Genomic DNA, 114510 nt, shown 5'->3' with positions numbered 1-114510 from the left:
ATTCATAGGGAGAGTACTTTTTCATATAGTGCCAAATTGGGTAACGTTTGTTGACATAGAATTTTAAGTTAGCACAATACTGCACAGGATAGCTTTGACACATATAAAATATAACATAGAAAGTTAAAGTACACTCTAGGTTCATATAAATTTAGATGAAACTAAAAACAACGGCTCAATCTCTGAAACGCAGATAAATTCTTAAAAGGAGGATCAGACAGAAGAAACAGAAAACATAGGCCTAGACTCCTTGGATCTCTTGAGATAAGGAGCCTGTATGCCAGGCAATTAACAAATTCCTGAGCATGGTTCAAAAGTTCACTAGGATCTTAAAACTTTTTATAAATAATTTTATCTATATTAGAATTAACTATATTTCTTTAGCATGTTTTTAAATAGTTACTTATTAGATCCAAACTTATAGTCATTATTTAGCATTACATTGTGTGCAAGCTTGGTTAAAATACAAACGACTTTTTTTGTGAAAAACAGCTTGGGGAAGAGATAGCGCTGCAGCTGCACTCTATATCAAACTGGACAGCGGCAGGTACGAAAAGAGCCGGGCCATATATCTGCCTTTGGGGCTCTTGAGCAGGAGGTAATAAAATTAACATTAAGACAGCCCACACAAAGGAAAAGAACACACCTCCTAATGCATATATTTAAATGATGAGATTACGCATTCTATAAAATGATTTGGTTTACAGCAGAAGTTCGAATCGCTTGGTGCTGAGTGAGTGGTTCCCAAAAATGCATTTTTGAATCAGGTAATATTCTGTTTTGTCATTGGGTGTTGGCTTTTTGATATATCTGAGTGTAAGTGGTGTTCTGTTATTCTGTATGTATTTGTATTCACCTTTGGATAAAGTTATGGATATCTGAAATCTGACGTTGTATGATTGGTCTATTCTCTCTGCACACTTACACAGACACAGGAATTCGGGACAAAGAATTAATTAATGAGCTAAATCAAGTTCTTCATCTTTTTAATTCTTAACACGTTTTTTTTCTGGATAAAAATAAAATATTTGAAAACTGCTTTTTGTGGATTGCTGTTGAATCAACTAAAAAACAGTGATTGTTTGCTGTCGCTAGACGATCATCCAGGAGGAATGTTGCAAGTCGATCACTCAATGCTACGTGCTAGATTTCCTTTGATAGAAAACTTCCTAGACTAATTTGAATAATAAAGTTTAATGCACTGTTAATAACTGGGATTCATTGGTATTTATGTGATTGAATTGAAATGAATTGTATCTTTTTTTCTGAAAAGTGGCTTCAGATGAGCTGCTGTGAATTGGTGCTAAATAAACTGAATTGATTTTCTAATTGAGAAGCTTATTTAAATCACCTTTTTATATAAGCCGGGTGAAAGATTTTTACATTTCAACCATCAATTGACATCACCTAGACCGGCTTTTCTTGAAATGTGTAATATCCAAATTTCTGAAAGTTATTTTAATAGTTGAAATTGGCTCTTATTTATTGCAGGGCTATAGTACACATCTAAAGACTGCATTTCCCAGAATGCTCTTTCGCGCTTATCTTCAGCCAATGGGGGTTCGTTTTATTGATTCGGCGCAAAATCCAGTGTTTAGTTGAGTTTCTGGGAGAGAGAAGCTCAAAAGTCTGCGCCACTTTAATGAACTTTAAGATTTGCAAACCAGCTGTTGGAAGAACTAAACGCACGTGCTACCGTCCGGTGTGGCGAGCAATGTTTAGGAAACTGAGTGCTACAGAAGTCTTGTAGCCCCTCAGCTAACATAGGTTACCTCAACTTCACAACAACAATGTCCAGTCTGCCTCAAAATAATCTGAAGGAACAGCTGGCGAGGCACAACAACGCTGCTAACAGCAAGCTGTCTCGGGCTAAACCTAAAACGGGGTAAGTGGTGTTCCTTTACAGCAAAAAGCGAAAAGAAAAAAAGCTAACAGACGCGAGCTATCAGCAGTGCTAGCTTGTATCATAGCAATCATTTCATTTTATTTTCTCGGAAAATGCATGCTTATCCGTTTTAAGCTATAGCAAAAGGGGTATTTAGAACTAGGTTTTCCCACTTTAAATTAAAACGTTAAAGTTGAGCTCAAGATAATAACAGTGAAGTTACCAATTTCTGGAGAGCTAAATCTACAGCTTCCACCAAAGCAATTACAAATTATATGTGCATGTGCTTTAGAAATACCTTAATCATTACAATGTATTTAAAAATCAACAGTCCCATAAAAGTGACAAAAATAAATCCTTAAAGCGCATTAACTATCAATAGGTCTGAAGATTGAAATTTAAAGAATTTAACACAACGAAAAACTGCATGAAAAACATTCCTAAAACGAAGAAGATAATTGTCTTTATATAGTTTTCAGTTCTTAAAGCTTGATTTACTTTTAAAAAAATGCATACGATATTCCCCTTGTATTTGTATCTGCTTTTTGAATTTATTATATGTTTGCATTTTCAGGGCTTTCTCGTTCAAAAAGAAATCTCCATCGGGTACAACTAAAGTGGAGTATCCAACAAAGGTAAACAGTCCAAACATTTTGGCAAGCAGGAACGTGAATGTGCAGGGGAACAGTTTGGTGACTGAATCTTCTTTAACATTTTCAAACAAGCTTGAAAGGACTCAGAAATCCAAAATCAACAACTTCTTCCCTCCAAGTACAAATTCCAAGTCCAATTTCAGCCTAGCAGGTAACTCCACTTCAGCATGCGAGCCACCTCCAGCAGATATTGGCGGTAAGGTGATTACTGCTCCTGCTAAACCCGACAACCAGTCCTCCTGTGGTGGGAAAGGAATCAGCTCCACCGGACTAGATCTATCTGATTTACCTGTTGACGACTGGGATGATTTTGAAGACTTTGAAACACCTACCAAAACAAAAAACGACTCCCTGTGCTCAGAGAAATCAGCACGGGTCACCAAGACAGTGTCATCTTCAGATGAAGAATTTCCAGAGTTCACTGGAAAACAAAGCCATGGTCATTTAAAATTGGAGATTAGCAAGAAGCACAGAGAACAATCTTGTATGGAGAAAGAAAAACCGGAACCCGATGTTGCTAAAACAACAGTCTCATTAGAACCTAGTTTAGTTGATGGACTTCCAGACGATGAAGTGGAAGATACTCCTATTAAAAGGACCAGAAAGCGCTGTCCTCCTCCACATGTGACATCTGTGCTGAGTGATAGTGATGAGGAGATCAGCATCATGTCTGAACCTTTAAAAGATAAAACAGGTAAATGGCGTTCTGGTTTATAACATTTGAATATGGACAGCCGATATACTCCTGATAAGAACTAAAATACAACGGTGACAGAGATGTTTTTTGTGCTTCTCAGATGAAAAGGCAAAACGGATTGATCCCAAAGTGATCAAACTAAATGACAACTCTGAACCTGAGGAAGATGTGGATTACATTCCTCCTTCACCTCCTCCTGATGAGTCTTTTTATAGGCCTTCTTCAGCAGAGACAAGGTGGGCAAGTATCATGTCACACAGCTATTGAAATAGAGTTCCTACTATAAAATTTGATTGGAAGATTTCCAAGGTTAGATAAGTAAAGAAAAATATTTCTGTCCATTCTTTATTTCATTTTCTTGTCTCCCCATATTTTTATCTTGACCATCTTTTCATATATTTACCAGTGTGCTTGTCAATCCATTTATTGATCCATGTTCATCCACTCTCATACATAAGATTGAGAATAGTTAATTTTAATATGATAAAGTAGGTAATTTCGACAACAAAGACATGTAGGAGCCCTGTTGCATTTTGTAATTTGATTGTGTTTAAACAAAAAGTTTTTCAGTTAAACACTGAAAAAAATATTGTAAGTTGCTTCAGTTTTTAAATGCTTCTTAGTTTTGAATACACTTTTTTGAGGAAAACAGAAAATGGTCATTTAAATCTACTTAATTATTGTTTTAGAGAATATTCTTACAGTACATACATTTAATCAAGATTCAGTTGTTGACTTTCTTTAGCCCTCTTATTGAATCCATTCATTTGTATGTGGAACAGACCTGAGGTCTCAAAATTCAGCAAAATGTATTTTTTCCTCTTTTTTTTATAGAAGAACTCACTCAGGCATTGTACAGAGCAGAGACAAACTTTTCCAATCAAACAGCCCTAACACAACTCTGCTTGAACCTTCTAATCACCCATCTTGTGACAAAACAAGTGAGTTTGATTTGCTTGCTTTTCTGTTGGCCTCTTCTGTTTCTTTATAGAGTTCTTGTACTCAGTTTTACCTCTTTCATTCCTGCAGAGGAGCAACTCTTCAGCATTATGGAGTCCATCTGTACTCTGGTTGATTCCATCCCCGAACATGAACTGATCGCATTGGCCTGTGGGAATGAACTTTTGCTAAAGAGGGCTCACAGGTTTGTTCACTTATACTCATCAGGAGATGTGCCAATGTCTTACTTGGTTGAATCCAAGTGTGACTGCAGTCATTCTCTGTTTCTTACAGGAAGAGGATTCTTGCTTGTGGGGTTGATTCTTTGCGTATGCCGCAGCCGGACAGCACAGTGATTTCTGACACCAGCTACAAAGAAACTTTTTCCAGTTGTAGTGCATCTAGTCTGATGTCCCCCAGCAACTCCCTCTTTTTGGACAACAAGCAACCTCTGAATTCGCAAAGATTGTCAGTAAATTCTGTGGACTATGACTCTGATTACTTGGACAGTGCCAGTTTAAAGTCCTGGAATAAGAGGGAAAGCAGTATTTGCGACTCTCCATCAGCCCAAAGCTTCACAAAACCACGTTTTAGTCTCTCAGAGACAACAAGCTCTGATGTTTATGAAACTGATCTTTTGTTCTCCGCCAAGAAATCAGAAGATGAGCAACTTAAATCCAAAACCCCAACACATGCAATCACCACAGACTTTGAAGCAGACGACTTTGATGTTGACGATTTTGATATAGATGACTTTAATGATTCTGACATCCCTGATTACTTTGATGAACCTCCAACTTCGTCTACATTGAGTGAAAACCCAAGCACTGCAGTGAATAAAGGAGGACCAAAACAGTCGTCATGGGACAACAAACCAATGACTCCTGTTTCTACTCCAAAACCTCAGAAGATATATTCACCAGGCAAGGCAAAATGCAACCAGTATTTCAAGTGAAATATTTGAATATTTTCACTTGGAAAAACAATTTTCTTTCTTTCCCAAAAATATTAGAGGCAGTAGTTTTACATTTGGTCACTTGATGGCAGTAAGTTGCACCGGAGAAGTATTTTTATCAGCCTCTCAAGAAACTAATACGTCATGTTGCACTAATCCAATATAATATAATCTTTACGACACTGCATATGTTCTTATTTAACATTGATTCAGTTTTACAGATTATTTTTCTTTCTCATTTTTTAGAGCCCAACTTCAAAAACCCAGCTCACGATCGCTTCCGAGGCTTTAACTTCCCTCATTCGCAGGAGATGATGAAGATTTTTCATAAACGTTTTGGACTCCATCAGTTCAGATTTAATCAGCTGGAAGCGATTAACGCCGCTTTGTTGGGAGAAGATGCATTTGTTTTGATGCCAACAGGTTGGTTTAAGTGGACTTCTGTTATATTTAACAAGCCTCACTCTTAAAATGTAACCAGTTTCTAGTAAGATGAACTGTTGTTTGCTTTGTTAGTGTTAGAATTTAGTTCATATAGTAGGAAATTCTTTTGGTTACCATTTTTGAAAGAATGTTGTCCCTGGCATTTATTCCAAAAATCTGGATGTCAATAATAACAATATGCTGCATTTTTTTAGCATCCTATCCCAGATGTTTTCAATTAATCTAACAACCTCTGTGAAAAAGAACCTCTTTTGTGACCTTGGTGTGCTTTTTATAGGAGGGGGTAAAAGTTTGTGCTACCAACTGCCTGCCTGTCTCTCACCTGGAGTAACTGTTGTTGTTTCTCCACTTAAGTCTCTTATTGTTGACCAGATCCAGAAACTCACCACTCTAGATGTGAGTATGTTTGTCAGGCACCAGTTGAATTGGAGAAATGACGATGTTGTGCATGTGGAAGGAAAGTTATCCAAATGATAGTTACATTTTTGTGATTTCCTCATTCATTCTTACTTCACCACCCACAATGAGATATAAAGTAAATTAACTTCTACCTAAATTTCAGATTCCAGCAACAAGTCTGTCTGGTGATAAAAGTGACAGTGAGGCAGGAAAGATTTATATGCAGCTCTCCTGCAAAGACCCAATCATTAAACTGCTGTATGTCACACCTGAAAAGGTGAGTTTTAGTAATTTGTGTTTGTAAAATTAAAAATTTTATTTATTTATAATTTTGGTGGTTTTCTTTTTCCTTTAAGGTGAGTGCAAGCCACAGGTTGATCTCTGCTCTGCAGAACCTGTATGAGCGAGGCCTTCTAGCCCGCTTTGTTATCGATGAGGCACATTGTGTCAGCCAGGTATGTTGTTGCGCTTGTGTGTGTACAGACAACTATGCTTACATATTTTTAAGTAACCTTAAAAGAACCATAAAATTATTCCTATGTGTTTCAGTGGGGTCATGATTTTCGTCCAGACTACAAGAAGTTGCATGAATTGCGTCAGAAGTTTCCCAACATACCAATGATGGCCCTGACAGCTACCGCTACCCCCCGTGTGCAGAAAGACATCCTCAACCAGCTAAATATGAGTAAACCGCAAGTGTATGTGTTCATTTTTCAAACCGCATCACTTATTTATGGCAGCAATTCTGAAAGCTGACCTTAGATAACCAGGAGTGACTGGATAGTTTTTGTTTGTTTTTCAGATTTACCATGAGTTTCAACAGAACAAACCTCAAGTACGCCGTTTTGCCCAAGAAACCCAAAAAGGTTGACGAGGACTGCATCAGCTGGATCAAGAAGCACTACCCACGTAAATAATTGAGTCATTTTCCGATTCTGGCACTATTTTTGGAATGCTGTTGTTACTGCAAGGTTAAAAATTCAACTGTATGTGAAGACTTGAGGGCAGCAATAAGAGTCTACTGAGGAGGAAAAAAGTTGTCTGGCTGTAAAGACAGGATGTTTTGTCAGTATAGAAGTAATGTTTTTATTACTTTGTACTATCATTACTCCAGTTTTGCTGAAATATACAACAGCACTTTTCATGTTTTTCTTTTTTTCATTCTGGCAGGAGACTCTGGCATTATATACTGCCTGTCCCGTAATGACTGTGATGGCCTGGCGGAGAGTCTGAAGAGAGCAGGGATACAGGCACTGTCGTATCATGCCGGACTGAGCGATGGCGACAGAGAATATGTGCAGAGCAAATGGATCAATCAGGACGGTTGCCAGGTCAGATCACAACTCATGAAGATTCCCAGTTAAACGGGAACAGCTAACTCACTTGCTGATGAATGCTGAGGCGTCCTGCTGATTGGGTTTGTTTGTTCTTTTGTCCTCCAGGTCATTTGTGCCACAATAGCCTTTGGTATGGGTATAGACAAGCCTGATGTGCGCTATGTGATCCATGCCAGCCTGCCCAAATCAATGGAGGGTTATTACCAGGAATCTGGAAGAGCTGGCAGAGATGGAGAGATCTCACACTGCATTCTGTTTTATTCCTATGCTGATGTCCATCGCATCAAAAGGATCATTAGTAGTACGTAACAAAAAATAATAAAAATAAAACTATTCTAATTATGAGGCATGAACTGGTTACCAGAATCAAGATTAGACCAGAGTTTTAAATAATCAGTCTCAGAACTTCACTGAAACCTTTGACAGGTCCTGAATTATTTTCTGTCATGTGCTCCAAGCCTGTGGTGACATGATGCATTTCTGCTACAAATAAGAGAGAGAAATGTCTCAGAATCTCACTTCAAAAATTCTCTATATTTTTTTAAAAGCTAATTGACATGTTATGTTTGGTATGTTCGTAAAGAAACCAGTTGCAGATAGGCTGACAAATAACAGTTTAATAGGTTATTACTTGTGTTGCTGTACAACACAAGCCCAAAACTTAAGCCAAAAACAAATCTATATTATATAATATGATACTTGTAATAAGGAACTAGGTTCCTTTATTAATATTGGGAATATTGGTTCTAATAGAACCAAATTTGATGCTGTTATTTCTACTTATGGTTTGATTTACTGTCTATGCCAACTTGTTGCAAAATAAATATCGTCAATTCATGGTTCCAAATGGTACTGAAACTGTTGTTTGTTTTAAATATCTTAGTTTTATGGGAGATTTGTAATGTTCTCCCTTTCTAATTATTCTTTTGTCATCACAGTGGACCGAGAAGGCGACAGACACGCCAAGGCGACTCATTACAGCAACCTCCACAGCATGGTGCACTTCTGTGAGAATGTGATGGAGTGCAGACGGATTCAACTTCTCGCCTACTTTGGAGAACTGAAGTTCAACAGAAACTTCTGTAAAGACCATCCGGACGTAAGCTGTGATAACTGCGCCAAACCCAGTGTAAGAATTTTTTTTTTTCTGTTGATTGGTTTGAAAACCTGACCCATACTTGACCCAAATGATTGAATGTTATTCTTTTTTTTGATTCAGGAATATAAGCTGAGGAAGGTGACTGATGATGTGAAGAAGATTGTGAGATTTGTCGAGGAGAAGTGTGAGAAAGTTGGAGCAAGGTTTGGAAAGACACCCCAGCAAAACCGACTGACGCTGAACATGCTCGTGGACATATTTATAGGTAAACACATTCATTTCCTGCAATAAATCTAGTATTAAAAAAAGAACAATATTTACTATACGCCTCATGTTTTGAAATATATCTTCTCCAGGGGCAAAATCTGCCAAAATACAGACAGGAATGTTTGGGATGGGAGCTGCTTACTCTCGTCACAATGCAGACCGTCTCTTCAAGAAACTGGTTTTAGATAGTGTTCTGGTCGAGGATCTCTACATCACCAACAATGGCCAAGCGGTGTCTTACATTTCTGCTGGACCAAAAGCAATGAACATACTGTCTGGTCACATGGAGGTAACTGGTCCCTCATCAAATTACACAACAGATCTGATGAGGAAATAGTCTTAAGAACAGGCTTAATTTTCTAAACTAAGCAAAATTTGAAAGAGACAGTCCAGGAAAAAAAAAACTTCACTTGGATAGTGTGGTGAAATATTAAGTATTCGCTGCTGCAGATAATTACATTCTTGAGTAAATTTACAGGAGGGGCATTAGGAGAAAATGGTTATTGACTTCTGACAAGGACATGACGAAATAAAAAACTGCAGCAGAGCTGTTCTTGCAATGCTGGAACAGTCTGACATAGCTGACTCTCAAGAGCGAACTCTCTTGAATGTTCATTCAGACCTTTTTTGCTTTGGCAATAGGTGACCAAAAATACAATTTTGAAATGTCTTTTTCAAGAAAATTGCCAGATTTCTGTTTATAGCAATAAACAATCATTCTGCACTGTTAGTTATACTACACAGTCATTCAAATATTGTATGATAGTGCCTTTCTGTTTTGAAGAGGCATGTTTTACGTTATATGTTAAAAATACATCCATTTTAAATTGGTTATAGTAACTGGATCATTTCCACATTAACTCATCTTAGGTAATTGCTACATCATTTCAGTACCCAAATGGACTCTGCAGATTTAGGACAAAGTGTGACTTTTTTGTTTTATTGTCCTCGTCTTATTTATTGATGAATAAATCAACAGTCTTCCACATTGGTCTCTTTTAGGTGGAGTTCTATGAGACAGAGAGCACGTCCAGCATCAGGAAGCAGAGAGCTGCTGTGAAGAGCATCTCCAAGAGAGAGGAAATGGTTCAGAATTGTCTGAAGGAGCTAATAGATCTGTGCAAGCAGCTGGGCAAAGCGTTTGGCCTTCACTATTACAACATCTTCTCCACTGCCACCTTGAAGAAGATATCTGGTAATTTCTCAGTCTGTGTATTAGCTAACTGGATTTGAAGTGAATTTTATAACCTTCTTCTTTCCCACGTCCAGAGAAACTTTCTTCTGATCCAGACGCTCTTTTACAAATTGATGGAGTGACGGAGGACAAACTGGAGAAGTATGGAGCTGAAGTCATGAAGGTTCTTCAGAAATACTCTGAATGGCAGCTATCTGGTAGGAGGACATGAATCTTCATTATTCTAAGATTTTTTTTACATGCGTGTGTGTGTTAAACACCGTTGTGATTTTTTTTTTCTCTTTGTAGTGGATGAGCAAACTGATAGTGCTGGAAATGGCTGGATAGACACAAGACGCACAGAAGATGATACTGAGTCCTCCACCTATTTCAGCAACCGGTCTGCTCCGGGACAAAAGAGGAAGAAAGGGCCATTCTTCAAGTATTCTAAGAAGATGAAAGCACACGGCAACCAAGGCTATTCCTCTAAAGGGTATGTAGAGTCATAGTTTCATTAACATCGGCTCTGAAAAAGTAATCACCACCACCCAGGTTCCTTCTGGTTTTTTTTTTTTTTTTTTTTTTTTTTTTTTCATTTTAAGTATTTCAGATCATCAGACAAATGTTATACTTATATTTTTTATATATATCAAGATAACCCAATTAAATATGTAAAGTAGTACTCCATTGACCTTCAAACTTGATTGGTTTGGGTAAATTATTTACAGTCTGAAGTGATGACCACCAGGCAATGACAGTGGCGGAATGAATCGAACCGGCTATCTACCAATTGCAGGACGAACTTCTACCGTCATCATTACCATCATCCCCTCTGCTTATCTTTGTTTGATTGTTATTTGATGATCTGAAACACTTCACATGTGACAAAAAAAAGCTAAAAGTTGTTGCAAACCGTTTTGGGGGAGAGGGGCAAATAAAGTTTCCTTTTCTGATGTCTGTTTTTTCTGTTTTCTTTGTCGCTGTGGATATAGTCGTGGATATAGCTACAATAAATCGTCCTCCGGCTCCAGGGGTGGCTCCCAGAGTTCGGGTCGGGGGTCTACGAGTTCTGCAGCAGGCAAAACACTAGGATTCCTGTCTGCCCCAACGCCTCAAAGCAACCAGCGGCCATTTTTAAAGGGAACCTATTCTCACATAAGCTAAGTGGGGTTTTGTTCTCAATCTCTCAAATGGTCAGCTAGTTTAAAGTTGTGTAACATAGCTGTTTAATGTAAGAGCTGTACATTGCAATTCTGTATTGCTAGTAAAATGTTTTCTGTATTGTGACTTTTGTAAATTGATGTTTTTAAATTTTACGAGCTCAATGACTCAATTTTTTTTGTAATAAACAGACTTTCTTTCAATATATCTCCATGTTGTATTTTTCTTGTTGTAAAGAGGATTTTGAACACATAAGTCACAACGACAGACACCTTTTTTTTGTTTTTCTTTATTTCAAGTTTGAATAGTTTCCTTTAATGGCACCAGATACAGGGACTATTGGGGAGCAACAATATTTTATACTGACTTGTACAGAAACTTGCCTACAGTACAAACATGGGTTTGGAATGGATTAGACAAAACAAGAACTGGATTTGGCACATGAATTTTTAGAAGATTTACATGTTTTAAATATTTAACAGAATTTAAACAACAATTTCCAATCGAAGGGGGAAAAAAATGAGGCAAACTACAAATCACACCACCAGACACGTTGATGCACATATTCTGACATGTATGCACCGTGGTGTGGGGGATTTCTACTGAGAGTAACAGAGAGGCAGAAAGCAGAGCTGGATTTAAAGTCATGGCAAGTTTCATTATTTGTGTTGTGCAACATGACTTGCCAGGATTAAATATGAAAATTAGGTTAATAATTAAGTTGATTTATTCTGCATACAGTATAAAAAGAAAATCAGTTGAACTTATGTGCCTGAGGTGGCGTAAGGGGAAAAAAACAAATAAAAACCTCAGTTTTCAGCAGTTAAAGTGAAATGAGTACTTAATCTTTCAGTGCAAAAAACACTGCTTCAAGTACCGATGACCTTTTCTTTATAAAACAAAATATATTGATCATAGTTGCACATCTGACCAAACTACACTCATCTCCTGATAGAGAATAAAAGCAAGTGAAAAAAATTACACGTAAACATGAAATTGGACGTAAATGTTGAACGCAAAACCAAGATGGGATCTGAGCGTCCCCCAAGATTATGTTAAGCATTTTTAGATAATGTTGTCCTTATCTTTTCACCTTAAAAATGGAGAAAGATGCAGATATCTGTTGCTGAAGGCAACTCTGTTCCTTCATGTAGCCACTTTGGTTACTGTAAAATGCAGGCACCAGGAACAATAGTCAATAAAACAGAAATAGACAGCAGAACAAACATCAACTCAAGAAGTGTTAGAAGATGTTAACTTGCTCAATACAGCTGTAACTTTGTAGGTCATTGTCAGAGTAATCCCAGCAGCAGTTTTCTATGTGCTTTTTTCAAGAAAGAGACATGAAATATGAAACATTATTCAACTTTTTATTTCTGTGCATCTCACCGTTTGCTCCTAGAGCTAGTTTATTGCTCCTAGAATAATGCTGCCTTAAAGAGTGAATGTTGCATGTTTGGAGACCACTAAAGCTACATAATGCTGATGTCAACAAAACACCAACACATACTTCAAAGAAATGTTTAATAACAATGCGGCTGGATGAAGAAGCATGGAATTCCTAAAGTGCCACTGGGTAATAAATAAAAGTTTATCTCATAAATATTTATACATCTAACAATGATAAATATAAAAATAAATTATCATGAGATATTTAATTCAAATATGTCCTATTCTAAAATTATATTTAATTGTTAACTCAATTTTCTGAACCAGATTGGTTCATTCGCACAGAAAATCCAGTTCTGACCAATTAAATAGAACTGTCGGTTCTGATCTTTGACAGAGTAAAGTAGACAGAACATTTAATTAACTAAAGTTAATGTGCTTTTATAAATAATTTAAAAAGTAAGTGGCAAATTTAAACACCTATTGACGTCATAGATTATGTATTTGTTTTGAATTTGAAATAGTGACATTTAAAAAAATATTTATTTAATGGTGGCATTTCTGGAATTCCATAAAGGTGTAATAAATATGAAGCATAAATGTACACAAGAAAAAAACCCTGTCTTCTAATATTCTGAAATGTGTGCTTTATCTCAGCTTTGTAATTATACAGAAGTAATAAAAAAGTTGAGAGTTGAAGTGGATGACAGGTTGCCTTCTAGTGTAGCTCTGTTGATTTGATATAAAGTGTTGACTTCAACAGTGATTAACACTGACTGAGAAATATACCGAGCTACAAGAGAGGATCCAGAGAACATGCTACTCCCCCATCAGGACTACAACCGTACCAGGGACTGATGGAGTCATATTACACCAGAGCAGACAGAAAAGTAGCACCGCGAGGCCTTCAGAGGAGCAGCTGCAGAAAGGTTAAAAAAAGAGAACCCTGTCCAGCCATCACACACACAGATGATAAAAAGGTGCTTTCCATTGCCAAACTGTTTCAGATCATCCATTTGTACTATTTTTCCTTCGGTCATGGCTAATCTGCTTCAATTTCTCCATCTACCACAATCATCTTGAATCTTGTGTCTGTTCTCACACACAATTACAAAAACAGGCCACAATTTAGCCACCATCCGGAAGCCGTTACGGTCATTGCTCCCTGAAGCAGACATGTTTTTTGTATTGATTTAAATACAAAAAATCTCTAATCTGTTTATGTTTACTTAACCAACAAAATAAAATGCATAAACTGCAGCAGACAAACTTGGCAATATTTGTGAAAGTAACTGGCAATTCAATACATCAATAAACAAATCACGTCAATTCCAGTTTATCTAATATACTGCCACAGAAATATACTGTAATTAAATTAGATCAATAGTCAAATGTTTTATCTTCATTGGTCTGTTGATGCAGTGAATCAGGCTTACAGCTGTGCACCCTCTCCATATATTGGCAACCGTAGTAAAGATGTGTAACAAACCTTAAAATAAATCACTTTTCTATTGTCCTACCATAATCTCACAATGAAATACAAATAATAATAATAATAACTTGTGTCTTTAATATGATTTCATTTGTAATGTCAGAAAAGCATCATTGAGTCACCAAGTCTGAAATGTGAAATAGAGGAAGAATATGTGGAAGTATCTAATCACCGTTGTTCAGTCAGATGGAGGAACTGTGAATCTCTGGTTCTATCTATTTTCTAGTGCCATGTACTCTCATAATATTCCTTTTGAAAGGAAAATAGACTCATTCGATCAAATACTCAGTGTTGACTGTGATAGAAGATATGTGATGCTATGGGTCTGTTTAATCTTCAGGAGCCTTTTACATAAAAATATGATGATTTCTGATGGACAACTGGAAATAGGTCATTTTGGGGCCTTTCATCAGAGACGTAATCCAAACCATACCAAAGAAAAACAGAAGTGGTTCAGAAAACATCAAATCGACCTTGTTCTTTGACCATTTTAGTCATAAATATTATATAAAACCTAAGGGGCAAGTTGAGAAAAGTGCATAAAAGAAACCTAAGAGTCTGGATGAGGAGTCCCTCTCTATGTATTGTGAAATGAAGGCTAACAGCTGTCTGACTGGTAAAAGGTTCTACAGCAGGGATCTTTTAAAAAGCTGTTGTTTTTTTGGCCTCACTGAATAACTTCAGACACATTAAAACTTGTACTTTAAAAAAATTAAGTGTGAACTTGCATTACTATCATGAAAGTCTAATCCATTTTAAGGCTTTTTACACCTTTACCAAAAAAAAAAAAAAAAACAGGAAGTGTTGAGGGTGCTGTATCTCTTCTTTTACGTAAAATTACTTCAGATTAAGTTACAACAGATAAAATTGTATTTTTCAATGATTGGCACCAATAAATCATATTTAAGTTAATCAGTAATAACTACACATACACTGCAGACTTTAGACTGACTATTGGTAGTGAAGGGAGATGTGATAACTGGTGAGTGAATCTTGATAAAAAGTCCCGGTCAACATTTTTTTTTCCCCAACTCCTTCCTCGTCTCCAACGCGTCTGACCTCACTTGAAACGCAGTGCTAAAAAAGGTATAATTTAATCTTCAATAACAAAATAACATTTCAGTTCTGGTAAAATATACATGGAAAAAAACTGTCGATATATATAATAGGAAACAAACTATTTTGTACAAAAATGTACATCATTGCTCTTATTCTAGCAGTTACAATAATATAGTATTATACAGAAACTGAAGGGCAAGGCTGAAACCAAAATAGATCAAGCTCTTCATAAAAAAAACTAACTGAAATTCATTGAATTTCAATTTGATGAAAACAACAACAACAACAAAATCAAATAAATGAGCACATTCAAAGTACTTAATAAAAATCACATCAGCATTGCACATCTAGCTAGAACAGTATCTACTAGTGCCAGTGAGTCTTTGCTCATCGTGAGGATTTATCTAATTGCATCAGACACTATCGGGCCGCATGACACTACAGCTTTAGTTCACTGAATTCTTAGAAAATAATTGAAAAACTAGTTTCATATCCATCAGCTGATCTTGTATAGCACTGTATATGGATGTTCAACCAGACTTAATCAATTGCCCCCAAAAATCTAAACAGTCATAAATATGTTTTCAGAGAAGGCATTTGGTATTCATCCTGTCTGTTTTCTATTTTAACATCCCTTTCTTTTCTCCCTTTTCAAGCTATTCCTCTTGGTCTTTTATAAAGAGGTTAACCAGCTCTTTGTCTTCTCATAATAATAAATGGACATCAGAAGACCTTGACTCCATCGCAGCAGTTGGCCTTTCCAGACTCTTAACTCACTTGCATCTCTTGAAGATGAATCGACTTCCTGGATTAACATTCATTACCTCCCCTTCTTCTCTTCATTACATACAGTGGCTCTTAAATATCTAAGCACTCCTGATAAAAAGGCAGATTTTTTTTTTTTGATAGACCATGTTACATTATGCGATATTGCTTTGTATAATTTAACAAACATAAATCTGTTAGGGGGAAAATCTAGAAACAAATAATGTGCCGTACTTGATTTCAGAAGTGTGTATAAACTGAAACTAATGCCTTACAGAAGCATCTTTTGATTCAGTTTCACCATCCAGTCTCATCAGCACACCACATCATGACTTGGTAATATTGGATTACTCTCCCATTCTGAAGACAAATCCTGTTCATAACCCTCTTCAGGTGAACCAAAAGACTTTGTGAGCTGCTGTATAAATCCAAACTTTACTTTTTCTTTAGCAAAGCCATTCATATGTTGATTTGGATGCATGCTGGGATGCTGAAATTAATGTTTTTCTTACACCTGAATGTGTTTGGAACTGCTTTCTTTCTGTGAAGAACAGGAACCCCAGATTATGATGCTGCCGCTACCACATTTTGCTGTGTGAATGATGTGCAGTGACCTTTGTTTGGGGAACATGTCTTCCTTTGCCACCTTATTTACAAATCCAGAGATATAAAAAATATTCTACACTGCTGAACACAGATTTTCTGCAGCTTATTCAGTTCTGATGTCAGTCTTTAGACAGATCCCAGAATAATTACCATCATAGATTTCAATCATGTCTGAGAACTGTCCGTGTACCACAGACTGAGTACTGAAACTGAGACAAAAGTTACTTCAACAAAATATTAGTTTAATGGTGGGCGAACAACTTAATTTTTTTTCTAACAGATTTGTCTATTTATTTGTTGAGGAAAAAAATTAATATCTCACATTAAAGATGAAAAAAGTTTTGAAATTATTTCCCATGATCCAATTCTTTTTAAAACATAAAAACTTGCAACAGGGGTATTTAGCCTTTCACAGCCCACAGCATGCTTCTCAGAAATAAATAACCATCTGCAATGCTAATCTGCGCCAAGAAAAAAAATCAATATATCCCATTCCACAGAAACGTAAATTTTAGGTTCCTCAGTTACTTATTTTTTCATAATTTTTTTTCTTTTGTATTTTTTGTAAAAATAAAGTTCCTGAAATGACTTAAAAAATGCAAAACAAAAATATATATCTTCAGGCATTGCTAAGCAAAAAACCCAAACATAATAGCTGGAGGGAGGGGTGTGCAACTAAAAAGCTGAGGTGGTGGGAGAAAGATCCTGGCTTAGTGTTAGAAGGAGAGGTCCGAGTTGTTTTGTTTTCTGCAGGAGGAAGATGAGAAGCTGGGTTCTTGGTTCGGATGAAGTTGTCCTTCAACACTCCAGACTCCTAACCGTCTTCTCACAAACCTGAACGGCCTTTGTGATGCTACAACCTCAGTTGTCAATGAGCAACCCACCCACCCAGCGGAGCTTGCAGGCGAACCACCGCCTGAGGGGACAAAAGTATTCGTAATGGAACTGTTCGAACTCGGGGGTTTGACGGATGTCGCTTAAAAATGCGATGTCAAGGTCTGACTCGGTGAGGATGATAAGGAGGAGGAGCAAGACAAAAAGGAGTCCAATGGTGACGAGGAGCAAACGGAGGACGCTTAAGACAAACTTATTCACCTGTTCCACTTCGCTCAGGGCCGAGTCCTCCCCTGCTCCTTCCTGGGCAGCTCCACCATCCGCCCCGAAATCACCCCCTTCCCCCCGCATGGGGGTGCCCGCCTCTGACTCCTTTTCCTCCTCGATGCTGCAGGGCGCGCCGTTTATTTGGCGTGAGACGGCCATGTCTGTGCTGTGTTCAGCCACTGGGGTGGGAAGGACACTATCTGAGGGACTGTAGGCCTCGTCCGAGATGACTGCCATCCCGTCGCTGGCATCTGCGTGGCTGCGGGACCGGGGTAGGAAAGGCTCTCCATGGGACACCGAACGCACCGGTGTAGAGTGGGCACTGTCACGCAAAGACTCCAGACCTGGGGAATGGGTAAAAATACAAAAAGTGAAAAAAAACTGCAATATTAGGTTGACAAGGTAGGCTTGAAAGACTAAAATGTCTATGTAAAATGTTAGTATATTCCTCAAACAATCAACCAAGTACAAGAATTTCCTCTGTGGTCTGGATAATATGGTCATAAACAAATATGTAATCCATTTAACAATTTAGTCACATGCTGAGCCAGTTTAAAATGCCAAATATAGGTCAAAATGTGGAACACCAAGGTTAAGCTGGGTCAGCTTATAAAGTACTATTTCTAACTTCTCATCTCGAACGTCTCGCCATCTAAAACCATCATCCAGCAATAGACAGGGCAAGAGGAGCAGTAATAAGAGAAACATCCAAGAGGCCTGTGGTAATCCTTGGGGAGCCGCAGAGACCCAAAGCTTCAGTGGGACAATCTGTTATTAGAATTATTAGCAGGGCACAAATTTGGCTTTTATAGAATATTGACAAAAAAACAAAACAAAAACAAAACAGTTAAACAAAAATCCTAAAGTCCAAATTGTAGTTGACAAACAAATTATAGGAGACGTATCAAACACATGGAAGAAGGTGCTCTTGTCAAATGACTTCAACATTTTTGGCCTGGTTGTACAACACCAAGAAAACAAAGATTTAACATCAGCTGAATACACCACTGCTACTGGGAGTTAGCAGCATCATGCTGTGGTGATGCTTTATTTCAGCTGGAACCAGAAAGCTCGTCAGTGTTGATGGGAGAATAAATGGAGAGGAGAAACTGAAACACATTTTTAATACAGGAAGGAAAACACTGCAGTCAGAAAACTAAATGGAAATCACCATAAATATGACAAGAATAGCACAAAATCCTACATCACATTCAAGATAATCAGAGAAATGATCAAGGGGCATAAACACTTTTGCAAGCCTCTGAACCCAATTCTATAATTACTATTAACCTGTCTTCCACAAACAAACAACTAAGAAAAATGCTTTAGTTAAACATACAACGTTATAAGCTTTTCCATTTATTTGGAAATTTAATTGCACCAAGGAATTGGGCTTTCCAACAAGCATAACAAAAGAATTCAACCTCAGGCAAGAAATAATAAACAGATATGTTTCAGCAACAGAGCATCTGTCAAGGTAAGATGTACAGCAAGTTACAATGCTGCCTTGCCTTGAATTTTGAGCTTTCTCATTAATCTATGTTAAAGTTTGCTGAAAGGCTTTAACAATTTAATACACAATCTCAAATAATTCCAGGAATAACAAAAATACTTCAATTATTAGAAATTCATTATGAAATTTCATTAGCCAATATGAACTGTTAATACAAGTTACAAATTCACGTCATGGAAGGGGGACTATGTCATTTGAATAAACTTCAATGTTATCTTCAATAAACTTCAAACTTATTTGTGCATTTCAAAAATATTTTAATTGTGATATTTTTAATATCTAGAATAAGCCAAAATGATATTAAAAATGTACTTAAATATAATGAATTAGTTCTTCATCATTTAGAACAATACGATTTTGAATGTTTTTATGTCCCCCCTGTTGCTGAGCTTGGCCAAATCCCCTAAATCAAACAACAAAGATTTACTAACTGGGTTTAAAAAGTCAGGATATAAACTGTCTACTCTGCTGTAAATGATAAAAGTACAGTACAGGAGAGACACTCTACAGTAAATATGAGCTATGGCAGAGTACTTTGCTGATGGTATCACATTCTCACAAGGGTCGAAGCAGCAACATTACACCGTTACTGTAAAATGAGGGAGATTAAATTTAAGCATTTCATGAGAAAATGAGGTCATGAGGTCATAAAAATATTGTTTTAAACACTTAGAACAGCAGAAATGATTACATCTAAAATCCAAACCTCTGCTGACATTAACAATAGTCAACAAAAGTTTTCCTTTAAAACAACAGCTGGAACCAAATAACCAAGAAGCACAGGAAGCTGCATGAAGTGTGTCTCTTTACCACCATAAAAATGCAAAAAACTGACAAGAAAACAAAACAACAACAACAAAAAAAAGCTTAATTTGGAGCCCACTTTACCTGCAGGACCACTGGCCTGAGAACAGGGCAGGGGAGTACCCAGACGAGGACTGAATCTGCTGGGCTCCTGCTGCCCCATCAGGGACGGGTAGAGGGGCAGGACACCGAGGGCCTTGCCCAGCATACGAGGGCCCAGGCTCAGGACGCGGACCTTCACATCCCGGTAGCAGTGGTTAATCATACGCAGGTGAACGTTCACCCGAGTGGTGATGCGGATCAGACACTTCACCATGGCTGCAGCATGCAGGAGCCTGTTCTGTCTTTATGGTCCCTGCCCAAAGTCCAGGCTTCGGGTTAATGGCTTTATTGCTTCTGACAGAGGGGGAAGCAGTGGCTTTCTGCGAGCACTGCTATGATCAGCAGCATTAGCCTCCAAGCTTTGCCCCACCCAGGCCAGTGACATACATGGAGCAGAAGACCCTGGTTATTTTCAGCTGAGGTATTTATACCTCCCTAAGACATCTAGTCAGCACACACCAACGGTGGGAAAGTCTTACTGCTCTGCTTAAGATATACGACACACCTACTTCTGTATTCCATCCATGTTATTGTATACAGAGCATAAAGTTAAGAGTGTGACCGTGTGTCACTGCTTTACTCAAAGGCCAGTCGGTTCTGGAGCAGAAGACCACAAGTAACTTCAGATGGCAGTAAGTTGGCAGAACAGTAACACAAACATATAACGGCTCTGCTGATCTGTGTCAAAGTGACTGAGTGATGCTCACGCCTGCAGTAGCCTGTTTTGACATGAACTCAAACAGCTCCACTTTCAGGCAGAACGTGAGAGAGTTTGAGATGATTAGCTCAAGAGGGGGGAGGGATTCTCAAAAACAGGCCCAGCGGCTCTCTAATTCAGTTGAAGTTCAGAGTCAGAGACTTTGTGGACACATAAAATAAAGGATTGTGCCTTGCAAAAACATTCATTGGGCTTGAACTATTTCTGCAAGTTGTCACAGTACAAGCTCATAATTCAAGGTGTTCCATTGGGATTTTAGGTGATTGGTCAAAAACACCAAAACAAGTAAGTGTGATGGAAAGAAAATGGTACATGGCTTCCTAAATGTTTAACAGATATCATCGCTGCTCTGATCCTCCTAAAGAAACACACCCACAGCATGATGCCGACACCACCATGCGACATCACAACAAGGATTGTGTGCAGAGTTAGCTTCCCTCTACACACGCCATTTAGACTAATTAAGAAATAACTGATGTCGAATGACATGGACTCTTTTTTAGGTCTTCAAGGTAAAGGAGATTAAAGACAATCATAAACATGTTATTTTCATCTCACTTCACATTTATACAACACACTGTGCTAGGTTTCTGAGATTAAATCTCAGAAAAAGTTTTGGAATTTCTGGTTGCAACTTGAGAAAATAGAAAACGTTCAAATGTTAGGAATGTGTGATTGGCTTGCTATTGAGAAACACATGAGTTTTATCTCCCAGTAACTATTTTCTTACCCTCCATGATAGATATGTGCACAGCTCTCCGACGTGTACGGGGAACACTGCTGAGGCGAGGCCCATGGGTAATGGATGGACAACTCCTGCTGGGCACAAGCCCAGACCTGTTATTTAAAAAAAACATAATGCAGGTTTAAATATCAAAGAATTATGCACAATGTAATCAGTAAGGGGCAGTGCTGTAGAAATATCTGTAACAACAACTAAGTATGTGAGGTAATTTTTACCCTACCTGTGTATTTCTGGAGGTTCACGTTTGATTCTGGCACTTTGCTCCATTACCTCTTTCGCTACTCTTCCACTGTTTCAAGATAAAGCAACAGCACACATGGGAAGTTTTAAATACTTTAAAACATAAACCGTCAGAGTACATGAAAGTTATCACTGCAGTAAATAAGTAAGTAGAGTACAAGAGCATATATGCTGCTATATATATGTTAGCAGTTTCAAAGTGTGATCAGTTGCCCTTCATTTCCACCTCTACCTCCCCTCTCCTTTGAGGTGTCACAACCATCCTCTGGGAAGAAGCAGCACAAAAGGTCGGGAGGTCACATCCGCTGGAAATAATTATATCCACCTCCAACTGTGTTTTTTAGTTTCAATGTCCTCTCCTCCCTGTTATCACTCAGGCTGCATTGCTGGGTAGTCTACCTGTAGCGGAAACGGCTGCCCTTGAAGAAAAGGTTGCTGCTAGAGACAGTGCGAACCTGACTGGACTTCTCAAGCCTGACCAAATGAAAGGAAAAAGAAAAAAGAAACAATCCGGTCAGTTAAATTCAAAGAAAGGACAGGAAAAAAAGAATCATTAAACAAACTACTAATATTTTGCAAGTAGCAAACTATGAGAAAATGCATCAAAAAAAAGAAAAGAAAACACAGTTCTTTGCATTGCACAATACAGATAATACACACAGAGTTTTTTCAGTGGCACTCACAGGTTGGCTAAGTATATTCTGAAAATGGCAGCATTTTGAGCTATATGTGCTTAACGGTTTGAAAAGTGGAAAAAACAAAAAACAGAGTCATGTGGAAAAACCTTTTCACATGCTTCAGTAGAAGAGCTGTCATTACTGCATCCCTTTTAACCACTGTAGACAGACTCTGTTTTTAGGCTCTAATAACCTTTACTGTACAGTAAATAAAGGGGACAGAGAAGCAAATGTCCCAATCGAACCCAGGACAGCTATATTGAGAATTATAGCCTCTAACCATAGTGCTAGCACTCTAACCAGCCCCCCAAACTATTTGCTTTTTGCTGATCAACTTATATCAGCTGTAGATCATGGAGATCCTGAACTGCAACTCATGGATAAGATATTGGACGCATCTATCAAGAAAAGTACTGAAGTGTTTGGAGTCTAAAGGTCAGCATGACCTCACATCTCACTTCTCCAGTTGATAAACAAGCTGAAGGGAAGGGGTTTTAAGGACACCATCATGATGTGATGGTATCCTGTCTGACAGTACTCAGGGATGGAGAGAGGGCGAAAGAAGAGCCTAATACAATCAGAAAGCTGCAGACTCACTTGTAAAATGCCTGATTCTCCACACCACACTTCCAAAGGTGCTTGCAGGCCTCCGGCGTAGGCGCGAAGTACGTTAAAATGATCTTTCTGTCCTGCACAACAGAGATATGGAAATTTGCAGAAAAGATTAACCAGCTGTGACAAAAAGCCACACTCCAAAGCAAGACACATTAAATAAATGCACTTGCTCACCTCCTTCTGATTTGCATATATGTGGAAAGTCTTGGCTTCAAATTTGAGCTTGGACACCTCGTTCCTGTTCGGGAGAGCAAGCGCAATCACGGGCACCCGTGCAGCCGAGCAGAAACAGAAAGCCACAACCTCTTTAAATATTCATGCAGCCACTTTGAGATCACATAAACAGCCAAGGCGCTCCATGTTTAGCTGACAAAACAAATTAGTGATAATATTCCCCAGAGGAAGAGAAAGAGAGAATAGAGGATGAGGGAAGCTGGAGAACAACTGAGGGCTAACAAAGTAAGCTATTAAAAATACACAAAAATGCATGTTACATTTGCCTTTATGTTGATGACACAATCAAGTTAAAGAAAACAGAAAATTACTCTGTTGGAGGTGTTTTTAAATGACCTATTATATCTTTCGCCAGTGAATGCTGTTGATATGAGCCACTTTTTCACTAAGATGTTCAACACCTCTATCTTCTGTAATTAGCCATCCTGTTTATGTAAAAGTCGCCGTCTCAAGGCACAAGCACAGGCAGATGAACAGACTGTACAACCAGCTGTAGTACACATCATGTTATAAATAACAAAGAACAGGTATGCTCTGCACTTTATATGAAGGTGTGAGTGTTAGCATATCATATCATATCTTTCTAAGAGTCTTCATGTTTGCTCTCACCATTTAAGAAAGTGAACTCTCTTGTTTCCCTGAAGAACCACAAAGCCAAATGGCGTGAAGGCGAGAAAAGCGGGGTTCCCCGACACATCCTAAAATATTTTAAGATATACTATCAGTTTTAGACGCAACAAAAAACAAAACAGATGACATAGAGACATGGACCAATTTTTGACATGCAAACACAGATGGGTAAAAGGCCATAAATTAAATTATGTTTTGTTGCAGCACTGATTGTAGGATGGAAAAAGCTTTTCTCCTGTACGATTCGGTGGCAAGTAGATAGCATTTAGTGGTTGTTAATTAGTATTAAGAAATTATTAGACACTGTGATCAACCATTCCTTAGTATTATTTAAAAATTTATTCGTGTTTAAAATAATTTTTTTTCTCAAAAATTAGGAGAAAGATTATACAACTGCAAAGAGATTTATTTTTATTTTTTTTTCATTTTGTGGCATTTTATATAGGCAAGGACTAATCTATAGGCCATTCTGGCAAAATGTGCGTTTACGCAAGTTCTGGCCTTTCTGTGACAATAGTTTAGCATGACAGCTTGGACTGAAATGCCTTAGAAATGTCTAGTAATTAGTATCATGGAAATTAAAATAACTGCTTCTCACCTTACATGGATGTGGATCAACACCATATGTCTCCAGCATCTGGGCTTTCAGCAGAAAATTTCGCTCTGATGTTTCAGGAGTCTGTCCGCTGAGGAAAAGCGACAGCCCAGATGTCAGTTCATAATGAGCCAGCTGCAGAGGAAAGGCTTTGCCACAAGTGGGCAGCAGTGTGTTGTGCAAGGCAGCATTCAACCCTAAACATCTGACTTGATTGATACAATTAGAATCCTGTTGTGTCTGTCATTAATACTTATCTAGGCATCAGCCTATATTTAACCTAATTTCTCAAAGAAATGCAAGAAATATATTGATTTGTGAATTAATTTAGTAATACATGTAATTGTGTATGAATGGCATGTAAAGAATCATCTGTAGCCTGAGTAACAAAAATATTGTTTGTCTTTGCTGGTTCTACTTCATAATTTAGGCTTTGTACTAATGCTAATGCTAATTTCCAACAATAACCATTTATAATTTCACCAATGCAAAATGAATAAAATGAGAAGAACTTATTTATCTTTTCCATCTCTTTAGACAACTAATATTTACCAAGTAATGCTTCATAATATAGGCAATTGCAAAAATATAAGGAGATGTTTAGTGAATTTTTAAAAGCAAAATCTGAATTAGACATTTATCTGTCATCTCTTACATCAGCTCAGTTTTGTGTATTTCTGCGATCCGGCGCTCCAGTTTCTCCGAGTGCTTGGGAAAGAACTGGAATTTGGAGCTGTAACCTTCAGGATGCTTCCCAGGGTCGTAATCACCGATCTCAGCTGGAGGCGGCATCAGAAGAAAGATAAAAAGAAAGTTAGCTCATTCCCCAATCCTCGCCAGGATTAACTGAGGTCCTTCATGCCACATTGCACACTCTAAGCTGACCGTGATGCGGATTTCTCTCTGCAAGGAGAAGCTGACTAGGCAGGCCATCTTTAATTTATCAGCACATCTTCCACCAAACAGAAACCTGGCCTCCCAATGAACGCGGTGCTTTCTGTGAAGCTTGCTGCGCCAGACGTCAGCATCATCTCTTGGATATTTGTTTCTGTAGCTGTGCACGTCTGACAAGATCCCAGACTAAACATTGCACCGGCTGATAATTACATATACTGGCTAGAGCGCAAGCCAGTACAAATAAACTGAAAAATAGGTGTGAAACGATGATCACATATCTTACATAAAAACATCTGCAGGTACTTTAATAGGCTTTTGCATAACTAGAAGAGCCACAGGAAATTAGCCCTTTAGCTATATTAGTAAGCTAATCTGCAGAATATAGAAATCAGTCAGCAGCACTCATTTCTGTCTCTTTTACTTACCTTGAAGGATGTAGGCAGCCAGCATGGCAGCGTCTGAGGTTTTGCACAGGAGACGACCGTGATAGAGGTCTCTCTTTAGCTGCAGGAAGACCAAATATCTACAAAGGACAAACATATATGTCAAAGAAGCAATCAACGCAGAAAATTTCAAAACTTGAATAGGAGTAGCAGTACAACAAACTCATTTAATTTCAAATCACTTAATCAAGATCACCTTCTCGAAATGTGGTTTTAATAATCATGTTTGATTTTCAGCTCTTTATTTTTATTTATTTATTTTTTTTAAATAAGAGTAGAAATACCCTACAGGAAAGAGCTGCTCCTCATGCTTGTTTTTGTAGCCTCCAAGACTAGTTTCAAACTGTTCCAACTGCTTGGCTCCTCAAGCATGAACATTAATGAGGCAACATTTGTAGCAGAGATTATGATAATGAGACGTGCTGCTGACTATTATTTCCTGCTATCGTTATTCCTTGTATTTTAGAGCCAAGGACACTGCAGTGGAATTACTGAACATCTGCTTTTAGGCAATTAAACAGTCAGGCAGACCTAATTTCTTCACTCTGTTACCTCTACAAAAGCTGAAGACATCTACTTAAAAGTGGATCCTTTTGTTGAATCCAAAATGAATATTAGATCATTTGATGGGACATATTTACTCTGCCTCTATTTGTTTACTTTTGCTACTATTTCTGTGCCTTGCAGAGCATTCAAACCCTATGAGCATTTTCCCATTTTATTGTATGACTGATGAAGTTTTTTATTTTTTTTTGTTTATTTTTTTGCAATTTTTATTCCCCTTTACCTGGATAAAATCTTAGCAAATGCCTTCAGAAGTCACCTAATAGATACAGTTCAATCTCCAAGAAAATCCAGCTGCACTGTGAAGATTTGTCAGAGAATATTAGTGGACAAATATGAAAACCAAGAAACACAGCAGCAGCTCAGACAGGAGTTTAAAGTGGAATTAGACTAGTGGAGATCCTCTTCAGTTATGACAGGAGTCGCTATGCACTACATAGTGTTGGATGTTGACCTTCAAGTCAGAGTGTGAGCAAAGTTTTGACTTAATAGCCAAAATATATGCCACATTTACACATTAAAAAGTGTTTAAAATGTTGCACATATTTTAATTGTTTTCCTTTTGAATTTATGAAAATATTGTGTTAATTTACTGTGTAAAATAAATAGAAATAAAATGACAAACTTTGGAAAAATTCAAAGTGTTTTAGTCTGTTTGCAAGGCTCTAAATAATAACTCCAAAACATCAGAAAACTTTTGCAACTTTCTTCATTGGATTAAATCTCTGGGTGAAAAAAAAACATATCCTGGAAAAGCTGCTAATTTTTGTGTTTTGCTTTGCAGCACACAGAACAGTCTTATCCAATCATGATGATTTTTTGCTCTCCCATCCTCTGCGCAGTGACCTCTCCACTGTCATAATCATGTATCATGCTGTCCTTCTTCCCTCCCACTCTTCTTTTTGCTTCACACTTTCAATCAGCCCTCCTTGCCCCTTATCTCCTCTATCCACTCTATTCATTATATACACTCTACACGCGGTGCACACTGAATCTCATTATGCCTCAAACAGAGTGGACTCCTCTCTCTTCAGTCATGTAATGAAAACATGTGGACACTAGACACACATTCGCCAGCTGGCTGTGCTCTGCATCATCTGGAGGAAATCTTTCCTTTTTTATTTCTGTAATCTAATGTGGGTATTAAGAACTGCGACATAACGATATTTAGAAATTTTTTTTTACCAAGTTGAGGAAATGTGTTCTTTTACACAGAAAAATCTTGCCTCATGTTGCTTTTAATGTGCTTCCTATTATCCTGGAGAGCTACTAGGAAAGGCTTTTATGTTTCTCCCTGCTCCTCCTAAGAACTGTAATATTTAGCATAATGTTTTAAAACCCAGTGCTCAGTCATTTTAATTATGAACTGTTTACAAGTAATGTTTAAAAAAAGAATCACGTTCAGCCAGTCGAAAGGTTTCATACAAACATCTGCTCTGAAATCAAACATAAAAATAGTCTTTCTGTAAAAAGGTCTGTGCTTATCATCAACTGAAACAGATGCAAATGACCTCTGTAGAGGAAAAATTAGGGTTAGAAGCATTTATTAACTCCTTTTAGCTGAATGCCACCACATGTCATACCGAGTGATTTCCTCCTTGAGAGCAGCAGGATCAGGAGGGTAGAACTTTACTCTCAGACACATAGTGAAGGGAGGCTGAGCTGCAGGAGACAAAGAGAAAAGCTTTAGATGAGACAGCACTGTAAGTGGAAATTAGCGTGGAAAATTTAGCTCTTGTGTGCAGAAAAGAAGCTAATTTCTTTTAAATCTTAGTCAAATGTGCTCACAACATGTGAATTTTGAACATGTTTAAAGAAAAAGGTCCATGTCTTTAATAACACGTGATGGTGGCATCCTTAACTCCTTCACATGCAGCATGCTGTTTCTCCATTGTATTTTCCAGGGTTAAGGGGTTTAACCAATAATGTAGAAATCCTCCAACTAATGTCTAGTGTTTTAAAATATTTATTTTTTTCTGTCTGCTGCAAACATTAAGTGCAAACTTTGTTGCACTTAATATAATATGGACTCAAGCCAAAAAGCTTTGTTGCCTCAAATTTAGGAAGGATCTGTGTTGGTTTATGTACTTAAAAAGAAGTGAAGTAAACTTAAACAGACGGTACTTACATTTCATTTGCTTTGAAATTGATTTGGTGAACTCCAACCAGTGCTGCATCAGGAATGAAAAAGAGAAAATGAGAAAATGTCTAAGCAAACATTACCTCAGCAGCAGAAAATTCTCACGTTGTGTCATTAAGCAGACACTTCCAATCTCAACTGCCTGAATGCTTGGTTGTTACTACTGACAGTTTTCTGGAGAAACCCATTCAGACAACACGTGATGATATAACAGAGCTGATTGTAAAGTGCAGCGGCATAAAAGCTGTTTGGAATATAGATGATCTGTATGTTTAGTTTTTTTTTTCTTTTTTTTCCCAAGCAGATCTTTAGAAGATGCAACGCTGTTTACATATCAGTGGAAGATACATTTCTCTGGGAGATCAACTCTTCCATGGAGACAAATAACCTTGTTGTACCCACATCCTGTAAATGGAACCCAGATTCTGTAACATATTTTTCCTGTGATGCATTCTCATCAACAAAATCCACCTACTCACAGCAGCTAATATAATAGCTCTGAGCAGACGTGCTGGAGATGCAGCATTATCGTGGGTCACCTGATGTCAAAATTTCTAAATGGTTTCATCCATAAAGCAAAACATCGCTGCCTCCAAGTAGAAGCAAACAAACATAATCATTTCTATGAATAAAATGCATCTATTTGCATCATTAATTCAACTGAAAAAAAAGAAACACATTTGAACATCTCTGCTTGTCCTTTTACAGAGGAAATGTACAATTTTAATACAAAGACAAACTCAGTTTTGTGCTTAGTATCTTCTTTTAAGGCAAGTTGTTGAATATTTATTGCAAATGATAGCAATGAAAAGTCATGCTGTGGATGACCTTCTATAGTAAAAAGTATTGTGTCTTATTAAGAATAAAATGAATCTTAGAAAATGCCTCCAAAGATCAAATATCCAAAACCAGAGTTCAGTCAAACACAGATTCTCACCCGCTGCTTGTCTGGATCCACATATCTGATGCCAAAATAGTCTTTCTCCAGTAGGTTTAGATGGTGGCAGAGGAGGTCAAACAGATACTGTCCTTTTGCATCCCGCTGGAAAAGAGGACAGAAAAAAACTACACTTAGGCCATCATCTGTGCATGAATGTTCTGGAAGATTCAAAATAGATAAGGCTGGGGAGAGATTTAATATATGAAACTGTATAGCTTGTCTTTTTTCAGATATCTGTGGTCATAATCCACAGCCAGAACCATCTGTGTCTGAAATAAATCCAGTCGCACAGCTCAAAGAGAAGCGAGAAGAGAGAGGCCAGATTAAAAGTGCCCCACTTGGGAGTGAATGTTGAATCTTCAAAGAGACACAACAACTATAGGAGGAACACTCGAGAATCTTGAACTTGTACATATACAGCTATACATAGCAGTGATGTTCAAATACAGTTGCAGACAGTGCAAGACAATGCAGTTAACACCTCTTTAGACTCCAAACGATGAACTGTTTCTTTCCTATTTGACAAGTGTCAGTTTGCTTCAGGAGTGTGAGCCACAACAAGGTCATCAATGCACTGAGTTGGATGGAAACTAATCTAATCACAAACCTTTTTAATGTTATTTTTACCTAAATCTGTCTGTCTGTCTGTCTGTCTGTCTGTCTGTCTGTCTGTCTGTCTGTCTGTCTGTCTGTCTGTCTGTCTGTCTATCTATCTGGTCCTACTCTCACTGAAATGCCCCAGGCAGCGCTTTCCTTCCTGCTGTAACTCATGCTGCAGATAACAGGCACTTCATTAGAACAAAGGGCTGTCAATACCAGGCATGTTGTTTAATCAGCCTGACTATATATGACCAAATGCTGACCGGAGTGTAGCGGCCGGAGGTAGCTGACCTTTTTGAAGAGCGATCGAGGAGCTTCATGGGTGCTCACTGCTGTCACTTTAAGACTATTAGTCCAATGTAATATCCCTAACAGAGCTGACATGCCTGCTAACTGACCAGACCTAAATAACTGAGGAGTAGCTTTCTTCTTGGAAGCAAAGATATGAATTATTTTTATTATATCACATAAAACCAACAACGCAACGTGTTAAGCATCTACATCTCAATCAGTTTTACAGGACTATGATCTCTAAGCTACTAAAAGGAAATGGTCAGCAGCCTAGAAATAAGACGTGCCTGTCTTAAATTTGCACCAAGACATGTTTCTTAGAGCATAATGCTTGTTTTGCAAAATGATTTCTATATCAGCATGTTCTGCTTCAAAGGAGTGAGGCTGCGTTATTTGCTGTATATATCTAAATTAGCCTTGTTCAAACTTTCTGAAGGATTTTTAAGGTTTTTCTTTGGACACAGGGTGCATTTAAGTTCTCTGTTGAGTAATTTGCAACTGTTATGTGAACTCGTTAGGTAGAAAAGGCTCCAAAACTAAAGGGATGAATCAGTGTTATGTCTACACAAAGAAATGTGTTGACATAAAGACAGAAGGGCAAACTCACAAATTCAAGGTGCTAAATGTGTACAAACATGATTTTCCGTGTCCTTCTGTTTTTGAAGTGAAATACAAAGTCAGACCAGTTCTTAAAATATTTCTACTGAGCAACAAGCAGCGCTTTACCCTGACACAATTTGCTTACATTTAAATTACATATCATGTTTGAGTTTAACATGTAATTATCTATAGTTTTGTAGACTACAAAGAGAGAAAAAAGCTTGGCATTTTTGCAGGCCACTGTTTTCAATGTTACACTGGTTGTATTTAAAAAAAAGAACCATCTGCTGAAAGGTTATGGTAATTATGGTGCAGGGCAGAAAAATTAGACAGGGACCTCTAATGACATCTGCCTGGTATTTTTTGCTAATACACTCTTTCTCTAAAATTGTTTAGCTGTCATTTTAAATCATGGTGTTAACTGGTTTAAAAATACAGATTCCTAGACAAGTAATCCCTACAAAGAAAGAAATCCACACACTTTCAGAACATTCTGCAGCAGAGGACATACAGTCAGGAAAGGCATCTGCTCTTTTGTTACAAAGAAAGATCAAGCTTTGTTTAGTTTTCAGCATCACTCCCATCAGCCTCCCTGCTTCTGCCTCTCCTCTTTTCTGGCTCCCGGTGGATCCTCAACAGACCAGCTGCATTGCCCTTCAGCATTCTCTCTAATTACCATGTTAAAGTGATTGCAGTAGAGAAAGGATGTCCTGATATTTCTAATTAATTCTAATGAACACTTCCTTGTCTGGACAGCAGTCACATAGCACCGGGAGCCTCAGCAGTTTTAAGAAAATGGTATTTTGGTTTTAGACCAACATCCAATATCTGAAAAAGAACAAGTTAGTTTGACACATGCTGATCTGCTGTTTGTTAATAAGTGATTTTCCCCTTAAAAGTCTTATCACTCGAGGAGTAAAACCTTTTTACTCTTGACCAAAAGTGTTTGATCTACATAAAAATTAGAAAATCATACATAATAACCGTATGTTAATATTCTACCTTTTTTTCTGAAGAATGATACGACTTTATACGTTTGTTTAGATATCCACTCAGATTATTTTGCTTTGTCTAAAACTTTTTACAGTTTGTCTCATAATCTTTTGTAGATTTTTTTTTGTGGTTACTCATGTATGGATCGAGTTTGCAAAGAGTTATTCTGTTTCATAAACTGAGCACTTTACTTTGAATGTTGGAAATACTAGTGAGTAGTGTTACGGCACCATGTTGTGCAGTGCTTAGGTCACTCTTCAGCAGTGCTGACACCACACATAAGACCACAGGTCATCCACTTGACCTTGGTTTCAAGGAGGCAATATAAAACTCATCCTTGATTTGTTATAGCCAGACATAACCAAGTTGTCTATACTTCATTATAGTATATTGTGATGAATTTTTCAGTGTCCTCTCTAATGAATGAATACGGTAGCACACTGAGTTGAACACGCAAACTCAAAAACTCATTCTGACATCTATCTACGTGGGAAAAAAGCAGAGCGGTTCTGGAACATTTCAAAGCTTACAATGGGCACTTTCCTTTGAGATTAATCATTAAAATGGTCTCTATGTCGACACAGCAGCCCAGACCATTAATAAAAGATTGTATCACTTTATAGTGAGAGGAACAGAAACATGATGCCTTTGACTGGGCCTGTGTGTGTGTCTGTATAGGGCTAAAGGTATTTTAGGTCCTGAGAGGATTTCTTTGGTTTCATGAGAAGATTCCTTTCTGTTGTCCCAGGAGATTGAGTGATTGCCTTGTTTAATATGTCAGAGTGATTCAGGATCCTGATTGAGCAGCGAAGGTTTAAATCTCAACAGCATTTCAGCTGCAGCTCAAACAAAAACTGAACATGTAACCAACTGCAGTTGACATGGAGCCCACTTAAACTTCAAAGTCTAAAATGGCAGTTCAAACTGCTGAGTAGAATAACAGTAAAACTAGGCAAATCTGCCACTGCTTGAAAATGGTGGTTTATTCCAACATAGGTAATTAGCAGGTTGGTGTTATCTCCAAGAGTCAGTGGGCAAAGAGATAGGGAACAACCTAGGAAGAGGGCATCTCAGAACCTCCAATAAACCTAACTTGCAACATTTTTTTTATCTGCAGGACAAAACCAGAGAACAGGGTAAAGGGCAGGTCAGGGTTGGAACAATAGATCTTTCTTGCAGTGAGACAACAGTGAGGCAGGGTTGTGGTTAGCGATTATCACTGTATCTATCACTAATTTGACCATTTAGAACAACAAATCATCCATGGGATGCTGCCTATCTCAAGTTATTATTGGGTGAGAGGCAAGAAACAACAAATCACACAAAAGAAAGCATCTTTGGTACATGCAAGCCATTACTCTAAATGTAATACCTGTCACAGCTTGATAGGTATTGGATAAATAAAACAATTATTTGACATGGATGGATGGATGAATGGATGGATGGATGGATGGATGGATGGATGGATGGATGGATGGGATGGATGGATGGATGGATGGATGGATGGATGGATGGATGGATGGATGGATGGATGGATGGATGGATGGATGGATGGAGGAAGAAAGGAAGGAAGGAAGGAAGGAAAGAAGGAAGAAAGGAAACAAAGAAAGAAGGAAACAAAGAAGGAAGGAAGGAATAATTTATTCTCTCAGCTTGGTGTCCCATCACTCTGTTCTCACCAGTGGTGCTAAATCTATTCTCTCTAAAGAGCTTGTCTGCAAAGACTCTTCAAGAGATTTCTTAAAGGTCAGAAGAAGAGGATTTTAAGAGCTTTCATGTCTCCTCTCCAGGCGAGCACCACTTTAGAAACACCTGTGCAAAATAAAGCTGCCAATATTCAATATAAACTAATACTGACACAATTATTGAGAAAAATACAGAGATAAAAAAACACAACAAAAAGATTTACCCCTTGAGGTGTGGAACCAACTGATCAGCACATGGTTGAATTTTGCTGTCATATTAACTCAACAGCAGCTGTTAAAGAGAGTTATTAGCCCATAATGTGCAGCCCTGGGGTGGAGAGGAACACATTAAACATTTAATAGATAGTGACAGAACATCTCAAGACGAATCCAAATATTTTACTCTGAGTATCTTAAATCATTAAACCTTGAAGCACAACCAAAGTCCCTCGATCGTGAGAAACCTCCAGGACTAATGCATCATAATGCAATATAGATAACACTGACCTTTAAATAGACGAGCAAGAATAAAAGGGCAGAATTTTTTTTTCTTTTCTTTACAGAAACTCCAAAGAATACAAACATAGTTAGATCCAACAAGTAAAAACAAAAGCCATAAAACTACAACAGGGATAAGTCTATTTTTAATCTAAACTTTATTTGACCAGGTAAGTTATTAAGAACAAATTTTCATCTACAATAATAATCTGGAAAGGGAGAAAATTTGCATATGTGCTTTCAAAGTTATTCAACAAATAATTTAACAGTACATAGTGTGAAGCGCTTTGGGAAGCGTTAGATAAGTACAGGCCATTTATCATTGGACAGCCTCACTTTGTTTCAAATAAAAATGCATTTGTGGGTTGCTCCTCTCTGTCGATAGCAAACAGCTTATTCTGCTATCGACTTTTGTCCAGAAATATTTGAAGTTTAATAGTTTATTTAATAGTCTATTATATTTGAAGTTTAATAGTTTATTTAGCCACTTAGATAGCTTGGTCACACAGTGCTGTGGACCAAGCTACCATCCCTTTCCCTCAAACAGCAACTGTTACAAGACAGTCTGTGTGGTTCTTGAGGTCAGTCGGACACAAGCAGCACACTAAAGTTCATCTCACAAGTCTTCAGTGGCGAAGAGGTCAGGACTTCAGAAAAGGCACTCCACCCTGTCCATTCCTAAACTCTGTAGGAAGTCTGTGGAGGCCGGTGCTGTCATCTTAGAGAATATAATTTGCTCGAAGCGGAGAGGATATGGGTTTTCTAATTGTTGCAGAATCAGATTGCCTCCAGCAATTGATAAAAACCTTGTTTTTCAGTGAGAGAGATGTGGATCCTCACAGTATGATTGAGACAGTATGATGTCTCCATGAAAAGTTGGCATTGGGAGATGGTCACAACCCACATATTCTTCTCAGCTGCTCAAACCACAATTGCATTTTACTGGCATTTTACTGACAAATAAAAAATCTTACTTAACTGCAGCTTAATATACTTAATACACTGAACAATGTATTATAAACAGCAGAAGCATGGTGAAAAGAAAGTTCACTGTCAGCAGTGATTTCTTTCTACATCAGATACCCAGTTGTGTCAACATGTTTAATAAATTTACAGTTACTGTATCTACATATGTTACAGTGTTGTGTAAAAGTAGCAAACCACTGCCAAATGTTTTATTTTTTTTTTTTAATTGGCATTCACATTGTAGGCACCAACATTTTCTTTGAAGTTTTATTTGTACTTTATTTTAAATATTTCTCATGAGTCCTAATATAAAGTCCCATTACTTTTGAAAATAATTTTAAAGCCTTCTGCTATTTTGAATACTTAACTTTCTGAAAGATTTTACTTTTCAACTGGCCACTATGGGAACTGAACCCATGACCTTAGCGTTATTAGCACAACAGTCTAACCAGTTGTGCTATTATTCAACTATTCTTGAAGTAAATGGAGTAAGTTCATCTCCATTGTAAACTGGTTGTATTTAATCACAGCAGAAATTAGTCAAACTCATTTCTGTCTGAGCTGGTTAGACTGTTGATGGTGATGGTGAGTTTTCAGTGACTTATGAAAAACTTACATGATCTTACCACAATGAAGATTTAAGAACAGTGCTCATCTTCAAAATCAACATGTGTAATGGTTTAATTTAAAAATCCCGACTGTAGCTTTCAGGGTTCTAAATGTTCAAGTTTCTTCTTACATTACTGACTCGCTGAAGCCAATTACCACAACTCAAACCCTTAGGTTTATAAACCAAAATCCAGAGTCCCAAAGACCAAATGTTAAGCTTAAGAAATCACTTTTTTCTAACTTTTTTGTGGTTTTATCACAGTTTGAACTTTGTAAAAGGCCATGGAAGATGTAAATACTTACATTTAAAGATCTTATTAAGTATTTGTATGTTACTTTTCACATAACATAACCTATTTTTGGTGCTTTTAATTATGTATTTGAATCATCTTTTAATGTTTGTGCTCTCTTTTTGAAGTTCGATAAATAAACTTTGCATACCTGCTTACTAATGAGCTTGTGAATAAAAAACAGTATAACAATCCTGCTGTTAGCCTATAAGCTGATGTAATTCATAATGACCTACCTGGCTTACCTGGTTTAGCACTCATTGGTATAATTTAATGTTGTTCCATGTTTGTTAAACTCCTGCTCCTCAAGTGTTTGGCATTAAGCTTGACCATTAAGACGTCTGAATCGCTGAGAACATCCACAAAACTATGCTGGACACAACAGTATTTGACAAGGATAAAATTACACTAATCAAGGATATCATTATGAACACTGACAGGTGTGGTGAATCATCTTTATTTCTTCATCATGACACCTGTTAGTGAGTGCAGTCTGTTTGGAAGCACATAAACCTGGGCATCAGGCTTTGACTTAGTTTGACAAGAACCAAAATGTGAAGTTGAGAAAATTAGGTCAGAACTGTCCCTCTTGTGGGTGTTTCACATTTGAAGTGGTTAGCATATATTAAAATGGTGCAAGCGAGAGCAGTGGTAAAAGCTGCAACAGTGTCATGAGACGCCCAGGGTGACTGATGCGAGTAGGGAGTCAAGGCTGGTGCAAGTGGTCAGATATAGGAAGTTAGTTATTGTAGGTCAAGTTTGGTCAAGAAATATTTTTCATTCTGAAAGAAAGTTTCAGAATTAACAGTGCATAACAATTTGTTGGACTGTATGACAGCAGACTGGTCAGGGTTCTTGCTGATCTCTGTCCAACACCAAAAACTCCAACAATGGCCACATGAGCACCTGATCAGGAATAACAAACCTGCTGTTTCCCGACTTGCTTTACATCACAGGGACTCATGAGGAAAACTTTAAGGATCTCTTGAACATGAAAAGTCCAGGTGACTTTTATTATATGAGGGGCTCTTTAATAATATTCTAGCTAAACATGGATTCCTTCAAATTCTGCAAAAGCACTAGTCTTTCCACACAATGTCAAAATCAAAAAGCTTCAATAATAGTATTGACAAATACTCAGAACCAGTCACTGCAAAAAAATAGCAGCTTTACAAGGTTTCTAGATTCCAAACATATGTACTGTGGCCAATGAAAAGTGTCTGAATAGATGCAGATTTATTGCAGAGGTGTTTGTGATATCTGTGCCTAACTGATTCTTCCTGGAAGCAGGCAGAAATAAATGTTTCTCAATAAGGAATTCTGAGTCATCCAGCCCACCACTGATGGATTTCTCTGCCAGTTTCACCCTAATATCCTTTCTGTCACATCTCTCAGCTTGTTGTTGGTAATCTAAGGTCCGCTCAGATTACACTGTCGTGTAAAATTTTGAAATAAGCCCAAAAACCACATTATTCAGTTACTGGATTGCGTTTTGTCAGCTAATTATTTTTATATTTAAGTGATGTTTTAGTTGTTCGCCAACTGTACAGCTTTAACTAAAAAGTGTGACAAATATCCCTACAACAAAATAAGCAGCACAATGGGTGTCATTCCAAGGATTAACATAAAAACAATGCTTGATTTTTTTTTTCTTTCTGGGCTTTCTGTGCAGTTTGAGCTCTGATGTGCTGACTTATTCTCCCCCAGTATAGAGAAAACCTTTGTAAAATTGACTCAGCCTGGCTAATTCAGTCTGTAATTTAGTGTCATGTATAATTTATAATTTTCAGCCCCAGAGAACTAACATTTTTTCTCACACACTGATACCGCGCTGCAGATTCTTAGAGCATGCTGCATAACTCCATCTAGTTTTAGCTCGCAGCCGTGACGCATCATAGCAGACATGCACACTGGAGATGCTGGCAAAGATTTGTTCACACATACTGGAATTAAGTTGTTAAGCAGCAACACAGCCAGAAGCACTGCTTTATGGGTTACCCAGAGAAGATTCCGTGCCCGTAAGCTTTTACTGTTTCACATTTATAAATGTTATTTAAGAACATCAGAACACTTTCTTAAAGTGTCTTCAACTCAGAGGAGTTTCTGCGAAAAGAAATCCCTCATGAAGTATTCACACCCCATTACCATTTTCACGCGCTCTCAAATCATAATCGCAAATGTCAATGTTTTTATTATGCTGTTAGATGGCCGATGTTTTGGAAGGAAAATTATACTTGGTTTACATAAATCACCAATGTGAGACTTCAGTAGAAGAACATCATAAAAAGATGTTCTGTCACTGAAGAACATCTTTATGTTTAACGCAAAGTAAAGATACAACATAATACAAAGTTTTCAATATCTCATAATGCAAATGAAGATAATCTGTCACAACTGCAAACAGATCAACACATGGCTGTAAAATCAGAGGCAGTGCAAGGACGGCTTGAATCAGAAAAACATTAAAAAGGTGCATGGTAACTCTGGAGGAACTGCAGATATCCACACCTCATATGGGAAAATCTATCAAGACAGGTACTAGTCAGATAGTCACAAATAAATCTGACAGTGTTGTTGAAATAAAGCCATAAGAAGTCAGGCTTGGAGCTTGCTACAAACTGTGTTGTGTTGCTGTTTCATCCCTCTCCCCCTTTACTTTTAAGCAATTCAGCAGTTTCTGTTCATGAAATCTATTCCTCAGTAACACAAAGGAAGGGCAGCCTTCCAGGTAGGGTCCTCAACTCTTTGTTTCTATAAAAGGTTTAAAAGCAGTTTAATCTTCCCCTACGACATCCTGTTTTAATCTCCTGTGTCAAACTAAACAAAACACTTTGCTATTTTTGCAACTTTGATTCTCCAATAACGCAAACAAAGCCAAAACCTTATGTCTCCCTTAATACCGCTTATAAGTATTAGAAGAAAAGTGACAGTGGCCACGAAGGTAACAAAAACTGGGTCTTTTGTCAGACGGAGAAGTATTTCTGTCAGTTTTCTTATCTCCCCTCTGAATTTTTGCTCCTTTTTCATTATCACTGTAAAGGCATATATCCCTGACTCCCTCTGATAATCTATCAAGAAAGATGATTCACTCTCAAGCGAGGAGGGAAATTATTAAATGGAAATGTCCCTTTTGCCTTCTCATGGCTTGATGAAATAAAGTTTGGTGTAATTATTAATCTAAATGTATTGAAGATGATTAAATTTATGTAAAGGTTACAGCATAGGAGACATTTCAGTGAAGGATGATGGCATGGGCTTTTTTTGGTAAAGTATCAGGTGTGTTTTACTTTATAGTTATAATAATTAACAAGAAGTGTATGGGTTCATGCAACAGTTGGCCATCCTGTTATGGATTATTAGCTCTCTCTCCGTCTCTCTGTCGTTCCAAATTTTGTTCAAGTCTTTCTCAAGAAATTTTATTAAATTTAATGTGAAAGGAATACTCAATGAATGACAGATTTTGTGAAAAAAAAAATGTTGAGCATACTAAGAGCCTAGAGTTGTTTTAAACACCTTATGCTGAGCAAAGTGCCCCCTGAAACTAGTTCACCCTCCTTGATTGTTTCCGAAGCCCCAGGAAATATCAGTGTCTGTTGGGGAAACCAGCCATAAAAATGGAAAAAGCCGTTTTGGCTCTGGAGAAAGGGTTGTGTGTGCACACAGGCGTGAAAAGTCCACCATTCCTTTTATGTGCCAAAGCTCTAATGGATGCCCAAGGGAGATGCAATGTTCTCAATAAATTATCCACATAAAACACATTTATTTGTATATTCCAGGACTTTTTGTGTGGCTAAATTTAGCCAAGAATGGGTCAAACCTCTAAAAAAAAATGAATCTTGACTCACTTCATTGGGAGACATAATAAATACAAATATCACTGAACTCTGAAGGTTTTTAACACTGAATTATTTTCTGTTCTGTGGAATGCTGTAAACTGATTTAAATCTCTGAGGATTTTCTTAAGTTTAAAAATCAAACTTAAAGTACATTTTTAAAAAAAGCCTATGTCTTTCTGGCTTTCAAAAAATATTTAAGATTATTTTTAAAAATTGGAACTATTGTTACAATGCCAGGTTTGTGATATAATACATAAAACCATGACAAAACATTCATCAATTTTATACCATTCTGACAGATACTGGCATTAAAATTTACTGATACTTTTACCTTTTATAATTCAATTCACATTTACAAAAAGTTTAACATCAAATTATGATCCCCCCAACCACTTTTCACTGTGGCTATGCTAATGTTTTAGTGAAGTACAGTACTGCCTTTTGTGGCCTCAAACTGTTTTTGATGATATCAGACCTTAACCCATTTACAGAGAATAAAGGAAAAGGCGATCACAAACAGAAAACAACAACTACTTGATAGGAATTCAGGCCCTTCTGTTTTTTATTTTTTTTTACCTTTGTTTCTAAATTGAGCTATACGGGACATATGTCATATTAAAAGTGTAATTTTCCAAAAGAAATGATCTGTGACTCATCACGTTTCTTTTACATGTCAGAACCTGACAACTTAACATGTGCGTCGTCTGAGCTAAACCACATGCGCTAAAAGAGAGACCAACATTTTCAATATTCCTTTGAATATCTTATGCTTTAATTAAAGTCAAGTAATATCAGGCACCACTATAAAGGGAGACATTATCTTATTGGTCACACATGCTTGGTTGACCTACCTTTAAACAAAGAGACAATTTTAATAACTCTATGCCTGGCGGTGTTCCATAAAACTCAAGAGGCCACCACAACTCTTCTGATCTCTGCAAACAACAAAACCTAAAGAAACCTGCTTTAATGGATGCTTTATATTTGTGTATATAAGTGAATATATGTATAGAATAGGTGGAAACATTTTCTTCATTATCCTAAACATTTTCTTTACTGGTCAATCTATCCACCAAATTCCTATATTTTCCTTTTGTGTTGTATTTATATTCTTTGTTTTGTATTTATATTCTTATTACATTTACTGTGTACCTTGTATTTAATTTGTATTTTTTTGTCTTTTGCGTATGCTTACTGTGTGCCACTTTTTTGCCACTTTGAGCTGCTGGTAACTTTAATTTCCTGAGGGAGTCTTCCCAAGGGATCAATAAAGTACAAGTCTAAGTCTAAGTCTAAGTCTGATTTCACTCTTTTCATTACATTGACAATACAACCTAAAGCTATTTCTACAGAGCAACACAGTGGTCTGAAGGAATTCTTACTTTTACCACCTTAGAAAATAAAAAAGAATGAACAGAACTGCTTCCCATAAACTTGTGTTATTTGCCTGTATTATTTTGTATGACAGGCATGGAGGATTTATACTGCTGATGCTGTCATGCTTTCTTGGTTGGCAAGAATGCATGACTTGCCAACCAAACGGTGAGCAGGATGAGCTGAAAAGTGCTGCTGATTTGCTGGTTGGGTATTCGGTGTGACAGCTTATTTCAGAGATTTACTCTGGTGTCACTTTTACTGGTCTGCTGAGATATTCTCCATTAACATAATCCTTTACAATGCAGCCAATTTCTTTTCTTAGTGTATTTTAAGGGGATTTACTGCGCAATGGGTAGAACTGACTTTTTCACATTACAAGAGTGTACATTTTAGTAAGGCTCTATGACAGGTTGGGGTAAAAGAACAGTGCAATGTCTGAAACCAAACTCTTAATGAGGGGCTGAGCATTTAGATGGTTTTTATATGGTTATAACAAGCATGTCCATTTGTTACAGCTTACTTTCTACATAGTGCTGAAAATATTTTCTCAAAAGTCCTCTTGAAGAATTTTAGATTAGATTATAAGTAGTGACACATTGTTTAGAGAAACCTACTTGGAGACATTTTCACATGGTTTCCCTTTGCCTCGTTTCAAGCTACACTGGAAAGTTTTAAAAGCCTCAGATTCTGCAGTTTAGTACCTCGGGATGTCCACAGGGAGAAGGAGAAGTACCTAGCATAATTGGTCTGCATATCTAATTAAAAAGTGGTATTTTAAGAGCAATATGATCCAACAGCTAATCTAAAATAAGTCTCTTAGGATAAACTCATAAAAAGAAAGAACAGAAATAGCAATTTCAAAGAGAGCTTTGAGAAGTCTTGGCTTCCTTTCAGTCCCAGTTTAATGTACTTTAACTTGTTCTCCAAAGAAAGAGTCATGATGTTGCTTGTCTGATGGTCAACAGATACAGCAAGAATCCTCCAAGCAAATATGCAGTAAGCTGTCACAGAAACAACTGCATCTTTGACATTTTTCACTTGAATATAACATTGTTTCTTTTGTAGTAAATAATGTCTGTTATCAACGTTGGTCTCCCTGAGAAGTAAAAATGTTTCTCATAAGCTGATGGTAAAAGATACAGCTGAGCAGAACGTGTGTTTCTACAGCTCCTTATTCTAACAACTTTGAGTAACGAAACTAATAGTAAAGGGTTTAAGCTAAGTTTGGCATATATATTAGCAAGAGCATTAGGTATTGAGAATATTTCAACTTCTATCAGAACAGGTCTGTGCTTCAAACACGTTTTGACAGTTTCATAGCAACAGTGGCATCTTTGAGCGCCACTTTATACAAGGCTCTCTTACTCATGGCAGGGCTCTGCTTAAATGAAGGTGGGCAACGTCTTGCAAAACATGCACAATGTAAAGATAGCACTGAGTTTTCAAGGTAGCAGTCTTAAATTTGTCCTTAGCTCTCACCCACACAGCTTATATAATGTATTGATCAGACTATGCCAGGCGTCAAATGGAAAAATAAGTAAGATGGAACTCCAAATAGCCGCAGTAGGGAAACTCAATGCAGTAAACAAATTTGTATTGTAGAATGCATATATTTAGGAACATGCCAGGATGAAGTCATTGGAAAGTTGTGGTTGAATGTCCATGTAGCCTGCAGTCATGTGTTTCTCCCAACTGGACAGGACTGGATAGGTAGAAGGAAGTAGAGCAGGCGTCATTTTTTTATTATTGACCTGTGCACAGTAAGGTCATAATATAAACAGTGATTATTATCAGTGTTGTCTGCTACTATTGTACTTTATATTTTCAGACTATATTATGTCTCCATATTTTTGTTAAAGGTTACTAATGTAAATACTTAGACATCTATTAAACTAAGTAAAGTCTTAAAGTGAAGAAAATCGAATAAGATGTGTTAATTTGAAAATGTAGAAACTGTGGTTCTAGATGTAAAATAATTAACAGGAAGTTACGTCATAAAAAGGACAAATAAAATAATTAACATTTACTGTTGTGAAGGCACTGAGATTGTGCTGTACTGAGTGTATTCTATTACATTTAGTGTAATATATGACAACTGACAGCACTTCAAAGTCAAAACAACAAAGCTCAACCACATAGCATGATAAAACTTAGAGAGACTCCAAACATCATGTGTATAATCATCTAAATTTTCAGGGTTTTGAACACTTGATCCTTTCAAAACTTTTAAAATCTAATATAAACCGGCCTATTTATGTGTGATCAGACGCTTTTTCTTCTGTGATTGTCCTAAAATAGTAGAACAAATGGAGCCAGACAATGGCTGGGGCGTTTACTTGGCTGATTTAAGAAGCAGACATGAAGCAGTAGACAACACAAGAAGCAATTTGGAGGAAAACTGATGTAACTTTTGAAAAAAATAAAGTAAGACAAAATGTCTGAGTTGAACAAAAATATTAAATGTTTGAATTGCATACTCAACATCAGTGATCAACAAGCTGCTGCAACCCTAGAAAGCTTTAACCCATAGTTACCATCGTGAGGCAGAAAAAGTGAAAATCTCAATATGTGTGAATGCAGCTCAGGTGCTAAGTAACCGAAAGAGTTGCTTTACTTCAAAGGTATCACCAGTGCCCTCATTAAACGTGCATCAGTGTGCTGCAGAAAAAGCTTCCTTTTACTAAAAAAGGAAACCTCCCAACAAGAAACTGTGTGGGGCACATCTGTGACAATCATGTTGGCTGTAACAGCAAACATCCTCTCAGTTCAGGTTCTGTCACAGTTAAAGTAATGTCACAGCAGTTTGAAGGAGCTCAGTTAACCCACAGGATGTATGCCAGAATGTAAGCTGCGGTTTTCAGTGGTTTATTTATAAATAGATTTGCACAGCAATGTAGAAAGTTCGTATTCATGACGAAGATAAATTACAACTAACATGAAGAGAAAAAAAACAATTGGCTAAGCTCGATGTGAGGTAGGTTCACTGGCATAAAATGTTCAAATTCTAATAAATAAAAGCAGCATCTTCAGAACTGAACATTAAAATGTTTCTCTAAAATTAGTTTTTTCCAACAGAGCTAATGGAAAAAGTAGGCAACCAGCATGCTGGAGAAATAGAGAGGCTTTGTATTCCCTTGTTGATGCAAAGAACTACAGGAAAAACACTGCTTTCACAGATTTCAACTACAGCTGGTGACCAGGAAAAATGTAAATATTTATTCAGTTTGGAATTTTCTCATTCCTATCTTCCAAAAAGTTCTCAGTTTACCTAACATCAGTAAAAAATAAAACAACAAGAATATTTTACATATTGACTTTCTACATTGTGAATTGCAAAATAAGCAAAATGAAATATTTTATGTATTCAAGGCTTTTTTTCAAGGCTAAGGTCTTTTCGACACCTTGACAAGTGCAGAGGGCAGAGGATTGATGCTACAAGAAGAAAGAAGAGAGAGACGGTGGAAATATGACATCTTGCCAGTGGGCTGACAGGAGTGCAGGTGAGTGCTGGTCCACTTAGAGGAGGAGTATGAACCTTGTCGATCAAGCAAACAGCAATCTGAGCCTTGAGCATCCAAAGCCATCAGCAGTAATGTAAGTTTAGGGCAGTCACTCAATGTCCATGATGTACCCTCATGCACTGTTTGCTAAAGCGACCCATTTCATGAAAAGGTTAGACTGCAGGATATGGAAGACTGCTACATTTGCTAAGTGTCAAATGTGATGTGTAGTGGCATGTTTCCATATGTTTCTTTGCTAGGGACAAGCAGAAACAGACATATTCAATACATTAGAATAGGCTTGCAGGCACTCATTTGTCAGATTAAAAGTACTTATTGAAAATAACCTTTAAAGGGGTATTAAGCATACATTTAATTCTTTTATTGATCTGATGTAATATTCTAATTTTAAATGCCATATTTTCATCACAATCAATATAAATAAAGTCGAGAAACCCCAGTCTGTGTGCAATAAAAGGGACTTCTCAATGATAAACTAATTTATGGAACGGATCTATCTTTTAATCCAATACAAGAAAATATAATTTAATGATTTATTTTTTTTTCCCTTCACATTTATGATGATTCTGTACTTTGTGTTGGTTTATCATTTTAAATAAAGTAAGCCTTGTGATTACAATGTTGGAAAATGTGAAAAAAATCCAAAGAACATGAACACTTTTGCAATGTCTGTGAATCCACTCTGAATACACAGACACATTTCCACAAACAGCTGACATATTGGTTGACATCCACCTTTGTGCCCTTTTAAAGACCAACAGGTCTACATAAAAAATAAATAAAAAATAAAAAAGCACAACCAATCCAGCTGGTTGAGCAAGAGAAAGACTGGTTCAGCTCACAGAGTGCAGCCAAGAGGAGCAGATTCCTTCTGCTCCATATGATCACAGTACGGATTGGTCTGAAAGGGGTCTTTGTTTGCCCAGGGGGGAAAGCTACGATGGCATGGCCTGGCCACGCAGGGTGGCATGTGTTTGGCACAAGTGGGTTTGGGGATGTTGTGAGAGGCAGCACATTTTGCTGCAAGCCCTTTCCCACCTTGTCTTCATCACTTCCACTTATGCCAATCTGGAAGAAATGATGTTCCATAAAGGCAGGCGGTACCTTCAGAAGGTCTCTCTTTTTTATTTTTGAGAAACCCGGAAATATGAAAAGGTTTAGATTTTTACTGCTCATGAGTTGATTTGAAGGAAAACAAACAAGAAGCTACCATAAACAGCATCTAAAAGTCAAGAATTCATGACGATCCATGGATGTACAGCCAGCATAAACATGTTGCCTGCATATTTGAAAGCTAAACAACACAGCTTCATGCACACCCTTATTACAAACTCATGCATTTACTACAATGTTCATGAATCACCTTATAATAAACCACCAAGAGTGCAGGAAGTGCCAGTGACTAAACAATGTGCCTTGTCAATAATCTATGCAGACTCTGCTGCTCCTCTTATGCTCTCTATTCAAAGCAATCCTTAAATTAAGCAAACAACATCTGCCTCATTGTTATGCCATGTTTTATTAAAATCTCCAATAACACTCCATCAAATATCAGAAAGAAATGAAGAGAGAGCTTTTTTTAATTTTATTCCGAGCTGTTATGTTGTCCCCCTCGTGCGATGATGCCCAGGGCAGAGAGCCATAATATCACCTCTGGGAGTTCAGGAATTCAATTCGAGTTATGAGCTTTCCCTCTCTGCATGTTTGCCAGGATAAAATAAAACCCCAGGCGGTGACGAGGTGCGGACTGACCTCAGCGGGATCTTCACCGCGAGATATCTGTCGATCGCGATGGCCAGCAGGCCGAAGATGGAGCTCTGAGTGAGTACCAGCACGAAACAGGCGACGGTGTGGAGCAGAAAAGCCTGGAAATCAGTCGGGAATGGGTTTTGGTCTCTGAGCCCTCGGGCGGCACAGCATTGGAAACGGATTAGCGGAAAACACAGAATGAGCTCAGGAACCGCTCAGCGACGCTCCGAGTGAAATCACTGCTGCGTCCTAAAGTTAAATCTCTACCAGGACTCAAGAGCTCCCTGATGTTGCAACTTTCACGGAAAATCACAGCGTAGGATCAAGTTAGACCATGCAGAAAGACCCCGGGCCGAGAATTGAACCCAGTACCATCAAACTGCAAGGCAACAGTGGTACGAACTATGCATCCCTTTTTAAGTAACATTTAAAGTGATCAAATATGACTGGAAATAATTGTTAAGGTAATTATTGGAGGCCTTTTGGGGTTGGGACCGACGGAGGCACGGAGAGAGGACTCGATACCAGGACCAACAGAGGAACAGAGAGGCGGAGGCACAGGGGGGCGTCATGGAGCCGAGATCGACAGCCGAGATTGACATCTTCAAGAGGCATTTCATTTGATAAAATACCTCTTGAAGATGTTGGCACCAGAAGAAAGTTTTGAGAAAAAACTGCCCCTCTTCTTCTGGTGCTTTTCAATCTGGGTTAAAAGAGACGACACAATCGTGTCGTCGACGATCTCGTGCTCCATGAAGCCCAGAGCCCATCCGGCAGAACATCCAAAGGTTTCTCTGAGGTCCCTGAAACCTTTTTCACAAGCCCAGGGACCCAGTCCACCTGGATTTCCACCGGATGGCTCTCAATGTCAGCGCAGATATGATGAACTATGCGCTCCTGTGCCTCCATCAGGGAATCAAGACACCTCCGTGTCTTTGACTCCCTGATGCCCAGACACAGCAACGACTTCACAAAAGTCGCACTGTGTCCTGTCTCTGTTCCTCTAGGGACGCCCTCAGTCCTTCGGCACGTCTCCTTGCTGTCATCAGTTCATGGACTAAACTGATGACAGCTCGCGCCAAAGAACTGAGACCTAAGCCCGGCCTCAGAATCGACAAGGGGTCTTCATCATCCATTGGAGACATAGATGTTACGTGCTTCAGGAAGAGGACGTCAAGCACCTGAGCACAGTCTCCCTGGACGACTTCGTCGACTCCCATCGCCCGGGCAAAGGCCTGAGAGACCTGATCTCCGAACATGACTTTTATATCGCCATACTCGTAGTTCAGGTTCTCAGAAACGTCCCTGACAAAACCGGAGAAAACATTCATTAAATAACTTAAAAGGTATCTCGTCCTCTCTTCGATACCTTCATCCAGGTCCAGAAATTGTCGATCCAGCCAGTCTTCTTCATGTGTTTGATTGATGTATTCACTGATAGCAGATATGGCGTGTCCATCCACTAACAATTGCACGTCTCTCCTCAATAACTCCATGTTTCTTCTGAGCTGAACGTGATGCCTACTCTTCTTGAAATACCGTGGAACCTGGCAGAATGTTACCAAGCGGAGTTATTTATACCCCGTGTTACACAACAAAGCAATATGTGACATCACAGCCTGTTCATGTTATTGTGATGTCACAGACAACTTTCCTTTAAATTCTTAATGACGTTTTATTTTCTCAACTAGATCTAAAAGTATGCTGGTTTTTATGCATCCAACTTATCTATCAATGCTGATCGAGGCGAAAATTGACAAATTTCTATTACTGGCAACGACAATAATTGATGCTCCATTAAACGTAAATGGTAGATACCAATATCTACCATTTAACTCACTCACAGAATATGTATCAAATTGCTGAAATGCAAATCCTAAATGCTTCCGAAGTGAAACTTTTTTCTACCATCACAAAAACGTGATGTAAAATAAGTTGGCGAAAAAAATCGACGATCATTCCTCAGATGTCAAACTGTTGGATTTCTGTTGCTTTATCATCAAATGTCAGTCAAGTATGTAAGGAAGTAAGATGACTTTGTGCATCCTGGCACCTGATAAATTTCAAAGGACTGGCTGGATAAACAGAGTGTAATAATGACCTAAACACTTATCTGATCATTAAACTCAAAATCCTTTTATAAATACATCACATCTTTGTGCTTGTAAAATATTGGACTCCAGTTACGGATCAAAGTTAAAAATGATCAGTCTGATTGATTGGTGCATCTCTAGTTTTCAATATTACTCCCAGTGATAGATATATGTACTTAGTCATGTTTTATCACACTTTATTTCCTTTAAACATGTTAGTACTACACATGAAACCCATCATTTTATAAACTATGTAAAATGTAAAAAACTCTTTAAATACTTTAAAGTAAATCGCAATTGTTCTGCATTACAAAGCATGAAAAAATACCATCTGCCTCTGTAACAGTTTATAGGATATTATTAGTCATCTTATTAGTGGTGCCCCAGTCTGATTCATATTTTAACCGCTCATGAATACAAATCAAACCCTTCCTGAAAAAATAAAACCACGGTTTTATAAAACTGGAATTATTTTTAAGGCTCTCTGCTCGGTGTAAAGTAAAATCATTTTTAGAAGAGTTTGAAATGATGATCTACTGGATGAGTTGGTATGTGTTGAGATTCTCAAGACCTTTTAGATGACCACTTCCTTAGTCAGCAGAGTAAAACTGCAAGAGGAAATGTGCAGACAGAGTTGTCAGCAGACTTTATGGCTCTTAGGGAATTCAGGGTGCTCACTAAGAAAATAACAAGGCTAAAGAACAAGAAATATGGATTCCCTGTTGTACAAAATATGTACCCACAAAACTCAGTAACATCCAAAAAGAACAAAGTGGAGCATTTTACTTTTTTGTATCTAGCTGAAAAGATTAATGTCTTTTTCATATATTTCCGGATGAAAATGTGATGCCCTTGAGGAGTTTCTTGTAACATTTAATTTTTTTGCAATAGAAGATTTGCGCTAGAAACTTGCAATTTATCAAGTTCACATTTTTTTACGGAGCAGTCCAGATACAATATTGATATTGGAAACCTATCCAATATCTACCAAAAAACGAGTATTGGATTAGATTGGCATACAAGCACACTGTTACAAGGACTCCATTTAATCATTGTGTCCTGCATGCAAACCCATTTGTTAATAATAAATCAGTTGTTCTCAGACCTTTTGTTATTGACTGTATTACACTTGATCAAACATTCTATACAACAAAACAAGTCATAAAAGGATGAGTGATTTGTCTTGGCATCGTGTCAGGTAAATATCGGTATCGGCTGATACTCAAAGCACAAAATCCATATCGTACTTTGTATATAAAGTATGTTTGGATAGTTGCTTTCAATTTTCATTTATTTCTCATAGCTTTTATCTGTTTAAGTCAGCACTGTACAACTTTTATATATAAAATGTCATGCATGATGGATGGAGCCTTTTTAAAATGGTGTTGAATCCCTGGAAATTCAAAATAATGGTGCATTAATGCATCCTCAGACAATTAATGGATTACGTCTAGTGAGTTTGGGGATTTCCTCCTTTGATCCTAATTAAACTATTGTCTGTACAAATTCTGATGAGATTATTTTTAGACATCCAATACTCAGTCCTTGAAAATTCCTTGTTGCGTAATAAAAAGTCCTCGAAACTTTTCAGCCTTGAGAGAAGTGAATCTTCAGCAAACCACCAGCCTTGAGCTCAAACTGGTGATCTCATTAGCACCATGAAATCGGGCTTTTTAACGATCGGGGGGCCCCATCAACCCCCCTCACATCACGTCATCCATCTGCTCCACTGGGATTCAGTCCTACTCTTTAAACTGTGAGCCCACTGGAGCATCATGGCTGGATTAGCAGAATGTGCTTATGCTGCAACCTTCAGGCACTAATTACTGCACTAGAACAAGCAGATTTTCAGCCGCAGGCTGTAGTGCATACTGTACAGGATTGAGACTTGTTCTTGTTTTCCAGTCTTTACTGGTATGCTGAGTATTGAAAATCTAAACCGGATATTAATACTAAGATTGAGAAATTAAGACATACTGAAATATAAATGGGTCTATGAATTTAATGAATACATTGTAAAACAATAATTTCCACAAAAATAGCAATTCTGGAATCATAGCCGCACAAAGATGCACTATAAAGACAAAGCAATAATAAAGAATGAAGTGGCTGCCATGGTGATCAGGTGCTACAGCCCTGCAAAACAGCCAAAAGACACCATGCTCATGTCAGATTGAATCTTGGCAATAACCTTGAAACATTCAGCCAAATGCTCTTCACACCAGCAGTATTCTTCCAAACATGCAACATGACAGACAGTGCCGCAGCATCTTCTCGCTTCTAAAAGCAGAATATTCTTCTATAATCCTCTTGGGTTAGCAGTTACATAAAATATCTTGATTGAGAGAAATAATCCACCACTGAATATGAGAACAAGGTCACAGTGGAAAAGAAAAATCTCTGGAGTGGGTTGTTATCTCAACATTGCCAGACTATGCAGAAGGAGGTGGAGAAGATACCAGAGCAATAAACGACAGTTAGTCCAGTTAAAAACTACACTTTTGCTGCATTCCTCTTGCATTCGTTGAAGATAAAAGTACTAGCTGAATGAAAAAGTATCTTTGAGAATACGGACAGGGAAAGATAAAGAAGCTTTAATTGTGGCCCATGTATAATTCTCTGCGGATTAAGTTTTGGCTGCCTTGCTGCGGCCGCATTCTCTTAAAGATATGCTCCAAGGCCTCCAACACTCTATCTCAGGTGAAATATTTGTGACTGAGCTTAAATAGTATAATATTGTTCATCTGACAAACTGCTGTGCCCCCCTCTTGCTGCCTCCCCACAGTGACTCATCAGGCAATAACCTTGACAAACAACCTTCAACACCCACACTCCACATAGCAATACTGATAAGATTTACAAAGTAATTTAGAGCTGACTCTCCTCCATCTGTCAGCTTCCCAATTATATAAGTTTCCAAGCATTTATGTGCGCCCATAATTCACTCAAGAGTCTGTGCAATGCGGAGAGTTATTTCTGACTCCAGGCAATCGATGCTGGTGGCAATCTTATGGTGTATCTGGATTGGTATTAAAGCTGTGCAAACTGATGATCAGATGCCAACCTTGAGTCTGACACAGCGGAAGGTGGTGCCATCTCTTTGTATCAGTGCTAAAACGAATGACAATGGAATTGTGAGTACTACTATCGCTTTTTCTTACTCAAGATGACAGAGTGCAGAGAGAAACGCACAATCCCAAAATTGTCTGAAAGGGGTCTTTGTTTGCCAAGTTCTGATCTGTGGGATAAATCCAATATTAAATTATTAGCCGATAGACCTTTTTCACGGCAACCGGAAGCTGTATCTGAAAGGGCTGCGGCACTTCCTGTTTTGGTGACTAATTCAATTACTCTGAAAATGGCTCTCCTCCTCCGGTCCTTTTCATTGTCCTTACTTAATTTGCCAGCCCTTTCTTTCGCTGATGCGGATCTGGTCATCAGAGGCACAGTAGCGGCTAAAATGTGTGGCAGACAAATCCACTTTTTGAAGTCTGGCCTCCAACTCCTTAATATAATCCAGAGCTTCATCAAGTGCACCTGTAAAACCACAAAATAAAATAGCAAAACATACGGTTAGTAATAAGTTTTCATTATATATTTGAAACATTACTTCTGTGAAGATCCATACATGTTGAGAGTCGGAGCATGTATGTATACAGCCATTGACTTAATCTCTCCACAAAATACATAACCACATAATCTCATTATTATGTGATTATAATAATAATAATAATATTATAGCAACAGTTATATTTTACTGAAATTGTCTTATATGGGAAATATATACAATATACTATCTTTTATCTGCGGGTGGATGTGCCGTGTAGTCATGGTCCGCAGTAGCATCTTCAGCCTGGCTAGCTTTCTGAGAGAGGACAAACTGCCGTTTCTTAGCCCTCTCGAAAGCAGACTCTCTCATTGCCGGTGCAGTGAAGTTATTCCAGGCAAACAGTGAAGGAACAGCTCCACTTTTAAGGCAGCTGGTGGTGGATCCGCTAACAAAATCCTCCGGTGTGAAGTGGCGGCTACATACGAAAGTGCTCCCCGTCTTTATGCAAAAGTCGGGACTTTCATCTCTTCGGATCGCCTGGATCCGTCGGGAACGCATGATATGATAGATATGGCTGTTTACCTGCCCCACATGAACAAACAGGGACTGAACAAAAACAACTGCGCCGAGACTGAGCCATTTTCCTAGCCTTTTAATGCTAACGCTATAGCCATCGGAAGTTGTCCAACCCCACATCCGCTTTCAAACCCGGAAGCGTGAAAAAGGTCTATGAGCCTGTTCAATCTGAGCAAAGTGTGCATGAATTCAGTACCTCATGTACTTGCAACTTGGAACTGTAGATAAAGGCAGTCTTTGAAAAAAGACCTCAAGGTAATTAATTATTAGAAATACCCATGTTGCAATGACAGATTTCAAGTTTTATTGGGATTTTAAGTACAAAACCAACAACAAAGTTGAGAATAGTTGTGAAGTAAAACCAAAATGATACACAGTTTTTTAAAAGTTGTTTAAATCATTTTTATTCATCTATACATATAATTTGACTATTTTAAAAAATAGTCAAATTAAAAATTTGGTCTCATTTTTATCTACAATGACAAGGAGAAAACCTTAGACATGGACAGAAAGCTGAAACTCTATCAAAATATGTTTCAATAAAGCATTAAATCAGGTTTGACTACAAGTGAATGCCATAATTTAGAAATAACTTTAAAAATTCACCTGTTCAGAAATAACTTTAAAAATTCATCTGTTCAAAATTTAAATGTTAAGATCCAAACAAAATACAGAAGGGTAACGTTCAGCGAGGCATTTTATGTTGCAAAGCTACATTCTGGATTAAGATTTTGTTCATTATGCAGAATTTACCCCCACATTGTGTCCAAAGTGATAGTAATAGAAAAATCTATTACATATGAAGATATCTTCTCACAATTTATTCCATATTATTGTTCTACATGAGTCTTGTAGCCTAGACAGCTTGGCAGAGCCATGGCGAGATAATACAAGCCTGATGGAGATAAAGGATGCATTAAGGAAAGGAAGAAGCAATAAATAATCTTTTAACAGTCAATGTGAGGATGGGCAGAATCTTGAATCAAAACGGTTAAACTACTTAGCTTTCATGCAGAATACAAATGGTATGTAAAAAACATGATAAAGTAATCAAGACAATTGCGATAATTCTCAGTTACTCATCCCTAAAGGTCCATAGCGGTCAGTAAACTACTCTGGAGTTTGGTTCTGGCAAGTTCAGTTTTCTATGTACTATCTATGCTTCATAAACTGCTGGGAGTCTATAAGCACTAAGAACATAATTTGAAACAGAATACATGTATAACATCATAATGTTTCATTAGATTTTGGGATTTTTTTTGTTTAAATCTGTGTGTAGATACCATAAAAATATAGCATTTTTACTGAAGATTACAAAGCAGTGACATTTCCTGATTTATAAACAAAAGTAGCAAGCATAATTGAATAATTAGGTTCTTTCTTATTCTTACCATTACAAACATCTTGTGATTGTTATATATCATTTCTCACATCTGCCTTCTAGACCAAGGCTGGAGATACTGACAAAAGATCAGAGACACTTTGATCTCAAAGTATTCTGGCTTACGGCCATTCCCTGCAGCAGACTAAAGGGAGCAGGTCGGGGAATGGCAAAGATCAGATCAGCCAAAGCATCTTGACAGGTTGCAGCGTTTGGTGGTCAATGCAAGGCTAAATTTAGACAAACCTCAGGCTGAAAAATTAACAAAACGGCTACAAGGAAATCCTACTCTTTAAGCCGGTTCTGAATACTTTACTTCAGAAACAAGAGTCTTACTAATATATCAAAACAGAAATATTAGCTGTGAATGAGTGGGCAGTGAATTATTGACAAGCGTCTAACACAGAGGGAGCAGGTCTGACATCTCGGCAGTAATTACAGCACAATTTTCAACACATCCTTAGTTAAAGCTCAAAAATCTAAAATCTGTTCTCTCAATATTTCAGAAGAATCTTTTTTTTTAAAGTAAATGTCTAGTCAATATGTGAATCTACAATAAATTAGACTTAATTGGCGCTGAAAACGTTTAACCCTATTAAACAGCCTTATCTAACTGCCTAGAAATATCTTAGTATTTGAAATTTGCTTTTGGTATAACAAATTAATTATTCATGTAGTCATTCATTGATTATTTAGATGATTGCAATTATAAAGTAAAGCTCAATATATGTGCTGATGCAGCTGCTGCAAAGTAATAAAAAAAGTTGAGCCACCCTGAGCTTCATAAAATCCTACATGGTTTAAATGATGATGGTGTAATCTGGTGAGACGATGCTGATGCTCTTTTAGCAGTTTTTCTAAGTTGCTTTGGTGCATTTTTTGAATCATTCTCAACATTTGTAAAACAGTAAGCAAATTTCTCAAAACAACAGTGAGTCCTTTCTCAAAATCCTTTCTTAAAATCCTTATTTCATCTTATTTCATTTCATCTTATTTCATCTCTCAATAGTATTGATATCTATATTTACATTTTTAGAGTATTTTATTAGTAGTACAACAACAAAACAAAAGGGTTTTGCAACATGTTCACAGAAACAGCAAACTACTTTTTGATGTGCACATGTGACACAATGATTTAAGAACAAGTAGGTTTGAAATGGTAAATTCTTATCTGAGAAATGCACAAGGAAAAACAGAAAAATCTAATTTGACCAAGAATCCAGCAAACACACAATAAACTTGTAATTGAGGAACAAAAATCCACAAATCACAGGCAGTAGCTACTACAAGGCAGAAAACTAACAGGAAAAAAGAAGGTGTTCAGATTAGTTACTCATGCAACATTAACAGAGCCTACTCACGCATCGATTGTACCTCCTACGGCCATGGTGATCTCCTGCCTTCAATGCCAATAAACCATATGACTGCTTAAGATTGACAGCCAGTTCACACCGACAGAAGGAAAAATCTAAGGATGTCGTGAAGGGTATTCCTGTGGGTTTTCTGAAAAGCTCTGCTGTCACTCACCAAATACCAATCCTCATAAATATAGGGGGACAGTTAAAGCCAGCTGTAGAGAAGGCCTTTCAATGAAATCCTGAGCAGACAGGAGATAGACTATTGGTCTTTGAGGATGGTGGAATAAACTTTAGACTCAACACAGAAAGCTAGGAAACTGTGTAACTGACTATCATAATAAAATAGGAGGAATAGTTTTAAACAGCTGAATCGTCTGAAGTAGATGAACCGTCATCAATGACAAGCGTAACCCAATCTGCATTAAATTATTGCCCTGTATAAAACAAATATTGAATCTAATACTGTTATTCAGTGTTGCACTGTGATTTTTTATTTGATCCAGGAACCAAAAGTGACAATAATACAGGCAGGCATTAGAATTGACTAAAACAGACATTACATGTACTCTTCCAAGCAGTACGAGGGGCCTCCATCATTTAATCATTATTTGTGATTTATTAATTTCTCTAGTATCTTAAATAAAAATGTACATAGTTATAAATTATGTTGTCACTAAATTTACGTATGTACTGGTATTTTTTAACTACTACAGCTGTGCAGATGCTTCACACCTCAAGGACAATAGAAATGCACAAAGATGTAAACATTACAATAAAGCCAGCCTTCACAAACACCGATGACCATAAATATGTTTATGATTAATTATCTCTCATGCATGTAGAGGTTATTAGATCTCTGCAGAGTCTCCCTCTCTGCACCTGCACTGAGGAATGACTGCTGCTAAAAATAGCTAAGCTCACCACAACCCTGACCACATCATCATCATCAGTTTTCCTCATGGTTTACTTCCTGGTATCTGTATTGATTGTGCTGATTCTCACTTAATTGTATTTGGATTTTTCTGTATTACATGAACCAATACTATATAAATACCTGTTGGCACATAATCAGCATAAACAAAATGATATCATCTTATTTCTTTTTCAGGAGTATATAAAGCTGTATATTCTTGTTCATCTCAATAACTTCGAAATCATAGGAAAATGTAAGGATTTTTTAGGTCCATCTTTAAAATATTTAACGTAAATTGCAGAACAGATCTGATAAGATAGCCTCTCCAACCAAAGAAGCCTGCAGCAAAAACATCTGTCCAATATTTCAAGCAGAACTATAAGAATGACATTTTGAGCTGTAGTGCAAACAGTCCTTTATAACCATCAGGAGCACCTGTCACCCCCCCATGGGGCAGCGACAAGCTCCATGAACGCCATTAATAAAGAGAGGAGCGCCTCTGGTGAAAAAATCCCCTCCAGAGTGTAATTCAGCTGCCATATGGTACATTTCTGTCTGTGCACTGAGCCAAAACAAAGACACTGCTGCCCCTAAAAGCACTTTTTCCTGTCTAGAATTTTTTTTGTTTGTTCGTTTTTCTACTCCATTTTGAGAACTTCCAAAATCATTGGTGTAATACCGGCCTGGTAAAAACCTACACCTCTTTCTATGCTTCGATTCAGAAATTATTGGTTGCTGATTTGACTGGATATGATTTTACTCTTTTGCTAATGTTTGGACATGACATCCAAGAAAACTACGACATGAAGCTCACTGGAAACTGTGTTCACTTCCTCTGCTGCCATTTCCAAGCGACAACGCAGGCAAACTGCAATTTTAAAACAGAGCAGAAACTCAACTCCTTCTGTTTGCTAATTGGCCTCGATAAAATGTGTCCTTCTTCCATAAAATGGATTAGGAATGTGCAACATAAACACTAGAAACAAAAATGATAGCTCCACTCACTCTGAGGCTATCTTATTAAAAGGACTTTTCAAAAAATATATTGAAAGTTTTGACCTTGATGTTTTCAAAATTTGAGTCCAGAGTTTATTGAAAACAAACTGTTGGCCATTTTCATAATTAAAACACAGTCAACTTTGCTCACACCTGAAATAGTGTTTATCTGGGTTTTATTTAATTCTATATAACAAAAATTACAGATCAGTAAAATTATTCACAACCAGTAAACAGGACTACATTAAAACATCTTTTTCAATATGTTTGTCAAATGATCATCTCCCCTGTGATGCCATTTGACAGACATCAAATAGATAAATATAGACATTAAATGATCCATTTGGACAGAAATGAAAGGAACAAATCCCTAATGTATGCATGTTGTTACCAATACAAGTAAAAAAAAAAACACATGATCAACTTCTTTTAAAATTAATTTTATGATAGAATCAAAGGGTTGTGAGAGCTCATTTAGTGGAAAATATGAGTTAATAAAAATGCTGATTTCCTTGCTTACATAACAGTGAGCTCAAAAAGAAATTAAGACAGCCCCTGAGAAACATGAAGCCTGAGGATCAAACACACAACTGTTCAATCTGAAACTCGAGTCAGAATTTGGCCTAAAAACCCAATTTCCTTAAAGTGGTAGATTTTTTTCATTCCTTGCACTAGACTTGAGTCCAGTTTCTCATAATAGCTATATATACAGTATATTACTGCACACAGATGGGAAATTTGTGATTCTCACTACTGGATTTGCTAAAATGAGCAGACATTTTTTGGAGACAGGGAAAGAAATGGAAGAGATGCAAAAGCAGTCTTTCTGCCGAGTGTATCTGGACACACAACCTAATGAAACAGAAGTGATTAGGATTGTTTTCTTTGATTTTCAGGCACTGTCGGACAGAAAGATGAGAACACCAGGAACATAATGCTGTGACAGCCACTGTGTCCCAGACTAATTAAGAACTGATGGGAACAAATTGAAACATGAAGAGTAATTTGGACAAGGGATGAGAAGTAAGATAAGATTTGCGCTGTTCGTAAAGCTGATGAACAACATAATTTAAAAATTCTAAAGCTTTACATTTTCATTATTCATTAGCTTCTCTTTAAGTGAAATAATTTTTAGAAACAAAACATACAGAAATCATAATTTAAAAAAAAGAAAGAATTTTGAGATTTGTTGCTTATTTTCTCACATTGCACAGTGCATATATATATATTTTTTTTTTTTCAATTAATAAACAAATCACCAAAATTTTGTGAATTTTGAATCCTGATAATACTATAACAATACATAACACAGCTTGAATAAAAATGCTTATCATTCATTTGGAAAATACATTTTAACAACAGTAGAAATCGATTCAACAGAGAAAGAAATCTAATAACAACCATAAGGTCCTGCAAAGGGATTAAAGAAATGTATTGTCTGTGAGCTAAATAACAATAAAACATTATTTATACTAGAAAGCTTTTTTCTCATTTAATGTATTTAAGAAATAAAAATCCTAAAAAGCGAACAGTCTACAGCCAGAGTAGTGTAAGACAGTCTAAAAACGCTATTGTTCCTGCTTTTAATCAGAGCACATTTGCTGATTGGAGCAGGAACCTGCAGTGGACACCTCCCTTTGTGTCTCCAGCTTGCTGTGTGTTTGTGTGCTGCCTGTCTCTTTGTCTGCTTTGTGTGTGTTCATCTATCTCCTCCTGCAGAGACATGCATCTCTTGTGACTGCTGCGCTGACACACACATACACACACACAGGGAAGGAAGACTGATTGTTTGCATGAATAGCTGTAAGTGTAATCTGCCAACACAGACACATGTAGAGTGATGAGAGATGCCCAGGCTTTTTTTTTTGTTTGCTTTTTATGCCAACATGGAGCAACTATTAATTAGCATAATGCACACAGATAGTGCTAATATACAAACAACGCTTTTAATAAGGAAACCTGTCTAACTTCTCATTGAGGCAAGTGTTTCTCAGGAGGATGTCTGTGGTGAGTGGGTGGCAGATGAGACTTGGATGAACGTAAGTTTCTACAAGTATTTTGTCAAGCTGTAACTGTACGGTAAGTAACAAAAATCAGAATCAGTATGTTATTTTGACATAATGACACCACCGCACATGATTACCAAAATGAAAAAAAAAACTTCCTAAATTCCAGTAGATGATTTGAGTGTTTGCCAATGAATACCTAAAAGGCACCAATCACGTTCATGTTCTCTATTGCAGACGTGACAGATGGCTAATAAGGAAAGGAGTGAAATAGACATGTGAACAGAGCTGCTCTGTTCAGCTCAACAGGCTCTCTTCATCAGTAAGAAGGTTTCTGAATCTTAAGAGCTGCACACTTATTGATGAGAGTGCAGAGGGGCTTTCCTAATGAACTCATTTTTTTTTTAAGGTACGGAACAATATCAGAAACCTTTGTTGTTGTTGCAGATCATGCCTCTTTAACGAACATTCTTCCAAATACTGACACTTTAGATCAGCGATGCACTATGTATACAGTAATATTGGTATAAGTGATTGTTTAACATATCAGTATAGGTCCCATTAGTAAAAGTGGCCTGATATTAAGAACTGATGTCCAATGCCTGTAATCTATTTCTACACTGTATTGACTAATAGTCTTTATTTCAAGAACCTTATTGGTAACTTTGATAATAAATTCATTGTTATATCCTCTTTAGTAAGTTGCAGAAGTAGTATGTAAATTGACTGAATATTATACAGTGCTTTTCTAACGACTACTCAAAGAGTAGACTACTCTAGAGCCACACTCACCCAATAGCACTCACAAACACATTCATACATAGACATGCAGATCAATAGGAAACTTGAGGTTAAGCGCCTTGCCAATGGGGCTCAACAATATTAAGCAGACAACACACAGATTTCTTTAGTTTCTCAAAAACATGCTCAGCAATCTTTGGATAACTGTTGGTATCAAGAAACTGCAGTATCTTCATCCACCTGCAATGAGCAGAACAATATAAAATACACTGTACATTGTTAATTAATGAATTCAGTTTTTTTTCGTCTCTACTTGAAATACTGCATATTTTATAGGATACTATATCATCACTAAGTCTTTACAGAAATCAAATTATTTAGAAATTAGTCATATCTTGTCTTTTAAGTTTAAGGTAAATGAATTATTAAGAAATTAAATTGCAAACTAATTATATTTACTTATACAGAACCACACACCTTGCACAACACAATTCAAATAATGTAATAATATATAACGTCTTGGCCAGCACCAAAACAAAAATGTGTATTCACAGATGCAGCGGCAAAAATCAACACAGACAAGTTAGTTGCCTGAGGTGACAAAAGTAATATGAGCAACAAAGGTGAAGATGCAAAAAAGAAGAGAGAAAATGTGCTAATTTGTTTTTTCTAGTGTTTTTTTAAAAATCCTGCAGTGAGACTGTGTGCAGCTGAGCTATGAACTTCACAATTGAAGCAGAAACAAAAAGTGTAGCCTATGGAGTAGATCACGGAGGGATAAAAGTAGGACAAGGCAGGAGGACATCAGGAAAAAAGGCTCTCATAATGTAACAAATATTCTGTTATCATACTTTAAACTTGAGGGCATTACTGCGGTTGCTCTCTTTTTCAAACGTCTGGAGCTGCTTGGCCATGAGAAGCCTGTCACGGCTGTCAAAACCCATCTCATGTTAGTTCGGCACCTGGCCTATGGGCTGGTTTACACCCATGTTAGTGTTCATTTCCATCACAAAGGAACTTTAGTGGCACTGTAGAGTATGCCCAAGGATTAAGAAACAACTACTATATTGGTCGAGAAAAATATTTTTTCATGAAAAAGTATAAACTTAGAAATTAAGAGCAGGGCTGCACCATGTTAACCGTATGCATTAATAAATCTGCTGCACTTCAGATCACCAGCACTTCAGACCATTCTTATGCAACGTAAGACAAAGTATGTCACTGCTGTTTTTGTTTAAGTGTACTACGAACCTTTTCCTGTGTTTCCTCATTAGTCTGCGGAGGCACACGGGCCTGGAGTTTAGAGAAAGACAAAGGCTGGAGTCTCTCAAACAAGAGAGAGAGAGAGAGAATGAATGAAAGTTCCAAGGCCCATGGAAAAACAGCAGCAGGGAGATGATGGGCTGGCTTATAAGGAAGAAGTGAAAACAGTTCTGTAAAATTTGGTCAGCTGAGTGGCAAACCTTTCTTCAAAAACCACTCAGTAAAATAAAGTGCCACAATCAGTTTCACCTACTTTATTGCAAACTGTTATTTAACTGGAACACATATCATTCACAGTAAAAACAACTATAGCATTCTGTGTGTGAAAACACTGTATAGGTTTTTAGATTTTAGAAATTGTGTAAAGGCGTTTTATGAAGAGGGCCAGTTAATTCAAAGTCAAGTTTGAACAGCAAACATGATCCAAGATACAATGCAAGGAAAAGTAAGTCCTCTGGTCTGTTTATGTTCCTTGTAGGACATTAATGTAGCTGTTTGAGGCACCACCAGTACATATGTATTTACAAGAATAAAACAAATTATTATTCCATTTTATAACTTCAAATATTAGCATCAACAGATTTAAACAAGTCCTGCTATTTTCTAAATTGGATGAGAGTAGATAAATCCATACCACAATCTCTTAAGTTCAGCATGGTGCCAGAAAACGTCATTATGAATATCACACTCATGTCATGAGAAAATCCAGATTATTCACTGCTCTTCTCAATCTCTTTTGTCAGTCTCTTTTGACTCCCACCAATCTCACAAACCCAGATTCTCATTATATCATAAATACATTTAAATGTTTCCAAAACTTTATTTTTATGTTTTGTATTTTTGTAAATTTGTGCAATTGAAAACTTTTGCTCATTAGAAATAATAAAACACTGTGAGTAAATCAGGAATTGCAGCTTGCTAATTAATTTGGGATCTGAATCATAACATTTGAGAATCTGCACTACAGTTGATTCTCAATAGATCACAGTCTACAATGACTCAAACTGGTCAAACTTGGGCTGGATAAGTGTTCATTTTCAAAATAATCTGACTGAACACAACCTAGAAATCAATTTAGGATGTTATTTATTCCAAAAAATACTTGTTAAAATCTCTTGAATATAACTATTAGCATTCTGTTTGAATGCAAGCTATACACTTTCAAAGATACCAGAATAATAATAATAATCTGGTATCTGATTATCTCTGAGAAATTTATATCACTCCTGTACATTAGGACAGGAGTTACTAATACCCATTATTATTCATAAACTTAACCTTAAAGGGTTTTTTTTTCTTTTTTTAAATAAGGTACTTTGAGAAATTTCCAAACTGGTTTTCCCCAGTAGCTTAAATGTGGAGTTCCACTGAGTTGTGCCAACTCATTTGCAAGGCTGCTGCAGTATGTAAATGCAACCAACAAGCTGTGTAATCTGTTTGTGGTACTATAGCTCCAGGTTTGGTCCTTTTTGTAAAAAAAAAAAAAAGAAAAAGAAAAAGCTTACAGTGTGAGGGGAACGGTATTATCAACGTGCCTCTGCTCTTTTTTACCTTTCTAATCAGAGCGGTCACAGCACAGATTTATTGCTTTGGTAGGCTGTTTAATAATCATACTTTCAGGTAAAGCATAATGACCTCAGGCTCTACTTTGTTTCTCTTTGTCACACAATACATCTCAGAAAGAACAATGGAGGGCTCAGCAGACTGATCCCGGCATGCTGACAGACTGCCTCCATGCTGCCCACACACGCACATTTACCCATTCATCCAAACACAAGACACACTGGGGAATACAAGAGGGCCCTTTGGTCAGAGGAACCTGAGCAGGGTCTGCACTCTTATTTAGTAGTCTGATCTAAATATCAGAAAGAGTTGTGGATTCTAAGGTCGTGTTTCATTTCTGTAAGTGTACACCAAAAGTCATTTGACATTGTGTCTTCAGATATGCACAGTCATAAATCCCAATGAGCCAGTGCAGGTCATGCAGAGCTTAATTTCCATAAAATACTCGGCTGTACAGCAACACTATGTGAGAGGCCGCAGTGAAACACAGGAGCGTTCTATTAAACACTGCGTCCAAAGGCAGTAGCAGCTCTTTCAACACCATGGTCCAGCATTCCTGTCACCAACAACTAATAACCGGCAAAATGCGACTGGCAATAGTCATCCCTCACATCAAATCCCAATGAAGGAGTTTTTCTGACAGGAGCTGCCATCTAGAAACAAATTGAAGTAATCCTTAATTACCACAAATCATGCTTCACAGGTTTCAGCCAATCAGCGGTTCAGCATAGATGATGGTAAAGAGTCGTAACATTCCCCTGAGATTCTATTTTATGAAACATTCAGACAGAATCGGCCACTATGAGGAATACACATAAACATTTCTATTCTGCCATTTTAGATGTGCTAAATTTAAATATTATATTTTTGTCACTGATATATCTGTGTCCAGAAGGCACACAGGAACAACATGTAGCATGTGCAGCTTCTGTGCATGTCCTCCTTCAACTTTGGTTTCCAGTTTAAGATTCAAAAGTGTGCATGAAAGAAACTTTAAGACATAGGCAAGATGGACTCCATCTTGTTTGGAGACTCCATCTTGTTTGGAGACTATTATCTTGAATTTTCTAATTTGAGATTTTGATTGTAACTATCTTGTTTTTAAACAGATCAAAGCTAAAAACTGGTTAGATTCAGAATCATGCAGGTAGTTGTATCAATTGGGTACAGAATGACATAAACACGTAATTTTTTAGAGGATAAGTCAAAGACATATCCTCAGAATATATTTTATCAGGACACACTTCATTCACTGGCATTTCCCCTTTGCTTATGTTTCTTATCCCATTAACATTTTCAACTGTATTTTATTTAAACTGATCTATGGGATAAAATAAACAAAAATCATCTGACTTTAATCAAAGCAACACAAAGTAAAACAAAACAGTTTCATCAAAGAATGCACCAATTACAAAACTATGACATCTAAATATGACATCTAAATGAGCGTCAGTTGCTTTTAATTGTATTCTTCACACTCTTCTTTCTATAAAGAAAACTTGAAGTAGATAAGAGATATGTTGGCACTGAATGTTTCCAATGTATTCCGAATAAGAGTAAAGAATACATCTTTATTTTCACATGAAACTGTTGATAATCCAAATAACTCCCAAGTGTCAAAAATACTTGCTAGGAATTTATGTTATCTAAAGTTGTAAGACTGGGTTGTTGGATGGGAACAGTGGGCCAGTTTCTGAGCTGATGTGGACAGATGATCACTTGTGTCCTCTCATTCCAGTATGGAAGGCACCAGTGCTTGCCAGTAGTTTTATAAAAGGTCCTGACCACTGAGTGATCCCACAATTTCTCAGCGTAACTGCACAGTCACCGGAGCAACAGCTGAGGCACTGGCATCCTGCTTCAAAGTGAAGCACCCCTCAATACACAGTGTCCCATCCCCCAATGGCTCCACTCAAGATGTCAGCACAGCTCCAGATAATGTTCAAAGGTTTTCTTTATTCAAGGCACTAACGTAGAAAGCCCTATTCTTTCATCTTCTCCCCATTTTTTGTCGAGGTAAAATAAGTGGCATAAGCAGAACTAGCACACTAAAGCAAGACTTACTGAAAAAAAAAACATTTTTTACATTTTCTACATTATTATCAATCTTTCTCATTAAGTTCTTTAGTACAATTTTCATCTAAGAAAGACAATTGTATAATTGGACACATTGAGTGAGCATTACTGTCATCCGGAGATGTAAGAATCTATCAATCTATGTCCTCTCTGTCAATTAATACTGTAATATTTTTCCAAGAAATCCACCTTAGAATATTTGATCGTAATTGTTGCAACTTAAAGACACAACAAAAAAAATATATAGACGCCATTGTTAGAAAATGTTACAAAACTGTTATGCAAATCTCTTTGGAATGACAGTAATAACATTATTTAATATCTTGATACGCTGTGCAGACACTCTCTCTGCACTGATGAAGACTAACTCACCCAAATGCCTAAAGTCGCTGACAATGCAGAAGAGTTGGACAGAGTAAAGTGTCTTGCTCAAGGACCCATTAACTGAGATAGACAGAGCTGGGGTCTGAACCAGCAACTCATTGGTAATAAGACAGACTTCCACCACCGTTGCCCAGCATATGAGAAAATGAAATCACATCTAAACAACTTTTGCTATCACAAAAGTAATGGAATGTCTAGTGTATTTAGATTTGACAGTGGAGGCAAAATAATCACTTACTTTTTTTACCACTTACTGTTTAACAAAATGTCTCACTGTTTCTCGTGTATGGATATGTGGAAAAATAACATCTGGCACACAATCATTGTTTACTAATATACCCCAAGTATCACAATTTCACACTTAGAATGTCAATAAAATATAAAACCTATTGAATGAAGTCTCACTGCTGTCAGTGCCAACACCTGATAGATCATAGCATCCATACCAAAGCTTATACAGAGTTTAAGAAGCACAGCTGAGTAAAAATTTAAATGAAAGTGATCGCATGTGATATCTTAAAGATAATATTCACTAATAATAACAAATCTTATATAGCCTTGTGAGGCAAAATAAAAAACTGAAAAGTGATTAATGGTATTCCGATAAAAACAACTGAATGAAAAGTCCAAACGAACAGTTGATTGTGCTCCACAAATCAACTGAAATCACAAAGCAAAGAAGGCATGAGGCTCTTCATTCAACCTGCAGCTTGGTTGAATCTACTTGTGGTGCCATAAGTAATTATAAGTGCTCACTTTTTCTACCCTCAGCATATTGGAAATCTCTATAATTTATTAAAGTAAAACTAAAGTTCATCCATCATGGCACTAAAAAGATGGGTGTATTTCCTAGCCAACTGGCAAAAACCTCCTGAGTCTAATTTTGTACTTAGAAATTCTACTGAAGGTGGCTGTAATATACAAATGAGGGATACAAATGAGGAGGTAACTAAACATATTACAAGGTAAGAAATTCAAGCCAAGACAATGGTAGGATGATGAACTAAGCCAGGGGCAAATATGAGAATGGAGCCATTAAAAAAGTTTTGGTTGAGAGTCAGAGTGTGATAGAATCAAGTGTCTACTGGAAATAAGCTCACTGCACTCTGAAAACAGGATAGGACAAATACAGAAGCAGGACAGAAAGAGACTGGAACACAAAGTGAGAGAATAAAGTGCAGCTTTGAGAATCTATGACCCGCCTCTTACTTTGCATTCCCCAGTCTCAGTGTCCTGATATCCAGAGTTTTTTTTTCTTTCTTTCCGCTGGCAGGCCATAAAACCTGGAGGGAAGCAACTAAATGTGGAACACACATCAGTAATGTGGCCAGTCAGGTGGATTATCTTGCTCCCTTACAGGACGGGGTTTTGACGGAAAGATAATCAGGATGCCAGACAGTCATGGCAGAGCATTCTCCTGTTTCACTCCGCTCCATGCTGCCCCTCCATCCACTCCGGTGACGTCAGCTACCTGACTCTGCTGCAAACAGTACACCTGCTGGTATCACAGTCCATCTGGCCCAGCTCCATCACTTGCTCAGCTCTCTAAGAACAAATACAGGTCTGTTTACAACCCTGACGCACTCCTGCAGCACTACAGTAAGCGATTTCATTGTGGCTTATGGGAAGAAGAGGAGCATTACAATATAACCTGTTGACAATATTGCAGTGGCAAGACTTATTAATATCAGCTTTTCATTGTTTGACAGGTGCAAAGATCTATTTGTGATGTGCAGAGTGTCCCTGAGGATGGCTTTTCCCATTTCTTACAACTAAAAAGGATCAACGAACTGAATCGTTTTCACTAGAAATTGAAGTGACAGGTCCTCTCATCTGCTTTTTGGTCTAATCGCCATGAGCCCAGAACCTGCACAGTTATCAAAGCAAGGCTGTCAGAGACAAATGGCTCAGGGAAGCATTTTGCAAGAGTGCTGGCTTGTTTTAAGTTTCAAAGCGGCATGTTTTCTCTGAGAAAATCCAGTTTTTCTACTTGGCCTGATTGAAAAAATAAATAAATACATGTGACAGTTACACTTCGATAACACATGATACATTTTGGAAGAATGTAGATCAGTAATGTGCAACTTCAGTTATTTCATGGGATTGCTTGTGTGTACTTAACGTGTGTAACTAATGGAAAACTGCTTAGAAAACTGAATGGCCAAACAAAAATTTGTGGCAAATAAACTGACATAAAATGGGAGACACATCATTTAAATAAATACCTTTAATACCTTTAGGAATGTGTGCTTTCATTACATACCAACAACCATCTGAAGGCAGTTGGTTTTTAGGAACCATAAAACAAATTTATGAAGGGCACAGTACAAACATGGAGAAGAATTATTGACTTTGGTCACACATGACCAAAACCAAACTTTCTAACCTTCTGAAAAAGGTCAGAAATAGGATGTGGCACCAAAATATGGTGTGGCTTTCTATTCATCATTCAGATCACACATGGCAGTGGAAGCGTCATGCTGAGGAATGCTTTTTGTCAGCAGAGAAACCAGCCAGTGTTCATGGAAACACAGCTGGCGATAAATACAGGACAATCCTGCAAGGGAACCTTTCACAGGATGCAAAAGACTTGGACCGGAAGACAACGACCCAAAACATACAGCCAGAGCTACAGGGATACGACCTGGATCAAGACTGAAAATCTTGCGTCAGGACTTCAAAAAATTATAACGTGCCTTCTCCACCCAAAATGAGCTTCAACTATTTTGTAAATAATGGGTAAAAACAGCATAATTCTCATTGATGGTTAAAGCAACAGTGGGTAAATGCCTCCCTCCACTGCAGATTTGTAAACACACTGCACTATTTTTGGATGTTTTTGGTGGGAGTTAACGCCAGCATTGTGGCAGTCAGGCACTGATCCTCTGTTCAAACACTCGCATGAGCAGACACAATTGCAGCACTATTCGGTCCTCTGCGGAGCGGTCGACAGGTGACTAACCTGAATGGTGCACGTATATTCCGTATCGTCCAGCAGCCTGACAGTGCAGCTGTATTCCCGCTCCAGATTCCTGAGGCTGCCACTCATGAATCGGCTCAACATCTTCTCCACAGATTCGCCGCTGTGTCTCTGCGTCTGCGGGACCAGAACAATAAAAACTCCACACCAGCGTGCAAGTGAATGTCACACCGAGCGCAATCCCCGGTCCCCGAAACGACCAGCAGCCGCGTATTCAGCCACCATTGTTGTCCCGTTTAAGTTTTCTTTGCAGTGGGGGGTCCGCGTTGTTCAGCGCAAAATCCAAAGGATGCCCGCATCCAGATCCGGAGCCAGATCCAGGAGGCAGCTCGGGGGATGGTGTGTGTCTGTGGTCGAGCAAAGGATTATCTCTCACCAGTCACCGCTGCCACTTCGGCAGGCGGGCGGGTCCCAATGCAAACTGACGTCAAAGTGAGCCAACAGGAGAGTGAGGCGTTTTGTCTGGGTTTTAGGATTATTTCCAATACAGATTTTTTTTTTTCAACTCTGCAGCTTCTCTGACACAGCTATCTGCATAGCTACAATACAGGCTTACAAATCATAAATAGGACAATTCGGTTTTTCGTTTATTTGTTTGTTTGTTTGTTTTTCCTGTACTCAAACACTAGTGTATAATTTTACCCAGATTCATTCACCCAAGAGAACCAAGACTCTTTTGGGCAGAGACATAAATAAATCATTTTGTGTGGGATCAAAACCATTTTTAAAAATACATCCTTGTAAGGAGTTATGCGTAAAAGAAATATATTTAAAACAAACTATCAGTTTGATTTTCTGGTTTCCAGTAAACCCTCACAAGGTTGACCCCCAAAGCCCTGACCTCAGGTGTCTCAGCAATTCATGTTTCTGTGTTTGAGAATGAAAATAAAGTGGATTGGTCTGCCACCTGCAGGTCGTACATTGAAATTGACCTGAAATTGATGTGTGTCGAGGAGCACACATCATCAATAGTCGTTATTTTGTACCAAATTAATGTCACCATGAGACTACCATAGGTGAAAGCTATTTAATAAATTGTGAGTATTGTTTGTTTTGTTTAAATTTAATGTAAATGACGGTTCATTTTTATTAAGTTAACTGGGATAGACAAAGTAGGCGACACACACAAGTACTAATACTTTGCCCTACAAAAGTTCCTATTAATAATACAAATGTAGCGAGATATGTTCAGAAAATAATACTTTTGAAAAATAACGCCCAGATTCTTTCAACATCCCTGCCGTGACCCGGATTCGAACCGGGGTTGCTGCGGCCACAACGCAGAGTACTAACCACTATACGATCACGGCGAGCTATGACCAGAGCTGGGGACCGGGGATTCGAATCCAAGTATATGTAGAGAAAACGGCCCAGCATCATTGCGTGAAATATTTTTGAAGTTGTAAAATGTATTCATATCAGTCAGCAGCGTGCACCTCGACAGTTGATTTGCTTTATTTTGACTTGCTGCACATCGCGATAAGAAAGGCAAGTAACAGCTTTAATCAACTTCAAAATAAATTGTAGCTTTACTTCGATTCGCTTCTAGATTAAAGTAAAACTCGGTCATCTTTTGACCCTTTAACAGATTTTGCAACTTTGGCTTGCTAATGATACATTTAGTAGCCAGATAACCTTTCTCTTTCATGCGAATAAATGCGTTGAATAACTAACTTGTATTATTGTCAAATATTGAACCAAATAATTCGTCCTAAAATAATGACCCCTTTTTCCATTAAGTGATTTTGGCATTGAAATCACCCCCTTTTTATTGCCAAAAGGTGATGTAGGCTAAATTACTTTTGGAAAAAAAGGACTTGGGCCATCATGACGAACTGTAAGTTGATGGTTTTTATCACAGTGTGCTGCAAAAGTATTGATACTCATTGGAACTTTCCACATTCTGTCTCATCTTTTTCTACAAATGCAAATTATTTAATTGGGATTGGTCTACTCCTAAAACATTATAGCTATCTTACTATATTCATTGTCCTTATGTGAACCCCGCCTTGGTCTGTAGGTTTTTTGCAACCTCTAACAGATTTCTTTCTATTACTCTGTATTCAACTCCTTACATCTTTTCATCAGCTCTGAGCAATGCAACTGTATTTCTGCTAAAGCAAAACAGTTCCATAGCATAATGCACCATTGCGTTTGAGTGCACCAACTTGTTAGCAGATTCTCTCATCTGATCTGTGGACATCTACAACTCCACCAGCGGGTGCAGTGAACCTTTTTACTACTTCCTTGGATTAGGTAGAGAAGCCCGTCTTTGGTTTGGAGTTGTGCAATACATTTCCCTGCTTGAATGACTTGTTCAAAGTCTGGGAAATTCTTTTAAAACCCATCCCTGCTTTAAACCTCTCTGCAACTTCACCGTCGACCTTTCTCCAGTGTGCCTTCTTCTTCATGGTGTTGCTAATTCTCTAACGTTCCTTATTAAAACTTTAAAGCCATCTAAAATAAACTTTATTCATGCTGAGCTTAAAATGCATGCAAGTGGGTTGTTTTTATTAACTGATTCCACAGATTCTTATTTTGAGTGACAGAGGTTAGGGCAGATGACTTAAAAATACTTTTCAGATTTCAGTTTGGAGCAACTTTTGAATTTAAAATCATAAAAAAAATTAATTAAAGTGATAAAGTTTAAGGTGTATGAAGATTTTTTTTCAGGGCACTGCACAGTAATGTGGTCAAATGAACTCAAGACCTCCCTCGTGAAATAAGCTTAACACTCAGTATCCAAAAATGTGCAAATTCCCTAATGAAAAACAAGTTTTGCAAACATATTTGACTTTCACATTTGTTATTATGTGGATTTTGTCAGGAAGAAATTAAAATCAGCTTACTTCTGTGATTTAATTGTTCAAAAACAAACTGAATGAGAAACTTCCATGTAAAGAGAAATAACAGTATTTATTCTTATGTTAAAACAAAACTACATATCACAATATTTTCTGAAGTTCCACAATGCAGAGATAAAGGTAGTACTGTTTATGAGATAGATTATTAAAGTAGTCTTCAATAGGCCAGCCAGCTTGCCACTGAAATAAAGTGTTCCTCACAAGAAAAAAAAATCAAAAATATTACAGTTATCTTTTAAATTTCTCTATGTTTATGTATTTTATTAATTTTTGTCTTGCAATGGAAACGAACATATGAAGAATATATATATTCTCAATCTACTTTTTATCATCAATTACAGGTAAAATGCATGATCACTCTATAAAAAAATAAAAAAGAAAGTAAAATCTTTTTTACAGTATTTACTCAGATGGTCGTAAATCCAGCAGTTCGTTCTCATCGTTCTCTTCAGGTTCGTTGCTGCATATAGTTGGAGTTTTGGCAGCGCACTCTGCCTTTCTGGTGAAATGTCGATGCGGAGCAGCCAGATTCGGACGCTGCTGTGATTTGCTGTGTGAAATGTTGCCCATGCTTTGAGCTGTAGCACTGTTTGATTTTTTGTCTCTTGTGTGATTCTCCCTGTACAGCTTACAAGATGCAACCAGAGGCTTTCCAATGTCCACCTGCTGGCTTTCTGTGTGCCGCAGATTACTGTCCTTGTAAGTATAGTGTAGATCCACCCTGAGTACCACTGATTCCTATCAAAATGACAAAGAAATCACACTCATTGTAAAATAAGTAAACAAAATGTTAACAGATGGAAAAAATATTTTAGTGACTACATACCTTCAGCTTCTGGAGAGAGCAAAGTCTTAAAGTACAGTCAGGATTAAGCGTTTCATTTAATAGTAGTGAGTCCATATCCTCTGAGCGACCCGGGCTGGAAAATATGTCTTCCATTGCCTAAGGAATGAAACCATACACATTTTAATAAATATTACATGTGTTGAGTTACTACAATAAAAATATTCGCTCTACATCACCCCTGGCAAATTCAGGAAACAAACTAACCACAAGATGGCAGTATAATCCGAGATTACACCTACAGACAAATACATGTATTGCACAAGTGTATGACACTGCTTTGATTTCCTGCTTTGTCATTGGTTGCACTATGCTGGAAGCCCATATTTGGAGAGGACTTCCTCAAAGTACTCTTTGGGGATAAGAGGGGGTGTTAGTGGTCATTATAGAGACCAGCAATGGAAACTGATTACATTCTGTCATGACCAATGTGGAATTTATGGAAATACAAGCTGTAGTTTTTGAAACATTAGTTTCAAAAAACCAGTGTTTGGTTTTTGAAACCAAACTGGCCTCTTTTTTTTAAACATTGGTGTCAAACACTGCAGCTTGTATTTACATAAATTCCACAAAAAGTGAATATTACAAATATTGACAAATATTTGTGATTGAAGGCATGACGGAAGTAATGTGTGTTTAAGATATAAATTTGTGCACACTGCACACCTTTTTTTTACTCTTTTTTTATGCCTTTATCACCTTTCAGATCTACGTATTTCTTCCTTTGAAAACAGTAAAGTCTGAAATGAAATATCTGATTGTTTAAGTGTAACATAAGTACTTACAGGATTGCTACTTAGCGTGACAGTACAGTCCTGGGTTTGATCAGGTGTAGTCTTTATAGTCGCAAAAGCGACCAGTACATTAGAGAACAGTGCTGAGAAGCTGACTTCCACTTTCACGCCACATAGAAACGTCAGCTGCTTCTTTCGTGGCAGCTCTGAAAGAAGAAATGAAAACCTCTCTTATATTTAAACAAAAAAAATATTTTCCTATTCATACTTTTTTCCATTTAAAGAATGCAGATTTCATTTTGCAGAGCGACTGATTGGTTTTCTGTCATTTCAGTTAGCCAACTTAAGCAACACAATCATTTCTGATGAAGAAAAAAAAACTCACCCAGATTGTGATATCAAGACTGAATTTCGCAATGGGTAAAATTAGTTTGAAGTAAGACTGGCATGTTTAAAAATAGCTCCATTGTAAGTAAAAACGAAATAGGTATTGAACCGTGAACAAGTTCCCTATTTTGATAAATCAAATACTATGACTGGCCTTTTTTTTTTTAATGGTACGGAAAATATCTTAAATCACAACCATTTCTCTTGGACTGTCTTAGGCTGTTACATGGCAGGTATCAAGATCACTGAACAGTAGATTTACTCTTGAATTCATGGGGCACAAGTAATAGGTAAGCTGAGATTAGCTTTGAGGAAACCTATCTGTCAGGGTGTGTTCATATCTGGTATCAATAGCAAAATTTTCTTAAGAACTTCAACAGAATAAACACAGACGGGGACTTCTTCATACTCACCATTTGCCTGCCTCCAGCAAACATCTCGTAGGTGGAGTTCTCTTGTGTGACCTGCAGTTTGAACTTTATCTTTGAGGGATCGTGGTTCTTTCATGGTGTGTTTAATCTCCACTGCCTGTTTGCCAGTTACCAGAGGGTCTTTACCAACATCTGATTTAGAAACAAAGAGAAAGTGTAAGTGAGAAAGTGCATGTTACTAATGACACGTAGCCAAAACTGACTTGTATTACTGTGCTGTAAAACAAACGAACCAAAGTGAAAAGTTTGCTGTCTCTAATTGTCTTACCTTGAAATTTAAATCAAATTTTGATTATGCGGTATGACCTTAAACCAGCCTCCATGCCAAAAAAAAAAAACACCAACATGTCTGAATTAAAACAGTTCCGCAAAGAAGGTGCCAATATTCCTCCAGAGTAAAAGCTTAATGCTTGTTTTTACCAATATTGGTGGCTAAATTAAACTTGCATAACAATTTTTCTTTAATAAATCCAAATAGCTTTTAACTCGGATTAACTTTGCTTTGACAACTAGTTTGATGATTTGAAACATTTAGGTGTGGAAACAAAAAATTCTGAAACGTGACAAATACTTTTTAGCAGTATTGTTGAAAACATCAGGAGACTCTGACATAATAAAATGTTTGAAGGTTTTAGTGAAAAGTTGATGAATTTCTCTTCTGATCATGGGACTGGTGAGTTCTCCAAATCAGAAAGTGATGAATGAGTATGTTATGAAGAATATAATTCACATGAGCAAATTTGAGGAACCGGGGTTATTTGAAAAAATTTAAGAAGGTTCAAAATAACTGATTTGTCAGAATTGGAACTTTGGAAGTTATTCTATGGACATTGAGACAATGGAGAGATTTCAAAAGCGGACAGTTGTTTAAAAGACCAGCTCAAAATTGGGGAAAAGAAAAAAAAGGAGGATGTGCCTTTTGTCTGTGGTTCCTAAAAGATACGTTTCACTGAGATCGTTTTCTCACCAATAGCAAAAACAAATCTACATATTAGTTTGTCCAAATAAGTTCTCGAGCACTTTGACACAAATTGCCATCAGCAGGGGTTCATGTCTCACGTCTACTGATTTCTGAGTGACCCCTTGAGAGCGAAGGCAGGGGGGGTGCCGAAACGGCAAAGCAGCTGTCTCATTCCCCGCGGCTCTCAGGTTTCTTGGTGTTCTCTCGCCAACAGTGTGAATTTCCAAAGAATGAGGTCACATGCTACTGGTACCCCAAAAATGTATTTCCTCAGAGCCCATCGAAAAAGCCAAACATGCTTTCTCAATGGGAGAATTTGATATCCTTACATCAGTGATCAGTTGACCACACCAAAAAATACCAAGTAAACAACATTAAAATGCAGTCCTAGGGGGTTATAAACCTTGACTGTGCTTCAGGCACCATATCAAAGGACAACCTGTTCCCTTCGGTGCTGTTTACGCTGAATCTCTAGGGACCATTACAAAATAACACTCAAAAAATAGAATAGAATAGTAGATCAAGTATTAGACGCTATTATGCACCAGACTGACATTTGCTTCTTCAAAAAGTTCCAAAAAATAAAAATTGAACTGATGCCAAAGGTATTTCTGTAGTACTTTTGAAGCACTCACCTTCAGACACTCGCTCTAAGACATGCGTGACTTTTGCTTCCTGAAGAATATGCTTGTTCAGGTACTTTGTGAAGATGCCAGTACTCTTGCCCCCATCCTGGACCTCGTAGGCCTCAGCATCCTCGCATCTGAAAAGATTTACAAGGTTAATGTGAATCAAACAATAGTTTTCGTTGATGTTGCTTTGGTTTTCAGTGTCAACCATTTATTTTTTTCAACATTTAAATAAGAATATTATCTGCATAAATGTATACATACGTGGCATAACCATACACTGTGTTCCCATTTGGTCTCAGTGCCTTAATGACTGATGGTATGCAACCCTGGTTGTACCTAAAGAACATTGTTTGAAAAAATTGTGGTGAGCTTAATTTTTTTTTAATTGATACAACATTTTGTTCTCTCCTATGAAACTTTAAGTTGATTAGAACACATACCACTTTCTACAGGTGTCCAGCAGGATTACACTCATGGCAGTCTGCCTTTCTTGCATTTGATTCATGACCCTCTGAACACAGACACAATTTTTTGTTTGGTACGGCTGTGGAGCGTCGACTGCAACCAAATAATTCCTCCCAGCATGCTCATACCCATGACCCGCATAGTAGAAAAGCCCTGTTAAGTGAAAAGAAATTGTATTAAATAGGAGTTCAAATTTGCTAATTTCATAATGAAGAGATTTCAAAATCCACGGGTGGAAAAAAAAGTAACATTGCATCATGGTCATAAAGAGAATCAAATGGAGAGCTGATTTATTTTTTAAGACACAGATCACAGTAGCAAAAGTATTCTTGAGTGCCATGACCATTTCCTTCTTGTTGCCATTTTATCATAGACACAATTTCTATCTACGCATCTATACTCGTGTTTCCCTTTCCACTGTTTAAGAATAGTATTCACTTACTTCCCTTTTAACATCCAAAACTACTTTGTGATACTAACACATCTTTAATAAATAAATAGTTTTTATACTAATGTTTTTGTTTTTTTAATTCTGCCTAAATCAAGTCTTGTAGTCATTTATAAAAAGTGATCTGATCTGCATACTTAAATACTACTGCATAATTACAAACAAGCCATAGTTCAGGATCTATGAAAAACAGCACAGGACGTGAGAAGGGGAAGTTAAAAACAGCATTTCACAACGGTGAGATGCTTAATTTATGCTGCTCAGCACGTAGCTAATTTAGTCCAAAATAGACTCACCATAAACTCCCCTGTCAAGAAGCTGAATGAATTTGTCGATAGCAGCAATCATCTCTTGCCTGGTGAGGTCCAGCAAGGATACCACCCTAAAGCCGAGCTGCTGCAGCAGGTTGCCCAGCTCGTGGACATCCATGACGGGCGCCATCAAACCAGGGTGGCAGCTGTAATTCAAGTTGCCAATGAGAAGGGCAACCTTATCAGTGGCTGAAAGAGAGAATGAGATAAAGAAAGCACAAATTATAGTGATACTTTCCTTTTTACTGTGCATTAGAAAATGTGTCTTCTGCAAAACTGTACCTGTTAGTGGAGGCTGTTCAGGTTGCACTAAAACATTGAAAGAAAAGCAACACAAGTTTAGCATTTGTGAAAAAAGAAATGAGCTGAAACAGTAGAACCATTTGTGGTTATTACTGCATTAAACAAAGCATGAACCATAAGCAGAAGAAATGTTGGTTTCACTTCACATCACTTTCCTGCTTTGTGTCTAGGTATGGACTAAGCACTATTTGGAGACTAACAACTTCCTTTTCACTCTGTAGAAATGGGAAAGTACCTCTACCACAATGGCAAAAAACAAAGCCTTTCGGATAAATCAGCAGAACAGAAGGACTATGAAGAAAATCTCGTCTACAGTCAGTTTCTTTTACTCAGAAACAAAGACAGTAATGCAGGAGGGAAGGGTAAAAAAATAGGAAAATGTTTAGAGTTCTGTTTGAGACTTACCAATATTGATATCAACAGGCTCTGTCCATCTCTCTTGTAAGACATTGGATATTGAGCACAGATAGGATCCGCCATGTTCTGCTGTTACACCATCAATCTGTGAGATTAAAACAGCAAATTACTTTTATTTAAACACACTTCCACAAGTGCAAATAAGAGTTTTAAGGAAATATTGACCACACTTCTTAAACAGGTCGGTAAACAAGACTGGTATGATTTACACATAAGACAGAGTCCAAGAAATCATTATCAGTAGCATAGTAAGCAAACATTTATTATCTTGCCTCACCTGCAGTATATCACTGGTCTTGTCCAGCAGTGGCTGTCCATTTCTGTACCACTGGTAGTGTGGAGTGGGGATGCCAAAGGCAGCACAGCGAAGGCTGAGTTTTGTTCCCAGTTGAACTGTTTCTGGTTTGGGATTGATAGCGATGTGCGGCTCACCCTGCCAGTCAACTGGCAAACCTGAAAAGTAACAGGCAGAGATTGTTATACAGGTATGGAGTTTGTCTTATGTGGAACATATGGCCGTATAAATTAAATGAGCATAATACCTGATTTATCAATGTCCAACACTTTCACCTTTACCCATTCGCTGAAGATGTAATTATGAAAGTAGTCATTGACTCGGCAGACATATCGCTGAGTTTTAGAAGCTCTTATAGTCAGGTCTGCTTGAGTACCACCAGGCACCTGTCAAAAAAGGATGTATGAACACATTTTAGTATTGTTAACTGAAATCAAAGCGCTTAGTCATTTCACCCCTTCACAAATTTCTACACACCAGTCAGATGTTTTTTCTGTTTGTTTGTTTGGTTCCGTCCTATTTCTGTTTGTTACCCACAAACAAACCATTTCAGATTGATTTACTTAGCTGGTGGGTACCCATTCATTTCACTTAGAAGATGGTGAGGAAATGTGGACATAAATAAATACAAATATATATATAATATATAATAAATAATATATATATATATTACGTATTGGGTTGTACCTTTACCATTTCTAAGACACATTTCTGACAATTGGTGTAAACAAAGGTTAGTTAGTAATTGATTATAAAAATGAGTAGTGCATGATGTGGAATCTGGCAGCAGGATTCAAATTGTTCCATTAATTTACTTGGATCTATCACAGATCTGTCGAATTTCATAAGCGCTGACAGATCCAAACAAGCACGAGAAGCAAAATGCAAGACTGAAAGTACTCATAATATTATATGCACAATTAAATTAAGTTGTGACTATTTATTCCCATAATTCATAAAAACACTGAACTCTAAAGACACTCAATGGCACATGGACATAGAAAATAGTTTGTTTCTGAAAAATAATTCGCAACGAGTGGGTACGAAGATGGAAAGAGGCGAAGTATCAACGCTGCAGGATATTTGTTGTTCTTACGTAACCTGCTGATTTATATTAAAGTGTTTACTTTTACTAATTAAAACATCAGTGGCAAAACTGTGGGGCCTTGTTACAGGCACGAATTGAACTGTTGAACTGTTCCACGGATCGAACAGTGACAGACGGCTCCAATTTCACCAAAACAACCAAACCAGTGGGGGGAAAAAGCATTTGTGGGGCAAATGACCAACTCGAGATCAAACAAACACGGAAAAGTTCACCGGAGGTTATTGTTTTAATAGATCCCCTCACTCACCTCCTTCTCGTCTTCAGAGAACCACTGGTAGCTGAGAATGCCGCTGCCCTCCGCGCGGACTCGCAAAGTCACTTTGTGGTTCACCGGCACGCACACGGAGACAGGGTGGCGCACGATGACGATTTCTGAAACAAATCACGACAGACAGTCGGTCACCTGAAATCACACGCCGTTGTGTTTTGTTTTCACATGAGACGCGCTGAACCGGCGCGGTGGCAAACACGAACCTGTAATCATTATGGGGCAAGATCCAGTCATTTGTGCATTTTCCTCTTCTTACATCAGACTGTAAGAACAGCACTGTTAATAAAGAAGTATATAAACACACACACACACACACACAAAAAGCCTCCAACACATCCGCCTGAATCGCCCATAAACGTTCACTTCTCATTTCGTTGTAAGTAACATTTTTGCTCCGGTTTGTAATATTTCACTGCATACCTGCCGTCAGCCTCGGACCGGATGAACAGTTCTCTGATCTCGAACAGAATGTGTTTTCCTGTCGTAAGTCTAAAAAACCTCTAATATATAAACTCCCTTCCCGGAACTAGAGAAAGCGCACATACATTACCGTAGTTGCACTAAGAGAGCATTCGAAATGCAGGCTTGAGGTTAAATTATGAAGAAAAGCCCTTCAGAACCTTTAGGTTTCGCCAGCTGTGAAATAAAATTCTGCTTCATGCTGAAAAATATGACACGATATGAACTCCAAGCTGTCCCAGATCAAAATGAAGCATGCAAAGGAAGTTCAAAGCGAGCTTCGTTTATAGACTTTACGGTAAATGAGCGAGCGGCTCCTTTTCCATGCAGCGCAAACCGCGGACTGAGGTCACAGGAACAGATAGGTTAGGACACATTAAGTTCGTCAAACTTAATGGAAAAGAGATCATTTATGTTTCAGCAGCAAATTCCAGATCAAATCACTCCAGCTTCCTTACAAATGAAGTGATGGAAAACAGGCTTAAAACTTAAAAAAAAAACTATTACACAACTTTCATCTACATCATAATACAATGAAGGTAACTAAAAGAAAGCACAACAAAGATTTCTAAACCTCGAAAATATGAGTTTCAGTTTGGATGCATAAGGTAGGTATCCAAACTACATACAAACTTGCCAATCTGTAATTTTTCTCTCTGTGTTTTGGAGAAAACATATTTTTCAAAAGACCTTCATGTTAGTCCTTTATGTTGTTTAACCAGTTAGAATTAACTGTTTTTGAATTGTGAGGAGAAAACTGTCTAAATTAGATATATTTTAACAAACATCATAAATGTTATACCTCATGTAATATCACATTTTGACCCTCTAACGGTCATATTTTTCAAACAGTAGAAATACAGCAAAATGAATAATTCAAAATGTCCACACACCAAAATTAAAAAAAATGAAAACATAAAACTGAGAAATAATTTCAAATAGCTATATTTTCCTTGTCTACATTGAATTTAACCAGTTCAAACACTTCACAGTGCCATAGACTAGAAATAGCTGCATCCAACAACACCTCCTCTCAGTGTTATATGTATAGATTTATTGAGCAATTTAGTTATTGACTGATTTATTATTTTTAAGCCCTTCTCTGGTAATCTGTCTTGATGCGAGCTTGTATGGCAGGTGTTGTCCTTCAGTGATTCCCGAGAAAGACTTTGGATGTAAGCTTTTAACTCGCAGCAGCTGCATTTTGAACCTTATTCCACTGACATGATCAAGTGTACATTTAATCCATTGCTTCAAGCCAGCAGAGTTGGATCCAAACAAAGCAATGACTTTTTTTTTCTTGATGACTTTCAAGTAAAGTAATCTCTATGACAAAGTATACGTGGTTATGACTTTTGATTTTAATTTCTTTGTTTAGGCCAAAGCCTCGTTCTGGAAAATCTGATGTTCTGCTGCACCTATTTGTGGGCCTGCTATTAATAGGGCCCCCACTGGCAACACATGCATGTCTATGATAGGCGGTTACAGATTTTCCTCACACAGTCTAGCCCAAAAGCAAAACCGACAACAACTCAATGGTAAGCTGGATAATGTAACCTTTTTCATAGAGACGAATGCTTTGGCTCTGCTTTTGTGACATCGTAGTTAATAGCTGATTTTATGTTTGTGCCTTAGCCACAAACAGTTCAACTGGATAGTGCACACTATTTATAACTCACTTCAATCCAAGAGCTTTGCTTGGTCAAAGGACGTTTAGTCTAAACTTTGTCTCTGAGTAAAAGGTTCTGTTAACATTATAAACTTACTTTATTTTTACCCACAGGTCCTTCAGCTGAAGAGGGTCTTTTTATTTCCCAGGGAACTTTTACATGGACAGCTCAGTTAATTTTGAGCCCCCTTTTTTCCCCTCCTTCATTGTATATTTTTTAACCACTGGTTTATATATCTGGGATTTTTTTCTATATATATTTTTTTGTTTATTGCCTTAGTGGACAATGACTTCCAGAAGGCCAATGACTCGGTCATTTTCTGGCAATGGGAGAACCAGCAGCTTCAGTGAAGAGGAAGGCAGCTCTTCCAACGGCCGATCCGAGAGCCGCAATACTTATCTGTCCAATGTTCGGCCTGAAAACAGGTAGGAGAACTTCTTTTATGATCCAACTCTTTGTTTGTATTGCTGCTATCATGGTAGTCTCTGAGTCAGACGGGTCAAGTTAAACAATCACGAAGAAAAAATGTAGGTGGAAATGTAAATAAACAATGTTCAGCACAAGAATGTTATCGTACTGAGTACCTAAGGTGCTGATCCAAAAAAAGTTTCCATGTTAGATTGCAAACTATCTAAGACTTAAAGTGGTTCTTGTACCTTAAGAGGAGTGTAGTTACAACAGGCCAGGTGAGTAAAGATGATCCAGATTTTAATTATTCACTGACGCTCCTTCATTTGCCTCCTTCTGAATAGCTATTCAAGGTATTCTCACTACAGATCAGCGAGGTAATTCCGTATTTTAAAACATTCCTCCCGAGATCCCAACTAACATGTTAACCACAAAAACTGGTTTATCCCCAGAATGAAGCCAACATGTTTTAACTGCCCAGTGTTCAGTACAGTTGACACCTTTGTTTTGCTTGATCTCTCACATGTTTTTGTGTCACATTTTTTCTTTTTTACAACCTCGCCTCTACTAGACATTTTCATTAACATGTTGCTTAAGAGCGCCCCGTGAATGTACTGCACCGAGGTGGAGAGGTTGCTTTGATGAATGAAATTATGTGTAATGCTATTCTTCTGTTTTGAAGTGGGACACTGACTGTGATGTGGCCGTGTTTTCTTTCCAGGAGCACGTTGTGCAGTGTTATGGCTCAGCTGACTGAGGACATACAGCCATCTTTTGAGACCACGCTGAAATCCAAGGCTGTGTCAGAAAACTGCAATGTGAAATTCACCTGCGTTGTATCAGGTGGAGCCACTTCCTCATCTTGTCTGTGCTTGTCGTTGGTTTTTGAGAAACTGAAACTTCTCAGGTTGAATAGATGAAAACACACAAACACACAGGATGTGACTAATATGGAAACAAAGGGCAGGATTTAACTCCTTGGACATTATATTAGCTACTTCTGGAATTTAAGTTTACATTAGGCTGGTTTGTTCTGAGTGTTTTTCACTGCAGGCAGATTGTTTGGGTGGGACCATCTGGCTGCAGCAGCTGTTAAGTATTTGACACATCAGCAACATGATTCAACAGACACGAAACATGCTGAATCTATTATTCACAGAGGCAGTAATTAAGTAGATTCATATTGTGTTTACTGGGTTACCAAGTAGGTTTTCACGAGAATATGCTGCGAAAACAATTTGCATTTTGTGGTGTGAAGACTTTAATAATTGTTTGGGTTTTTTTTTAAATATAGGTTACCCAGCCCCTGAACTGAAATGGTATAAGGATGACATGGAAATGGATCGCTACTGTGGACTCCCTAAATATGAAATCCACCGAAATGGGAAAACTCACACTCTTCATATTTACAAGTATGTCTAAGGAATTTGTCCAAATCATATAGAGTGCCAGTGAGTCAGATGTTTACATACACCCATCACTGCCATGAATCACATTTAATTCTGGGTTTTTAATAATGTATTTCAATCATTCTTTTTCCTGGGTGGAATGAAAGCTTGTTGATGATTCTAGATAGGGCTAGGTTTCTATACAACCCACTGAGGGACATTTATCTCTCAGTGGAGTATGTCCACTGAGGGATATGTCATTGAGTTGTATGTCATTGAATTTTTAGACCCAAAAAATTAACAATAGGAGACCTAAATCCTCTTTTTAAAATGCATTAAAGCTGTATATTGTCTCATCATTTCACCAAAAAAAAAAGAGTTGAATGCACTGAAAAAAGTCTAACACTAATGACATTAATGTTGTAATCCCTGCTTTCGGAGTGATGCAATGACAATGTCAGAATATAAGAACAGGATTTTCTTTTTTCAGCTGTACATTGGATGATGCAGCGATCTACCAGGTTTCAGCCAGCAATAGCAAAGGTATCGTCTCCTGCTCTGGAGTTTTGGAGGTTGGCACCATGAATGAGTACAAGATCCACCAGCGATTCTTTGCTAAACTCAAGCAGAAAGCAGAGAAGAAGAAAATGGACATCGAGGAGAAAGGAAAGAAGGACAATAAAGAAAATATTAATAAAGAAGAGCAGCGACGTAGCCCAGAGCTTCCTTACAGGAAACGCTCTGTGCCACCACTGGAGGAGAAGCCAGTGGTGAACAACTCTGCCACAGCAGAGCAGCCCGGAGATGTAGCTCAATCAAAGGCACTTATCACAGAGGGCAAAGATGCAGGAGACATCGCTTCTGTAAACAGTTCTTTGGAGAAGGAGGAGTCAGCAGAAACATTGGCTAAAAAGAGAATAAAGATGTCAAATGGTGTAGATACTGGGGTAAACGGCAACATTAGTAAAAGCCATATAATGGGAAACGGAGGTGAAAATTCATATGATGGAGGAATCAGTTTGGCTCAGTTTTTGGCAGAGACTATTCAGTCCCAGTCTGGTGAGGAAAGTCAGGAGGAGAAAGCCAAAGAGACAAGCATAGTTATTTTAAGAGATTATCAGGGAAATGATACTGAGGAGAAGCTGGAAGAGCAGAATGGGCAAGAATGCATAAGTGAGGAAAGGAGACAAGAGGAAATAGTGATGGACAAAGAAAAGAAAAAGGAAAACCAACCAGAGGTGGCACACACAACAACTTACAGCAGACTCCAGAAGCCCAGTGGTTCAGAAGTCAAACAAAACAGCAAGAGTCAAAAGGATCATGACCAGCATAACATTCATGCCTCCATATCCTCAATGCTGCACTCTGTTAAGGACTTCTTTTTTGGTAAGAGCAAGAAGGACTCGTACAGTGTCTCGCACATGGACAATGAAGATGAATATTTTGACCACTCAACAGTTCTCCCTGAACCGGATATGCCTCCATCATTTCAGCTGCAAGTAGGGCATAGTTCTGACATCCTGGCAAATGATGATGTATCAATGGAGACAGATAAGGCATCAGAACCCTCAGAAATTGTGACGCAACAAGCTGCACCAGCAGAACCTATTCAATTTAACTGTGAAGACACAGGTCTAATACAAGATCATAAGCTGATTCCTGAGATTGTGAATGAATCTGCAGGAAAGAGAATAGAAGAGGTTAATGAGACTGTGGAGGCCATGGAGGAATCGACAGAGGCAGAGAGGAGCAGTTCAGTGGAGAAAACATCATTGTCTGGGTTTCAAGTTCATGCTGAGGTAAGTAGGTAATCTGCCATTTCCAGATTAAGAATTGATTTTATCAAACAAAACTGAGCTGCACCATGTTCATTTCTTAATGTCAGGTAACCATGACATAGCATGCACATAGACATTTATGATCGTTTGCTATTTTCCTCTCACGTGAAAAAGTTAGACAATGCAATTATTTCATTATGGCATACAGTGCAATGTCACTGATATACTACAGATAAAGTGAGTCATCTATGAGTGCGCAAAGTCGAGAGTTAGTGTGTGGGTGTGGAGAGTGGAATAAGGAAGTTATCACAAACTTGCTGTTGATGCATGTGGGGGTGGGGGATATCGGACATCAAAACTGCACAGTGCGAGACATCTAGTGAAATGTCTTCGATGTCGGCCTTTCTGATTGGAACACTGGTGCGTCAGAGATTATGATGAAACATGAACGTCTGAAACGGCTCTCGCATTACTTTGCTTGGCAGATGGTTGGGGAGGTTCAGCAAGGAGTCGTGGAGAGTCTAGGGGCAGGTTTCAACATGAAAGGAGGGCCATGTCACTGTGGTCAGATTCCTCGCTGACCCCCAACCACCTCCCTCTTTGGGTGTCCTAAAATAAACCTTTTCCTCATCCAGCCAAGAGGGTGGTGGGCAGCAGTTCTTTAGTCATCTTACTCTGCTCTTTTGAGAATTGTTTTACTTCTGACGAAACATTGCTATAATTAAAGCTTGCGCTTGATCAAAGACTTTCTCTCAAATTATCTAGTTCGCTACGTTTGAAACACAGGCATAGAAAACTAAACCTTGGCTGAGCTTAAACCTTGGACTATACTTCATATCTGATTGTCTTAAAGTGCTGTGAAAATGTATGTGCCTTCATACAGAATCTTTTATTAATGGAAAAAAGTCGTTGCAAACCAGTCTGGCTTTATGTGAAAAAATAATTGCCCTCCTGTTGTATCATGAATGAACATATCTTGGTACAGTTTATCCAGCCACACCCAGAGCTGTAGAATCTAGAAATCACGTAAAGAGAAATTACTAATATAAAGAAAGTAGGCTAAAAGATCTCAAAAAGCCCCAATCAAAAGAAAATCAAAAAAAGATGGTTGCACGACTCCAGGAAACCATGACATATCCATGGAAGGGTTGCAAGACCAAAACCATTGCTGACTAAAAAGGTCACAAAGGCCTGCTTTACATTCCTAAAAGAAAAAAATATATCATCAAATATCTTTTAGGAATTTTTTGGGTGGAGATCTGGTGGAACTTTTTGGAAGATGTCTGTTGAGTTACATCTTGCATAAACTAGACAATGATATCTGCATAGATTTTGCATATTGCTCCTGTGCACACAAAGGTTCTACCTGGGTATACTGGTTTCCTCTCATCGTAAAAAAATCTGCATTTAGCTATAAGCATGCAGACATGCTTCTTTTTCCTATGTATCAATATAACTAAATAGCAGTTGTTACTGCTCTGGGTGGCGTAAGCAGTGACTAGGTTTAAGTTGCAATTATGTTTTAATAAATGGTATTTTCTTTGTGAATTCAATCATCATTATGAATTAACGTTTTGACCCACTCAGGCTAATTAGGTTATCCGTGCCCTGTGAAAAAGGGAACTGAAGTAAATTTGTTTATTCACACATCTGCAAAGTTTTTGGCATACGACTTCTATGATCGTGTCATCGGAGAGCTAAGTGTTTTTTTTCTCAAATGGGTGTTGCAGTTATTCATACAGAAGTGTCAAAGAACTTAATTTGCACTGAATGTGACACCAGTTCCCTTTCCACAGAAAGCAGTCACTTCTTGTTTTCCTCGTAGTCACTGTGAGCCAAACATGTCACGAGAAAACATGTGGCTGCTGGTTGTCTTCTGTGTAAAACTGAAACATGTGAACACCACAAGCAGGAACATCAAAATTGATTGAAAGATCATTATGTATGTTGATGTTTAAAGTGTTATGTGTGTTTCACCAGTAAGTCCTTTAATGTTTGTCTATCATAAGTTATGTTACTCAACATAGTGACAGCAGAAAAAATACGTCAGCAGAATTTTTGTATCTTTTTGTCATTCATTCACTGCACAGAACTTTGTGTAAACAGCACACATTTGCCTACAATGTGGGGAATTCCTGTGTCCGACTTAATTGAGCACACAAGGACTTCTAAACTCTGCTGCAGTTCTTTTGGGGGTGGTGCTTGTGTTTTGTTCTGTTTGAATTTTTTGAAGTTAGAGCTGTGAACTTTTGATTAATGATTAAAAGTAGTTGGAGTAAACAAAAACTTCCGAATCCAGACTTCTAGACATGCTTTTGGACCTTCCTGTATGTACACACGTTTGGTTTCAGCTCCCATACATGTGACATGAGGTTAGTGTCCTGAAATAAACTGACAGCTCATAAAACTGAATACTTTGACATTTGAAAGTCACTTTTTTGTTCCCTTTATTGTTTAATAACTGATTAGCTTTATTAAATGACCAAAGAGTTGTGCCTGTCTGCTTGGCTGTATATGACGGCATTGTAATACGAAGTCTGCCAGGAACTGTCAGTGTCAATGCTTCTGTTGATTTACAACAGAAATACTTGTCTGGGTCTAAATGTGTCACACTATCAAAGGTCACTGCTGTAAGTTCTTTTTAATGAGCTTCTTAAAAATATTATGATCCCACAACTTGGCTCAGAAACATGTGAACATGTTTCTGAACATGTTTCTGAGCCAAGACACCTTCTGATTTAAAGAAGGTGTCTGTTTACCATCTATGCATCTATACAGCATGAGTAAGCTGTTTAAAAATATGTTAATATTTCTTCAAAAATCCAGTCTCATTGTCATAATTAATGTGAAGAATAACTTGATTAACTTTTCATGAAGCTATCATAAAACTATTTAAAAATAAAGAATCATGAAATATACGAGATTAAGAACATTAAGCCATTAAAATAATTAGGAACTAGTAATTAATGGAGATAATAATTAAGTCTTAAATCTTACAAAGATTATATTAAGAAAAGCACAATACAAATATAAAAACAAGACACAGATACTCCAATTATTAATTTAATGACATACAACTACAAGTTTGTTGATGTTTTGTGACAAGGAATTGAACAAATAAAAATATTATCTAAACTCATAAAAGTTTTGACATTTGTAAATATCTTACTGGTCTCTCAGGAGCCTGATGAAAAGTATTTTCTGGTCTAATTTTGAGTTTTATCCCTATTTTATTCTGAAAGTTAAAAGGAAAATTAACAAAGATTAGGAACCAGCTTTTTCACCACTAACATAAAACTGAAGAGTATCTGACATTTGCAAGAATACGTGTTCTGTCTCTTACTGAACAAGCCTGTAAGGCTGCATCTGTGGTTAACACCTATGTCTTTCTCTGAAAGTCAACTTTTTCCTGACAAACATTTTTTTTATCTTAGGTAATTCTAGTACCAGCAGGCTGACAGTTCTGTTCCAACTTCTTAGATGGCCAAGTTCCTCAATTTGAATCACTTATGTAATATTGCTTAAAAATAGAACAAAATAATGCTGAGCACATATCCATGTAGTCAAGAAAAAGCTTGACTACTTGCTCAAGCTGTATGCAAACATAACCAGATGTAGCAGAATACGATGTGAAGAAAAACAATGATCACAACGGAATATAAAGTGTTTATCAGAGGTCTATGTCCCAGTCGGCTAAACCTTTTGGGATGAGTTCAAACTGAGCTGCTCTCTAAGTTTCTAAGGTTCTTAGGTGAGGGTGACATCACAAAGGACCAATCAGCCAATCAGGGGCAGACCCAGAGTATCGTGACAGCTATGCAACACTAAACAGACATTTTTTTTTCCATGGATTTTTATTATTTTTCAAAGTCATTATTCTTTATTCTGGAGGTGCTTTAACATCAACTGTGATTGTGTCATTTTAAGCAGACCATTGTTTGTTTTTTCAAATATCTTGATTCATTTGGGCAGGTGTGAAAGGTCATCCACCCTAAAAGTGATTATGTATTTACTAGAAACATAAATTCGACTTATGACTTTTTTTGCATTTATTTTTCATACATGTAATCACTGCGACCTTAGCATACCTCTCTGCATACATTGAAGCAAGTTGTTTGGACTTTGGAGAAACCTCAGCCAATTCATAAATGTGAAGCTTGGATACACTGCCTTATACACTGTTTATTTAGAGGAGAATAGTCTTTTTTTCCTTTTACTTTAACATAAGCACAATTTTTCTATCCTTGTTGTCTCTGAGAGATGTCTCATCTATACTGCAAAAACTGCATATCTTTCCATTTTACTGTTCTGAAAAACAAGCATTGCTGATGTTGTTTTTCTTGTCCTGCTTTTGATTTGATCTGACTTTTTTTGAATCTGCTACCTATTTGCTGCCACCCACGACCTGGCTTTGTCTAAACTAGCAAAATATTATGGGTAATTTTCTAAGAACTTCAATATATATTTACACAGAATTAAAAAGAGAATATATATAAAGACTATTGGATGGGATATAGAATTAATAATTTTTTTTTTTATTTCATGTTCTAACAGGAAGGAAAGAAAGACTCAGAAATAGTTTCAGCCATAAAAGAGGAGCTACCACAACATCAGGGGACAGATCACCCACTTGTTCTTCAAAAGCCTAATCCAGATTCTGGAAGAGATTACTCTTTATCTCAAAAAGATAAAGAACTCTCCCTTCTACCCCCCCTTCTCAAGGTAGAAGATTCCTGCACATTACCTCAAAGTGTTATCTCATTAACAGAAAACCATAACCCTGGAGTAGCACTTATGGAAACTTTAGAAAAGGGGGAGCTCAGTGTTCTTAATGTGGACAAAGAAACGCCTGAGATTCAAGAGTATCACTCCTCCCACAGGCCATCTACAGAAGAGAAAGCTCAAGTGAAATCAAACAAACAACCCTACTTGGATGTAAACAAATCTGAGATTACAGATATATCAGCCTATTCTCCAGAAGACAGAATCAAGCAGTGTGAATCAGAAACACCGAATAGGGTGCTGCCTGCTCTTCCTCCCATGGTTGCGTACAGTGCAGAGAAAGACCATCTAAAAGAAGAAGTCAAACCCGCTTCGCTTATTCAGGAAGCTAATGTTGCATATCCGTCCTCTGAAGCTCTACAATGTTTAGAAATGGGTGACCTAAAAAGTCTACATGAACAAACCACTGTGGCTGAGAAAGTCGCAGAAGATCACCAACGTAAAACCATACCCAGTTTAAATTTCCAGGGGACATGTAAGGTGAAAGAGAAATACATTTCTGACTCACAGGATGATGTGAAAATGAATTGGTGCAACAGCCTAAAAACACAAGAGCAATTGTCTCTACAAGTTGATAATAGCTCCTGTTCACAGCTAGAGTCAATAAAAGACACAAGAATGGATCACGAAGAGTTGAGCGAACCTAAGACACTTGTAGTAACAGAAGACAATGCAAATAACTCTTATTTTCTAGAGGAACACAGTGAAACTTCTCATGGAAAAAGCAATGACTTAGGTTGGAGTGCTGACCATGATTGTAGTACAGTAAATATCCCATCAATCCAAATATCTACCACTGAGGACATCCCAGATATCAGACTGCCTGTGCCAGAAGTGAACAAGAGTGAAGAATTTATAATTCCAATCATCAATAAAATGGAACCTGGTCTGAAAGAGTGCACTCTGCCTCTAAGTATTTTGGCTCAAAATAAGCTGGGCTTAAATGATTTGCAAAACCATGATGCAACTCATGAGTCAAAGACAAGAATCCAAGAAGAGAGAGTGACTGATTTCCCAGACATAGTCCCCACGCAGAAAGGAATGCAGCATACCGATGACCTCTCACCTACAGAAAAGTTAAAGGGAGTTACTCAAGAAATGTACGAACACCAAAGCAGTGCACAGCTCCCTCTCATGGAATATGCTTCAATTCCTGTTATAAATGTCTCCTGTAGTGATGATCTGGAGAGTAATACATTGGGTATCAGCAGTGGTTGTGGGACAGAAAAGGCTTTGGAAATTCAAACAGAGAGTCTGTTTGTGGTTCCACCAATATCAGTCTCTTGTCATGAAAGCGAAGCTGAGCTTAAACCGCCTGCTCCCACCAAGAAGACAGAAACCGAAACTTCAGCTAGCACGCCAAGGGGAACAAAGCAAGGTGTAACTGAAAATCTGAGCGAGAAACCTGAAATACCTAAAAGAAAAAAAGATTTAAAGGAAATCTCTGATAAAAGCCTGAAAGAATGCACACAAAGTATGGTTAGTGAAACTCCAATGTCAAAAGTTGGTGGCAGTATGCCAACTTTCAGTAAACCAACAGATGACAATATTGTTCCTGAATCGCCGAAGCAAAAGTCCCCAAAAGACACCAAAAGAGAGAGTTCTGTTGAGGATTTTCTAAAAAACAGACCATCTGTGGAAAGACTAAGCTCCAAGCCCCCAACATACCCATCTTTAAGTCCATCCAGTCTACGCAAATTTATGTCCAAAGCAGCCCCAGAGTTGGACAACGAGCCTACAGCCAACGTCCCTGCAATCTCTGTGGAAGATCGACAAAGTGACAAGGTAGATGAAGATTTCAGTGGGGGGTCGACGCCAACATCATCTCTCTCCTGTGAGAGCAGCCCCCGGCTCAAGCGCCGGGACAGCCTGACACTTATACGTTCTGCCACTCCTGAGGAGTTGGCCTCTGGAGCTCGGCGCAAAATCTTTATCCCAAAAAGAGAAGAAGAATTGGAGGGAGCAGTGTTTAGTGTGCTAGAGGGCAAGAAGGAAAGCCCCTATATGTCACCAAGCCAGGCTCGCAGAGCTGCGTTGCTACAAGCCTCCACGGGACAGAAGACCCCACCAATGGAGAGGCGCTCTCCACTGATGAGTCGCAGAAAGGCTACATTGGAAGTGCCAAAGGTTGTGGAAGAGACTCCCACCATAGAACCAACCAGCAGCACTAAGGTAGAGGAAAAGCCAGCTGGAAAGAAGACAGATCCTTTGAAAGGTAAGCAATCAATAATTTTCATTCATCATTTTGTCATATGATTTAAGAAAAGGGTATAGCTATCTAGAAAGAACTTTAGGTCAACTTCTTTTTCAGAATTTAATGTTCAATAAAATATGTCCTGAGAAGGAAATCTCCAATAAGTTCTTCACATACTTTTACAGTGCTTATTGATTTTAAGTACACTGTTTCACACCAGCTCCCCAAGTAATCCGCAAGATCAGAGGAGAGCCCTTCCCAGATGCTTCTGGACACCTGAAGCTGTGGTGTCAGTTCTTTAATGTGCTCAGTGACTCCACCATTAAGTGGTTCAAGGATGAGGAAGAAATATTAGAGATGAAGAGAAGGTAAACTCCCCACCCACAGATCATTCAGCAAAGATCAAACCACAGACATTTTTAGACATACTAAAAATAAAGACTGAATTTTAATTCAACTTTCCACTATTATTTACATGATGCTATCTTTGACATCCAAAAGCTGGACAAGTTGTAAAATCAAGACAATTAGGAAATGAGTGTTATTTTGACCCCTATCCCCATGGTTCTCTGTCATTCTCATATTTTCACTGCAGAGTTGACCAGCTCATGTGACTGTGAATCCCACAGCCACAGAGGGGTGATTCTCTGGCTAGACACATAAACTGTAATATGACACAATATTTTCCCATCTCATGGGTGCATTATAAAGTCTATATACAGTATGTGCTACTGGTTGCTGTGTCAGCAGACTGCTTCCATATAATGTGACTTCCTTTCTTAGAGTGACACCTTGTGGATTTTTGATGAATTTTGATGTAATTCTAACAAGGCTCTCGTTTCATTTTTCTCTCTTAGTGGAGGAGATGAAAGCCAAGTAGCTCTGGCAGTTGTGCATGCATCAAGCCAAGACTGTGGAGTATATGGGTGTTCAATCAGTAATGAATATGGGACAGACACAACTGACTTTTTGCTCAGTGAAGAAAGTAAGAAAAACAATCAATTGATTAAATTATACAACTCAATTTAATTTAAAAAAATTTCTTGTCCTTTTTTTTTTTTGCAGTTCTGTCTGAATTCTTACTCAAGGAGGACTTGGAAGGTACTTTTCATTGCTATGTGCCATAGCTGCTTCTTAAATCTAGAAAAAAAAAAACTACATTATTGTTTTATAACCCTGCTTTAAGCGCACCTGAGGCTTAACTGGTCTGCTGTGTGCCTTGGTCTTCATGAGGCTGTTTGTTCACTAATGTCCTCTAACAAACTTCTGTGGCTCTAACAGAGGGTCACAGATGTTGTACTGAGACAAAATGTTGAAACATTGAATAGATTTGCAGGGGACGATAAAGCATCCCTCTATATATTTTCCCCAGTTGGAGAGGAGATTGAGATGACCCCACTGGTGTTTACCAAAGGCTTGGCAGACAGTGGCACTTGGGGGGAAAAGTACTTTGGTCGCATTTTCACCGAGACTGTCCACATCGGGGAGGGCTGCACTCACAAAGCCAGCAGGGTGAAGGTTATCTACGGCCTGGATCCCATCTTTGAGTCCGGAAGCACCTGTATCATTAAAGTTCGAAATCCCATCGCTTACGGGACCAAACAGGACAGCACCCTTGCAGAGAGAAATTTGGACATTGCAAAGCAAGTGAGTGCAATGCAAACTGCAATGTGACAAATCTAAGCAAAATATAGTAAACAACTTTTTTTTAAAAGGAGTGTAAAGTCCAAGACATGATCCGAGAATACTGTAAAATATTTGCAGCTGAAGCAAGAGTAAATGAAAACTTCGGCTTTTCATTAGAGTAAGTACTGCTTATCCAACTGAAGTATAAAACTACAATGCAATACTTTTCAGAACCCTGGTGACATATCTTGGTTCTTGCAGAGTTATCCCTCGGTATCTAATTCACCGCCCTGCAAACTCTGTGCCATATGCCACAGTGGAGACTGACCTTACAGGAGACTTTGGGAAATATTGTACCATAGACCTCAAAGGCAAGCTGTTTTCACAAAACATTTCAGAGCTGGATCAGAAATGCTGCACCTTCCAGCACTGGATCCATCAGTGGACACATGGAAATTTGCTGGTCACTCAACTGGAAGGTAAGCCACACATATAAATTATTAAGGAAAAAGTGATCAATGATGTAATTTGTGATTGATGCAAAAATATTTATTTATATTGTTATATTTTTGTAGGTGTTGAAACAAAAATTACAAATATTAAAGTTGCCACCAAGTCGAAAGGGTTTGTGTCTCCCTCTCAATATGTTTCTGATTGCTTGCTTCGAAATCACAATGCAAAACAAGATTTTCCTCCCATGTTTCAGATATCAAGGACTAACAGAATGTGGCTCCCCGGAAGTATTTGATCAGTTTGTGATGCATCATCAATGCAACTACTACTGTGGACTTCTTGGGCTTCGGGCGCTCAAAACTGATCTGCAACAACCGGCCAAGATAAAGGGCTCCAGAAGCCCCCTGCTCAACCGAAAGCTAGGCTCCAACAGCCCACAGTTGCAGAAAAAAGGGCAAAGCCCACAGGTGTCTAGAAAGACCAACGTTAGCCCAAAAATAGCCAGAAAAGCTCAAGAAACGGATAACAGTAACTACGACGAGAAAGAAAAGACCACACAAGGTCTTTTCTGAAGTAGGAACTAAGACTTTAATTTGATTCCATCTTGATGAATCATGAGATATGCGATCCGTTTCTAGTTCCAAGCTTAAAAAGACAAGGACCTTAAAGAGTAAAGGCTCAGCACATCAAAAGTTATTCAAACCTGCTTGTGAAGAAAATTGGGAATCCCCTAAATATCTCAACTCTGAAGATATTCCTTTCCTTTATTTCATAAGTCAAAGGTACAATACAACTCAATCTTTTTCTGTTAAGGATTTCAAGGAAACTATTGTAACCATTAAAGTAAAGGTTTTTCAGACAGTTTCCCAAGAGTCTTAGATTCTTAGTGAGTGGAAAGAACAGTGTCTCCAAGCAAACTCTGCCAAATAACACAAAGGAGAAATCAGCAAAAGGTATTTGAAATTGAAAGTCTAAATTGTACTGTACCAGATTGCAGCCACTGAATGTGTTTGTATTATTACTGAGTGTGTACATCTGTGATGTAGATTATATATATAAATATATAAAAACAAATATTAGTACACCTAAAACTGCCATTGTATCTCGTTTAATTTTTTTACACACCAAAGTCCAACACATGCTGTGGAAAAGCAGCATTACATTAAAGGTTTCATTGCGCACTTTGCTTTTGGCTTTACAATTACTATATATATGTATATATATATAGTCTATTACAAGTGAGTATGTTTTGTCACTTTTTGCAGAATTTCAGGTCATGTTTTTGTAAATTGATCTGCAAATTTAATATGTTTGAATGTAACACAATCCCAGTGAATGTTTAGAAAATCATATTCTTCACGTTTATGAGAGCTGCTGTGAAAGATTTATGAAATGTGTTGCAATAAATCCACATTTCATTGAGACAGCCAAATTGTTTGAACAAAATCCCTGGTATGATGGTGCATACCAGGGATGCACCAATATACAGAATTTATCAATTTTTACAGATCATTATCTGTTGTGCCAATCCTTAACTTGTGAACTGTAGCTGAATAATAAAGTAGCAACAAAATAGCAGGAATTTTAAGAACCCTTTGATTCCTATTCCTGTATTTTATTTCAAACAATAAGCTTGAGTAGAAAATGAAAGAAATTTGGCCAGTTTTTATCAAAAGCCTTTTCTTTAGAGTTGACATAAAAATTAGAAATGTTCAGGAATTTCTGGAATGGGTTCAGTGCTAATGATTAATGAAGTTTATATTTCAAAGTATTTCTTCATACTGCATGAATCTGTAATGCTGCCATAAAGCACAACAACTGGGGAAATGTTTTAAATGAGGTAAATGATTGTTTTTAAAGTGTACATATAAAGGAAAAAACATCTGTGTGAAGAAAAGTTAAATATTCTTGAGGGGAAAGATGTAGAAAACTGACTGCACTGAGTGCTTTCTTAGGTATCTTACAGAATGTCAGCTGATGTATTTTTTTTATTTTTTAAATAAATGCATAAAATCAAATCCAACCATTAGTTTTATTTACAAATCTTTTCAAAAGTTTGTGTTCAACTTTGCAATTATTAGGTGTACTAAAATTTGCTTCACACTTTAATTCAACCTTTTTACATTCACCAGAGTCTGAATTTAATAAATTATTGAAGCAAAATAAGTGCTTCATCTACGTGAAATAAATTAAATCACAACAAATTTAATAAAAAGTAGATCAAAAAATATTTCCTGTCAAATATTATAAATGGTAACACTTTATGTAGCTTTATGTTATTAAAGCCAAAGTTTAATCAGTAATACTTTTACAACAAATTTATGTCATATCATGATTTCTTGGTTAATGACAAGTTGTCATAACAAGGACATTTTGAATAATTTCAACTTTGTATTAAAAGTGTCATGATTTACCGAACAACACTTTAAGACAACAGTCATAAATATTCATGAAGAAACATGACAAAACAGGTGTTTTGTCATGTTTATGACGGTGTCATGACAGTCTTATTCACAACACGTCAAAAAAAGTGTCACCAAACTTTACATTTTTTATGATGCCTACTACATATATTCACTTGCAGAGAAAGAAGCTGGGCTGCATGCAGAAAATAAAGATAATCCGAATAAATTTGTTAATCGGCAACAGAAACTAGGCATGTTTTGATTATCAGACTCTTATCAAAACCCTGTAATGAAAAACAAACTGAACAAGCAAAAAAATAAATCACTAAACAAGTGGTTATTTGATCTTTTTATGCTTAATAATATGAAAAGTTGGACCGATATTTCTTTTGTCGTTGTCAGACGTACTTTTATACATATTTAAAAATGAACAGGAAATCAAGTCAATATAACTTTCTCTTTATCTCTTTTTTACAACAAAAAAACTCCTTGCATTGCAATTTAACACTTTTAAAAAATACTAACATTACCACTTTTTTCACATTTCTTTCCATGCCCTTTATAGATGTACATATATTTTCCCTTTTGAAAGAAAACATGTCTTCAACTAGAAATAATACAAACATGCATATAACAAATCCACACAAAATTCTTTCTAACAGTTTTGATCTTTTTGGCAAAATTTTTGAATTACAAGTGGAAGTCACAAAGATTTTTAGAAGCCTTAAAAGCCTGCAAGTGCAAACTTCATGAGGATTTTTTTTTCTTTGTGCTGGCCATGTCTACATACAACCTGACACATCATTAATGTTACAACACTGGCAACATTTTGACAAAAATAATGTGACATTTTGAACAGTATTCCAGGGTTCCTCAAACCAGATGGTGCCATTGTTTTTAGTGCTGCAAAAAAAATTTTAAATGTAAAAACAAATCTGATGTATGATACAACCTTTTTTTTTTTTTTTTGCGCAGTTATTATAAGGAACTACGGAATATAAATAAAAATAGAAATGTGTACCTTTGAAATAAGTCTTGGCAGCATTTTTGAATATTTTCACCAGGATCAACGAAGGAAGACGTTTTAAACAACTGCACACAGTCAAGTGGAGGAACAAAGAGGAGTCCTGAAAAGCAAAGTTATATCTAGTTTATGACATTGCCTTGAAACAGACTCTGAAATTGCAAAAAGACAAATTGTTGACTTTTACCAGCAATGCAGGCGTTGACTAGAGACACACAAGTCCCAGTGATCATGGCTCTTACCACCAGAGCTGAGATGTCACTTCTTCTTGGTGGACATATGGCAGCTATAAGAATAATGTGACAAAAGGAAAGAAAGGAAAATATTACTGTAACAAAGACTCAATTATGGGTTGAAAAAAAAACTAATGTAAAACAAAGTTACTCACACAAGCCTCCAATCACAATGCCGAGTGAACTGAAATTGGCAAATCCACAGAGAGCATAAGTTGTAATTATCTCAGAACGAACCTGAAACAAGAGAATCATGTTATTTTTATTTATTTATTGGTGCTTTAACATTACTTTTCCTCTGATTTTTGCCCCATGTTCTTAGAAATTAATTTAAAAATCATATCAAGGAAATGCTTTTTCTGAACAATTCTCTGTCAGAGTGCTTGCTGAACAGCAACCAATTCAGCAGTATTGACCATCAATATTTAGACCCAAACATAATATATCTACATTAAAAAGCTTTTTGTAGCATCTCAATAGCTATAAATTATAATTATCATAATTAACAGAAATAAACGCTTGATGTCACCATATGTAAATTTAAACTTATATAATATATGGATTTTACTTGTTGAAATAAATTACTAAAATAAATTAACTTCTGATGTTATAATTTATTGAGTCACACCTGTAACACTTACAGAAATCCACATTCTTTTGCCTCCAATCACTTCATCAAGTCCGTTAAGTCTGTTACTCTTCAGGTCTGACAACTTCTGATAAGCGACAAACTCATTGAGGAAGAGCTTTGTACCAATCAGCTCAGCCACAGTGAAACTCTCATCATATGGTATTCCCATCATGAAGGTGATGGGCATGAACACATATGAGCAAATTAACTGCAAACAGCAACAAAGAAATGATTGAATATATACCTTTTTTTTATTATTATTACTAAATTATTCTGCAATAATTAACTGTAAAGTAGCAAGTGTAGCTTCTGTTACCTCAAAGGTGATTTCGGGATATCCAACCATGCCTCCAAGCCAACTCAACGCGCTATTTATGAAGCCCAGGATCGCAAGAAATGCTATCAGATTAGCTGCAATGTTAGCAACAAGGCCTATAGATGCAGATGCGCCGCTGCTTGCAGCCTCCAAAATGTTCTGTTCATCTCTACAAAAAGAAATAAATTGTAAAATAATTTTACACACAAGTCAAACAATTAAATCAGTGCTGTGAAAAATATTTGCACCTTTATTTTGTGTAAATATCTTAGACAAAAAAAATATAATAAAAACAATTCATTCTGATCAAAGATATCTCAGAATCAGAATATTTTGATAGTTTTCCAGTGATGTTTACTTTAGCATTAAAGTTAAAGAGATAACCATTAGTGGCAACAGCTTGATAATGAACCTTTTACATTATGGCCTGCTAGCATTATTCTGCCTGTGAAAGATCATACCAAAACTGGACTTTGACTAGATCAAAGTGAGAACTTCATTTTTTTTTTTTCTGCAAGTCAGTTTGGGACTTTTTGACTTCTTTAGCTTATTATCCTGCTGCACAACTCATGTTTGTTTGAGAATAAAGTGACAAACTCGTAGCAAAGAGCAGAATTTTCTCTTCCATCTGATACGGCACATTTATGACGTTTTCTGATAAAAAGGGACACACCTTGTTCAAAGACTTCCACTTTTGTGTCACTCATCAACATAGCATTTTCCAAAACAATCTCTTCAGGATCATCCAGATCTTTTTTAGTAAATGTGAGATGAACTTTTGTGTGGTTTTCACCTTGGAACTCTGACTCATGTCATGTTCCTCGCAGTCTCTTTCTTACATTAAATAATGAACAGTGACTCTAAGACAAGTAAGGTCTGTCATGTTTTAGATGTTATTCTGGCACATTTTGTGCCCTACTGGATGTGAGTAACTTGAGTGAGTAATTCATGTTTCCTCTTTTGAGGACAATGGCTCATTGTGACCAAATGAAGCTTTTCCACTCTTCACAGACTGTCTTTTCTTTCTCCTCTAGTCTAGAAATTGTGAAGATGAGGCTTTTTGAGATCCATTCAGCCACTTAATGTTGTTAGACTTACTACCTGACCTAAGTTCACAGGTCAGGCAGTAATCGGGTTTGGGTGTGGCTCAAGAATTCATGACTTAATGACAGTAATGATACTGTTTCACAACATAGGACAACACTTTGAACGTGCAAACTCACCCAGCAGCCACTTTGATGTTCTTGTCTGAATTAAACTGACTCTCTTCTGTCTCAGGATAGGACAGCTTAGACATAGCCAAAGCACACGGTGCAGCCATCACAGAGGCCGATATCAATGAAGACGCATCAATCTGAAAAAGATCAAGTTTGCTGACATTCAACATATTTTACCCAGGGTTTGATACATTTTGCTAAATTTAAGAACATTTCTGCAGATTAATTATAATATTTCACATGTACTGACATCAGCAAAAACCAGTCTTTGTTTTCTAAATATTACACATTGTCAGCATTTTCCTCATGTTCAGTAAAATTTTAAAAGATAGATAGCATAAAACCTGCTCCTTCTTTATAGGACACATTTTGTTTTATTCAGAAAGTGACGGTAGGTTTGCATATAATGTTTACTTTGAAGTCTTTTAAATAATCTTTTAGTATGTTGCAGCAAGTTTGAACATTAGCGACAAATAAGAATTCCTTTTATTGTCATTGTGCAAGAAAGAAAGCACAACGCATCATCAAAACTGCTTCAATGTGTTTCAGTCTTAATAAAAACTCAGCAGGCAGGAACACAGAGTTCTGCTCTTTTAAGTTTAATTCCACAGAAGAACTTATCTTTACAAGCCTCCTCTGCAGAGGAGAGAATAATTTGTACAGCACAAAAAGATCTTAGTTGGTTTATGAAAGTTCTGAACTTTCATAAAACATGAAAGTTTATGTTAACCTTTTTGATAGATCTTTTTGCACCTACTGAGTTTATTGTAATCTTTTGAAGTCAGTTTTGACATGTACTAGGTCAACTACATTCCCTGCCAGCACTGAATACTCCTACTTTGTGCACAGGGAGTTGGGAGTACTCTGCTAAAGGCAACAAAGACCAATCAATATTATAGTAATTATAGTATGACCTTCATATTTTTTTACCATTGCCAGAATGTCAATGTCATATTATTTTGGGAATTTTAAAGGTGTATTTAAATAGTTCTTTTTCCTGCGCGAAGTGATGATAAAACCAATGAATCCAATGAGGTTGAAAAATCAAGAATCTGGTGTTTAAGATTTCTTCTTTTCAACCCAGGCTTGGACACAGCCTGAGTGTGTCCAAACAACACGGCAGCAACCAAGACTCTAAGTTTCAGTGTCAGTGCCACTGTCCACAGTCCTGGGCCCTGGACATAGTATTATGTAATGTGCACCACGACGTTTGGTGTACAAACTGCCTTCATTTTGTTTAAATTAATTATTTGACCATGCCTTTTATGAATTTACATTCACTTCCTACTTCCTTTATATTTTACGTTTTTATTTGCTATAACTGCTAGTGTCCATTTGTATAGAAAATACTTTCCAAATATCTAATGGGCATCAGATTAAAGGGATTTTTTTTTTAATGAGAACATCTTAATTTGATACCTTGTTGTGCCCATAACATGCTGGCATGTGAAGAGCTTTATCTCACCCCAAATGAGATGAACGCCCCCATGACACTGCCAGCAATAGTGGCAAAACCACCAGTCATAACAGCGTGGATCTCTGATTTGGTCATATCCTTCAAATAGGGTCGAATCAGCAGCGGAGCTTCAGTCTAATGCAAAAATATAAACAGTAATTAGGCATATTCAAAAACTTCCACTTTTGCCACACTTATCATTCTTGATTTGCTTGGCAAACTAAGAATATTCCCTTTAAAATGTTGCAAAATGATTAAGGACATACCTGCCCGACAAATATGTTTCCTGCCACACTTAAGGTCTCAGTGGGTGAGGTTCCCAGCGTTATCTGCATAACCCATGAGATCTGTATGGACAAAAACACATGGCTCCGAGTTACAGTGCATTATAGCACATACACACAGAGAGACCAACAGAAATGTGTGTGATGCTTTAAAAGACATTTTTTACCTTTAAAATGAGCCACTGCATTACACCCAGAAAGTAAAGGACAGACATAACGCTGCTGAAGAACACGACGATGGGTAAAGCCTGACAGAAAAGTCATAAACTAGTTCAGTACATTCAGCACCTTGTACTTGAATTGCTCTTATTTTTGAGTTTTCCTATACACTCACTTGAAAGGCAAAAATGTTGCCAATCAGGTCACCGAAAACAAACGATGACCCCTCTTTGGTGTAGTCAAGGAAAATCTGTGGTCATATGGTGCACAAATGAAAGAATGGTAATGAAAGAAACAGGGGTAAATTATTTAAAATTGTTATTAACTTTATAAATACATGAAGGGAGATGACAAGTAGTTCTTCTGTTTTATCACATAAAGTTTATTGACATCTTTGTAGCTAGTTGAAGCACAGTTTAAAAAGTGATTAGGAGACACATGTGTGCACTCATTCTGCTGACTTAGGCCGGGATGTTCAATAAAATTCCTGAAGATAAGAGTGTATGTAGATTAACTTGGTTAAATATTACTAACTAAATATCATTAACTCTGTTTATCCTATAAAGAACACATGTAGTAGAGAGAAGAATGTTTTGAGAATAGAACAATCTCTGTCACTCAGTGGGAAAATTGTCAGAGAAATAGAAACGCAAATATACTTTTATTTCTATTGTTAATGTAGATATTCATATTATTTCAAATGTTTGTTTGTCTATAATATAAACTGTTCTTTATATACGTTAATAGAAAGCTGAAGCCTATTTGTGAATGTACAACGACAAAAATTTCTATTGTTTCTATATTTTCCTTAACAGACTTATTTAATCCACAAAAACAAAGTAATACCTGCACTTGTTTTCCAAGCCAATCGAAGGCTACAAGACCTGGATGGGTTCTTATAACAAACAGTCCAATACAGAACTGTAGTCCCAGACCCCAAACCACTGGCCTCCATGAGATCTACAAAAACAAAGTTGTTATCTTTATCATTTTATCAGGGTATTCATTCACTTAATACAGGAAGGCACTTCAGCTGACTCATTAAGTCATGAGAGCAACCAAGCTTAGTGATATTCAAGGTCTCTGTGAAAAAAAAAAAACGTGACTGATAGAAGCCACGCATGTTTTAAAAGAGTTGTAAAGGACTATTAATCGTTGATTAGAGTCAATGGGTGCCTAAGGGAACTCACCATTGCCCTGTGAGCCGAGAAGAGGCATAGAAGCACGATAAACATGCAAACACCTCCGAATGAGATAAGCTGTTCTGGACGTTTGCTTGTGTCTAAAGCGAGCCACACCACAAGCAGGACCACGACGGCAAGGATAAAAACCCTGCCAGACAGAAAAGAGGAGCATGCATTAGATGTTTAACATCTGCCATGGTTTAGGGGGCTGCTTTAACACAGAATTACATTGGAGTTAAAGATGTTGAAACTATTCACCATTTTAGCCATTTCAGGTTGGATTTGAAGCATCGAACTGCGGGTTGGAAACACCGGCTGATGCTTTTCCCCTTGTACTTCTTCACAAGTTCGTATGATACAGCAGCAACTGCCAGACAAGTTAGGACTACGAGAGCGATGGCCCTCTGGAAATTCAGCACACAGGCGGCAATAAAGTATGCCACATATCCTGCAGGGAAGAGTACAAAATGACCCACTTGTAATAACTGATCTAAACATAAGCATGTGCATAAGTCCTTACTGTACTAGTTTTTAAACCTTTTTTCTATAACAAGTACCATATCAGTGATTCCAAATACCACCGAACTATTAAATATTTTAAAATAGTTCAATAGCAGGACTTGGACTTATTTAGTTTGTTGTTTTAGGGAGAACCAGTTCCACCAATGGTACTTTTGTCACATTGTCTTACTGAAAAAAATCTCTGCTAATGAATAGACTTTGTTTATTACCTGCTCCGAGTATGCCCAGCACAATGTACTTAAAGATTTTGGAGTGATCCTTGATGTAACGTTCTGTGGCATTAATTGGCTTGGAAATCTTACTGAAAGATTAAACAAATGAACAAACTAAAAATACAAGCATGTTACATTTTCTTTAACACTTTCTTCTGTGATTGGAGTTTTTGTGATTTGGAGTCTAGAAAATCTGTGCAGATTTTTTTTATATACAGTCACATACAAAAGGTGTAAACTAGACTTTATAGGCATAATAAACATTTACATCCAGGAGGACTCTCTAATTATAAAGCAGTTGCTATTTTCGCAAAACACAAAATTTAAATTTCATAACCGGACAAACCTGAGGTATGATCCTAGTTTCTTTCCTGATTTTTCAGGTTGAATTTCGATGCTGTTTGTGTCAGTAGTTTTCTCCTCCTAGCAAGACAAAGGCATTTTATGAAAGCAAAAGGAATAAGGTGTTATTTTCTTTGACTGACATTGAAATAAATACTTACCCAAGCTTCATAAGCATGGTTGTCGATGCCATTTTCAGGGTTTTGGCTTAGATTTTGAAGCTTGACACTGTTTTCGTCCACTGAAAAACAGAAACATTGTTTACTTCTACCCAGCAGCCGGTGTGAAAAGCAGTTCCAACTTGAAAACACAAAGGAATGCTTTTTTTAGGTTGAGCCTCTGTGAACTCTACGAGATAAAGCAGTTTCAAAATAAAGCCGACAAAGTCCTGAGGGTTATCATAAAACCTAAAAAAAGCCAGGTGAAAATACTTCAAAATTGATTTCAAGAAAAGCAGCGCTAATGTCTTACTTATTCTGTGTCCTCCCAAACTGAACTGACAAATGCTGTCCCATAAAACACACCTCCAGGAAATATACTCTGCCCTGGCAGCATACTATCATTAATTAACAGACATGATTTTGTTTCTCCTCTTTTTACTGCTTTTTTAGGAGGTCCGAGTCAGAGGTTAGAATCAGCGTCACTTGGCGAAAATGACAGAATGGAGCTTACAAAGCAACACATGATTACACTTCATGCTGACTGTGTTTTTAACTGGCCAAATTACTAAAACAACAAATGATAAGATGAAAAGTAAATGATGAATCATGGAAAATTGATATTTGTTGGTTGATTAGTTTTGAAGGAGTAGTTTGAAAGGATACACCCATGACACACTACTGACTGTAAAGACTTTTGGGGGGGTGATAAAAAGAGTATAAATAGGAGTATAAATGCCATTAGAGTCTCAAATAAATCTATTACAGTTTTATTTCCTGGAATACAACATAAGAAACATTTACTCTCCTATTCTGTAAAATAGGAGAGTATAATCTTCTGACATTTAGAAAATGTCAGAAGATTATTGGAAGTATGCTGCCTGTGATTCAAGTGTATCTGCACTCTATAACAAAAACATAATGAGAACAGGTAAAAACTGAAAATACTGGAATGAAATGACTGAAACAATAAGTAGCAACATTTCTTGCCTGCTGACTTGAAAAAATTGCAGCAGTCTGTAACAAACTGTGGGAAAAAAAATCTCTAATCTGTAGTAACAGATCAGGCTTGAGACTCTGGCAAATGGCAAAGAGCAAAATCTTCATTTCAGTCGTTTGCAAACGGAGAACACACAGTAACCACAGCACAACAGCTGCACCTACAATGAGTTCTGATTTGGAGCTGCAAGCTCTTACAACAAATAGGACTCTCTAGTCTATACAATGTGGTCACTCACTGGCTCAGAGCCAATTCCAGTCAAACAGGTTAATAATGCACAGTCACTCTTAACAGGGTATAGAGAGAATGCAACATCCATTCTTAGGGTAAGTTAATTGTTCAGATGATAAACATCTTTGTTCAAAAATAGGTGCATTCCAAAAATCAGGTTTACTAATGGAACAATTTTGCATAACAAGAACATTATCAGACTTTGTACATTCACTCAGCATGTAGCCTTAGCTTGTGACATTTAATGGAGGAATTTGTAAAGCCTTAGGGTTTATTCCATCTCACTACAATTACCTAACCTGTTTATTGTTGCAAGCTGGAGTGTGAAATAAACTTCAATGGATTTTGAAAACAAAATATATTTGTATAGGTTTATGTCTGGTTGAACGATGTGGTTGCCCAGTTGATTTTTTTTTTTCTTTTCTTCCTCACACCACACTTTTCAGACTGCAATTCTCTGTAAATTTTGCAGAACAATTTTGGTCAAAAAATAAATAAATGAAAGTTACAAAAACATAAATTCCACTTGACAATTGAGTGCTACTTTTTGTAGGTCCATCACAGTAAAAACACAGTGAAGGTTTGAAGCTGTTAATGAGCAAAAAAAAAAAAAAAAAATGAAATAAAATAAAATGAAAAAAAGTAACATGTGTGAACATTTTTCAAGGTACTATAGCTGTTTATTGTTTCTAAACTGTTCTAAAACATTATTACACCACGTAAAATTCTGTTTTGTTACAAAAAAAAAAGCTATCCCATGGTTCATAACACTCAAAGTGGACACAAGCCTGTCTGGAAGAATATATTAAATGAGTGTCGATGCTTAGAAAGTGCCACTTAGTTGTGTCTGATTAATATTTAGAGAGCCTTTGAAATGCTTAAACCTATTACATGAGCATAGTGATCCGTTAAAGGTTTCAGCAACAGGACCATTAAACTCAGGTCCAGTAACTTTAAATCTTTTGTCTCATCATTCCTGATAAATTATGTAGCAACAAACAATTTGAAACTGTAAATACTGGAGTCAATGATCTGCTGAGCACTGAACACAAAAAGAGACGCGACACAAAAGCAAATAAGACAAAATTAGAATAGCACTTTATTGTTAATTACTTTATTTGTAATATAGGCCTAATGTCATAAACAGTGGCTGACTTTGCAAGCGTTGTTTTTTTCCCCCATGGTGTGTGTCTTGTTGCCTCTGATTCCAACCCGAACCCAGACGTGTTGTGGTGTTTCTGCTCTACCCGCTGTGACTAGCGGGAAGGAGAACGCGTTGTTAACCATTCCCTCAGTTGTGTCTTGCAGGTTTTGTCTTACCGGTATCTTGGTCAAGATGCAAAGATTTCTCAAGTAGTTAAATTCTAGAATAAAAAAGGTAGTCTGCTATATCAGACCATTATCCATCAATCTTGGATCGTCGTCTTGGATTGTGAAGGTGACAGACAGATGTTCCTGTTGTTATAGTTCAAACTGAGGGAGCCTAAGTATAAAAGGTGATACTGAGTTCCTTCAAAGAGTTCTAGTGTTGCTCCTGGGTCTTTTTAAATTTGACTTATTGTTATATAACACAGATTAAGAAGAATTAATAAATGTACATTGGAAAGGAGTTGGTAATATTCTGATGCTGCATGCCCAGAATGCAGCATTACTATTATCCATAGATGTTCTTGTCTTGTTATGAGTTAGTTTGCAGCTAATTTGTATTTGTAATATAATTTATTTGTTGACTCTTTGGTACAGTATATTGAACAGACACATGAATATTATAACTTGGTTTTAATTACAATTTTTTGACAATTTTTGAGTTGGTAAGTAATATATTTCATTTAATTTAGATAAAGAGTAGGATTGTATATGAGTTCTACTGTATATATGACTTGTATAATGAAAGCTTCCCTTGGAGAGGCATGGCTTCTTTGGTTTCTATTGGCCACATCGGACTTAAATCCATTCAGTCACCTGTAGATTGATTGTATCCAGGTTTGAAATTTATTTCTGCTTACCTTCCCAATATTTGAGAACTACTATTGTGTGTTTCAGCGCTTGATACACACAAGGCCATTCATTTCCCAGTCAACGCTTCTTCATTGTGGCAGCCGGCTTCTCGTTTTACCTGTAAGACAGCGAGGAGGGTTTGAATCACCCAAGACGGAAAAAGGAAAACCAAGTTGACGTTAGCGGCGTTTAGCATAGCTTAGCTACAATACCCTACAGCGGTATGAACTTTGTACTATATTTAAGTTGCTATATAACAGCATTCTAGATCGTTGGGCACACGAGTATCAAATGGTAAGCGTGATTTTCATAAATAAGTAAAGTATTTAACTGCTTAGGTTAAATGTTTTCGCTTTAGCATTTTGTTGTTGGCTAGCTGGCCTGGCTCCGATGCGTTTTAGCTAGGTACTATGTTAGCCAACTCACCTCGCAGCCTATGCAATTTTGCCCTAATCTTGCTGTCATTCTTTAATGTTTTAGGAATGTATTTTGCGCTAATGCATCTTACATTCAAAAGATAACTTACCTAGACGTTTTGGCTTTGCAGCTAATGCTAATATTAGCACTGGAGTTGTTTTTAACCTTTAAGACAAGTTGTATTTTGGAGTGTTGTAAGCTGAAACCATTGTGAAAATGGAATGAGTCCAAGATTGTAATTTAGTGCAAATTTCGTATGTCTTCCTTAGGTTTATGAGAATGCAGAGACATGGGTGATATGAAAACCCCAGATTTTGATGACCTTCTGGCAGCCTTTGACATCCCAGATGCCACTGGACTGGATTCTAAAGAAGGCATCCAGGAAAGCCACGAGGAGCTAGATAATCAACTAAAACACTCAGTAATCTGTCTGGATGACAGCTTGCTCAGTAACCCAGCTGCCACAACAGCAGATATTCCTCTTGTTAGTGTTATAGTGAAAAATACAAGTCGACAAGAGTCACTTGAAGGTTTCAGTGACCGGCTTCATTCAGCTCCAGCGTTGCAGAATGGATTCAAGGGACAGGAGGCCTGTGCTAAACCTGTAGAACCATCCAGCACAAGTTTTTCTAATTCATTTCAGGCTGATTTGAATGGCGAGGGTTCAAGAGAACTTCCTGGAGAAATTTCCCTTCTGCAGAAACCTGATGAAACAGCAGTATTTTCTCCATCACTTTCCCATTTTAGTCCCCCCTACAGTCCTCAGACAGAGGCATTGTATAGCAAAAACCAAAAGGTTTCAAACCAAGAGGGGCCTTGTTGTCTAGAAGCTCGGGTTTTGGTGGAACCTTTAGTTCCAGGCAGGGAACAAAAATCTGATATTTTTTTGTTTGATGCGTCTCCAAAGAACACTAAAGAGAGCACACCAGAAAATGGCAGAAGCAGCGATCATCTCTCTGATAGCAATATCCGAGGTAAAACAGAGAAAACCACTAGAGCATGTTGTCCATTTACCTCTTTAAGCAGTGAGCAGAACTATAAAGAGACGGAATCCCAAAACACAGAGGATGCTACCAACTCTTATCCATCTGCCAAATTTCAGACATCTAAATTGCCCTTGTCTAACGATGTTCCAATTGCTCCAAAAGCTAAAAAGGATCCCATTGAGAAAACTGATCCCACAGAATTATCAGCATCACAGAGTGATTGCGTCAAAGCTAATAACATGGCACCCATATCCCCAAGAAGCCCCAGGAGTCCGAATGAAGTAGTGAAACGGTTAATGAAGCCCTCTGATAGCCCTGTAAGCCTCTGCAGTGACAGCAGTGGTAAAACATCCCCTGCAGTGGCATCGGTTTCATCCCCAGCCATACCCAGGGTCAGAATTAAGACTATTAAAACCACTTCTGGTGAGATTAAACGCACAGTGACCAGTGTGCTGCCAGACTCTGAAACAGACGAGATTCATTCCGCTTATGAATCCTCGCCATCGCAGAGTATGATCAGTGAAGATTCCTACTGCAACGTGTCCCCTCGTCAATCTCAAGCTGCTGATTGCAGTCCTGGGAGTAACCCAGCATGCACATCTTCACCCAAAATGCCCAGAAGGCCTGAGGAAAACACGAGAGGTTTTAGGACAGGGCTCCACCGGAGTAGGCGCTCTGTCCAACGATCTGTTGCACATGATGTGCAGAAACCAAAGAGAGTTTCATCTACGACAGGTCACACATCAAACACAAACTTCCTCCCAAAAGCAATGCACTTAGCAAGTCTAAACTTGGTCCCTCACAGCGTTGCTGCTTCAGTTGCTGCCCGACCCTCGTCCCATCAACAAAGTCAACATATTCTTTCCTCCTCAGTTTGCAGCACTGTCCCTCTGGTGCATCAGGTCAAAACAGCCACGCCTTTCCCCCGTTCATCTGCCCCGAACACAGCTGCAGGAACCCTCAACAGGCTTTTGACAAGTGCCAACCCAGTGCCTGTATACGTGCCTAACCTGAGCCCCCCTCCAGAGTGCAACATCAAGCTTCCACCTCACGGATATTGCTGCCTCGAGTGCGGGGACTCGTTTGGTGTCGAGAGGAGTCTGGCATTTCATTACAACAGGAGGAGTGTCCAGATCGAAGTAGGATGTACACACTGTGCAAAGACCCTGGTTTTCTTTAACAAGTGTGCCCTGTTGGCACATGCACGGGAGCACAAAAGCAACGGCAGCGTGATGCAGTGCACGCAGCTCCATCTGAAACCAATATCAGAGGAGCAGATGTTTGTACCTCTGAGCTCTGAGTCGGTGAACACGGGCCCATACCCCTCGACGTTAGTCTCAGCAGTCAGTGAACCCGTCATGCCCTTATACCCAGACAGTATGATTCACAACAAGTTCCGTTGTCTGGAGTGCAACAAGCAGTTGCCAGACTACAAAGCGCTTGCAGGTCATTTCCAGAAGATGTCAGAAGATGTGGAAGGGCTGGTGAGTCAATGGGGTGGAAAATGTACTTTGCATCTTTATTAGTGTGTATTAAATCAAGAGAAAAAGAAACAATAATATGATCAAGTTGTGAAGGCAGAACTAGATTGTAAAGGCTTTAGAGCTCGATGTTCAAATATAGTGCCAACCTGCTCAGTGTAATGAAGTCATTCATCTATAGAAGGCATGAGTCAGTGAAAATACTAGAATTTAATGTTATAAAAAATGTTTATGCAAAAAATTAAAACAAAATGTACAGTATAATATGATGTAAGTGCTTATATTTAAAACTGAAGCAATTATCCCTGCTGCTGACAATTTACTTACCATTTATTTATTATTTTGATGTAAACTCAAAGATTAATATGTAGATTAACACTAACTTTCAACTAACCTTTTTTATGGCACATTATGTGCTCTTTTTACCATTTTGTTACACAAGTATAACAAATTCATTTTGGCTGCTTAATTTATCGGGCCATCTGTTCGGCTACTGCCTGCAATTAGCTGCTTAAGTGATATATTGCTCATCCCTTGCTAATTGCAGCAATTCTAAAAACGTCAGCTTAATAAGGATGTTTCCCATTTAGTCAATAGTTTCCAGGACCAGCAATATTTCCTAAAGATTTTCTGTTTGTTGTAAGTGTGGGGAAAGTATAATAACCTTTTTTTCAGACAGCTGACCAGCTATGTGTAGCTGCGTTTGGGAAGAACTTGATTGCGGTATTCAGTCTGTTCATATTCTGCCTTATGGTCGGAATTTCAAAATATTTTGTGGTAAAGCTGAGTTACAGGCAGGAGTTCTGTATATGTTCAGCTCCTGCAATTGGGAAAAAAAGTAAATCATAAACTTATTCCATAAAGTTGAAGATTCTTAAGGTTTACATTTTTATTGATGCTCTTTTTGTCCCCCTTGTCCTTGTCTTTCACTACAACAGATTTGTAAAGTTTGCTCAATGTTGTTGCCAAACAAGTGTAGCTTCAGAACTCACCAGCGCCTCCATGCCCACAAGTCCCCCTACTGCTGTCCTGAGTGCGGCGCCCTGAGTCGATCTGCTGACATCCAGAAGCATGTGAAGGAGAACTGTCTGCATTATGCTCGCAAATCTTGGTACAAGTAAGTAGTCTAAAGAAACAATAGTTTTTTTAAATTCACAGTAAGACTTGATAATAGTGTTTCTTACTGTATTTTCTTCCAGATGTCTTCACTGTGACATGGTTTTCAGAACCCTTTTAGGGCAAAAGACTCACGTTGAGGAGAAACACTGCGAGGTCTTGTACAAGTGTTCAGTCTGTCCAGTTGCCTTCAAGACCTCTGACGGCTGTGAAGTACATTTAAAAAATAAACACAAATCTAGCAAGCAAACTCCTCAGTAAGTTAACTGTAAATGGTCTGACTGTTCTAAGTTGCACTTTTCATTTTAAGAGATAACACTTTTATTCTTTTGTATCTTTGCAGGTTGGTATTTAAGTGTTCCTGCAAGGCACTTTTCAACAAAAAACACAACTTTTTTCAACATTTTCATGAAAACGCCAACAAGCGAGTTACATGTGTGTTTAAGTGTCCAGAATGCAACTCTGTTTTTCCACAAAAGTGGCTGTTGATGCAGCACTTCAAGGTTAGTTCCAAAACATGTTGCTTATTATTGTTTGGAAGTTTGCAATCATTCTCCTTTATTTAATTTTTGGAAGTCAAACTTTTTGATTTCCAAAAATGTTGTACCTTTTTAAATATTGCAAGTTGTATTAAAGAGAGAAAAATGTAATCACAAGTTGAAGGTGTTCTGTCTTGTTACACTACTGATTCTATTCAAACAAGAATTTTGTGACAATTTTCTTTTAGCTTTATTTATTATAAATGATAAGATATGGTGTCTTGCACTGTAATGAGTGCTTTCCTCTGTATGTTTGTCATCGGACAGAACGTGCATGTAGGAAATATGATGTCAGAGACGGAAAAGGACAGTAAAGAAAAAGAAGGGCTGGTTTGGTTCCCAGAGTCTCATCCTGTCCAGCAGGAGAAGAGTTACATCACTCGTAAAAACACAGTCAGTCCTAGGAAGAAGTCAGAGCAGGACGCCAAATCTCGCGTTAAGCCTCGGGGGTGGACATGCGGCGAGTGTCTACAGTGCTTTGGTGAAAGAGAGTCCTACGTTTCTCACATGAAGATCAACCATGGAAAGGTAAATGTTTGACTGCATACCTGCCCAAAAATGTCAGAATTAATAACAAATGTTACCAACGGCAATTGAAAATGAAAAAGTATGATGTGATCTACTTGCTCGGTGATGGATTACTCCTTCCTCCATAAAGCTGGAGAAAAGCTGTATTTCATCCACTTTCTCTGGCAATTCACAAAATAACTGACTTAAGAGCGTTCAAGAAAAGATAAATGTACAACAAACCATATTTTTATTGTACTTTTTTGTTATTGTGCTCAATAAAGCAAAAATTTTTTTGGCATATTTAGGTTTCTGAATGTGATTGAGTGGGTGCAGTTTTACAAGCTTGTCTCATTGGAACTATGTTTGATGTTTTTACCTCAGTCAATGAAGAAATATCCTTGTCGCCACTGTGAGCTGTCATTCAACGCAGCCACCAGTCTGAGGAGACACATTCGCAGTGAACATGATGGTAAAAGAAGAATTTATTCTTGTTGGTAAGTTTAAACAACCTCAAGGTTTATATAACCTCTTGTCTAATTTCTCTGGGTTTTTTTTTTGGCTTTTAAAAAATTGACAGTAGTATTTTCATCTTTGACGGTATTCCATAGGTACTGCACGGATCCAAAGACAACCTTCACGACAAGCGTGATGTTGAAGAACCACATAAGTCTTATGCATGGAATTAAAAACCCTGATCTCAGGCAGATGCCCAAAACATCCATCAAAGAGTTCAAAAGCCCTTCAGAAAAGGTAGGCATAGATGAATAAATAATCAAGCATATTTTAAAACCAGACAAAGATGAACCGAGTAAGTAGCAAAGGCTACTTTCAAGTTATGATTTCCTCATTGTCTTTTTATTGCTCTAAAAACATAATTTGAAAACAACTTTTTGTACTTTTATTTATCTTCCTCGTTAATGCAATTATAAGGCTTGGGACTTTTCTGTGAGATGATTAAAAAAGCCCAAACAAGAAATTTATAAAGGGCCAAACACTTTTTAACAGCAGTGTGTTTTATTTGTAAAATCAATAACAAAAATAAAAAGCGTGCAAGCCATTGTTAAAATGTAACAGATTGTAGTGATCACAGTTTTGACTGGTTGTTCTATGATTTTCTTCAGGGGATAATATCGGCGTCGCCAGTCAGGCGCAGGCAGGTCGACACACCAGATCGCAGTGATCTCGACGCTCCTTCAGCTAAACGTCTTAAAACTCAGTTCCGCTGTTCAAAGTGTGGCTTCATCACGGACGACAGTGCCGAGTTCCAGCAGCATATACCTCAGCATAAAACAGATGAAAACACTCCTCAGTGCCTTCACTGTGGTTTGTGTTTCACATCTGTGGTTTCTCTTAATAGACATCTCTTTATTGTGCACAAAATCAAAGACCCCAAGGAAGATGAAGAAGAGGGGGAGATGAGGGATGTTGGCCGGTCGGTTGGATCAGCCGCGACTGCTCATGTGAATGACTTTAAACCCTCGCTGGCTGAGGAGCCAGAAAACCCTCCCTACACCAACAGTTCAGACTTTCATTTAAAATTAAAAACTCTTCCCTAGACAGATTCAGCTTCTCCCCAGTAGTGATGGTAATGTCTGTCCCAAAAAAAAGCTGCATATGTTTGTTCTTTTTTTTATGGTGTCAAGCCAAATGTGTGCTTCAGCGTCAGCTTGACGTAGAACCTACGCTGTGTGGCTCCCCGTTAGCTTGAAGTGCACCTGTCCAGAAAATAACTCCACGTCGTAGCAACGCATACTAACAGCTGCTATTGGCCCAGGTGGTGTGTTTACATGGATCGCTGATTTGCTCACAATTAACCCCCATGTGGCTCAAGAGCATAAAATGTAACGGGCTGTAACTGAATCTGTTTGCTCACCGGTTTGGCCGTGTTTATTCTGAGCTTCCAGCAGCTCTACCAGTCTGTGCAAGTACTCTTTTGCACATTGTCTTCTAATTTTTTTCTCTTTGTTTTGTGTTGCATTCAGTAGTGACTGTAATCAACATTCAGGGGCTTGTGGGGTCCTTAAAGACTCGACTACATTCAAAATAACTTCTTTCTGAAATCTAAAGTACCGATTGAGGTGTAACTTGGTTTTTGTGTATCTGCATGCCTATCTGTGTTCAGGTTGCACATTTGGGGTAGTTCACGTCCTTCACATTATCCCCAAAACATCAATGTTAAATTAATTGGTAACTAAATTGATCCTGTATGCACATTCACAATTTACCAATTGAATGTGCATGTGTGTATGTTTTTTAAGTTAAACCTTTAATGGACAGCCTTGTCCGCTTGAATTCTTGTCCCATGAAAGCTAGAAAATACTCCATGCTTTATATATTGATTTGATGCTGAAGCATACATTTGGCTCATAAGACCTTAGTTATTTTAATTACAAACGTTTGGGGCCTTTTTCATTTTTGTCATTTTAAAAGAGTGCAGTATATTTAAGCAAATTCATATTTTTATTTGTATTTTTATATATATATATATAAAGAACAGTATTGTCATTATTTACTAAAGTAAATTTACTTTGCATGTTAGCAATATGTTAATCTTACATTTCACATAAAACGGCGCTCATCTTTACTTTTAAATGTGTTTTCAAACCCCATCTCATCAGGATGCTCAGGAATATCTGTTTAAAAGTCAAGTCTATGGTTTTCACAAATGCAATAGATGGTAATGTGA

The 114510-nt window shown here is 37.6% G+C and overlaps 6 protein-coding genes and 1 non-coding gene across 11 annotated transcripts in view; 3 read left to right on the top strand and 4 right to left on the bottom strand.

Moving 5' to 3' along the window:
• The first annotated feature begins 1572 nt into the window (after window positions 1–1572).
• On the top strand, window positions 1573–11217 carry blm (BLM RecQ like helicase). 2 transcript variants are annotated; one of them, XM_055038202.1, is made up of 22 exons: window positions 1573–1885; window positions 2460–2520; window positions 2611–3232; window positions 3336–3471; window positions 4070–4176; window positions 4265–4379; window positions 4469–5097; window positions 5376–5552; window positions 5851–5969; window positions 6136–6249; window positions 6329–6427; window positions 6522–6670; window positions 6775–6881; window positions 7143–7303; window positions 7415–7610; window positions 8248–8438; window positions 8529–8673; window positions 8765–8964; window positions 9678–9870; window positions 9945–10067; window positions 10159–10342; window positions 10842–11217. In XM_055038202.1, the coding sequence occupies exons 1-22, from the start codon at window positions 1791–1793 to the stop codon at window positions 11011–11013; spliced, it is 4095 nt and encodes a 1364-aa protein (XP_054894177.1). In that variant the 5' UTR covers window positions 1573–1790; the 3' UTR covers window positions 11014–11217. The 2 variants fall into 2 exon arrangements, with proteins under 2 accessions (XP_054894177.1, XP_054894168.1); XM_055038193.1 differs by having other exon boundaries at window positions 2460–3232.
• A 64-nt stretch (window positions 11218–11281) lies between these two features.
• Window positions 11282–68514, bottom strand: LOC129365181 (FERM domain-containing protein 5). The gene is made up of 14 exons (XM_055038181.1): window positions 68157–68514; window positions 29277–29381; window positions 28328–28370; window positions 27783–27861; window positions 25618–25715; window positions 24951–25074; window positions 24299–24386; window positions 23680–23768; window positions 23011–23074; window positions 22819–22910; window positions 21944–22018; window positions 21525–21593; window positions 21290–21396; window positions 11282–17766 (listed from the first exon to the last, which is right to left on the bottom strand). The coding sequence occupies exons 1-14, from the start codon at window positions 68256–68258 to the stop codon at window positions 17183–17185; spliced, it is 1719 nt and encodes a 572-aa protein (XP_054894156.1). The 5' UTR covers window positions 68259–68514; the 3' UTR covers window positions 11282–17182.
• An 898-nt stretch (window positions 68515–69412) lies between these two features.
• Window positions 69413–69484, bottom strand: trnah-gug (transfer RNA histidin (anticodon GUG)). Its single transcript has one exon. It is a non-coding gene; the product is annotated as a tRNA-His (tRNA).
• Window positions 69485–71071: 1587 nt separating this feature from the next.
• On the bottom strand, window positions 71072–79152 carry malt3 (MALT paracaspase 3). The gene is made up of 15 exons (XM_055038168.1): window positions 79066–79152; window positions 78849–78907; window positions 78622–78746; window positions 77514–77652; window positions 77249–77424; window positions 76960–77056; window positions 76534–76560; window positions 76237–76440; window positions 75468–75645; window positions 75289–75363; window positions 75031–75158; window positions 73417–73566; window positions 72668–72822; window positions 71865–71981; window positions 71072–71776 (listed from the first exon to the last, which is right to left on the bottom strand). The coding sequence occupies exons 2-15, from the start codon at window positions 78877–78879 to the stop codon at window positions 71441–71443; spliced, it is 1938 nt and encodes a 645-aa protein (XP_054894143.1). The 5' UTR covers window positions 78880–78907; window positions 79066–79152; the 3' UTR covers window positions 71072–71440.
• A 1397-nt stretch (window positions 79153–80549) lies between these two features.
• alpk3a (alpha-kinase 3a) lies at window positions 80550–95426 on the top strand. Of its 2 annotated transcripts, XM_055038114.1 has the most exons (15): window positions 80550–80642; window positions 80888–81199; window positions 81527–81559; window positions 81904–82025; window positions 82477–82594; window positions 83061–84369; window positions 88903–91345; window positions 91545–91692; window positions 92182–92309; window positions 92390–92425; window positions 92697–92971; window positions 93040–93128; window positions 93212–93429; window positions 93526–93574; window positions 93657–95426. In XM_055038114.1, exons 2-15 carry the CDS (start codon window positions 81060–81062, stop codon window positions 93973–93975), a joined length of 5427 nt encoding a protein of 1808 aa, XP_054894089.1. In that variant the 5' UTR covers window positions 80550–80642; window positions 80888–81059; the 3' UTR covers window positions 93976–95426. The 2 variants fall into 2 exon arrangements, with proteins under 2 accessions (XP_054894089.1, XP_054894098.1); XM_055038123.1 differs by lacking the exon at window positions 81527–81559 and having other exon boundaries at window positions 80551–80642.
• Window positions 95427–96251: 825 nt separating this feature from the next.
• slc28a1 (solute carrier family 28 member 1) lies at window positions 96252–106010 on the bottom strand. 3 transcript variants are annotated; one of them, XM_055038146.1, is made up of 18 exons: window positions 105933–106010; window positions 103550–103629; window positions 103393–103469; window positions 103044–103135; window positions 102571–102760; window positions 102319–102460; window positions 101975–102088; window positions 101304–101378; window positions 101137–101217; window positions 100952–101032; window positions 100695–100820; window positions 99236–99366; window positions 98013–98181; window positions 97707–97904; window positions 97221–97302; window positions 97020–97118; window positions 96830–96935; window positions 96252–96711 (listed from the first exon to the last, which is right to left on the bottom strand). In XM_055038146.1, coding segments are annotated over exons 1-18 (1965 nt in total). In that variant the 5' UTR covers window positions 105934–106010; the 3' UTR covers window positions 96252–96590. The 3 variants fall into 3 exon arrangements, with proteins under 3 accessions (XP_054894121.1, XP_054894111.1, XP_054894130.1); XM_055038136.1 differs by lacking the exon at window positions 105933–106010 and adding an exon at window positions 103860–104001; XM_055038155.1 differs by lacking the exons at window positions 96252–96711; window positions 96830–96935; window positions 97020–97118; window positions 105933–106010 and adding an exon at window positions 103860–104016 and having other exon boundaries at window positions 97694–97904.
• A 933-nt stretch (window positions 106011–106943) lies between these two features.
• Window positions 106944–114510, top strand: part of znf592 (zinc finger protein 592) — an 8736-nt gene continuing 1169 nt past the window's right edge. Inside the window, exons 1-9 of the mRNA XM_055035906.1 lie at window positions 106944–107069; window positions 107462–109662; window positions 110598–110776; window positions 110859–111032; window positions 111119–111278; window positions 111582–111842; window positions 112206–112318; window positions 112433–112574; window positions 112946–114510. The exon at window positions 112946–114510 is cut by the window's right edge and continues 1169 nt beyond it. Of these exons, the coding sequence (XP_054891881.1) occupies window positions 107482–109662; window positions 110598–110776; window positions 110859–111032; window positions 111119–111278; window positions 111582–111842; window positions 112206–112318; window positions 112433–112574; window positions 112946–113380 (3645 nt within the window). The 5' untranslated portion in view covers window positions 106944–107069; window positions 107462–107481 and the 3' untranslated portion in view covers window positions 113381–114510. The remainder of the gene's footprint in view (window positions 107070–107461; window positions 109663–110597; window positions 110777–110858; window positions 111033–111118; window positions 111279–111581; window positions 111843–112205; window positions 112319–112432; window positions 112575–112945) is intronic.

This window comes from Poeciliopsis prolifica, unplaced genomic scaffold (assembly GCF_027474105.1).
Source record: "Poeciliopsis prolifica strain line A6 unplaced genomic scaffold, Auburn_PproV2 SCAFFOLD001, whole genome shotgun sequence".
Classification (NCBI taxonomy): domain Eukaryota; kingdom Metazoa; phylum Chordata; class Actinopteri; order Cyprinodontiformes; family Poeciliidae; genus Poeciliopsis; species Poeciliopsis prolifica.
This window is presented reverse-complemented; position numbering and strand designations above follow the sequence as displayed.

Coding starts and splice junctions, on each gene's coding strand:
- blm (XM_055038193.1), top strand. CDS start 1,791: ATGTCCAGTCTGCCTCAAAATAATCTGAAGGAACAGCTGGCGAGGCAC. Junction 5,970..6,135: donor AGAAACTCACCACTCTAGAT/GTGAGTATGTTT, acceptor CCTAAATTTCAG/ATTCCAGCAACAAGTCTGTC. Junction 6,671..6,774: donor AATATGAGTAAACCGCAAGT/GTATGTGTTCAT, acceptor TTTGTTTTTCAG/ATTTACCATGAGTTTCAACA.
- LOC129365181 (XM_055038181.1), bottom strand. CDS start 68,258: ATGTTGAGCCGATTCATGAGTGGCAGCCTCAGGAATCTGGAGCGGGAA. Junction 23,769..24,298: donor TTGATCCACATCCATGTAAG/GTGAGAAGCAGT, acceptor AAAATATTTTAG/GATGTGTCGGGGAACCCCGC. Junction 21,397..21,524: donor GAACCTCCAGAAATACACAG/GTAGGGTAAAAA, acceptor TTTAAATAACAG/GTCTGGGCTTGTGCCCAGCA.
- alpk3a (XM_055038114.1), top strand. CDS start 81,060: ATGACTTCCAGAAGGCCAATGACTCGGTCATTTTCTGGCAATGGGAGA. Junction 82,026..82,476: donor ATTCACCTGCGTTGTATCAG/GTGGAGCCACTT, acceptor TTTTAAATATAG/GTTACCCAGCCCCTGAACTG. Junction 92,426..92,696: donor ACTCAAGGAGGACTTGGAAG/GTACTTTTCATT, acceptor TATTTTCCCCAG/TTGGAGAGGAGATTGAGATG.
- malt3 (XM_055038168.1), bottom strand. CDS start 78,879: ATGACTGGATCTTGCCCCATAATGATTACAG. Junction 77,425..77,513: donor GTTGGACATTGATAAATCAG/GTATTATGCTCA, acceptor GTTACTTTTCAG/GTTTGCCAGTTGACTGGCAG. Junction 73,567..75,030: donor CTTAGAGCGAGTGTCTGAAG/GTGAGTGCTTCA, acceptor TTTCTAAATCAG/ATGTTGGTAAAGACCCTCTG.
- slc28a1 (XM_055038146.1), bottom strand. Junction 101,033..101,136: donor TGCAGTGGCTCATTTTAAAG/GTAAAAAATGTC, acceptor TTGTCCATACAG/ATCTCATGGGTTATGCAGAT. Junction 100,821..100,951: donor GAAACATATTTGTCGGGCAG/GTATGTCCTTAA, acceptor TTTTTGCATTAG/ACTGAAGCTCCGCTGCTGAT.